The sequence below is a fragment of the Plectropomus leopardus genome, chromosome 23 (assembly GCF_008729295.1).
Source record: "Plectropomus leopardus isolate mb chromosome 23, YSFRI_Pleo_2.0, whole genome shotgun sequence".
NCBI classification, from domain to species: Eukaryota; Metazoa; Chordata; class Actinopteri; order Perciformes; family Serranidae; genus Plectropomus; species Plectropomus leopardus.
The window spans coordinates 7426643-7570821 of NC_056485.1; the positions used below are offsets into that span (position 1 = coordinate 7426643).

A 144179-nucleotide genomic window follows, 5' to 3' on the forward strand; every position below is an offset into this window, starting at 1 on the left:
AACAAACATTAAAACTACATCAAAACATCTGTTTCTAAATTCTCACGCATCATGTGCAGTATAATCCACGTCTCATTTATCCAGTCGTACGCTCAGTACTCCCCAAACACGCATATTCCTGAAAACCCTAAATGCCAAGTGGATGCATGGAAGAAAAACAATGTTTTTTTTTTTTAGAGATTCAAGGTACCACAGGGTGAGTAATAAAATATGCAAAAAATTATTTTGTGGGTCGAGTATTCTTTTCATTACTAATTTCTTGAAATGCCTTACATTCAGTGTACTTTTCTTGTTTCTGGTTCAGTGACACTGGCTACCATGAGAGCGTGCAGAAGATTCCTGCTGTTTTTCGGAATTATGGGATCTATGTTTCTCATTTACCAATGGGAAATATCACAGATAAACAAAGGTAGAATATGTATCTTTGTGTTTGTGTGTGTTTTATACTGTTCCTGGTTTGTATCCTGCTCTGGGTTGATGCTTTGTGTGTACATTTGCTAAGCTGTTTGTGAAATTAATTGTCGGTTAGATAATGGATTAGTACATGGTTGAGCAGCGGTCTCTCCCTTGATTACTTTTGTATTATTGTGGAGCTTTACCGTAAGACAAAATGTTTGGCGTTTGGCGTTTGGCTTTCACTGACACCTGAGTTAATTTAGCTCTAATCATTTTAGACATTTTTAAGATATATTCTTCTTATCACAGCAGAGGGGATCCATCAGCTGCAGGAGCTGAGAAAGCAGCAGCTGAGAGAAAAGTGTAATGCATTTACAGAGGGGAGGCACAGTTTTGAAAACATGAGTAACACGGAGCTAAGGAACCTTGTTGTGGATGACGAACACTGCATTATCTACTGTTACATTCCCAAGGTGACATGAACACACCCAGGAACTTCGGTTTCAACACAAATTTTCCAAACCTATAATCTGCACGGCTCTTTCAAAACTTATTACTTACACTGCCACCACAGGCTTTAGACCTTTAAGTCTTATTTATAGGTGGCGTCTACCAACTGGAAGAAATTTATGTTTGTCCTAAACCTGAGCGAGCCATATCAAGACCTGTTGTCCATACCTGGTGAATTGGTCCACCAGCCAGAGAAGCTCACTCACCTAAACAGCTTCCAAAGACCAGAGATAAAGGTCAGTTCATTCATCAGAGTTTGTCTTAAAGTCACAAACAGAAATGATTGATGCAGACTTATTTGTTGACTACAGGCAAAGCTGAGGCACTACACCAAATTCCTGTTTGTCCGGGACCCATTTACCCGTCTCATCTCCGCCTACCGAGACAAGTTACTGGGCTACAATGACTTCTACTATAAATACTTTGGTTGGGACATTCTGCAGCGGTATGGCAACATGGCTAATCCACCAAAGACAAAGGAGGAGGCGTTTGCATCCGGTGTGCGCCCCTCATTTCACAACTTTATTCAGTACCTGCTGGACCCGCAGACACAGAAGCAGCCCTTTGATTCCCACTGGAGGCACATGCACCACTTGTGCAACCCCTGCACTATACAGTAAGGCCACTTTAATTATTTAAGTCATACTTTCAAAAAATGGATTTCCTTTAAAGACTAAATCAAAAACTAATTGAGATCAGCCTGGGGAGGTTTATTATTTTGAAACTTTCCTTGTAAGTACATGGCGATTTAGTGTGCTTTCATAAATTAAGGCGAAATACAAAGACAATTTCAAAAACTACTGTCCATTTTGCAGCAGTTGGGGCCAAAACATCATTATTTTTAGGCTCAATCCACATGTACGGACTTTACCAGACATGCAGGCTCAGACTTTGTGGGCATGTTCCTGGAGTCTGTATGTACTGAGGGCTGTTCAAATCCACATCCTTATTCAGTCCATAAGGCACCTAAAGCAGACTTTCTGTGGACTTTTAGAGTCCACTTAGGATGCCGACATACCCAACTTCACAAATTTAACTACCCAAAATAATTTCTTGCAATATGGGCTTGCCAACTAGAAAAACTTAATACACTTAATATTAATTATTATATCTCTAAACTTAGGTTTTGGCCAATATTGACAGCTTTTTTTTTTTTTTTTACCTTGCCCGGGGCTTCCATAACTATGGGATGGATAGTAATGAATTTTTTGAATGAATATTAGTCCCTAGTTATGTCACGTCCATATTATGAATGCGTAAACCAATTACTGTATTAAAACATTACTTGAATCATTTAGGCCAGAAATAATATTCAACATATATATGTAAAAGAAGCTCTGTGGCTGAAACATTAAGCCAGTTGGCAAGTGCCAAAAACTGCAGTTCCTTGAATGACTACTTGAGGTTTGCTCAAAAGCGAAATCCTCAAACACCATATTAAAATGCACAACTTTACAGCAGAAATAAACATGTTTACAGCCCGGTGCAAAAAAAAAGTTTTTGTCTAAATTGTATGGGGTTGAATTTTAATATAACCTGTTTAAATTTTAGTATGGGCAAAAGTTAAACAACGTAAGGGGCTGGGTCACTTAAGTGACACGCTACCTGTGAGGTGTCACCACAGTCTGTGAGTCAAATCCAACCCTCCCTCCTTTACAGCTTTCATCCAAATATGGTCATGTCCAGCTTCAAGAAACCAAGATGGTGACAGCCAAAATGCCAGACTCTAGGCTTCAAAACAGCTGTCCACAAACCAGTGGTTTACATCACAATAGCAACGCTCATTAATTATACACTTGATGCAGTGTTATGCCAAAAATATAGACAGAAAAGCAACAATAGCTCCTCCAATGTCAGTAATACCCAGTTTATTTAGTCATAGCCTGGTCCTCATTTCCACAGCAACCAGGGAAACAGACTTGAGGCCTGTCTGTCAGCGGCTTTATAGCCTTGCAGTCTTGTCATGTCACTGTATAACAGAAGGCTGCAGCTTGGTCCACAAGTCCAGACGGTGGACATTTGGGCCGAGCCAAGTACCTTGAGTGAGTCACACTACAGAGACCCATTTCCCATATTGCTACTTGATCCCGGGCTCGAAAGAAATCTGCAAAACTCCTTGATAGGCTGAATCATGCTTCTAATGATTTAAATGCATTGATCTCAATGTGTAAAATTATTGGAAGGCCCCTTTGAACATCCACAAACTACGAGCTTCTCTAATTTTAACGAAAAAACAACGCTTATTCCAGCTGCAGTTTGACACTGTTTTTTTTTTTTTTAACCTTTAGGTATGACTTCATTGGACATCAGGAGACTTTACAGCAGGACACTGAACAGCTGCTGAAGATGTTAAAGCTGCAGGATGACATTAAGTTCCCTCCCGTCTATAAAAACGTGACATCCTCTGCTTCTGTGTCAAGGTGGTTTAGCACAGTGCCCCTAGAGGACAGGAGGAAGCTGTATGAACTCTACGAGGAGGACTTTAGGCTTTTTGGCTACAGTAAGCCAAGTGAATTACTTGATGGTTGAGATGAAGTCATTGATTAGGGTTCAAGCACCATTGGGGCAGAAGCATATTGAGCTTGTGCTGGGTTATTAGTTGGATAGTTCATTTGTCATTACAGCATATAACATAGGGCTGCATGATTATGGTCAAAATTTTAATCACGGTGATATTGATCAATATTGTAATCCAGACGATTATTATTCACGATTATTCATCATGTTATGGAAAACATCTTTATTTTTATTGCACTACTTTTCAACAAACAATATGTAAACAGTTTTCAGTGCAAAATGAAACTTTAAATAATCATTTTATTTTTTGTTATTTAACTTGTCAATTGTAATAAATAAAAAAAATACATAATATATAACATTTGATAATTCATCCATTGACATTCACTCCATAATGTTAGTAAAGACTACAATTCAATTACGTGTACATATTTAAATTGTATTTTTGAAGGAATGTTAGCTTTGGGCTTCATACATTCCTGGTATTTGTGTTCGTGATGTTTTTTCAGATGGTTGAACAGATAAGTTGTGTTACCCTGCGAGGCAGACACAACTCTGCTGCACTCTTTACGTATGACTACTTCTTGTTTAACATCACTTGCCCTGAATCCGAAACTGGTCCAGACAACAGATGTTGATCCCTTTCGAGGCACTAGCTCCTCACCATGATGCTCCTCTCCAGTTCCTGCTGTACTTTCTTCTCTCGACATGACTCACTCTTGTTAGTCCACAGTGTGACAAAAGGCTCCTGCCGCAGGGTGCACTCGCTTGTTATTTAGGCAGCTTAATGAAGCCTTTACCACGCGTTCGCCCCCTGGTGGTTGACTGACGACTGATTGAGAAAGCGCTTGATTAGATATGTAGCAGAGCCCGCATTTTCAATGTAAATATCGCCGACGATCAGGGTAATTTAATCGTGGCGGCCAAAATCGTGATCACGATTAAAATTCGATTAATTGTACAGCCCTAATATAACAATAGTTTTAGTCACCTTCCACGAGAAACTCCACAGTTAAAAGATTTTGCATCAGAGACTATGATCAACTATGATCAATTATTTAAAAAGCTGCACTGAGTCAAAAGCTGCAATGACCAAATATGACTCAAAATTCACATGGTGGCGCTGTAATTAATGATTATTATTAAATTTGTAATTTGTAATTGTAATTGTAATTAAATTTGATTTTCACAAGGCCATGTCCATTACACTGTTAGTCAGTTGACTTAAATTACCAAAGCACTTTGGTCACAAAACTGCTCTTTGTGGTGGAAATTACTGCATTTGAAGTGAAGGAATAAATCCCAATAAGAAAGCAGCTGTCTTTTGTATATTTATGAAAATGATAAAAGAGAATAAAGAAGGGTCTAACAGAGTCAGATCTATTTCAGCTGAAAGGGCAGAACACAAACACCAAGAGGTGCAAGCTTTCTGACCGAGAAGATCTTATTCAGTCACATATTTATAATTGAACAACACAGCGCTAGAAGAATTAGGGAGGTTACCTCCTCTAAGATAAGATATACTGAAGGAAAGACCACTTGTTTCCTTTTCCCAGCAACGGCAAGTTTCTAACTCACAACTGAAACTTCTAAGGACAGCTAGTGAGATGATTTTTACACAAGTTCATATGAGTTCACTTCAGGTTATTTCAAAGGTTAATATAATGTTATTAACAAATATAACCTAAATATAAGGTGATTTAATAAGGTTAGCCTAAAATATCAAATATATGAGAAACTGACAAAATGTTGCTTTTACATCAGAGGTTTCCAATCTACACAGTGTCAAAGGTCAAAGTTCGACAGCCAAATAAACTTCCGATTGTAGTAAATAAATTTGACTTTAAAATCAGCAGCCAGAAGCTGCTTTTATTATTTATAGGAAGTCTTCTTGTAGACATATGCAGACACACACTTTCATTCACCATACACTCACACAAAATGCAAAACACTACAGCGGGATTGCACAAAAAGTGAAATCATCCAGCTTTGCATTTTATCACACGTGTTAATTCATATGGTTATATTTGTTCTGTTAGGGTAGATTGTAAAATATGAACGATGGAAATGAAGATACAAAAAGGAAGGGCTGAAGAAACTACTTTTATCGCTTTAGCATACTATTTCTCACAATTTGAATTGTATCTAAGAAAGGCGGCTTCATTGACAATAGAAAATGAGGACAAGAACTTGATTGCCTCTTTTTCTTCCCTCAGTGATTTGAGCAAAGACGGAGGACACACTTTTAGACCATTCATCCACTTTCTAACCTGTCAGTTAAGGGCAAAAGGAGCTATCAGGAAATATTTGGTGTGAAATAAAAAGTGCTCTCATTCACAAAAGAAACTAATCCAATAAAATGCACCAAACCATGAATCACAGGCCACTGGTTGAGCAATAAAACCTTAAAAAGTGTAAGTTACAGCAGCCGACAGGGGCTTTCACATCGCAGCTTCAGAAAACATGCGTAAATGGACAAAACACAAGCAAATTAAGAAAACATCTTTATCAGTTTGAAGACACATGCGCAGCATATGGAGAACATGCTGGGAATCCCACAATATAACAACTTAAAAAAAACCACTGCAAATACCACAACACATTAAGAACATGCACTTCAAAACACCACAAAACAATGGAAGTGTTTCCAGAGGACACTTAATAGCAATGCACACATCCAGATGCACCAGTAAGGCTAATCGAGAGAAATCATGAAAAACTATGAAGAAACACAGTGTCCTGGCCACTATAAGCACTCACAGTATTCCAGACGTGCTGATTTCAACTCACAGTATTCTGGACAGCAGGCGTTTACAGTGCTCTAAATGTTTTTTTGCTTTTTAAAAAGCTTTTTTTTTTTAATCCCATCAAATCAAATCAAATGTCACTGAATACACTTTAACTGTGATTTCAAAACATTCACATATAGTTATTTTTTGACAGTGATCAGTCCTGTCTGGCAGAGTAACAGGAATTCTGAACTTGTACATTTTATAATATAAGATGGAATACATTTATAAAAGGGGAGACCTAAAACATTGTGTAACCATTTAAGATGTTTGGTTTTTTATTATAACCACCATGAACATCGTATTTTGTCAACACAGCCTTATTCATGTGACCATGGGCACATATTGAAACTCACCTGGATTTCTCTCTGATTAATGAAGTTGTTGCTTCTTGGATGGTCAAAGATTACAAGGAGGAAAAATTGATGACAAAGATATATATTTAATATGTGATCTGGCTGTATTTCAATGAATAATTTACCATAAAAGGTCAAAAATAGCGTGATGTCCAGAATACAGTGGGTGTCCATTACCATTCAAAATTGTATGTCCCAAACCTAAGCCAAAATAAAAAAAGACTCGTCATATCCAGCGCTTTTTTGAAAGGAAATGCCTCACCAGTTTTACACCACCCCTTCCTCCCTCATAAATAACGAACAGTCCCTAACCACCGAGGGAGGCGCTTGTATTAACAGGTGGGAAGCACTTTTCAACAGGGAACACATTTCGACACCTGAATAGTTGGTTTTCATCCAATTTTATTTAAGCAGTCTTTAGGTCTTTTCTTTGAGAGTATTAAAACCTAAAACCCACTGGCGGTCATCTTGCTACCGGCTTAAGCTAGCTGTAGTTGTAAGCGGTTTAGCATTGCGCATTAAAATATTAACGTTATCACGTAAGCCCACTTTAGTCAGTATGGGAATGTTACAAACCGTTAGCTCGGCTGAATTTTACATTATTCAGTCGTCCACTTTATTTAATTTTAACCATGAACACCAAAGTAGGCCACTATGCATTCAGAATTAGCGGCGGTAAAAAACGACAGAGGACAAAAAATGCTGACTCCTACCTGAATCTGAAGTTGTCCTGAGGTCCAGGTGTGTGTCCATTCCTCCATAATTTATATTCCTTTAGTCTGCAAACGACTTTTAATCCAAGTTATGGAAGTTGTGACGTGAAGTCCATTGCTAACCGCATGCTAACTTCGTTGGTGACAGGGACCGCAGCTCTGCGACATTAACCAGTTTCACGTCTTCCTTCACCGTGTTGGGTACGCTTGTTTTTGTTACCTTGCTGGCTATAACATGAAAGTGTCCCTAAACCTTCTGTGTATTTTTTACTCCGGGACAGTCCCAGGATCAGTCAAACTCACTTAAAAAAAAAAACAAAAAAAAAACAGAACAACATCCGGTTTCAGAAAATTAAAAAAAAAAAAAAAAGTCTGAAAATTAAGTGACATTTCATTTATTTATATATTCAATTAATGTCCCCGAAAACTAAAAAAAAAAAAAAAAACGTGTTTTTTTTTATTTTTGGCTTTTGAAATGAAAAGTAATTTTTTTTTCTTTTCCATTTCTGAAAGTAAAATTCAAAGACCAAAAAGTACACTGACCTGTATGCGGCCACAGTTCACCTTTTAAAAAAAGAGGAGCTCATATTCTCAAAGCTTTCCTAAGACATGAAAATAACAATGAAAGTCTCGTTTTAGGTGGCGTTCTACTTTAACACTTTAAAAATCCCTTTTAAATAATCTGGGGAAAAATGTTGGAACAACTTCATTTTTATGAGTAATTAACTTAAAACATGTCTTCATAATTATGGTAATGAAGCATTTAATTATATTTATAAAGACACATTTTTAAGTTGATTTCATTTTTAAGCTGCATGTTTTCCACATTATTTAAAGGGAATTTTAAAATGTTCTGTATTATTATGAATAACTTTTTCCACATTTAAAAGGAATTTTAAAGTATTATAATCTTATATACCATAATTATTAACACAGTTGATTCCTCATAAAAGTATATTATTGCAACTTCTTTCACATTACATTAAGTTCATTTTATTAAGGATCTTTCATGATAATGTGACTATTCCTGTTGCAGCTGTATAGTCAAACTACAAGCACACATGAGCAAAATGGGTTCTTAATGTATAATCAGTGTTTTTAAAATGTAAAAAGGTACATGCGCACTAACTGACAGCCACACACACTTTCACAATGCAGTCATTACTTACAAGTTAGGTCCATTTCTTGGGAGGTATGAGAGGCACACGCCACCACTTTTTAAAAATCTCTCTCACACTTAGATTTTCACTTGACAGTACGGAAACAGAGATTACAAGTTAACAGCAACTTTTTTTAGGCTTTATTACAAAACATGACAAAACAATACATTTTTAAAGTTGAAATCCACACACACAAAACGAGGTGATGGTGGCTTTGTGTCTGCAAAGGTCCATTCTGTGAGGCTGCAATGAATTTCACATCCTTCTAAAAATCATTGGCCTTCTGATTTGAGCAACAGTGAAGGTGAGAAGTGACAGATGTGAGCAGCTGTCACTTGCTTGCGTCTGCTGTGCATCTTGAGCTTTCCACACTGACACAGATTATCCTTTTGACCTCTGCGTCAGTGCAGGCAGGGACAGCTCCGTCACTGTGGCCCATCTGAGGGACTCTGTTCTTTAGTCAGAGAGCTCTGGTTCTTTAGTCTCTGACAGTGACATCTCTCTGTTTGAAGCCCGGGACTGGTGCAGTCTCTATGGCTCAGCAGTCCTTTGGTGCCTTTGGACCCATCAAGGTCTGGGATTTGAGTGGTGTGTCAGAGAGAGGGACAGAAGTAGAGAGAGGTGCTGAGAGATTTAAAGTGCACTTTTCTTTTTCAGTGCCTTCAGGAGAGGAGAATGAGAGAGCAAACAACAACAGAAGGAGAAAGACAATATGGCTTTTCAATGTCTACACATGTAGGCATTTCATCTTTGATTTTTTTTTCAACATTTAAATTGCGCAATATCGCACTCAGCTTTGTGTCCACAATCTGGAGTTCTTATATTTACACTTTATATTACATCTGACACATTTATTTAGCTGTGACTCTCATCCTGAGTGACACACGACACTCTAACATGTTTTCTCCCTCACATGCTTAGACATAGACTTATATATTTCTCATATATCTCTGTAGTCTCTCACAGCCACGGCTCCCATTCAAAGGCATCTGGCAGTAACCATTTTGCGTCCCTCCCAGTATCATTCAGTTTTTTTTCAAGGATGCAAAATGGTGCAATCAAAAGCATATTTATAACACCTTTTCATATTGAACTTTCTTCACACTTAGCCAGTGGTGCTGGTGATTTAAACATGGGAAAGCTGGCCAGCTCCTCTTCTAGTCCTTTTATTCCATCCCCTAACCCGTCCCCCAGCCCCTCGTCCACCTCCTCCCCCTCCCCCGACTCTCTCTTTAACCCCTCGGGCCGCACCCTCACCCTCTCCCTCTCCCCCGTCCTTCCATCCAGCAAGTCTGCAGCTAAAATTTCGGAGGTGAACTTCAGCCCGCTGCTACTTGTGTTGCTGTTGGCATACAGCACATTCCCATGGCCGTTGCTGGGGTTGCTATGGACCAGGCCGCTGCTGTAGCTGTTGCCATGGTGACCACCATTACCCTGATTGCTGAGAAGCGTTGTTGTTGTGTTACTCGTCGCCGTCCCGTTACGTTTTTCTGTCAATCTGAATCCCTCGGAGAGCAGACTGGCACTGCTCGGGGACTGCGGCGTGGCCGAGGAGCCCAGCAAATCCCGCCCCTTCTCTGACGACAGCGAATTATCTGGCAGGTGGTGACCCTGGCGGACAATACTCCGCCGACGGGTCACGCAGTACAGGAGAAATATGCCAAATGCTAAACCCAAGACAAAGAACAGGATGTAGATGGCCAGAACGTGACGACCTCCTGCTGTCGCCACTGTTCCTCCAGGGCTCGGGTCTTCTAGTGTCAGGTGATAGGCTGCTCTTCGGCAGGGGGTGGGCTCTCTGATGCCTGGCCCCGCCTCCTGGAGAAGATCAACATGAGATAGAAGAAGAGGAAAGTTTTTTGAATTTGAGGTGTTTCAATTAAGAGGGAAAAACCTTTGTATTTAGGGTCTAAGATTTCCCTATCAGCAGCTGAAGACATGTTGAGCATTAAATTTTCTCCTGCAAGTTTGTGTACGTTTTACGAGCGTACCTGGCACGTGCAGATGTATTTCCCCAGGCTGTCCTCTGTGACAGTCACCTCCAGGTCAGAGTGGTGCTGCCTGGTCTGTCTGTGGGGAGGATGCTCCCAGCTACAGGGCCTGGGAGACAGCTGGATGCATGGTAACAGGAGCCGTAGACCCTTGGAAACTCGCAGTTCCCTCATGGACGGATTGCAGCGCCCTGAAGGAGACAACATGCAGTTCAATGACTATAAATACAAAATATATTCATATTACATATATTTGAAATCAATTATCTTTACATTTGCATAGTTTGTTAATTATTTACATAGTCTAAATAAAGTATAAAATGAGATATATTTACCTTCTCCTATGTCACATTTTCTCAAGGCGTCGTCTATCATATCACCTGGAGCAGGCCTGGACACACACAAAAAGGAGTCACAATTTTTCAGCAATATTTAGGGAGTGAAACTACTTTCCTTGGTGCATGCTTTTCTAGTTATCTGTTCAGATTTTAAGAGATTAATCTGTCAACAGATTATTAATCAGTGCGATCACTGAAAACTAATACCAAAGTACCAAGTATCAAATATATACTATAGAGATTATAAAAATATTTTGATGATGGTTTTATCTCTCTCTCCTTTTAGCTGCTGTGTTACTGTAATTAATCTTAAAACAAAAGAACAGTGTGCAGGATTTATTGGTGTCTAGATGTGATGACTGCAAATTGCAACCAGCTAAAACTTGTCAATAGTGCTATGCATCAGCTCCCAGCTAGGATTCCTTCAGCATTCATTGTTGCTGAGACTTTTATTTGGAGCCAAATTATCTGCAGAGGTCTCTTCTTCCCCAAAACAAGCAACCCAGGTGATTTAAATGGTAAAAACACCGAATAAAGCAGTTTCAAGTTACAAATCAGTGTTTCTTCAATGCTTTTAGGCTTGTTGCAGCTACTAACGCAACACCTGCTGATGCATGCTTAACCTTTTTCCTCTGATAACTTAAAACTAGACATTCCCAGAGGTTTTTACCGGAGCTGGATTATCAGAAGAGGTCTCTTTCTCTCCAAAACCAATGGACCCAGCGGCTTAAACTGGTAAAAACACTTTTACCAGTTAAAGCCGGTAAAAGTGGGTTTTTTTTCGATGCTACTCATTGCAGAAGGGCTGCTAACAATGGTGGCTGAGACAGAGACACAAGTGGCCCTGTTTAACACCAGTGTTTGGTTTGTCTGTTCTAGGCTACTGTAGAAACATGGCGGTGCAGCCTGGCAATCTCTGTAGTTCAGGATCCGCTCCCTACAAACAGCTTATTCTAAGGTAACAAGTTCAGGTCATTATACAGTTGAGAAAAAATACATAATGTTACATTTATGCCAATATATCCTCCTAAATTCTACACTCTGGTCCTTAAAGGTATAAGGAGACACTTGTTTTTTTTTGTAGAGGTTTGAAACAATATACACAAAATGGTTAATGAACCAACTACAAAGAAAAATGGGTCAAATTTTACACATAACTGAACCATTTTCTAGCCTGATACTGTTGCTTTCTGCCTCAGCTTTTCATTTTTGGCAGTCTTCCAGTTCACTGTGATATTCCTGTAGTACTCACTCTTCTGTTGTAGGCCTGCAGGCGTCCTCCGTCCACACACAGCCCAGTCCTCTGGCTTTGGCACACACCTCACAGCTGGGATACAGAGCGCAGCCTTCAGCCTGGACACGAGCCAGAGACAGAGGGCTGCCCACCAGAGCCCGGCCCTGGAAGCACAGGGAACCAGTGGGAACCAGTACAGAACCACTCAGCAATAGAGCAGATATTTCTGAGCACTGCAGATTAATGTGTGTGGTTGTGCAGTATGCGTGTAAATAAATGAAAATACCTTGTGCAGCAGTATATTGTTGACAGGCTCCTGTGCAGTAAACAGAGGGATTTCCTGCAGCAAGGTGGAGTTCTGACCCACCACTGCCACCCGGTGGAGCTCCCCACGGTCTGCAACACACACAAATACACAGGGTGAATGCTTCATGTATTTTTAATTCATTTACAACACTGAATTAGTTTATTTCATATTAAAATCCGAATGTCTTTTTTCATTTTTTTTATCTCAGTTCCACTTTGACAACTTTCATCTACATTAAACCTTTAAAACCTGAAGCAAATGACACTTTTCTTGTGCTGCTTTGAGACCCCTTTCACAAGTATTTAAACTTTTGAACCCTGAGCGAATTCATGTGGTTTTTTTTTCAGCAACATGGGAAAAAAGGCAATAAGCAACTTGGTAAGAAATGATTCACAAATTGCAAGAAATTAGTAATTTAAGAACCTTTTCCAGGTTATTTCTTCTTGTGTTTTCTATTTTAGAATTTTTTAATGATTTTTTTTTTTTCAAAAAAACAATTTTCAGGTACTTTTGTTGTACTTTTTTTTCCTACTCATTATTTCTTTTGTTGTTTATTGCCTTTTTCCCCACATTTTGAAATAAATCAAGCCAGTTTGTTCTGATTTCAACAGGTTAACTTAATTGTTGACATGCAGATTGAATTGTTCTCTTTTCTTCTCCTTTATTTTCTCTCCTCTCTTCTTACTCCTGCCTCTCTCTCTCCTCACCTGTTCCAAGGTGCAGCACTGCTCTCATCCGCGTCTCTCCGTTGCCCTTCTGCGTTACAGCCAGCTTGGTGTATCTGATTCCCTTCCGCACCAACAGAGGCGCTGCAGTAACACTGTTCTCCATCAGGGGGTGGTCCCTCACGAAGGTCAACACCTTGTCGGGAAGTTTTAGGGAGGACTCAAACCCCTCAGCCTTCAGAGCATTGTTCAAACACTAAAAAATGTGAAGAAGGGGAGAAAACAATGCCTGAGTCATTCATATAATATAGTAGAATGTAATGAAAGGCATTGTATTAAATCAAAGTGGTGATAGTGCATATGCAGTAGTTTTGTGGTTGCACAGTTTAGTACCTGACCAGGCCTCGGTGTGGGGACAGGTTCAGGGTTAATCCAGTTCTCGCAGGTTTTCTTCAGCTCTTTAAAGGGACCGTCCATCACTTTGCTGATGTCAGACAGGCTGAAAACACACACTGCTGACAACTCTTCACGCTCCCTGAGGACAGGAAACAAAAAAAGGTCAACAGTGACAAACATGTGTCTCCTGTGATCAGATGTGGACAGCACTAACAACAAGTATGACCAGCCACCAAGATGCATTGTGATGCCATCACTCAAACCAGTGGCTGAACTGGTCCAGGAAGCATTTGACCATATATCTTTTGTATTGTAAAAACATATGTGTCCCTGATATGCTCTTAACAGGAACATAAATTACGACTGCAAGGCGTAGCTGCTGCCTTGGTGACAGCATGCTAAAGCTCTACAACTTGATAATTTAATGACAAGTTGGATAAAGTTGTGTGTGACCATCGGTCATTTTGCCCTGTGGAATAAGACGTGCTGTATTCTGCAGACAGCAATATCTCCAGCTGTATCAACACAACGTCACAAGCGAGCATGTTAGCGAACAGCTGGTCAGAGTTTGGAGGTAAAAACTGCGTGTGGGACTTTTTGACCTCCTGGTATAGGTGAAGCAGCGATAAAATCCTAACACATATAGTCAACTGGAGACGCATAATAGACACACGTGTGAATGGCGATGTGTCTTCGCTGTCCACTTGTGTTCCGATCACCGAAACCAATGTTAGTATCAGATGTAAACAGGCTCATTAAGCCATGCTGTTTTTACTTTTCTGAGGATGTTCAATATCGAAATCATAGCTTGAATCTTGATAAAAGTTAGATGAGGATGTACCACACTGATGCTGTGTGGTAAATATGAAGCTATGGGCAGGATACAGTTAGCTTAACTTAGCATGAAGACTGGAAACAGGGGGAAAGAGCTAGCCTGGCTCTGTCTGGTAGTCACTGTGACATTCTAGGAAGTCGGATATTCAGGAAATTAGAGAAAGCTCCTCCCTCCCTCCCCTGCTTGTTCCTCAGCTTACCACTGGGAGGTGAACAGCCCATAGAAGTGTGTGCTGCTGGGGTCGCCTGGTGTGTGCTCCGTGGTGAAAACATCGGTTAGGATGTTGTAGCGCTGACCGCTGGGTTTATCCTCACACACCAGCTGCGCCTTGAGGAAGGTGGTCCAACGTCGCTGCAGAGTCTTCATCCCTCCCACATCAGACTGAAAAGAGAGGAGGGAGAAGGATAAGCCAAAGAGTGAATACATATGAAGCGATCAATCGGTTAACTCTTTAAAACCTGAGCAAACTGGCTTGATTTCTTGCAAAAACATGGAAAGAAAACAATGAGCAACTAATGAAATGTTCCAAAAACTGGCCTGAAATTAGTTAAATGTTTTAAAAAAAAGTAAAAAAAAACAAAAACAAACAAGGAAATAACCTGAAAAAAGTGCTTGAAAATAATGATTGAGAAACCTCATTTTAATTCTAAAAATATTTTTCTTTTTTCCAAAGCTTTTAAAAAAAAAAAAAAATTCTGAATCTACGAACACTTCCAAAATGTGGAACAATTCTTCTGAAGTAGCTCATTGCTTTTTTTCCCATGTGCCCAAGGGAAAAAATCGCACCAATTTGCTCAGGTCGATCGAGGCTTCAAAGGTTTAATCAATCAATCACTTAGTCAAGATGTTGGATTACCTTGCAGACTCGTGCTACCCTGGGCACTTTGACTTTGGTGTAGAGGTCATACTCTTTGGCCACCTCAGTGAAGAAGAAGTAGATTTTGTCATCGTCTCCAGTTGGGTTGCTGTCCTCAGACTGCTTTATGAAGGCTGAGCTCACAAACTCCGGGTCTGAGAAACACAAACACATGCCATTTGGCTGTGGTTAAGTATGATCTTTTGACTTGAAAGCGTGTTTGTGTCTGTGCATGTCAACATATGTGCATGTGGGTGTTTAAAAGTGTAAGAGGAGGTGTGCAATGTGTGTCTCACCACTCAGCCAGTTGATGGATCGCTCTGTTCGGATGCGCTCCTGCTCAGGGCCCGTTGCCCGGGAGATGTCAAACAGCGTTCCCAGGAAGTTGCTGGTGGCTGCTGTGTATAGGGTTCCACCTAGACAACAGAAAGAGAGGGAAGTGAGTTATCACCCTCCATTGATTGATATTCTGACTAAAAAGATGCCAAACAAACAAGTAGTACGTCACCCCACCTGCCATGACAGCTGTGTAGTGCTGACTGGGCTCAAAGGGACACTTGCCCTTCCCTGTCTCCATCTTCACCCCTCCGTCCTCAACTTTCTCCAGGGTGAAGGAAGAGAGCTCCTGCAGGACGACAGGAAAAGAGAAGATAGAACTACAAGGGCAAATGAATTATATGAGTTATTTAAAGATTTTTTTTCACAGCTGCCTTGTGTTTTATTGTCCTCTAAACTAATTACAGGGAGATTCAACTTGCTCTCTACAGGTTGTCTGCTAAAAACGTCACTATAATTGACTCTAATTACGCTCTTTTATGCTAAAAGCTTTAGTGACTTTAGCACTCAAAGTACTGTCTAGAAAATGTCACTTGCAACAAAGCATTTAAAAGCTTTTGTTGGTTGACTGGCACCACATATTTCTCTAATAATTACTGAAGAAAAGTGTGTGACTGGAGTCTGAAAAAGACTTAAAAGTATCATGTGAATACATTTACAGCAGTGGGAGGATGACAGTGTGTGTGTTTTTATTTGTGAGCCCTTCTGCCTGTCCCGTTGGTGAAGGACTTGGCTGTGAATGAGTGTGGGAACTTGTCACAGAGATTCATTTGCAGTACTCACAATGTAGGTGCACACACACACACACACACACGTACAGAGAAAAACGTGCAAGAAAACACACAGCAGTTTGGAATTATAGCATCCTGCTGATGCAGGTGTGCAGGTCCTCAGGCACAGATCTGCCTCATAACGTTTCATTCAAATACAAATTCACACATGCAGACAAGAGGACGGCCTCAAACACACACAAACTAACCAGGAATGCACACTGGGGGTCGAAGGCGTAGGTGCCACACACGTAGATGCGTCCATCACCCAGAAACTCCAGCAGACGGATGTAGTTTTTGCAGTCAACCTGCAGGGGGAGACAAACACCCAGAAATTAAGACAAGTCTAAAGCGTTTACAACCAGTTGCAATTTCAAAAATTAGGAAATATACTATTAATGTATCCATATGTCTGTTTACGCCCATGAACAGAAGTGGTTCTGTTTGAATCATGCTGAGCTTTGGGAGAAAGGAGGGATTGGATTCTTAGAATAACTGAGTATCAACGAATCTGACTGGAAATCAGAGACCCCCACTGCTGGGAGAGATACTTGAGACCCCCAGTGCTACCAGCAAAGATCATCCATACTACCTCAAACTAACATAGGCATGCAAAATTAAACTTAAGCCACTAATTTTCATGCATAAATAATGTACAAAAAAATGCTTATGTGCCCATTTAAAATATAAAACATAGAAGATTTTTTTCTTGATCTCCCCCCTCTTTACATCTGCATTTTCAGTCTGCAGCCATTATTGAAACCCCCCTATTGTTCTTCTCCAGTTACCACAAAATCATGACGCAGGCAGTTTTTGGAAGGCTTGTGCGTGTTATGTCTTTGCGTGCCATCTTGGATCAGCTCTAGGCCTGAGTCACCTTCGCCCCAGGGACCTGATCCTCTCTGATGCCCAGATCATGTCATCCAAATCAGCCCCCACCACCCAACCACCGTCCTGTCCCGTGAGACGGACAGAGAGCCAGAGAGATAGACAGAAAGAGAGCTCCGGCTGGAAACAATGGGATCAGCTTGGGATTAGCGATTTCATTGGTCCAAATTAACCTCATTCACACTAATAGGCTTCATTCACAATCTGGCACGAAGTGAATCGAATGGCTCTATTCTGTTTAGTTCTATTCTATTTGATTTTATTCTATGTGAGTGTGTTGGGGATTATAATGAGGACTCATTATGCGATCTGATGTTAAAAGCTTCTGTGAGTTTGGAGCTCACGGTGGAAATGAAATGTCCGCCACAGAAACACCTACAAGCATCGCTTTTAGGTGTTTTGGTGCTAACTGATGCTAACATACTGGGAGCAATTTGGCAATAATTACAGAGAATTACAAGGGTGTGTGTGTGTGTATGGACACTGAAAAACTTTATTTTCCTCATCTCATGCACCACTCCTCTCTCCCTCTCAACTTTCCTATGCATACAGAACTTTCTCTCTTTTCCTTCAAGACAGATTTTGCTTTTTCACGAGGAACCATCTGTTAATACATCGAGTAATATTACCATAACACACACAACAACACTAGATCTTTTGTCAAACCAAAGGTTGAATTTAAAAAAAGAAGAGGTATGTAAACACACATCTTATCAGATCACTGTATTTAGCATCCATGTAAACAGATTGGAATCTGTAATCAGAACGAGTTCAGTCAGATTGAATAAAATTGTCCATGTAACCGCAGCTAATGTTTGCTGCTTGTTATGCTGCCAATTAGCAGCCAAAAATCAATTAATGCGGGTTGAAGAGTGGAAACAGATTAACAGTAAGGCCAACAAGCTCCTCTCTTCATTTGTGTTGTCACGATACTGAAAATGTAAGTGCTCTTATTGATTTTCTCTGTCGACTTCCATAGTGTCTTTCAATATCACAGCAAAAAGGTTAGCATTCATTTCATCCTGAGAGCACAAAAACAAATCAATCAGTCCAAACCTATTACCCTCATGTAACACTTCAAGTGCTGAAAGGCTGCGCAGACCTGAACGTACTCTATGACAGGAAAACAACTCTCCAGTCAACACCAAATAATAATCAGCGCTGAGTCAACAGTTGTTGACATATGAATTAACTGTGAGCTGTGAGACACCTTTTTACTCTCACAAAAAAACTGTTATGATGTTTTGTTCTGCCTTATGATCAATGTTGACATTAAACATGCCTGATATCCTGTGTTTAGTAACATCCTGCTGATAGCAGTTGAGCTTTGTCTAACACAGCTAACCTGCTCTGGTGTGTCCCTCTGAGTCACACAGACACACACACACACACAAACACATCATGTCTCTCTGGGTCAACTTCAAGGTGGGTTCTTGTTGAGTCTTTTCCTTGTCTCCTGCACTGTATCTCTCTCTCTCTCCTGGTGTTGTAACAATGCTCCTCATCCTTCCTTGCCCACTCTCGTCCATCATTCTTCCCCTTCCTGTTTCCTTCCCTCTCTCCTGCTTCTTAATGCTCCTGACTCACACGTAATCTTATAATCAATGCCTTCTCGTCCCTGCTTTTATCTGTCGTTCACTTCTTCACAGCTGAGAAGCAGAAAATTGAGTATGATAATAGTATAAAATAGGTCAAAACTAATTGCACTGCCTTCTGTTGATACACTGCTTCAGCTTTGTTTATCTTTTGATCTGACCTACATCGCTGGACCCAAGGCCTTTTCAGGCACTTTTGGGAGCATTGTGAGTTCATCGGAGGGGTACATGATGATGCTGAAGCTCTGTATCAGCTCCATATATCGGTCAGATGTTACCCAAGCAACGTAGTTCCAGTGGACAGTCGCTTTACTGTAGGCAGTTTGGTTGATGTTCTATTGTAGTCGGAGCACAATGAGCTGTACAGCTTGAGTTTACAGTACGCTCTATTTAATCAGTTTCCACAGACAGTTACCGGGCATCTATGACTTCACATACACCACTCTTACTCTCTGTCTGTCTACACACACACACACACACACACACACACACATCCCTGATAAGGGTTTGGCAGAAGTCCCAGAACTTCCCATCCGATGCCTAACAGCACAGGTTGTGACACAAACACACACACACACAGACACACACACAGACACACACGCATCCATTGGAGCACAAAACGTGGGCCCATAAATATCACACAAATCAAATCTCTGAGGCCATTTGAATCCAATAAATTACACTTAAAATAATATGAGAATATTACTATGCTAGTATCTGAATCATTTTAGTCAAATCTATTTAGATTTGGCCTAAAACAACCAAATAAAGCATGTATAAATAATTTGCTATTCAACGAGTACATCTCAAAGATTCACAGCACTCACCTCTGTCTTTCCCTTTGCCACACAGGACCTCCTCTTCTCCTCCGGCACGTCCCAAACAATCTGGGACAAGAGACAAGAGAGATAGAGAGAACTGAGTAAGTCATTATCACTTGCTCATCATTCGCTGATTAGTCGTCAGAGTTTAGATTCATCACAGCAGTAAAATGCATTTATGATTAATTATAATTGTTTTGAGGCAGTTATAGTCTACTGGGGTGCTGCATGATTCTCACGAGTCTTGTTTTTGTGCTGATATGAGCATAAATGTAAGATTAAATTTATATTATTGATCACATGCAATGACATGAAAATGTGTCTCTTGCGATGTTGCGGAATAATGCAAAACAAATGTAACAAGTAGTAGTAGAAGTGGTAGTAGTAGTAACAAGTTATTTTCTACAGAGAGCAATTAAGTTAAGTAATGCTGTAAAAGTAACGAGTTATGTGTAATATATATTTAGAATCAGAATCAGAATCAGAAATACTTTATTGATCCCCGAGGGGAAACTGCCTATAGTTACAGAGGCTCCCATTCAAAAGTCTTAAAAGAAGTAGTAAGTGTAGAATATATCATATATCAAGATGCGATTAAGGTCCGTACTATCAAAATTTTTTAATTCTGTTAATCATCACCTGACATTTCCATTGTTTAGAGGCTTTACCGAGTTTAAAAGCTTGACTGATTATCCTGATGTCATATGAAACTAGAATACATTTTTTGCTGTCATTTCATTCCTGATCCAGACAGTCTGCTGAGAACTGCTTCACCTTGTCAATATGGACTTCATGACTGTTTTGCAATGCAAAATAATGGAATTGAAAACACGCATTTAAAAGTGAATCGCAATTAACTATAGCAATTATACAATAAAAATATTAATCCTTTGACAGTCCTTGTGTAACACTTTACTTTTTTTGTGTAACGATCCCGACACCCGTGACAAACATGATGACAACTCAGTCAATAACACACACTCTCACACACACAGCCCTCCTACCTTCTGTGGTTTTTGCTGCAAGTTGTTGGTGTTCACAGCCAGAATGGCATCCCTGGCACCGAGGAACAACATGCCTGATGAATTGTCCAGTAGGAAGGTGCTGAAGTTGGTCACGCCCTGGAGCTCATCCAGACGAAGAACGTTGTCTGTGGACCAAAAAACAGAGCGGGGGGTAAGATTTTCAACAACATTCAAGAGAGGTAAGTGCTGCTGTCATTCATCTCAGTGATTCCACAAGATGCACTCAGAGGGCCAGAGGCATCTGAGGATTACAGGAAACTGAAATTAATATGATTAGTGCCTCTTTTAGCTAAGTAAATGTAAGAATAATGGTTGACAGGATGAGATGAATCAAACACCACATTCCCAGCAGGAGGTTTAAAGAGATAAAGAGATGGGGGATGAGAGATGAGAGTAACCCTTGTTTCACCCTGCCCTCTCACACAATCACAGCTACAGATTAACTGCTCTAATCCCTCTATGTCTAAATCCTTATTTTTCTTTTAATTCTGTTTTTGTGACTTTTTTCCCTTTGACTCCTCACAATCCCAAATAAACATTGACTCAAAACTTTTTTTTTCTAGGTTTCTATCTGTTTCTATGTTTTTTAATGTTTAAGTTAATATTGATTCAGTCAAATCCACTGCTGAGCACAAATGCAATAAACTGAATCATGCATAATCATGACATACAATAAATAATGCATTCATCTTTTACATAATATAATGCAGAATATCAGCTGTACTTGCCTTTTTTTATCTCAAAACTATTGAATCAATCCAATTCCAAAAGCTTTTGTGCTCCAGCTCCTGTTTGTTCTCTTCATCCTACTCTATCCGACTCCATCATCCACTACAGGACAAAGCATATCAGTGTGTGTGTGAGTGTGTTTAAGTGTGTGTTCATGTCCCAGCTGCTGGGAGGAAAGAGCACAGCTGTGTACTGAACATCTTTTGAGTGTGTACATTTAGCAGTTATTTTGAAGTCCCACGATACTGACTTTTGGTTGACCTTTATGAAAAAAAAAAGGCCAGACGTGTTCAGAGAGAGAACAGAAAGATCACAGTGGAACCAGTGATTGGTTCCCGATTCGTGCTACATCCCAATCAAACACACGTACACACACACCACCTCAGCACACACTACAAAGAAAGGAATTCATTGCGCCACAGATTAAGTCATCAGGGGATACATTAAAGACTAATGCTAATGAATAAAGCCTGTGATGTTAAATTAAACTCAAACAAACCGACAAGAGACAAAAGAATATATTACATATCACTAATTACACATCACTCAGTGTATTTGCACAATCAAACACTTAATGGAACATGACTAATGACCAGAACAAAGCCCACAGCCCTGTCTGTGTAAACATGAATCGATTCAGACTCACAATTTCATATGAGTTACTGCATTAATCATCAGTAACATGAATGAAATGCTAATCTACCAAACTATATGGCTGGCAAAGAAAGACATCCAACAGCTAAACTACTAAAGCTACGCAGACGAATCAGATGGGCCGACATAAGCTTATCGCAGATATACAACATATGTATCAACTTACGTGTTGGACAAAAAGTAATAAATAGGAAGTGGAATGAAAAAATATCAGTGCCTAATCGGCAAAGACATTTTGAAATGAATTAGTCTCAAGTACATACTGTAGGTTGTCGATAAAGATTACTGACAAAATCAAATGTCCCACTCAGTGCATATATTGGCCAAAATTCTTTAACAGCCGAGTTTTAAGGGATCGCGGTCAAAATTGTATGTTTATGTGAAACAAGAAATATATATATACATTAACATACACACACACACAGTCTGATAGGTGATCAGCTACAAAAGCACTGACTAAAACAGACCCTTGTTTCTTAAATGCATCGCTATTTTCCTCTTGAAAGATTATGTCTTGATATAGAAAAATCACTCATAAAAAAATTAAAAACCCAATTCTCAACATAACGATCACCTGCAACAACTGTAAGAGTGTGCCATAAGTTCATTTTGGCTAAACAATGGTGAAACGTAATGGATGTAAATGTGCATCGTGTTAACGTTCACACATAGGCCGCTTTTTGAGTTTTGAGTGAGGAGAGCTACACGTGAGCCATCGCAAACCAGCCGGCAGCCCCTGGTTTAAAAGCTAGTGTATGGAAGAATTTTGGAGATTTACACCGCTAGTTCGCATCTAAGCATTATGTACTTGCTCATCTTGTGGTATATCGCGAATGCTTTCCTGCAACTTGGTTTTCAGAAATCAGTTAATATAACTTTAAAGTCCATGTTTTGTTGCTCTAGCTGTTACTCTTGACTTGTAAAAGAAGCACTGATAGAGAAAGGGAGAAGAAAGGAGAGAACAAACACACTCGTGCACACACCCTGTATTATTCAACAAGGGGAGGTGACAACATAAATAGATGAGTGTATTCAACAGCAAAGCAGAAGGGAGCAGAAGTTTGATGTGAGTACACACAAGATGACAACTTTTATTTATTCACCTTCATCAAGACAGTTGCTAAAAGGAAGACAATGATTACTATTAGAACTTGATTCCCAAATTACATGAGGGAGTATATAGTTTGAGGAATATTTAGCAGAGCATGACCCCAAATTTAGCAGCTGTCGTACTAAAAGAACAAAAAAACAATCACCCTCTGTTCCTGTTATAGTGGATGGGACTCAAAGTACCATGTCAGGATATTCTGATAAATGGCTCTTGCCGTTGACATGGTTTTCCACTTAAAACCTGTGTTGTTCTGTGAAGTGAAAAAAAAGAGAAACCCCAACATGCTGACATCTGCCTGAAACTGAATCACAGACATTTTCTCTCTTCCTGCCTCCATCCAGACTCCCTCATCCAGTCAGTCTGTCTGCTTCCCGTAACATTTCACATGAATGTCATTTCTCATTCACTAAGGAGCCATCTGTTCGCCTAAAAGCCTCCAGGCAGTCAAATAGCGAGTCGCGCTCTGATTTGCTCGCTTAGGGCCTGCACTTCCTGAATATCAGCCAATGTGAGGAGGGAGATTGCAGTCTGTTGAAGCAGACGAGTTTGACAGACACACACACATGCGTGCGCACACACACAAACAGACACACACAAACACATTTGTTTAACTGTTCCTCAAAAAAACAAAGCTGTGGATATAATGTGTCAAGTTTTCCCATGTTGCCCTTAATTAAAAGTTTTTGTAGTGTCCTTTTTTCTACTTTTACACCCCGAGCTAATAAAATAAACACTTCCCTCCTCAATCTGTCAATCAGAGATGACTTCAAATAAAGGATGAGGGAGGCAACGAAACATAAGAGACCTCTCAGTCTTATTCTCTCCATCTTCTTCTTTTCATACTTTTGTCCCTTTTGTCACTTGTCTACATCTGCTCTGTCATCTATCCATCCTTTCATCACCCGGCAGTCTCGCATCGCCGAAAGACATCACTTCTTCAAACTCACTTTACAGCCCCGGTCTGATACACACAGACACACACTCACGCACAAGCACACACACTCACGCATACACACCCAGCAAAGTAGACATGAGTGTTTGTGACACGGCCAAAGGCAAGGTCTGCAGAGATGTCCTTGTAAACTGGTCCTCGCCGGCTGTGTAGGACATGGCCACACACACACACTTATATGCACACACACATACACACCGTGCCACCACCTGCTGTTCACCCCAATGTAGAGAGATGATTCCTAGAGCTACACCATCTGCCCTTCTCACACACAACCGCGCACACACCTCTAACCCTACACACCCAGCAGCCCCACACTAGAAAGAAAAGGCCTGACGCATGCCTCAGAAAAAAATATATCATGCAATTTCATGTTTTCCATCTCCTTTCATCTTCATGATGACATACGTAGCAGTTTGTTCGAAGGACTTTATGAATAAATCTGATTTGACGTGTGTCACAAGGGAAGAGAGAGGATGCTCTGCAGGTTTGAGTAAACGCCTCCTCTTTGACAGCAGGGGCCCCGCAGCTCACCACGTATCAAATATCCCCTCCTGCCTGTGTGTCTTTGTGGAACGCACACACCGAGGACATTCATGTGTGATGCATGTGCGTGGAGATGTGCACGTTTAGGGGTATGCTCTCTGTCTTTGGTAGCAAAACACTATATTGACTTTTCTTTTCTTGCCTCTCACTTTTTGATGGCAGGAGAACCTTTCTTTAAAGAATCTCTCCTTTATGTGAGCCTGCATTCATTGATTTTTTTCACTTAAATACATATTTAAAAATATGATATATATGATATATTATAAAAATATGTATATTCAATTGTAATCTTTTCCTATTGTATAGGCATTTGCACTGTATTTATTGTTATGCACCGCAACACTCTCTAACACCTAAATGACAAAATGGATCTATTTCCAATTACTTCCTAAACGACTTATAACGACTTATTATATAATAAGTCTAAAAACTACCTGTATTACCACTCTAATTGTGGTTGTTTTAAACACCTCCTTAACGTCATGAGACGATCGCAATTCTGCTCCAAAACTACTTGGTTAGTTTAGGAAACAAAACCAAGTTGTTAGGTTTAAAAATTAAAGTACTTTTGCCACTAAAGTAACAGAACTGTAGCATGCTACACATACTAGCATACTGAGCTATATTGTTATTAAAGGGAGACAACCTAGACTTTGGGACACAAACATCGTTCTCCTGGGTGAAAGTCCTGTGTTTGCCCTACTGCCTACTCTATACAGCCCTCTTTTAATATTTGTACACAATTATGCCGACTTAGTTGCTTTTTATGCTTCGTCACTTCCCATCCTGCTCTGCTCCTGTCATAACTACCATTGTCACTGGAGGGCGCTGCCTTACAATAAACGTATGGGTCACAATAAGCTGCCAGCACAGTCGATCTACGTGGCAGTTTTTTTTCAGTGAGGGCGGGCTGGATAAACTTGTTGGCAAATTGTTGCTTATTTACACATATTGAAGACAGAGAAGCAACATTAGCATTTATACAATACGTGTCGACCATTAGTCCACCTGATGAATGCAAATCTAATATTTGTTCTTCCTTTAGCTTTGTTTTGTTCTCCACCAACTCCTGAGGGAAACAGCTGGCTGCTAAATACTCCCTAATTCCCCACTTGTATGACTCACAAGAGTGCTGAAATCTTTATGAGCCGAAACAATAAACAATGATCTAAAAGATGCTAAAAAGCTCTGTAAAGCTGAGAGAAACTGCAGGTTTCGTAATTTCACATTTTACAGATTCCCTTGATCCATTTTTTATACGAGAATATTGATTAGTGCAGCTTCATGAAACTGAAGCCAGGTGTTGCTGAGTAAAAGAACATCCCACACAGGCCCCTACGGTAGTCCCTGGATAAATAAATATCAAAAATAGAGCAGTGATTATTAGAGTGCTTTATAAATGCTAAGAGATAACACAGATCTAACTAGGACAATAGACAAAATGCAGGATTTACCAGAAAATCAGGAGCTGTGCACATTAACAATTATTCGGATGATGTATCTAGAAAACCTTGGCGACCTCATACACGGTGGAAAAAAAAAATCACACCCTGGGTATGATTTTAAAAGGCTACTGGTGTGAGTATAAATGAATAAGTAGTCCTAAAATACAAAATCCTCTCCCCTGCCATGAATCATTCATTCATTATACATTAAACATGACTGAGAGGCAGCCAGGGAGAGAGACCAACAGAGTTGCTCTGTGTGTGTGTGTGTGTGTGTGTGTGTGGCATGGTGTGTCCATTAAGGGTTTAATAAACTGGCTTTTGCTCTGGGGGGACCAACCCTGGTCTCTGGCTGCAGGGCATTGTGGGATGGGACCAACCAGGAAGTGATAAATTATACACCTCCCTCCTCCATGTGTCAATCAAAACCGACGGGATGGAGAGAAGAGATGCAGAAAGGCGCACACACATGCTCCTGCCCCCACACTCTCTGAACAGACACTCTCAGGCCCTGCAGTGAGACAGGACACAGCTGCAAGATCCACACAGTCCCATACTATGCTGAAACACACATTTATAGCACTATCATCCACTCAGCTCAATGCCATTTTCCAGCTGCTGTTTCCTCTGAATTGTTCGCAGCAGTCAGACTCCACAGGTTAAAGGAATACACCAGCTTTTGGCAGATTGTCCCATTAGACACCATACCCATTAGCGGGCTCCCCTGCTCCACGCTTACACTTCAGCACGCATTATATTGAGTGACAGCAGACAACTAGCATCATCCAAAGTGAGACAACACTCCATCCATCATTTATACACAGCTGTAGTGTTTAAAATAGAATATAAATGATAATAATTGTAGTCACGGCTGTTGCTAAGATTTCGTATTTCACGCAAACCAGCACATATTCTTCCCCTGTGCGTGATACGGTACTTTGTGCATGATAAATGTTAACATTACTCCTACGCAAAACATGGCTTAACATAAAGTTTATTATTTCTCACTTTGAAGAAGCTCCATATGAAATCAGACCTTTCTAAGCTGTCTGTTCAAGGCAGAAATATTGCACTGTTATGCTGCCTTTCTGTTCTCTATAAAAAGCACAGTAGTGGAAAGGGGAGACAGGGTTTTCACGCCTGAAAGTAGTAAAAGAACCTAATTGAGTTTTATGTAAAATGAACAGCTGGCAGGACGGGATTATGGTCAGGATGGGTGTGAATTTTTGATGGTGTGTTATACGTGCAACCTACAGCAAGAGATTTAAAAAGCCACTAATAGCAGTGAGTGGCTAACTAAAAGAAAAACATTGATCATGTCCGCAAATGCGGACCGTGAAGCTCAACTTACCGCACATACAAGGTTATTGTGACGTCATTCTCTGCTCAGGACGCCATTACTCCACTATATCTTTACATAGCAGATAGTGGCTTGCTGCTATATCAATATTCTGAATGTTGTAAACAAAACAGTTAATAATTGAAGCTCCTGTGTTGTGTGCCACCTCTGTTCGAGGGCCTAAATACATCTTGGGTATGCATAATTACAGCAGAAGCTAAAATAATCCCCAGTATTATTATGTTTAGAGAATAAAATTGACTTCCACTGCATATTTTCAGGCGGCTGCACAGACATTATGGAGTTCATTATAAACAGTAGTTTAATTTGAATAAAATTTACAAGAAAAATACTGTCTGTTCCAGCATCCAGACAATAAAAACAATTACTGAGATTGTGTGTGTGTGTGTGCGGGGCTGCATGTGTGTATGCAATGTTTAGTTAACCCCTTCTTATTGTTCCTAAGTGGTTCATTGTCTTTGCTTTGATTGATGACAGAAGTCAGCTATTCAGGAACATCCTGTCTATAGAGCTGTTTCTAGAGTGTGTTAAAGTAAGAGGGAGAGGGGAGTATTCAGAATGTGAACTGAAAATAGAAAAATAATGATAAACAGCTTGTTCTGCATCTGCTGTTTGGACCAAATACCCCCCTCTAGACATCTTGTGTAACCTTGGTTTGACAGTTTAACATCATATACTCCTATTTGTGTGGCAGAGATCAAGAGAGGGTAAGCGAAAAGAGAAAGACAGGCCTCCTCTTGTAGTGGTCACGGTCAATTTCAGTCTTTTTTCAGTCAATAAACGGGCCACACAAAGCATCAAAGCTGCATGCTCGTTAGATCTACAGAGAGGCCGGTCATCGTTTAGCTCCTTTTTGCATCCATGGCTACATACCAATGCAGCTGAATGCTACAAAGGCTACAGCAGCTGTGTGGTATTTTTTTAATATGAGGACATACTTGAAAAGTTAATTTTACTGAAGTGTTTGCAGCTGTGGTTCAGTTAATTCACTTGTGATCATGCAGCATTTAGCAATATCCAAACTGACATACAGTACTGCATACAGAAGTTGCAATTAAATATTGTACACACATTTCTGAAAACTAAATTGTGATGTTAGAAACGGCTCAGTAGGAGCAGCATTAGATAATAAGGATGCACCAATGTCACAGCCAAATTATAATCAATATGGTGTATTATAACAAATATAAAACAAACCTTAAAGAACAACAAGGTCACTCTGAATTCACAGCTTGGAGTCTTATAGGAAGTCCCTTTTCACAGCTTATTTTTCCTTTCAGTGAGATGCATTAGAGACACAGTAAAGAAACAGTGTGCCATCGTGGCTGCAAATTTCATCAAGTCAAACATAATAGTTTGGAAAAACCTTTTATGGTCACTTTAATAAAATAAAAAAACAATTTCGCCCCCAAGATAAAAGTCTAAATGAAAAACCAGTTTGTCCCATCAGAGCGACGTGTCAGTGTAAGCAGCACTGAGCTCATTTCTCATCAGAAAACCAGTGTGCTGAGAAAATGCACAAATTTCAGGACCTTTAAAAGAGAATTAAGACACTTGGAGTTGTGTTTAACAAGGTCATAAATGGCAAACCTTTTAGGAGTGTTTGAGGATAAGTTGAGATGCTGGTACACTTGAGATGAAGTTTAAATAGATCAAAACACTCATGGCACTTCAGGGTGCCACGTTCTAATGATAGCCTTTCTGTAGTGTTTATAATAGTTGCATACGTTTTTTGCTTTATAGATCTATTAGAAACCATAACAAGAACCAGTTTAAGGTTGTCAGGTTGTGACAAATCTTATTGGTAGATGTGTATTCTTCTATTTGGTAATAATATAGTCCTTAGGGGGGTCACTTTCTGATAAGTCATCAAATCAGTAGTTAAAATGTTAATAATAAATGTATAAATAGTAAGGGTTTTGGTCCACTAAATTGCTTTTCCTAATGAAATTAAGGAGCTTACAAGACAAAAAAAAGTGAAGAGGAGGATCAACACGAGCCAGATGGCATTTTCACAACCTGGCAATCCCAAATTAGTTCTTCTTATAACAAGCGGCAACCTCCGAGGCTGAAAAATGAAGCCAGCATGAAAGTGCCAAAAACTGCAGTTCATCAGATCACCACTTGTAAACCCCCATAGAATTTTTATATAACTCACTCATTTATGTTTTATTAAGGCCCAAAGTTATGCGTAGTTAAGGCCGGGGCCTGTTGAGTGACAGGATGCCAACAGTGTACTCAGTTTGTCATTCAGACCCACCCCTCGCATCCAAATATGGTCACTTCTGGCTCCAAAAAATCAAAATGGCAACGCCCAAATTGCCTAACTTGAGGCTTAAAAATGGCATTCCACAAACTAATGAGTCCATTATTTCAACAGTCTTTCAACTGATGTATAAAACATAATATAAATGTATAACAATAACCATATGTATGTTTTATTAGGGAGTAATAAAGACTTTGGCTACAAGCTACAAAAAAGGCGCCTTATTAGAAACTGGTGCCAACTTTGTAGTGCATATTGGCCTTCCTTCTCTCCACTCAGAGGTGAAGACATCAAAAGCACCAAGTGACCCTGACACATAACCTTGGCCTCTCCTTTGGGGTTCTGCCTCAGTGGGAAAAGGAGCACACACACACAGAAAATGTCTTAAGGGAAGCCGAGGATTACCATGTAAAGAAAACAGGTTGAAAGAATTGAAAAGGGGGGTGGAGGAGGGAAATAAGACATCTGAAAGTAAATGATACAAGGGCACGGGGAGAGGCAGCAGTGAAGATGAAGGGGAGCAGGTTTGTAGCAAGGAGGAGATCCAAGGTTGCAGTAGCTGATTGCCCAATTTATCACTTAATGCTCCACTGCTGTTCTTCTTTCTTTTTATCATCTCCAGTTTCCTACCAGTGAGTGTGTTTATATTTGGATGAATATGAAATGGCGATGATAACGATGCAGAAAAACAAATTCCTTTGTGCAAATCCACATCGCTCCAGTTCTCTCACCCCCTTCTCCCAGTTTCCAACCTCCCACTACCTCTTCCACTTTCCCAATTTCTCTCCCACCTCCAAACTCTCTCTCTCTCTCGCTCGCTGGCGCGGCTTGATAAGCAGTAGCACTACTAATCAGGCTTGCCCTAAATTCGCCCATGCCCTGCAGGATTAGCATGTGCATGTGCTGAGTGTGAGTGTGCTGTGTGTGTGTGTGTGTGTGTGTGTGTGTGTGTTGGTTAAGAAGCCAATGCCTGCAGCATCCACCAGCCCTCACACATGAAGTGTGTGTGCATAAAGCCCAGTGTGTACGTGTGAGGGACTCTCTGTATGAATGAGTCATTGAATCAACAAAATCCTGTTATTTGTATCTTACTGTAAGTACGACTGTACTGTGAGATGTGATAAAGCCATCCCTCTGCATGATATAAATATCTCAGCATAATATCCTACGCAATCATGAATCTTTTAATATTAAAGGAGTTTTAAAAGGGAGAAAGAGGAGGAGGAGGCAGGGTAGATGGAGATGCAGAGAATGTATTTATGTACTCTGTATATATTTAGATTAGCCACAGTATTGACCTCTAAAGGCAAGTGTTGACTGAGAGTTACTGTTGAATCAATATGTGGATGAAAAAGTCTCGATTATGCGATCATGATGAAATTTTACTGAAATTTAAAAAACATTTTTTTAACATAACAAAATGGTCATTAAATCTGTCTGGACACTTTGTTACTGTGTAATACAGTAACATCATTCACATAAAGGCACACCTGCCTGCCTGTGTTTAGGTTCTGGCTGCTGGATTGAGACTAAACAATGATACAATCTGTGTCTCTTTAAAGCTAAATAGAGCAGAAGCAGCCATAATATTTGTAACACTTGACCAATTGTTCTGTACCTTTTGTACCTTGGGAAACCTTAAAATGAGGTAATAACTACTTGTAAACCCACATCACACACTGTGGGTTTGGTAAGGACACAAAAAGTCATCAAAATAAACCTGAATTTGTTAAAATGAAAATGTACATTTGTTTCACTTTGAGCCAAAGGGAAGTACTACAGTTTCTCTTCCACCAATTCGGCATACAATGAATGATACAGCAGAGACATACTTTGAATTAGTCGCCACAAACGTAATACTGTATATTTCCTGTGCTCTGGTGATGACTGTGTGATCACATGGTTAGTTGTAATGTAATTCAGTGGGATGAGGTCATTGTTAGTCAAGGTCTAATTTCTCTGATGTTGTGAAGGAAATTTAAACTTTAACTAGTCATCTTGTCTAAAAGTAAGGAAAAAAATCGGAAAACAAAAACATCATAACGATACATAGCTCTAGATCAATATATCGAGTCAATAATCAACACGCCTATACTATGAGGAGTGCTACTGAATGATATACACCATTCAGTTATGCATTGCACCCTACTCTTGGAGTGCTGAGCTACTCTGGGCACAGACAAGCAGGAGAACATCAGGCGCAGCGAAGGTGAAATGGAACTATTCATTGCACTAGGCCTAAAAGTTTGCATTTACTGTCTCTGCAGCAGCTGCCCCTCTCATCTATTGATCTGATGTGATCAGCTCCGATTGGATCGACAGATTGGTTATCCACCCCCTGACACAAAGTGCTGCTTCTTTCTCTAGGCTGTGAGAATCCTTAACTCCTCCTTCGACGCCAAAAGAAGTAGAAGGATTTAGGGACCAATTTTAATTTCAATTTTTTACTAATAAATCTACCTTGTATCTTGAGCATGAACAGTCCAGCCTGCACTGTGTTTAGGGACACACGTGATTCTAAATAAATAAAAGAAAACTAAATATATAAACAATAATGATAACAACAATAATGTTTAAAAAAACATGAAGTTTGCAGACCCCTGTGGTAAATTTGCACTAGCAGTTGCAGACTTATACTACTTGCGTCAATGCATGCCATCCATTGAATCCAATAGCACATACGTGTGTTTGTGTGTGTTTTTGTGTGTGAGAAAGAGAGAAGGGAAGTTGTCAACTATCAGAGCTACTGTTAAATCTCAGGCCGATGAAAACTTCCTCTTTTCCTCTGAGTATCTTAATAACAAGTTTAACTGACTTTACTGACTGTAATTCTGTTACCAACTAGCAAGAGTAGCTTGTGTAATCTTCAAGCTGATTTATCATTCACTTTCCTAATTGTTAGCATAATCCACATGTGCTGAAGAACAAGACACTGTGTCGCTATCAGCTCTAGGGCTGCTATTCTGTAGCTGAGCCTGACCTTTGACCTCCCTGTGGAGAGATAAACAGCGGAGAGAATTTCTCTGCTGGGATCAATCACGCAGGTAGTGTTCAAAGTGCTGAAAGCTTTAAAAGACGCGCACAACACAAAACTCACTTCTCCAGAGAATTTAAGCGGAAGATTTGAACCTTTCTGATTGAATGACCACACAGCTTGTCTTCTGTGTTCACTTGTAATATTGATGCTACAGATGTTTCCCCTCGGGTACAGTGTTAACAACAGGAGACTGAGCGAAAAAGAAAAAAAAACAACCAAAAAAAAACAGAGTAAAATGGGCAAACAGCATGAGAGAAAGGTACCTGGGCAAAAACCAAATGGCGTGAGATTAACTCACTTGTGCCATCACCACAGGGACCTTTGCACACACATATAGACATGCACCCATGCACACACACACACAGATGTTTTTCACCTGATGTGTTTGGCGAGTGGCTGCTCTAAATTGTGGGTTTCAGTTTGTGCTCGCTATTAGATTCAGGCCAGTACACACTGTGGCACAGAGAGATACAAACACATATACACACTCACGTAAACACACATTGATAAGAGCTGGTTTTAGCGCAACTACATGTGTGTGCATGTCTGCGTGTCTGCGCATGTTACCACCCAGTATACAGCGCTCTATATCTCCTGTGTAATTGGAAAATCCGTGCAGCAGCTTTCATTTCTTCTACCGTTCTTTTTGCCTTAACTGCACGTCTTTATCCGCTGCAACCACACAGAGACCCCACACTCTTCTCATTATAGAAGCAGAAACCACACAGTTCCAGCACACATCTGCATGTGGTGGCGCACACACACACACACACACACACACACACACACACACACACACACACACACACATACAAAGGACCACATGCAAGCCCTGAAGCAACAGCTGGTCAGTGTCACATGCGTGTCACTGATGCCCCGGGGTCGCGAGGCAAAGGTCAGAGTTTACATGCTGTTCGAGTTTGAAGATCAATAGGATCTAAACCCATATGCACATACACCAACTCACCCACTGTTCACTTAAGCTTTCACGTACTTCAATAACATGTTGCAAACATCAGATTGAGGCTGCAGAGAGCTTGGATTTGTCCATATCTAGTACATTTAAATTTCACCATATTATTGTTGAAAGAGGGACCAAAATGAAACATTTTCAGTCCTCACATTATTAGCAAGAGGCTGATCAATACAACAGGGTTCGTAAAGACAAGGGCAAGTAAAATCAACGACTTTCAAGTACTTTTTCCAGCACTCATTTTTTTAATGTTCAAGGACTAAACTGTTTCTCTACAACTACCTACTGTTACAGGATTGTGCAAATTCGCAAATGACGCTAAACATGCTGCAGGGAGTAAAATTAACGTATCATCAACAACTGATTAATTTTAATATTAATATTCCATTTAGATTTATTATACATGGGCAATATTTCATTTGATGAATGGAACATTAATGACAAAAAACTACTACAAATTCTTCTGATGGCAAGTAAAAAAGCTATTACAAGAAACCCACCTAGTGTTGATGACCGGATAGACATTTTATATGAAATATATGTTATGGAAAGGCTTACATTCTCTCTCAAAATCCAACAGGAAAGATTCTACCGAATAAGGTTCAAGTGGACTGAGTATATCAAACCTATAAAGCCAGACTTTACCTGACTTAATAGGGTTAACAGATGGTTTTTAAAAAAGTGTTACCGATCTATTTACTGCATGATTATTATCTTCATTAGGTTTCTTCTCTCCTTCTTTTGTCTTTCCCCTTTTTACCTCTCCAATGTAAAAGCTTCCCATGTTTTTTTGTATATAATTTGTAAATGTTACAAAAAAAATTGAAAGATTACTGGGAGAGCTAAATGAGAGCTTTATTGTAGAAGAAATGCCATGCCAAATGTACTGCAATAGTTGTGTAAAACTCTTTTGTATGCTACTGTGTAGTAATGTTATTCAAAACTGCTTTTCCCCAAATAGAATTTAAAAAAAAGGAAATGCACATCGTCAGTCCTGTAGGTTTTACAACAGAAAAACCAATAAGGTTTCCAAGTAAAGGTCTTCAACTGAAACTACACCACATGACATTAACACAGAGCGTGATAAAACCCAGAAAGACACAACAGGTGACAGAGCAGTCTCATTTTGATGATACTGTTGAGGTTTTGCCACAAAATCAGTCAAATGATGACTAAGAAGGGCAGTAACTGTGAGTAAGTGTCACAGGCAAAAAAATCTCATGACCTGCCTTAAATGTGGCAACACTGGTTTAATAATTAACAAAGCCAATTTCCTGTCTGTTGCTGATACTGACAATGTTGACACACCTACACAGCTGTCCACCACAAAGCTTCCTGTGTGTCCATCCCCCCCCCCCCCCCCCCCTTGCTGTCACACAGATGACCCACATTCTCAGTCCCTTTTTTCATAGATTGTCTTTACGGCCAAAAAAAGAGAGTGAATTTAAACACCAGGCGTCAAGCAAGTAGCATGTCCATTTATGGGGCAGATTGTAATAGAGGCTAATAGGGAAGTGAGACTGAGCTGATCAATAATAGATACATCAGTTAGCAGCCTGCTGCCGGCCTGGATGGCTAAGAGGACAAGAAAAGACAGAAAGGGGGTTTGCGACACTGATTTTGTTGACAAATTGCAGCTTTTGGATTTCTTGCAACACAACAATTATTCATGATTACCTCCCCTCTCTATTTTTGTCCTCCTCACCATGTCATCGTTCGTGCCCTGAGGCAAGAATCAGAGGTTAAAGGTCACATCATTAATGGTGATTTCATTGTGTCTCAAACAGAAGCGAAGAAGTGGACATGAAGAGCAAAGGCGTGGGGTGTGAATGTGTCGACAGCAAGAGTCGTTTCCACATTAGCGCTAATGACTAATGATAAATAAGTGTGACAGTTGAGTTTAGCACTTAAAATACAGAAAGAGAGGAAAGGACAGACTACATACGTCATTTTATATCCAGTGGCACACATCAGGTCTGCACATGTCTCATTAAGATGAAACCATTGTGGTCTACCTCCCATCTGGCAAAAAATATACATCTTCCATCCACAGAGCCAGCTGGAGAGGCCGCCAACACAGCCGCAGAAACACACACTCACATACCAGGTGACCCCACATCCTAGATACCACAGCCTAACCCCCTAATCACACATACACACCGCTAAACCTTCACATTAACGTCTGCTTCCATCGACCACATTTTAGGTTATGCTTTCCAAAATATCCATATTAGACTGTTACTCTTCTATATACTGCTGGCACTCCTTCCTGCATGGGTACTGAATACTATTACTGGACGTAAATCAGAAAAAAATTTAAACAAAACCTCTCTTTAAGAAAGAAAACCAGGATAGATATCAATTTTCTTTTGCTGTGTTTGGGCACCTTTTAAAACCTGAGTAAACTGGCTGATTTATCTCAAAAACAAGAAAAAGAGATATTTGCAACTTGGAAATAGTCCCACAAATTGCAAGGAATTAGCAAAAGGTGACAAGAAAATGACCTGAAAATCTGCCTTATAAATGAGAGAGAGAGAGAGAGAGAATTATTAGAAAATTAAAAAAATAAAATAAAATAAACAAAAATAAAAAAAGAAATGTCCAGAAAACTATTTAAATTGATGTTACTTTTTTTATTTGAGCTTTTTTTGAGCTCTTTTTCTTGTTTGTTTTTATTTTCTTGTTGCTAAGTTGCTCATTACCTTCTTTCTATGTTTTTGAAAGAAATCAAGCCAATTTGCTCAGGTTTCAAAAGGGGTTAAAAGCTGATGGATGTGCTGAGAAATGACACATCTTCACGCTTTCTCAAAAACACCCATTGTGTTCATGATGTCTGAGGCTTCTGGACAGCAGAACAAAGTAGCCAGTGTGTTGAAGTGAGTTTGGCCACTTACAGAGACCAGAGATCAAAGCAGCCAACATTTAACCACTGGTCACTGACTGAGGGGATGCGTGTGTGTTTGTGAGAGGAGCTGTGTGTATGCCAAAATGCTTAATTCCTACCATCTGGACAAGTGACCAGGTTGGTATTAAAAGTTGAATAAAATGCAGACTGAATAACCCTCTTTCTCTGTTGCTGGATTTGCTCCAGGTACAGATACATCCAGGAGGCACTGCTGGAACTGTGTGTCCCAGAATGGCTCATCCAAAGTGGGGAGAGATGCTCTCAGCGCCTGCCTCTTCCTCCTGGTTCTCCTTTACTCTCTTTTCATTTTGGTTCTCTGTAAAGAACAACGGATGCATTGTCACAGAGACACAAGCGACTCTAAATGCTCCCTGTGTCCGTCTGTATGTCTCTCTGTCTCACATTACTGAAAATGACCGCCTCTTTCTGCACTATAGAGTCAAAGCTACAAACTCACCAGTGCATGTTGGGCTAAAATCATACAAACACACACCTCACCATGAGGGTAGTTCCACTCGAGTAGTTCTCACCAGACTCTGACACAAACATGGCACCCTCTTTGACCTGTGACCCCTCTTTCCATGCAGCCTGATCCTTTCACACACTTAAAGCACCACAGCAGCTGATAACACTGGAATCAGTATCATTGTGTGTGTGTCTGTGTGCGTGTCTGTGCGTGTGTGTCTGTGTGTGGTGGTAGAGGGAGGCCGGTGACCTTGCAGCTGCACAGACACCAGCCTCGCCAAAGAACATGATGAAAACATGGAGAGTTTCCAAAAAATAGAGGCGGGAAAGACCGAGAATGAAAGAGAGAGATGCTTCCTGGTGGAAATTTAAAATCCAGCACTTCATCTCCTCTTTGCTCCTTTGTTTTTGGCTACTTTTCTCCATACTTGGCTGCTTTATCAAGGTCAGCTGGATCATAGTTTGTTTTGGTGCTCCTTCAAATTGCATTTGTTAGCAGTTCACTGCCTCTCTCTCTCTCTCCCTGAGTGTGAGCGCCGAATCACACAAGAGGAACTCCACAGGGGGTGAAAGAGAGAGAGATGGAGAGAGGGAAAGAGTGAAAGAGGCACTGGGGAATGTGAATAAATAAAAGTACCATAGAGCGTGAAAGGAGGGACAGAGCGACAGGCAGGAAATGGAGGAGATGGAGAGATGAAGACAGAGAGTCCAGGTTGTGAAAAGCGCAAAAAGCCATCTGCACCTCCAACTAAAAGTCTTGTGATACTGCCAAAATGTCTCTTTTTTGGTACTAATATGAGCAAATGACGAAAAAAATGCAATCCAAAGAAAACCTCAAATGAAGAACATTATGAGGCAACAACTGTAACAAACATTATTTAAACTGCTTTACAGTCAAAAGGTAAGAAAAAAACTAAAAAAAAAAAGTTTTGAAAATCAATCCATAAATAAAAATAATAATGATCATAACATTAAAATGAAGAATAAAGTAAGAAAAACAATAGGAAAGGTAGGTTTACTAATGGTACATACAAGTTTAAAAATGGAAAAAATTAGGCGCAAATAAGAGGACAGTCTTAAGCTCAGCATGAAGCCACGTTTTGTAGCTTACACTAACCAGCCAGCTGTCAGAACCACAAACAGCAGCTGAATTGGTGTGAAGACTGTTAGAACGTCTTAAACTGGACCTCCATGTTCTTTAGTTTAGCTAAAGCATCTGCTTCCAATGGCGTAAATATAGACAAGTGCAACCGATGCAGAGCCCCAGAACCCAGAAGGGGCCCATGTACTGTAGGAGGGTGTTTATTGCCGCTTGGTGAAATTGGACTGAGTTGCTTTGAGTCCGGGTGGGCTGTTAGATTTATTGGTGTTTTGGCTGCCATCCGTGGTGCTGATCAAAGGCTGGTTTGCAGGATAAGAGGGATGCCATTTAGTTCAATAATAGGGTCTGCTGTTTTGACATGCCCCGTTCTGGGATGGTGTATTTTGACCTTACTTGGCTTGGAAGAGAGCAGGTAGCAGCTCACAGACAATGGTTGTGACACTTAAATTCAGCTGACGCAAACCCTATGGGGGGTTTGATCACGCACCGTCCTGACTCCTCATCGAATATGCAAACTTTCTGTTGCTGCCCTTACACAAGTTAGACCCAGTGCTACTACTGGCCACCAGCCTGCTGTGAAAACTGGAATTGGCATTTTTTTCCCCTGGCTGGGAGGGCCAACTAGTGGCTGGGTGATTTTATACCAATTTAACCCCCTGTGGTGAGTATCTAATCCTGTGTGTGCATATGAGTGTGCACTTGCTTTTTTAAGCAAGGCAAGGCCCAGAAAAACATACATGGCAAACCGCACTTATCTGAAACTGCTCTGTGGTAAAGATAGTGTGTGGGATAAGCTGCATTGTAAAATATATGGTAAATAAATTTGTATGCCACCTTTCGAGTCTTCTGAACACTCAAGGCGCTTTCACACTACATCTCACATTCACCCATTCATGCACATATCATAAATTGGTGCCTTTGGCTTCCTTATGCCACAGAGGGTACCACCTGCTACTCATTTAACTATTCAAACAGCAATCTTGCCCACAGAGGAGCTGGGAATCAAACCAACAATTGTTAGATTAGTGGATAACCCGTTCAACCTCCTGAGCCACAGTCACCTTATAAATATCAATGATAGCCTTGCAGGTGGTCCTTGTTTTATACTGTTCTTGCTCAACTCTTATATTAACTGAGCTACAATATGACACCTCAATCATGTTATCATCTAATTGAATTTTGCAGGAACAAAACTGAAACCTGTTTGAAACCAATAAAAACTTAATCGATCTTCACTTACACTGCCTTGATAGCAACACTTGAATGGAGAAATAAGGCAAGAACTCACTGACCTGAGACAGAGAGAGAGACAGAGGGAAAGATGTAAAGTGCAAGGTGGACAGATATAGCATTGCAGTGAAGCTGGGGCCATTTTCTGAGCCCACTTTTATAGGCAGAACTGCAGTAGTCCGGTGTGTGTGTGTGTGTGTGTGTCTGAGGTGATGTATGGCAGTAAAGGTCGACAGGTTAAGTGCTCTGCTCTTGTGAAATGGCTGCTGAGGTCCTCTGTGTCTGCAGAGCTGATAGCTTTATCTGTCCTGCAGGCAACTCTCAAGATCAAGAGAACAAACTGAAAGAGCAGATGGAGCATGGTGCTTCTCCGGTCCATACATAATTTTTTTAAAGTCTTTTATATAGGAAACAGGGCTAAAACACACACAAATCCAGGATCAGGACTGAAATGGTGAAATAATTACCAATCATCAATAACCACCTCTCTAATGATGGATGTTACAAGTGACAGACATGATGCAGACTGTTCAGTGATGAATAGTAAACAGTTAATGCCTCGCATAGCTTGGATGATAAATGTGATGCTGGATGAAAACTTGACATTTCCAAAATGTCAGCTATCCAGAAAATTAATGAAACACAGCCTTTACTTTTTTTGGACATCAATGCTCTTTTGAAATTAATTTTTTGATGGATTTTGTGAAGTTTATTAAACTTAGACCTTGTCAAATCATAAATTAAAAACTAATAAGTCAGGCATCATTTTGTAGATTTAAGATACCCAAGACAGAAAAGGGAGTAAAGCAAAACATACTTTTATGTCTTAAAGGAAAACAAATATTGCATGTGAATTGGTGTGTATTTGTGTGTATGCTATATTATGAACCTCTGACTCCAAATTATTGTCAACCTACGGCCTGTTATTGAGTTAAAGGACCAAAGAGCCACACCTCTTACACACACACACACAGTCACGCATGAATAAAACATTTGTTTAAAGAGATCAGGGTGTGTGTATGTGTGTGTGATTATGTGTCACAAACAATAGATCACTGCAGAGTCACAAGGGATGAACGCCCTCAAGTGTGTCTATCTCATACAGTAGGCTTTATTATTCATTGTCTGCCATCGTCAAAGGTCCCTACGTCAGTTGTATAGACGTCGGATGTGATATTCATCTTTAGAAATGGATAAGTTCGTGTTTAGTAAGGTCATTATTGAAAAAGAAATGGCAAAGATACTGCATGAGTAAAAGGGGACCGGTGCAAATTGATGTGTATGAAAAAAAGGCTGCTGTGGAGGCTTTGTGCCCTATCATTAAATATTGTCATCCATTCCTGTGTGGAGATCTGGAAAAGCCAGTGGGTGACAGTAACGAATTAGTTTGTTGAGCCATCATCTTCTGAAGAAGGTAACCTTAGACAGGTGAGAAAGGAACTCATTCTTACATAACAAACACACACACACACACACACACACACACACACACACACACACACACACAAACACATCACAAACACCCATTTTCGATGTTATCATTTGATTAAATTGGCACTTTTAGTGGTTATAAGCCTTTATAGATGTGGGTTCGAGGTCTTCTGCTAAGCTGACTAGTAGGTTGAGAATGACCTTCTAATGCTGGTTGACATCTGGAGCAGTTTCATTAAGTTTCAATTTCACTTTCATTAGGTTTAAGCACCAACACTATGTGGTTAGGATTTGAAAAATATGATGATTTGGCTTAAAAAAGTATGTTAATTGATGAATTTGACTTATGTTAAGTGACATACGTATGTGACATAGTTAAAAAAAGTCAGCTTTAACTTTTGGTTTCATACGGGACACAAACCCCACTCTCCTAGGTCAAAGTCCTGTGTTTGTTCTTTCTCTATACACATGCTTTCTTGGTCTTAAGTCACCTGACTTTTCTTCTTGCCGCTTAGCATTTTAAACCCACTAGTGGGTGTAGCAAGACCCTCCTGACTAGGACTGGGTGTCTTTAAGAAAATTACAAAACCGGTTTCAATACAGGTATCCATAAAGTGATACCAATATCAATAGAGTTCTTTCTATTAAACCCATAATGTGTATGGAGCACATAGCTTTGTCATATTTTGGAACCTGTTGGTGGCATCTCTGCATGCTTAACTGCCAACTCTCTCAAAAACACAGCCCTTGACTTCACCACACCATCGATTGTATAGGCTGTAGTCGCTGCTGCAGGAGTGTGAGCTCCATGCAGCGTACACACACAGTGACAGGACTAACTATATGCATCACACAGCTAAATTTACATGTTATTAAGGGGTTTAACAACAGATTTGAGCCTTTCAGTGTTAGTGTGAGTTTGTTAGGGCGGTGTTATGGCTTGGTGTTGTATGTTGGCAGCTACTGGTGTTTTAGCTTTGATAACCAGGCAGACAGGAGACAGACATGCTAATCATGCAAGTAGGGACAGTCCAGAGTCTGAGCCCCATCGAACAGGATTCAATGCAGGTATTGTTTTAATTGGAGATGTTTCAATAGTACTTACCACTGGGTTATTTTGGTTCAAACCTCAAAGGTACCAAGTACCTATAGCTGCCCTATTTAATGGGCTGATAACTGTGTTCTGAACCTACTTGTTGGTGTAGCAGGAGCCTTCTAACCCATATCTATGGGTCTGATAACCATAAATAATGCCTATTTAATCGAGTGATAACATATGAACAAGGTGTCACAAAGACAGGTTATACAGAATTGAATACAATGAGGAGAGCCGGTGGGCCTAATAGCACCTCTTGGCCCAAACACACACACTGACACACACACACACACACACATACATACACACACACAGGGACAGTTCATGCTAAATAAATTATGTGTATTATTTCTACATGGCTGACACTCCTGTGCTGATTCACTGCACTGTCAGTGTGCTGGAACACACACAAACACACACACACACACACACACACACACACACACACACACACACACACACACACACACACACACAGCAGGAACTTCAAACATATGGGTAAACACACATTTTGCTTGCACAAACCATTAACTTCTACTGAAACATTAAACATGAAGCTTGGTGTTTTCGTGAACTTAAATCTCTGATGTTAACTGTAGTTAGAGCATTTTAACACAGAGAAAGAGTTAGGGAGTTAAAGGGTGAGGCAGAAGTCAAGGCAGATTACTTATATGAAACATTTAAAGTGAGGCAGGATGAGGGGTGAGACGAAGTTCATCCAGCGAGCAGCCACGGCTCTGCGACTCTCAGGCCTGCTGGAGCTTCAGCAGATGATGAGTGGCTGTTGGTAAATGTTTTCTTTTTAATTAATATGAAAATGAGAGCAATACTTTGGAAATGTTGACATGCCAGCTTCTCACAGTAGTGGATAACAGGAAACCAGTGTGGCTTGAGTTATAGGAACTGTTTTCATGCTGTAAATGATGAGTTCATGCTTCACACTTCCCTGCAGGGAAAACCAGCCACTAACATGCAGGTAGAGTTAAAGCTTCAACTTAAATCTGCAAAGACAGAAGTATATTGTGAGCTGCACCCTCGTCAGTTTGCTGCTCGAAACACTTGTCACTCATCTTGATTAGATGTCAACCTGAAATTGCCTGCAGCCTGGAACAGTAAACCAGGATCCCAAAAGCCACTTCAGGTGGTGAAGTGTAAGGGGACTATACGTCTGCGACAAAAAAAAAAAAGAAAAAAATCAGTGCTGATGTTGATGTGTTTGTGCACCAGGAGCTTGGGTTAGATTTTGTTGCTTTACATTCCATCCTGCATTGCCTCTCTTGACTCAACAAAACTCGACTCAACTAAATAATGTCTTGGTAAAACACTTCAAACATTACAGGAAGACATGCAGTTGTTATTTGCATATATTTTCACTAAAACAGAACAACTAAGTGTATATTTGAGTAAACAAGAACTGAAATTTACAGTCATTCATGTTTAAGATGCAAAGACATACAGCTGAGCAATTCCATTAATCAACAGGCAAACATTATCTTTCTCTCCCTCTCTGATTAACACCTGACCAGAAATCAATACGCTCCAATCCTGCATGAGGGATGAAGAGACTGAGGGCTTCTTCATTTACTGCCTTGTGTGCACCGCACATGCTCTGTGTGCTCTGTTTCCACTCTAAATGTTTGTAAGTTCAAGACAAGAATCTGACAGTGAGAGCTGGGAAATACCACCGACACTTGACTGTTTGTCTCTGACGCCCTTTAGGACGCGTCTGCTTTTGCCTTCTCTGCTGTGTGAGATACTGATATGACACAGACACACATATATTAGACTAAATGAATCCTATATTTGCCTGCAGGGGTGAGATAATGTAAGTTTGACATTTGGAAAATATCAGTTGTTGAGAGGGAGATAGAGGCAGCTACACACATACTGTGCTCACACATACGCAGGGATGTGTTAGAGGGGTGGTGCATTTCACCTCCAGAGCAGGCGTGCTATATCCCTCAAGACTGCATTACCCATAAGCTATTTTCCTCCCCCACACTCAAACCCTGTATACAACATGATATTTATGTATATGCTCATATCTTCCTCTGTATACTTGGCTCTTTTATGGCATGAGGCTTTTTAAAATAGTGTATATTAAAGAGTGCTTTCCCCAAAATACACTTTTTAGCCTCTGCTGCTGTCAGTATATCTTTTTAAATGCTTCATAAATTAATTAAATCCAGTCTTTTGCTGTTTTTACCAAACTATTTTAAACTACCACCAGCGAAACTGCAGATTTTTTTTATTAGAAGTCTGTGATTAAAGGGAATTTTAGCAGACATGACTGGTGTAGTGATGCAATTTATATATAAAAAATATTATCCGGAACTTATGAGGACAACATGTAAATTTTTGATTTCTATCTGCAATCAAGCAAACTTGAGAATTTATGGATTTAGGCAGGTAACATCAGCGATCATCAGGGATAAACAAACTACGGCTAAATATTATTAGATTTTTTTTTTGGAGACCAAATGTTTCGAATGCATTAGTATATAATACAGACCACAAGAACTCCCAAAAGAAGTATCCTACGATGTTAATAAAATCTAAAAATGCACACAACTATGATTTAACAGAGGAATTGTCTTACCAAAGAATAAGCAAAAACACCACAAATATGACACTGGAAATCACTTAAAATCAACTTTTGGTACTAGAGAGATTTTGATAGTTGGTGCTTTGGACACATTTTGGCTGCAACTTAAAGGAGAACTATACCCATTTTCAAAATTCATACATGTTACTCCTATGGTCCGAGACCGTCCGAACATGTTAGTAAGACTGAGTGCTAACATGTCATGGGGTATAAAGTCTGGAGCTGCTGCCCTGAAATGAATGGTGAAAGCTGTTATAGATGACACCGAGAGCACCCAGAGTATATGGGGACATTTTCTATTTCAGAACTGAGAACACAACAACTGAATAAAGCCAATACGGGTATAATTCATTAATTGTCTATGGAGCAGCTCCAGACTTTATACCCTATGACATCACAAGTTTAAAACGTCTCTGGTTTCTGGCCCTGTGAGAGAATAGCTCATGATCACAGATATTGATTGAACTTTCCTCGGACATGGAAATAACATACTGGAATTCTTCATTTAGATGATGCCCCCCTTTAAATACTGAGTCTCAAAGGCAACCCTAAATCTTCCTTTTCAAATACAACATACAGGCTGTAATGAGTAAGAAAACACTACTTTAAACATCAGTGATGTCACTAATGTCAATAATATAGGTTTATATGTGCAACCAACTTCAATAGTCTTTTTATTGCTGTGTTAATACTATACCAGGCTAAAGGACAAACAACTACTGTATGATCGATAGAGGTTGCAAATGTTGGAGACGATACAGACTATTATTCATGCACACTTTTGCTCAGTGTGTATTCATCATGTAGATGTGGCTACACACTAAGGAGCTCAGTTACAGTTGATGTACGGAACATGTTGCTTACCGTGCACAGTAGCCGAGTTTATTTTCATGGGCTTCGATTAATGTTAATGGAATCCTGACACGTGCAGATTGAGGTTGGATTCAACACAGCAACACACACACAGCAACACACACACACACCCACACACACACACTTGAACGCAGCACGTCTAGTCGTTAATCATGTCAGAGGAATTGCCTCAATCCATTTATCTATCTCCTCACCCCCTCTCTCAAACACACGCGCACACACACAGTGACAAATTGCTGACATGGGTAGAATATTCCTGCATCTGGAGATGAGGTTCCTAGTCCCTCAAGTGCAGCCCCCTAACCTGATTTCATGTATCTCCCTCTCTTTTTCTACCTCTCTTGGGTCACACTATCACATAAACACAGTGCACTCATACTGTCTGTAAACTTGTTTGTGTGCGCGCCTGCGTGCATCTTCGTGTGCTGGGGTCTAAAAGGTCATTTCCCACGATGCCCCGCAGCTCCAAGCTCCTCTGTGATGTCATCGTCACTCTGGGCGACAAGGGGAAATAAAGAGGCGGGGCTTTCCTTCCTGACCCCATCTCCAATACAATGGAGACACACATACACACACTGTTTTGGTTAGTGCGGGAAAAGCTCTCTCAAGGGTTTATGCAAAATCTGTGTGGAAGTAAATGTGCGTTTTGTTTTTGAAGCTTTATGAACTCCACACGTTGTTCATGTTGGGGGGGGGGTTTCATAAATACAAACAAGGAAACAAACCAACATTTTCAGGGTTAGTTCCACATGCAACAGGAAGTACAGTAGGTAAATCTGAAGAACAGGCATCCTCAGAAAGCAGAAGCTTGAAGGCTTTGGTTCAGTTTCTGAGACACAAAAAAAAAGACCCAAATGACTGCGCTGTCTGGTTGACATGTCATTAGAGGGCAGGTAAGGTGAGATGGAAAGAGCTGTTTGGTACCAAAGATGGCATATTAAAAACTGGCAGATTAGGAAATTTCCGTTCTTTTCTGAAGATAATATTACCGACATATTCAGTGGAAACAGCCTGTGGACGTCCGGTAAACTAATCCTCTCAGGTTAAGTGAAGAAAACAAGTTTGGCTGCTCTTTAGTGCTTCTCTTGTAACTCATGTGATCCATCTCTTCCGAGAAACTAGTGAAGGACTGTCAGTGTATGTAAGGTCACACACACACAAATACACAGATGAAGTTCATGAAGTCTTAATGGTTTTTGATTTCACAGATTTTCACAGGACAATCCCCTGTTTTTTTTTGGCTTTTCAAGGAGCACATTGATTCAAACAGATCAGTGTCCCAATGCACTTAAAAGTATTTGTATTTCCTGTTGCAAGAAGATGTTGACCACTATAGTCTACAAGATTAAATGAGGTCCTCTTGGGATGAGCACAGCTTCCAGTAATAAGGCGAAAAAACTAATAAAGGAGAAAACACAAATGGACTGATGATTATGCACCAGAATCCCGCTACAGAAGTTAAAAAAAAAAGTTGAACCACATAAGGATATATTTAATTACTTTTTATTTTTCCCCCTTTTTTCTAGAAACATATATTATTGCTAGTATTATCTTATTTAGATATCTATTTTTTATTTATACATGTATATACTGTGTCTATATTTTAATGCTATTTATTTATTATTGTTATTATTATTATTATTATTATTATTATTATTATTATTATTATCATTAGTATTAATAATAATTTACAGTAGCAGATTTGTGTGTCACACGTACAACCGTGATGCCTCTTGTATATGTTATATCTAAAAATGAAAAATAAAGTAAAAAAAACCAACTACTACATAATGTTTGCCATTTCATTTTTTGTTTTTTTGTTTTTAACAGTAAAACTGACATCTTGAATATCTGTGATTATCTAAAGATAGCTAAGTATGACAAACGCACACACAAGACAAAGAGAAGATTTAACGTCAACACATGGTGTTCACTATAGGAGACAAACCCTCTTACATACATACTGTACACTTGCCTTTAGGCTGTTGTGGAGAACCTGTATCCCCAGGTACTATCCTCCCCCTCACTCATTCCTGCCAATCACACACCTGCAGGACCTGCTCTACAACTGCGTGTGTGTCTGTGTGCTGTGAAACACTAAAATTGGGTCAGCTCGGGGGGGTGGGGGTGGGGGGTCAATCATCAGCCGCAACCTGCCAGCTTGTTGCAGTGCCAAGAAACAAGATAGGGAAGAGAGAGAAAGGAGGAGACGGGCCATTTATGGTTGTGCTGCAGTGTAAGGTAGCTAATTGCATTAGCCTGAGTCTTTTCCTGGAATGCAACTTTTATAGTGGCAACATCCTCCATGTGTTTCCTCCTAACTGCCTGGTGACTAACAGATATTCTGCAGTTTAAATTTGACCTCCTTTTTAAGTGCATCAACCTCATAAACTCTGTGTACAACTTCAAGTTCAGCAAGAGTTTGACAGCGCTGATTTATTTCCCATGAATTAGATTAATGTATTTGTATGCTGATTTGTTTGCTCTGTTTGCATCACTGGTGGAGAGAAAGGCTGTGTCGAATTGTAAACTTGTACGGTAAATAATGGTGTCAAGGGTGTGAATTAACATACAATATATCAACACAGAGTGATGAAATTGTCTAGCATAACAATACACTCACTGTAATTAAAATCACTTTTAGTTCAATTAATAATGATACATATATTTGCACCACTGTCCTTTACTGCCGCATCTTTCATCAACTTAATTAATTCAAGTTCATGTGCAGATAATCTTATATAGTGGCCTGTTAATAACATTTTGATTGAATAATTTCTTTTTAAAAATCTGAGGAGGTTGGCATGGTCTGTTTTTGCCCACAGACCACTACAGTCTTCCTCTCTGGGAGCATACAGCTCCAACAACCATACTATATTCGTATAACATACAGTATATCCTAGGTAGTAATCTTTATAGTGTACTGTTTTTAGCAGGTAGTATGCATAAAGCAACATAAATTACAGTTTATACAATCAGAAAGTCGTGTTCTAAGTTAAAAAAAAATAACAGTTTCATTTTTTTAAGTTCCTTAATTTTCTTTTGTGCAATGCATTGCAGGAATTCTCATCAGCACGCTCAAAAATCAATTTTTTTAGTATGCAAGCTAACTGTTTTGAGTTTGAACACGCCACACACTCAGAGACTGCCTAGAATCAGTAATGGATTTGGCACTTATCTGCAGATTGTTGGAGCTTGTTGGGGCCGTAAACAGCCTGAGAGAAAGCCTGTAGTTATTTCTCAGGGCATGAAAAACTATGACAACCCCCTCTGAGTTTTTACAGAAAGAAATCATTTAATCAAATGTTTGATTTACGAGCAAAAAAGTCCACCAAGCTCTCCCTGCTGCGTGTGGATCTTACTGCTGTGCGCGCACTGTCACAGATGTAACAGATATGACAGAGGAAAAGCAGATGAGCAACTTTGTGTGAGCATCTCTCATTTTCACAAGAGATTTTGGTGAGCAACTTAAATTAAGACAAACTTAGGATTTTGAAGTGAGGAGTAAATGTCCCTCATTGTGCCTGTGAATGCTGCATTCAACCATCTTTGAAATCACACAAAATTCTCACTTGTTTACCCGATGAAAGCAATGCAGCTACATAAACACAGCAGCTTAACATTTAAACTGTTAAATTAAGAGTGCTATAAATGTTTTCAAACATAACTGCATGAATAAAGCCAATTCATTTAAATATGAGCACACTGCAGAGCAGCATACAGGATATTGACCAGCATGTAGCATGGTTCATTAAACTGTTTTTCACGCTGTCACTATGGTGCCACAGATCACAGTGTTCCCTCCCCAGTCGTCCCGGTGTGTATACTGCTTCGTTTGCACAAAGAGGCGTGAGTCAGCACAGCGCAGCATCACAACGCAGGTGATTTACGTTGCCTTCAGCTTCCTTCTGCAGCAAAACTACCAACCCATAACTCCACATGAGTGAAAGGAACTCACTCAGCTGCAGAAGAAGCTGCAGCCGGGACTTTATAAAGTATTGAAAGGATGAGTCTCATTACATCCTCCCTTAGCCTGAGGAGACTCTGTGCTGGAACAAAAACTCTGCAGAGCTGCTGTGTCATTACGTAATCAGCACTAAAGATCAGGCATTCATGTGTGAGGACAGTGTGTGTGTGTGGGGAGGAGACACACACAACACAATGTGTACAAACTTTACAATACAGAATGTGTACAAACTGATCCCTCTCTCTCTCACTCATGCACACACAGAGCCGTGCACTGATTAACTGACGTTGAACTTCTGCTGTCAAAGTAAATTAATATGAATTCCTCCCTTCACGTCACTTTCGCCTTCCTGTGAGGAACAAGGTAGTTTCCTAAAGTCAAAAAATGCCGTCCCTCTTTCTTCTGCCCTCCCCACAGTGCGACTTTCCCCTCAGCCACCTCTCTCTGTCAGAGTCGGCTCCATCCACTGTGCGAGCCAGCAGGGGTGGTCACTCTCATCTAATAAGCTCCTGTCACACAGATTAATGCCCGCTGATGATAAATCCCCCCCGGAACGGGTCGAACCAACTGTCTGCTTGATTAAACCCAAAGGGAGAGACAGAGCGGGTCACACAGCAAGGGAGGGAGGGAGAGGGTGAGGCGGGTAGAGAGGGCAAAAACTCTTTTTATCTCTCCTCCTCTCAGGCTGCTGTCGGTCTACAGGACATGACAGCTCGTCTTGACTTCCTGCCCTTGTTCCTCATCTCTCATCCCATCCAGTTTCATTTTCTCCCGGTGATGAGAAAATGTCCTCTCAGCCTCTCTGTATCTCTCTCTTCCTACATTTTCCACTTTAACCCCTCTATACATGGACACAAGACAAAAGACTCTTTTATCTCATTTTCTTTCCACCTTTCTGCACCTCATATTCACTCTCATCCTCTAATCCTGGAAACACCTCACTCATCCTTTTCATGGCTCCATCATACTTCTACATTGAAAATTCTCCATAGAATTCTTCTATAATGATTCTTTGTATCTCCTGCTGTATTCCAAGCATTTAAAAATACCATATTAATAAAGAGTAGCTACAGCCTTACCAATATTGATACTTTATGCAGCCACTGCAAAAACAAGGTAAAAAACACAAGGAACTTTTTTTTTAAGGAAAAAGCAATAACATTTGATTCTTTTGCTAATCAAAACATACTGAAGTATATATACTGCACTGCATATATTAACAGCTGTAACTTCTACAGTAATTACTTTAAGATTTTTTTACATTGTTTTTATGTCAAAGTGACTAATGAAAACAATATTTTTAAAAATCGGTCTGGTATTAAGTGCTGCAACAACTTGTTTTGCAACTAACAGGTTCAGATTATTATTATTATTATAAGTACCAGTCTGACAGTATTGTGGGAATGATGCCTACAGAGACAGACCTTTTTGTTAAAGAGTTAAAACTTTTTGTTTGTTTGTTTGTTTTTGCAGGAAACAGCCCTGAAATCTATATCACCAAACACAGCAGACTCAATTCAAATAAACAGTAATTTCAGCACGTATAGAGACAGCATATTTTCACATCTAACTGGGTGACTTCAGAGTTTGTTCTTAAACAGACCAGAGTTGGTGATTGTTGCAAAAATGGTTTTATTTTGTTTCTTGCGACTTTGAGTGAACTTTTACGATGATAAAATGACTGTTTATTTAAATGGAGTCTGGTGGCTTTAACAAAAACATCTATCACTGTAGGAATTATTTGCATAATGTTGTCAAACACTGAGAATAATAATCCAAGTCTATCGGTGGCAAACACAAGTTAATTTAATAGATGCTGACTGATGTTGTACAATTTCCCAATAACGTTACATTGCTGTTTTAACACAGCTTTCTGCAATGCTCTGGCCTAATACAGGACCACTTTCAAACACTGCTGTCTCCCGTAGTCATTTAAAACATTATAAAATAGGCTCCAAGTTAAAAACAATATTGGAGTTGCCCTTTAAGTAAATGATTTGAATTTCCATTTCTGTCTGGTGGCTGACATGAATATTCTAACACAATATATTTGTGTTAAGCTAAAATTAGCAAATAATACCAGCTATGCCAATGCGTTGGTTAGGCTCTAATGAATCGCCTTAATAATTAAAAAAAATAAACAAATGTAAAAGAACAGCTTCCGCCCAGCTGTAAAGGGGGAAATAACTATTTTAATCTTGTGTACCCCCTGCCTTCATAAGCGCTAAAAGGACTCAAATCCTCTTGTTCACTGCAGCCGCTCCACAGCCGAAAATCCCTGTTCACCACCAAACAATCATCTGGCAGGTCTGATTTGTTTTTCTGGGTTTGTGTAGAACACACTTGCATAACACACACAGATGAACAAATACTGATGCACATTCAAAAGGTGACTGGTGCAAAACAAAACCAGTGGAATTCCAACAGAGCTGCACCACCCTGTCTAGCTCTATTTATTTACGCATAACAACACACACATACATGCACATGGTTTGCACCTGCATACGGGAACACACCTGGAGGGAGGAGCCTCACAGACATGCTCTCCAGAGTGAACAGAAATGAAACAAGAGACAAGTGAAAAACAAAATTTTAAAAGACTTTAGCGAGAGAGGTTCATTTTTTGTGCCTGCCAGCTTGTGTGCGCATCCGTGTGTGTGTGTGAGGGTGAATTTGGGGAGTTTGCTCCAAGCAACGCAAGATTAATGACCCTTAGCTCACTCCTGGCAAACACTAAGATCCATGTGTCTATGTGTGCGTGCGCGCGTGTGGTGTGTGTCTGTGTGTGTGTGCGTGAGTGTGCAGCTGACCTAACAAGGAAAGCTTTGTCTGTGTAATGGCTTTTAGCTGCACCTCAACCTGCTGATCAGCTTCTGTACGTGTGTGTGCAATGGGGAAGAATTATAATACTTTGTAAATCAGAATTTAAAGGGAAAGTTCACTACAAAAAGTACTACAGGTAAGAGGAAAAATATCTAAGATGTAATTTTGATTTAGGGGCTGAGTGTCCCTTTAAACAGTAACTTGCACCTTTAAATTGCAAGTACATCAGTGGCATACTACATAAAATTATACTTGACTAAATGAAGTCTCAGTTGAGCTTGTCTAAAATAAAACTTGGCCTGGCCGACAGCTTCCTCTATGGTCTACCGAGTTATTTTGATAACATTAGCAGTGCATGTTATTTGACATCTTTATCAGTGCTTGATAGCTGCGAGGCCAATGAAACTGCAGGGACTGCTTCACAATGGCTGTGCTGGCCTGGTGACAAGAAATCAGCTAACACACATACAGATAAGCAAAGGTACAAAGACGCTGAAAAAAACACATGAACACACTAAAAAGTGCGCACAGTGTAAAACATCACACCTCGTGCAGGGACGCAAACACGGTTATAAAGATTGAATTTGGGCCAACAGTGTGGGGTTACTATGGCTCAGTAATGTATACGTCACTATTTATTCACTAAATCAGAACCAAGCGGCTTGTAAATACTCATCATACAGCATGTATGGCTCTTGTGAAGACACAAACACACTCCACAAAAAACAATTGAAGCTTGTCTAAAGCGATCCACTAAAATAACAGGCGCGAAAAAAGGTTAGAAGTGAATAATTGACAAGTCTGTTAGCTTTCTCTCTTTCTGTACCTCATCTCTGTCTCTCAAACCCATGTGTTTGACTCTACATTGCTTTTAAGCTTCATTTTTAGACTTACAGCTGAAATCTGAAGCTTTATTTCGATGTTGAAATCTGTAGTTTTTATCTGCATGGGTGACTTATTTCCAGATGCAGGGCTTTTTTAATAGGTTTTTATCTATTCAGCACGAGAGTATTAGATATCTTTCTGCTGTTTTCACTCTTGTCTTTTTATGGATGCAGAATGGTTGAAAGCCCAATCCCAAAGTCCAGCAATGTTGGATAATAAAGTGATTCTTGTTCAACTGGCCCATTTAGTGCATTTAATTTTGAATTCTGTTAAAAACAGAGCTGTTGTTCATACTTTTTTTAGCCATTTCTGTACTTCCCTGTACTGAAATCAGCAGTTAAATGAGTGGAGAATGTTTTTTTTTAAGTTTCATCCTAATTTTAAAATGACAGCCAAGATTTTCTGCACCACATGTACAAAGGAAGCCTCTATCTGAAACAACAAGGAGGCAGTAAGGGAAAATAGATAGAAATTGCTCAGAGGAAAGGGTGATCAGGAGCTACTTATCCAACAACAAGTAGCCTACACACTTCATTGCATCACTAAATACCAGTTGAAATCCTTTGAAAAGTCACATACCAAGCAGTTTTTGTTCTCCTTTTCATTAACATGATCTGACACAAATTTACAGTTTAGCTTCCAAAGCAAATTAAATTAGAAGCAATAATATCACCTGACACTATATTAAGTAATGACTGTTCTCTTTCACTCTCTTTCAAATGTACCTCTGAGGGCGTCTCTGTTTGAACCAAAACAATGATGACATGCAAACTCACTAAACATCCATAATGCAAAGCAGTCAGACTGACGAAACCCGAACCCTGATTAAAATTAAACAAACCTGTGGTGTTCAATGTGACATAGAGAAAATATAGTGAAGAGAACCAGCAAACAAGTCTGCACAGTCAGGAACCAAACTTAAGCTGACTTTTTTAATATTTTAAGAGGCAAACTTCACTGAACTGTCCCAGGACAAAAGCTAACCTCAATTACTGTCTTAAACAACTCTGCTTACTTTTATAATACTAAAGATTTTAAAGACTTACAGTTTAAGCAGATAACTCTGTCTCATTATCAGTGTATAACGTGCTTGAGCTGAACTAGTAATTTGTCTCTTACACCCTTGGTCAACCTTCAGTTGGCCTTTAGTCTCTACTCTTTAACTCTTGGCCACTATAAATAGGCTCATAAAAGACATTTATAGAGGTTTTTAATGGAGCGGTGCCTTTAAAACTAAATGAATGTAGCACTTTGTCTGTCCTGCTCTTCACCTTCAACTGTCAACACCACTGACTGTAATATGTGTGAATTTTCTTACCGTAAAAGAAAAAAAGATTTGTGGGCAGGGTTGAGGTCAGCTGACGGTGCATTGTACTTGATGCTACAAACACACACACATATGCTAGAATGCACACACAGGAATATACTGTATGAACGCAACCAGAGGATGGGGAAAAAAAAGTGCATGCAAGCAAACGAGCAAATTTTTCCCAGGGTGTTGGTGCTTGGTACTGGCAGGCATATTGAGGGAGAAAGGATGATTAAATAGAAATCTTACAACAGCTTTCTCACAAAACCCATAAAGATTTTAACAAGTTTACATGGAAAACATATCTATTTCTAATTTTAAGTTTTGGATCAAAATGCAGTTCTTTTATTTTTACAATATAAGCACATAAAACAATGCACTAGACTGTAAAATATATAGTTTTCCACAATATTGTTCGGTTTTTATTATCAATGTCATTTTCCAATGCAAGGACTGATCTCCACTGGCTGAAATCACTCGCTCTACCTGTTGAAATAGCCGACTACAAGAGTTAAAATTACAGGGATGTTAAGCAGTTCAAATCCTGTTACCCAGCATGGTACATGGTGTAGCTCATTATTGTGTATTTGGGGAGATTATTTGCACAGGTAGGTACATAACAGCTCCCTTGGCTCCATGAATAAGCCATTAATACTGTTAATCATTCATTAACGCTGAAAACTTGAGGCAAATAACAACGGAGCGAGTCTACCAGTTCTGCCTACTGTTGTGTGTTTCCTGACATGTGTGTAACTAGGTCACCTGACTAAGTCTGACTTCCTATTCTCTCTCTCTCACACACACACACACACACACACACAGACTTCCTCTGCTCATAAACACATAGCAGATCCTGCCAACACAAAGCCCAATGTGTGCGGTTGCTTTTGTGAGAATAAGGACACACATGGACACGCTCAATAATAAGCAGTACATTAACAGCTTGTCAGTGGTTCTTAAAGTAGCCACCTACGAAGCGCATAATATCATCACAGTACACACACACACAAGCTTAGAGTATTTGCAAAGTAATTCACATTAGGTTCCAAACTACAAGCTTATTCCCTCTTAAGGGAATACACACACACACAGACACACACACAGACACACACACACACACACACACACACACACACACACACGCAGTTTGACCTCACCCATATGTTTGGGTGGGATAAGCCCACTTCACCTCTTAGTGTCTTTAATGCATTAAGTCCTTTCTTTCAGTGCCCTATTAGTGCAGTCGCTGGGCTCTACACAAACACACCCACACACACACAAACACAAACAGCCCCATTAAGAGATTGCTGTCTATTCAATACCTATTAGTTCAGTGGCTGAAGGCCTCCATGATCTAAATTTAAATGGTTGCAGGCGTTTGCTCAAACCAAACAGCCACTTGCACTTTAGATGCTCACACTATGGCTGCAACTCACTAATCATTCTGTTAACAACTTAACTAGTCATCGTTTTTCACAATTATTGTATCATTTAGCCCATTTAATGTTAGAAAAACTGAATAAATAAATAGAATTACCGCGTCATGGTTAATGTCATAATTTCATCCTATTGTCCTGTCATGTTTTGCGAGGTAGAAGTGACCTTGACCTCTGACCAAGACGTTTGTGCAAAATTTGAGGAAATTCCCTTGAGGTGTTCTTGAGATATAGCGTTCACAAGAAAAGACAGAAGAGGTCACAGTGAACTTTTAGTTTGACCACCAAAATCAAATTAATTTAGCGTTGAGTACAGGTGGACTTTTGTGTCAAATCTGAAGAAATTCCCACATCACAAAATTGGGTTGTACAGACAGACAACCTGAAAACATGAAGCCTCTGGCCACAGATAAAAAACAATAACACTGAAAGGATTTGGTTTATGTTTCAAAAAGTGTTTTATGTATTTCGGTAAACGTGCTTTTACTTATGCAAAATATTTCCATGCACGTGTGTGTACGCGCCCACATACATTTGTACACGTTTTCCTCAGAGCCTGTGAAACATATATCAGTCAGCATGATATTAATCCGATCTGGACAGCCGGGATCTCATTTCCATTCGGTCCCATGTGGATGAGGGGGCCGTTACATAAAAGCACTTAAGCTGATGAGATGGCCCAAGACGCTGTGATGTCATGATGCCATCTGACTGGACACTCTGTGCCATGATGTCACATCGGGGGACTTATAACTTTAAATCATAATTGGATCAGTGTTCTGCGGTGCGATTGTTTCATACTGTGTGTGACTTCACATGTCACAGCGGATATAATGTCACAATAGATACATTCATTACCATGTATTCCATTTAATTTAAAATCAGAGAGCCCAAAAAGTATTGTTTTTTTGTCATTTTTTGAATGATCACTGATTGTCTGAGCTTTGATCTGCACTCTCCTCCATTCAAACAAAGGCCCAGCTAATGTGCTCTTACTGTGATGCCACCGTTTCTGTCTACGTCTGTATGCTTTGTAATGTCGACATGCTTTCTAGATCAGTGTGATGATGCTTTTAGGGAGGCTTTTCCTGCTTAGTGATGTTTCATGCACACACATGCACACACATGCACACACATGCACACACACGGCCACACATTTTATGCAGCCTGTCTTCCATTGTAATGTCGAGCTAAAAGATGAAAGTATGGTGTCTGTCTGGCTCTAAAGACCCTCTCTCTCTCTCTTTCTGTATTCCCCCTAGACGCACACACACTCACTCACACACACAAAATACGCATACAGGCTCTGCAGACACCTCAATTATGATAATGTGGATCAGCATTAATGTATCCTTATAGCACGGCTGGCTTTCTACAATGTCGTGTGTGTGTGTGTGTGTGTGTGTGTGTGTGTGTGTGTGTGTGTGTGTGTGTGTCCCAGACAGCAGGAGAGGAGGGGCAGCTACTGTATCTCATTTAACACAGGTTACTCCAGCCAGGAAAGCCAAATACAGAGGCCGTCAGGATTTCTTTAACACACACACACAAGATAAACACATACACAAACACTGCTAGAACGAAAGTTTCTCATGGATGCAACAAAGGAAAATATTGACAAACGGGAAGATTAGAAGATTCAGGAAAATTCTGAAGCCTGTGTCCGCTGAGAGAATGATCAAGTAAGACAAAGAAAGTTAAGTGCAAGGATTCTAGTGCTTCACTTCAAAAACACACAGGCCTCAAGGAGATGAACCCTGTGTGTGTTTTTCAGTCTGTCTTTATCTGAGCCTTTCAGCAGTCCAGATGGCCTTGAATTTGGGCGAGAAAAACTCAGATTATACTATCTAAATAATGTAAAACACAAAAAAAATCACAATAATTCACATACAAAGAATATGCAGCAGTGCAAAACAGCCCAGCCTTAGCCACTTCAGAAATAGACCTTCTGAATAACGAAATATTCAGAAATTGCGCACAAAATAATAAAAAATGGAACTAAATCAACCCAAACCTCACCTCCTAGAATAAAAACTGTCCTTCAAACATGGATTGTATGTAGTGTAAGAAGCATCAACAAGTGTGGTCGAAGTACACAGTTCTGAGAAAACGTTTTTCGGTCAGTTCTCAACAACTCTTAAAAAGATGTCTCCTCATCACAGCTCTGTCATCACAACCCTGCTGTTTCTTCCTCCTCGCCTTCCCTCCTTCTTCCTCCCGCCCCTCCCGCCTCCTTCCTCCTCCTTTCCCAGACTCCCTCCCACACTGTAATTACCACCTCAGACTCCAATTAAAAGAAACCACAATAAAGAGAGCAGAGGAGGGAGAGCGAGGTATGGTAAGGGGAAGAGAGCGGGGACGGCAGGGAGAGAGACAGAGGGGGGGGATTTAATGAGAGGTTTGTCCACACACATACAAACACACTCATATACATGGAAACATACACTTCAAAACTAGTAACATGCAGGTAATACAACATTTTTAAGCCTTTCTAAAAACGTTTTACGCTGAACGTAAAAGTGAATTTAAAAAGAGCAGGAAGCATGTGCATGTGTGTGCCCATCTGCACACATCTGTGTGTGTGTGTGTGCGTGTGTGTGTGTGTGACAGAGAGAGAGAGAGAGAGCGAGACTGCTGCTGACAGTTTTTCCTTTGTGTTTTGCCCAAGCCTGTTTCCTGCCACTAAGGTTCCCAAAGTTACTCTGCTTTCCTTAAAAGCACACAGGCACACGCACGCACGCACGCAAGCACACACACACACACACACACACACACACACACACGAAAAAAGTAAGACACAGAGGGTCAATACGGAGAGAGAAGATGATTTTTAAAAAGAGGGAATTGGAGATCAACAAGTCATGGAGACAACATGGAGAGAGAGGAAACAACACAGTCGATGACACACACACACACACACACACACACACACACACACACACACACACACACACACACACACAAAATCTTACCAAAGAAGCCCTCACTGCAGCGGAAGACACTAACAATCAATAAACACAAAGTAGGAACAGCAGGGTAGCCCTTACTGTCAAGCAGTCTTTGTGTGAGTGTGAGTGTGAGTGTGAGTGTGTGTGTGTGTGTGTGTGTGTGTGTGTGTGTGTGTGTGTGTGCAAAAACGAAATGGGCCTTGTGGTGGAGTGCCAACCAAGACTGCCAAAAGACAAACACACACACACACACACACACACACATACAAAGGGTGAGAGAGAAGGACTGCAGAGAGGTGGTTTGATTTACTGGGCTGCCAAAGAGAGAACGAGCACAATATACAAAGAGGAAATAGATATCTTGGTTCATTATACACATACACACACACACACACACACACAAACACACACACACAAAGCCTCAGACAGTGTTATCAGTTTATCCTTTTTTTAGGAGGTCCATTACTCAGCTTCTGTTTTAAGACTACCAGTGTGTGTGTGTATTCCAGACGGGAGTCACTGTGCAGACTTTATGACCAGGCGTGTTACCTTGATCATAGCAGGGGCTGTAACTTGCTCTGCATGACACATCAAACACCCTGTGGTGTGTGTTTTTGAGAACACTCTTACTTTCCTAGCTTCATTGAACTGTAAATTAACAGAATACCATCTACGGCGTATTTCTTTTTTCTGCGTAAACCAGTTAAACTAAAAGATGTCATGTTAACCACTGTGAGCCAGTTCAACCTGATGGTCCAGTTCTGAGGGGAGGTGAAATTTCAGAGCAGATGAGTGTGTGTAATTAGCTGTCTTTCCCGTGTGTTTACTTTGTTGGCCTGACTAATAATATCCATACAGATATGGAGGGTGGAGGAAGAAGTTTATATTATTCTTCATAGTCATAGCAAGTATAAACAAAAGTAGATGAATAGGCTTGTGCTTCACACACTCACTGCTTATAATTTGTCTCTCCAGAGAACACTGAACAGACTTCAAACAATTCAGACATGGAAAGATCAAACTGCTAGAAGGAAAAGAGGCAGATTAGAGATATCAAAAGTTAACCAATGGTTAACTGCCAAGAATATATTTGACCAGTTTATGGTTAATTTTGCTAATTGTACTCTTCGGTTTACTGCACTGTGCACCACCCAGGTCTGGTGGAGGTCATCTAGCATTGCAGCTCATTCTGCTCACTAGTAATGCTGTTCTGACCTAACTATGTTGCTGAAATGTTGTGCACCTTCAGTCAGCCCCCCAGGTCGTTCCAGTGAGTAAGCCACACGATTTTGAACCACAATCCCCCTTTAGCAATTTTAACTGTGTTATCACTGTTAGCTCTGTCAGCACCACTAGCAATGTCAGCACAGCTACTGCTACTGATATATTTATCAATGCTTAAGGGGTTTTGAAGCTCAAAATGAAGGTGACCTCGGGGTAGACTGGAGGCTGGCTGTGTTTCCATAGTAACATATCCTGCCACCGGGATGGTGTTACCAGCGTTAATCTCTGAATGAGCAGCGCCTCTAGCTAGCTCCGACCTGAACCAAGTGGTACGCAGTGTTGAGCGGCCAAGGCTAACATTAGCTAGGGTGGGAAGTGAGCACTACGTTTTCGCATGTTAGCACAGCCAGACAGCCGTCTGTTAGCAAAGCAAAGAGAAAATAAAATAAAAGGCAAGGCATTTACAAAAAACTTCACGCTGAGTGGACCAACTCAAACTCCTGAGGTGTTGGATTCAATGACATTTTTATGCAAACAAAGGCAGAGCAAACTAACTACAACAGATCTAAAGTGTATGTAAAGTCTAAAGTGTGTATCTACTTTTTCTCACAAACATTGAAATGACAAAAAAAAAGAATATTTGGATTCCAATATTGAAAACTTAATACCTAACCAATTAATGAATATCCATCAGCCTAATATTCAGGTCCAGACTCTACTGGAAACAGAAATATAATTGCTTTAAGGAAGCAGTAACACTGGGATGTACAAGATTTCCTCTGCACTCGAACTCAGCAGTCTGCACACGGTGGCTTCTTCAAGCGTCCAACTGTCACCAGGAGTAAAAAAAAAAAAATGCCAACAGGCACAAATCTGGAATAAGCTGACTGTTCGCTACTGCAGCGCTGGTGAGAGGAGTTTCATGGCAAAAAAAAGAGTGTCCAGCTTTAAGACATCCTCTTCTGACACAAACACCAAGACAACTACATACTGTTCACGTAGCCTTGTATTTGTTTGTGGCTGCTGGAGGCAGAGAGGCAGCTGAACTGTGGAGATCAACGAGCAAAAACAAGCGTGGTGAGATGAAGTGTGTGTTTGTTTGTTTGTTTGTGTGTGTGTCTAAGAGGAAAGGGCCAAAGGAAGTGTAGTATTCTACTCACGAGGAGACAGAGAAAAAGAGAGCTGTGTGTGTGTGTGTGTGTGTGTGTGTGTGTGTGTGTGTGTGTGTGTGTGTGTGTGTGTTTCCTTCCTTCCCCTCCCACACTCCTCCCTTTGCTTTATTGCTGATACAGATCCTGCACAAAGAGCAGCACACACACTCAAAGCATTATAGCTAGCCTTAAATGTAAATAATTCACCTTTGAATCACCTTCAATTATGACTAAATTAAATCCATACTAATTTATTATGAATGCAGTGATGTAAGGTTTCATGCTGCTCTCACATTACAGTCCTTTTATTAACCTTTTGATATCAAAGCAAATTGTTTTGATTTCTTTTGAACACATGAGGAGAATGCAATGACCAACTGAATAAGACATGGCCGGAAAATGACAAATAAAGTGGCAAACAATTTTAAGTAAATTACTTGAAAATAAACAAAATATATAGGCTAAATTAAACTAAAACAAACAAAAAATAATTTTAAAAAAGCTCAGATTTGGAAAGAAATAATCTGTAACATAATTTTTAATATATAATTACAATAATTATAAATGTTTTTTTTTTTTTTATTTCTCCCCTTTAAAAGGAATCTGGTCTTTTTTGTCACTTTTTTACTTAGTCCTTGCAATTTGTGGGACTTTTTTTGCCTCATTGTCTTTGCCGCCATGTTTTCAAAAGAAAGAAACAGCTTGTTAAAGGCATCCGAATACAGCATAAGAAAACTGATGTCGGTTCTGGTTTCAAAGGGTTAAAGAACGTGCTCGCAGACCTGAAGAGACACACACATGTCCTGACATACAGATGGACTGACGTGCCAATCGATTGATGACTTTTGTTGGTTCCAGACTTCCAATCAGTCTGCGTAAACAGCCACCAACTCTCTGAGGATCCTCTCATTGTGACTGCAGTGTCTGTGTCTGTGTCTGTGTGTGACCTAACAGGTTAAGTGGATGCTGTCAGAGCCTCAACGTTAGCAAGGTGACCTCTGACCTTATCTGAAACCTGTGACGCCCATCACCTCCTGTCTGTCTGGTTTGGTTTGTCCCGGACCAGACGGATCAATTACATCCTCTTTTTTGTGTTGTATTTCATCAATAACTATTAGTTTCTGACTCTTTTCCCAAAGCTCATAAGATCAGATTTAATTTTCCTTTTCATTCTTTTTAGCAATCTTTACTTGGGCCAAAATTCAACCACATTCAACAGTCATTAAGTAATCGGTGCCTCCTCTCTTTCCATTCCTGTTCTCCTTGACTTCACCTTGAGTAGGCAAGCAATAAAATCAATACTGATTTATATGATTGACGATGGTCCCAGACAACAGTCAGCAATATTGAACAGTGTGGCCTCTCAGATGAGAAAAACTCCTTTAACTCACTTCAGATTTCATTACATGAAGTCAAGTTTTTTAATTCATAATGCCCCCGGGACTGTCCAGGTTTGATTAAAATGCTAAAACGGCTTCACTTTAACTTTGAAATTAATAGAACAAGGGGTAGAAAAAGTTAAGTGCACCCTCTGTGTCTAAATGCAGAAAAGCGTTCTCCATGCATTATAATTGGTTTCAACTTGCATTCTATCAGATGGGATTTTCACGCAACGGAGGGCTAGAGAGAGGAAAGAGATGAGGGCAGGAAGCAGGAGTGAATCCCAATGAGCTGAAGATACATGCCCAAGCCCTGCACTGCAATCATTTCTTCTAAAGTGCTCCGTAGGTAATAGACACAAGACACACTGACGCACATGTACTCCCTGCTACACGCTTCAAGACTTTAACTACAGAAACACTTTAAAAGTAGCTGAATTTGAAGTCATGACGCAGCACATTTCTTTGAGGATTTTTATGAACGAGGGAGTGAGAACAAGGATGGAATGAATGGAGAATTCCACCCACCCACCTACAATAGCCCACCATGTCCTTGACCTCTACGTGCCTTGTGTTTAAACTGCTCACAGCAGTCACACTACATGGGGACAGACGTATCAGAGCAAGAGATGCACAATTAGGACTGGCCACAAAAAGCCACCAAGAATCCCAATCACAAAATCCTCCTGGGAACGCAACCAAGGGAATCTGCTTGCGTCGACTGTGTGTGTGAGTGTGCGTGGCCTTTGACATCTGACTCGGTGTGACCTTTAATCTGACAAGCTGCAGTCACAGGAGTGCCTGTGTGGGCAGACCATTCACAAACAATGTAGGAGAGTGCATGAACAATCATGTGCGTGCACGCCACTAATGTCATTCTCAAGAATCGGAGACAATGTCGGGGCTTCATAAAGAGCGCTTTATGGGTAACGGCGCATGAGAAGCTAATGAACTTTGCTGACGAATGTAAGGAGTGAGAGGATATTTTCTGTAGGAGGCCGATGACAGTTGAGAGTTAACTCCTTTCACTCACATTCTCCTCTTCCTCTCCTTAATGTTTAACCCTTTAAAACCAGAGCAAATTGGCTTGATTTCTTTCAAAAACAGGGGAAGGAGGAAATGAGCCTTTTCCTAGCTTTTAAAAAAAATAATCTCTAAATCTACTAATTTCTTAAAATTTGTAGAACATTTCTTAACAAGTTGCTAATCATGATTTTGAAAGCAATTGCACCAATCTTGCTTGGTGTTCAAAGGTTTGAAATACTTGTGAAAGGCACCTGTAAGCAGCAAAAAAGAAAAGTGATGTCTTTCCAGGTTTCAAAGGGTTTACTCATTTTGGTTTCAGTGCAATTGAATGCCCTCTTTTGGTGAAATATTCCACATGTCAGAGAGAAAAAGAAAGGAGGGATTTAGAGGATAAGAGAATGTAAGAAAGAAGGGGAGGCAGAAAAATAACTACACGAAGCAGACAAACTAGAGTGGAAACTTTTAAACCACTTGAGGTATTTCTGACAGCCAAAGAGAGATACAGATATAAAGACAGGGTTTTAAAATGCTGCAGCTTTCCGTTATGCACTCAAGCTACGGCCAGCAAAAAGTGAGAGATTATCAGACAAAATTGACGGAAATGCAAAAAGCATTTCTGATCTCCACTCCCATGGTACCACTCAGCTCTATCAGGCCCCATCAACTTAGAAGAAAGAGAGGGATGAGGGCTGGAAAAGAATGACAAAGAGACAGAGAGAGAATGGGATGCAGGGATGAGAGAGAGGAGAGACTGCTCTCTTGTCTTTGGATAACCACTGCATACTCCCTGGTGGGAGACAACAATGCAGCCTCAAACCCATAATCTACTGTAGTCCACATGTATTCTCACAGGCAAAGCCCCGGTTTAGACAGTTTAGTGGTTACGCGCTCCCTGGTCTAATCCCACGGCATTTCTCTGAAATGAAAGTATGCAGGGATCAGAACTTTGCAGATCATCCCTCCAAAGTATGTATCTTTGGAAACAGCATAAAAGCCCTATAGCCACATGTGGAGTATCTTTATTGCATATATATGCATAACATAAAACCATTGGGGTTCCAAACCATGACTGCGTAAATCTGAAATAAATAGGATGCATACATTTCCTTAGCTACACTAGAAGTACGCCAGGCATTAAAAAGTATAATTTTGTTATGGAGCAAAGCACATTATCACCTCACTAAAGGGGAACTATTATGCTTTTCCATATTTTGTGTCTTTAAAATAGTGTTACAATGAAGTAAACTTTTGTAGAAAGTGAGCAAAAACTTCAGGATTCCTTGTGTTCTGTATACTCTGTTTCCATTTAGTTTTTCTACTCTGGCTACTCTATGATGTCATATTGTGTCACATTTCCTTATTTATGGTCATTTGCTCAAGACACAGGGTTTCCCACACATTCATTTATTTGTTGTTACCTGCCAAATTAAAACAACCCAAGAAAGTAATGATTTTTATATTTTTGGAGCTGAACTGTCATAGGAGCGCTTTTGGAATATATATATACATGCTTTGGTTACATGCACCACGCTCTCGGGGTGCAGGGAGTTCCCGGCACAGACGGAGAAGCAGAATGCCAGGTGCATTGACAGTGAAACTTAACCACTGGGTCTAAAAGTCTACAGCAGCTGCTCCTCTCTTCCATCAAACTGATTCGATCAATCCTGGTCAATCAATTAGCAACTCGAACTCATAAAACTGCTGCTAAGGAAAAAAACAGAACTAATGAAGAGTTCCACCTGCGCTGCATTCACAGACTTGCAAAAAAATCTGAATTTAAAGAAGCAGGGATTACACACATTCATTTATTTGTGGTGGGCCACTGCAACTAATTTCTCTAACTCATCCACAGGCAGATGTTTGGAGCTGGACTGTTAATTTGAACGACTACTGGAGTATATATGTACTGTTCAGATATTCAAGGTGCACTTGCTGCACAGACAGTGCAGGAGAACGTTAGGGGCATTGAAAATGAAACTTAATCATTCATTCTGTTGGGTCTAAAATTTTTATTTTACTTACAAACATCTGCAAACAGCTCCTCTCATCCACTGATGTGATCTGCTCAGCTGTGACGTGAGTTACAGATCAATTATCCTCCCTGTGGGTGAAAACAATGCGGAGGAGGAAAAAAGGCGGTATGGAAACTCCGACTGCTGCACTGCATTCAGGGATCGCTATATAAGGTCGGACTTCAGATAACATAATAGAAAAAAAATAACAACAGCTATTGCCACACATATGCTGTCATTCCACAAGAAACACTGAAAGAGGGGACAAAGAATGACAAAAGAGGGAGTACTGATATTACCAAGTTATGTTGGTAGTGGGCTACCTCATTTGAAACAAACACCACCTCCAGTAACTGAATGAAAAATGTATACATTTAATTAAATGAACAATGTAGCTTTTGTTTAGGCCGTCATCTGCTTATTAAAAAAAAAATCACAAGTTGAAATGCTTCAGGGCTAAACAATTTCCAGAGGGAAGCCCTGAAATCTATTCTTTTCTGAATTCTGACTCATTTTTTGCCCATCACAGCTTTTTGAAAGATCCAAAGCCCTCAAGTGATTCAGCACTCTTCTGTTTCACCTCAAAACAAGAGGTACAACCAGTAGATGAGCAGCTGAAAAAAATCATGTGAACTGCAGAATTCATCTTAGCTTGACGGCCAAAAAGAGGCGGATGCTTCCCTGTTTGCCAAATAATTTAGTGTGAAGCAACAGTTTGGCAAGCAAAATTCACAGGAAGCACAGAACAGCCGTGACAAGCCACACAGAGCCCCTGGCCCCACCCACCATGCAACAGTAGTGAAATCAAGTCGATAACTGTATTTCCAGCCTGCTTTGATTAGTCTTTGTTATATGGGACTCCCATACACCCACACATAGTTCACCAGCAGCCAAGAGCAAATGTTGGCACAAAAACAGAAAATTACAATAGAGTAATACGTCTTCTATCACAGAGAGCTACTGGAGTGACAAATGTTTGAATAGAGATTTTGTCAAGCTCCTGTTGACTACAAACAAAGGGAAAGTATAGTTTTGGTGAGCAGGCAGGCAAACTGCAGGTGGTACAGTGGATGGACACTGGGTGGCCTGCTAATGCGTATATACCTGCGTTGTTTCCCACTAACCAAGCTAATCAAATAAGACAAACCCCATCACTCCTTCACAGTAAATGGACCCTGATCCATGCAGTGGGTGCGCCGCTGGGAGCCAGGCCCTCCCTTGTGTGCCGACACCCTAATGAGTTTCATGTGAGGAGCATTAAAGCGGCTGCTAGACCAGTGAAACTGACTGGAGCTGGCAGTAGGGCGTTCTCTGATCCAGTCACAACATACATGTAATGCAAAGCCAGATGAAGTTTAGTATTCAAAAGTAGTGCTATTTAATTATTATTCCCATTTCTGTGATTATCACAGAAAATATATTAGCATCATTATTCTATAACTATACATCAAGGTTTTCTTGACTAAAATTTTACAATAAAACGCACACTTTATGAATATGTTTCGCTATTGCTGAGCCACATGCAAAAACACAATTCTGATTAACTTAATAGGTTTGTTTGGGATTTCTTCAAACTAAAATCCCACACTCTGATGGTAACTTCATTATGCAGCGGGTAATTTCAGCCTAGCAGTTTTATGACTTCTCCCAAAACACTTAACCAGAGAGTTGGAACAATTCCACATCAGCCTAATTAGCCACCCAACCATTAAATATTGCATCTAACAAGCACGACAAATACAAATGTATCATAACAGCAATGAGGCAGTGAGAAATAAACATGTTTGTGATGCAAGGCATAAACTGTTTTGTAGTGCTTTTACTGGTTTAGATCACCTTGTTCTATGTTTAGGAGGGCGCAACAGCTTCGCAGAAACACTGATTTGTGAGGTGAAACTGATTTATTCCGTGTTTTTACTGGTTACAATTAGCAGGTCTGTTATTTTGAAAAGACACCTCTGCAGACAATTCAGCTCCCTCTAAAAACAAACTCCTAACAAACTCCTAAACAACTGGATCTTATGTTATCAGAAAATATGTGAGCTCACATTTGCAGGTGAAACACTAATTTGAAATGTGAAACTGTATTATTCACTTTTTTCCTTGGTTTAAGGAAATTGGTTTAAAAAAACAAAAAAAAAAAAAACACAGAAGGAATTCTAACCAGAGGTTTCAGCTAGTTTGAGTCGTTACTGCCAGATGCCACACAAAAAAAAGAGTATCTTCAAACAAGACTTTGTTAACTTAGATTCAAAGTTAAGCCTTAAGGATGATGCCAGATGAAGACCCACATCTATTTCAAAATACAGCTGAGGCTGGCAGGAAATTCAGTATTAAGTTTACCACTAAACTCTGCAGGATACACCCCCTAGTGACCACATGTCAGACAGTATCTACGTTATGTGCTTTTACATGTTTTTACCAGAACTGCTTCTGAAGCCAGAGTGCTCTCTCTTCAACACTCAGCTCTGCAGGTTGTCGCTTAGATATCATAGTACACGCAAACCAAGCTTAACACACACAGACAAACACACACACCACCTGACCCGTTGCTCACAACAACACTGTCTTACATAAGAGTCTCTCTTTAGATATAACAACACATGTGCAAATACACAAGCATGCACACATGTGAACACACACCCTGTTGAGGATGGCAACCACAAATTTCATCTGTGACAATCAAATGTTCTGACTTGGATCAAGATAACAGGCATGCGTGTTTGCACTTAGCAGGGAAGCTCTGAGGTGTCTGATGTAACTGTAGCAAAAAAAACAGAAAGACAGCGATGCAACAAGAAATACAAATTGTTGACGTATTTCTTAATGTGCAATTGTTTTGTACAAATAAAAAGACTTCTCTGTGGGGAGTCATATCCAAAACTCTTCCTCCCTGTGTCTCTCTCATTGCTGTTTGCTGGAGCTCGTTCCAACTGTATTTGTTGTGGGGCCAGCGTGCCACAGGCCACAGTTGCATAATGACACACAGAGACAGGGAGCTAACTTAACAGACACTGCATTCATTCAGCAAATGAGCCTGAATCAACAGCCAGCAGCGGCTGTCTGAAGTAAGAATTTAGCTGAGCCTCAATCACAGGTTGGAAAAAACAAAGGGGTTCAAGTACAATAAGCTCTGGTGCAGAGCACACCTGCGGAGCAAATTAATACAGTCAGGTGACTGGAGTACAGGCTAATGGTCAATGGACACAGTGACGCAGCCTCTAAATCTTTTCCTCCTCACTGCATCAGGGTGTAAACACCATCACATGGTAGGGAGGGGACGAAGGCAGGGCAAATAATCAGGCACAGAATATTAAAGGAGGAATACAAGAGCACTAACATACAGCAGGATAGTTATTGCTCTGCAAACAAAGAGAAAACATTCGAAATGTGGACAAATGGAGATATACACACACCCACACAGACTGCAATCCAATCCCTAAAAGGTCACAAAATGACTCTGTCGGACTGCTGCCCCATAAGCTTCTTATTATTTTGTTGTGATGGATGTCTCCTCTCATTTTTCTGCTTTTCATCCGAACTGTCAGTCAGTTTCCAGAAAACAGGAAGGCTGGAGAGTGCTGACCCTGACACAAAGACTGAGCTTGTTAGAGAGCTGGGCTTGTCTTCTATTCACTCTCTGACTTACAGTCATCTGAATCTATGTCTGCTTCTCTCTCATTCTTCAGTATTGTGTGTATGCAATTCTCACAACCACTTTGGCACTGTCAAAGTGCTGTTTTGAGGTCCTTTTCGAGACCAACGGTCAAGCTCCGACAACCACTCTGCTGAAGTGTCCCTGAGCAAGATGCTGAATCACCGCCAGCTTCCACTGATCCTGACCCCTGCCATCTCTGTAAGAGGCCAAATGAAAAGACAAATTCCCAATCCCTCCAGCAGGGAAGCGCATTTGACTGAACTGTCCCTTTAAGTTTGAAAGCTGCTACGTGTCTGGGTGAGCGAGCAGCCCAGCGTTTCTGCCCAGTCTGTGCACTTGTTGGCGTTCAGCAGAACATGTCTGGCACCTGCTTGCTTCGCCAGCATCACCATTTATCAAGCCACAATAAAGGCTGAAGGCAGCCCGTTGGCACTGTGCCCCGGGTGCGTAAAACAGCAGCGCAAAGCAGAGGTGGACACAAATGCAGGTTTAAGTTAGGGTTAAATCATATTTTGTGACAAACAATGCCAAAGCTGATCACACATCATTTTGGGGGAACTCTTTGGGCTGTGCATATGGTTAGATGACATGAAGCAACGTTGTAAAATATGCTGAAGTTGCAGATGATGCACCAGCCTCATGCATGTTATTGTTTTGATACCTGTTATAATCATCATCATTATGCTGTTGTGATGAAACCACCTGAACATCTTTTCAATGGCAAATAGATATCAACACACTAACAATTTCATAATCCGGCCCACCAAAGTGAGGACAGTCCTCCCAAAGAAAAATCTGCTTTTTAAATGATTACTTCAGCTTTGATCATCACAAATATTGCCCTCGTGAATGTTTGTTTTCCTCCTCCTTGGCGGTTGCACTCACCTCTCAGCCCGCCCAGGGTCGCTGCCCAGGAGGATCCAGAGAGCAGAAACAGCACCGGGAGCAGGATCAACATCACACCGCCAGGACTCATCATGATTAGGCTGTTGTCCTGGTCCAGGACAGAGGTGGAGGTCCGTCCGATCTGATTTCAACACCAAAGTCCCGGACTCGTGGTTTCAGCTGTGATGCATCCTGATCCTGGTCCGGGCTTCGCAGGTTTTTCTGAGTTCAAAAAAGGTGCAGAGCTCGGTCCAAGGCAACGTTAAATAAGTTGACGGGATATTTCTCAACAAAATAAATGCTTCCTGAAATATTTATTTTGCTTTTCTGCGAAAGGTTACTGCTTTTCCTTAGCTAAAATCTGCACAAAGCGCGCAGAAGTGCATGCATCCGCTGAGCGCAATGTGAGGCTTGTATTATCTACTAAAGAAAAGCGACATGCTGAGAAACACAGGGCACATTATTGTAGTTATATTTTTGGTGTATTCCAGTCACAAACTGTGTGTCAAAGTAATCCAAAGTAGCGTCCTCTCGTGCAGAAATAATGTCCAGTGTCCTGGGTTGTAATAAGCTGCAGCCTCGCGCTTATCCCCGCTCTGTGCCCCGGTGTCGCCGAGCTTGTCCCGCTGGTAGAGAAAAAAAAAAACACCGTTCGTCTCAAATTTAAAATTATTTGCGTAAATTAAAGCAAGAAAATCACGTTAACGTCCGCGAAGTGAAACCAAATTCCGAGCGCGCGCTGTGTCGCTGGAGCTCGAGCGCTGGCACGGTGCACAGTGGTATGAAAGCGAGTGACCGGCTCGAGGATGTACTGCGAGAACGCTCGAGCGCTGACTGAGGAGAGCCAGCCGTCTCGCGCCCCGCCCTCCGGAAAAGGCAGCGCGAGTGTACACAACAGGTAAGGATGATGTCACGGCAGGTGCAGACTGAATCTTTCCTCAGAAACGCTGCAAGTGACTGATAATAAACTTTTAAATAAAGTCAAGTTGTTTTTGTGAGGTTCTTTGGAACTACGGATTCATTTCACGTGCGGAAATGACAGGCAGCGGGGTCAGAGAGTAATAATAGGTCTCACTGTGATCACTGGACTATTATCCTATTATGGTACAGTCTGGCTTTTCATATAATGACATAAAAGCATGTAGTGGTTACAGTGAAACCTGTCATTGCTGTTGTCCTAAAACCTGGAGGATGCATGCAACGTTTTGAAATCAAACTGAGATTTGGCTTTTTAAAGTGTTAAAATTAGCCAGGCTGAAGACAAACAGGTATTTTTCCCAAATTGGTTTGTAACTTTTTAAACATATGGATACATTTTCCCAGTCTTTAGAGAAATACTGCAATATGTATCTTACTGACTGTATTATAATATGTATCGTAAGTTTGTGTTAAAAATGCCTTTGGTCAAAATATTATCATTTTTTTTTTTAGAACCCTCTAGTGTCTGTATCAGCATCCATATCAGTATAGGTGTAGATTTTGAGGAAAAGTAGGGGACACGCCCCCCTCAATATTTAGGATGTGCATTTGTCCACTCAAATACCAACATGAAAGAAGAAGACTTTTATTTTGACTAAATTAAAGACATTTCCACCATTAAATGGGGCAAAAAGGTAAAATTGATGAAGAAAAAAACGCCAAAATGAAGGAAATAATTGTTTGAAAAATTCCCCACCCATGTTTCATATGTTTGCACCCCCATTGTTGAAAAAAAAAAACCCCACACCCTGCGGTATTGGCCTCAAAAATTCGTTATTGGTCACGCTATATAATATAACAGGAGCTATTTGAATTATCCCCTTAGTATTGAATAGGATCAGCCGCTGTGTCTGATCCAATGCTTTACTCGGGATTTCCCCAGACTGAACTAGATGACCCTTCATACAGTATATAACTATTGCTGAAATACTGGAACTCCACATGAGGGGGGTAACAGTGTAAAAATCAAATTATTACTGAATATTTCTGTTAGCTCTTTTTTCTACCAGACATTACATGTTTTTTGGGGTTTTTTTTTAGGTTTTTGACATTATTCATATATACTCACTCAAAATATCAATTTACAAAAGGTACATATGTCAAGGCATGTTCTCTATGCTCCTTGTAACTCTGCTCCTGTGGTCTAGTTTCCTTAATCCACCTGTCAGTCATCTGACATCATGCGTAGGCGGAGCTTCTAAAGTAAAGATGATTAAACAGTAGATGTGAGGTCAATGGTCTGCAGGCCTTAACCACACTAATAATCCACAGGCAGATTGTTTTCTGCCATGTGTTATTAATTTATCTTGACATTTGCTCCTTAAGCGCTTCAAATATAAACCTCAGTGTGATTTGAGGTACTGATGACACACAGTTATTCGAAAAACAAAACATTGCAATCTTTAGAAACCGCTCACGCCTGTGTTGTGATTCTTACATTTCTGGATTAACTGCTGCAATACTGAAAGCTCTCTCTTTCCCGCTCAATCTCTCTGTCTCGCTCTAAGGAGGAGAGCAGAACGGCTGGCAGTGCTGACCGGCCAATTTCACGGGGCGGGGGTGCAGACATGTACCCCGACTTCGGGACAAAAGGGAGGGGTCATAGAGGAGCGTGGATTAAAGGATTTGGTATACGAGGAGGGGGGAAGGAGGGGGACAGGGGTCAGAGGTAAGAGAGCGATGATAAAGAAAAGCCAAACGGAGCTAAGAAGTGAACGGCGCCGTCGCTAATCGAGCCTGATTAAGCTCACACTGTGCGTGTCTCATCTTTATGCGGCCAATGACTTTTGAATGACCAAACATCATTCAGAATCACAATGAATGTCTTCATCAGTGGCATGTGTGGCGGCCGTTGGAGATGAGGGCGCTGGGGAAAACGCCACAGTGCCTTCACCCGTGACTTTTGGGTGGCTAGTATATTCATCAATGTCAGTATGGAGGTCCAGATCTGACTCAGCTACTGTTTAGTGCAGTGGTTCCCAACTGGTGGGTCACGGTTGAAAAGCGGCTCGCAGGTCCAATCGGAATCGACCAAAAGTGGCATGTGAATGTGTATTTTAAAATACAGTTAATATTTGACACATAGATTTTATTTTGACGTGCCGTTTCTGTTTGTTCATTCTAAGCAAATGTGTTGTTTTCGTTTTGTGAAATAAAATTGAAAGTGTTGCATTTTATCTAATGTGTGGACCTTGAATTAATAATAATTGAGGAATCTGAACCCTGCAGCAGGACTAGTCGGGAAATGAACTAACTGCAGTTCCTCAAGGACAAAGCAAAAAAGGAGGGTGTTGACGTTCTGATTCAGAATCTAAATTTCTTTAAGCTGAACTGAAGCTTAACTGCTGCCCCCTGCTGGACAGGTGAAGCAAGTGCTAAGAAAAGACACAACATATGAAATGGTCTGACGAGCAGAAACAAAGCAATATGCACAGACACACTCAGATTGATAGAAGTCTTCAGACGACTCCACACACACTGGCTCAAACTGAAACACAATTTGCATAACTTGGGCATAAATTAACGAGAAGCACCAACCACAGAGGAGTATGGCCTTAAAGGGATTGCCACGGCTGCTTATCTGTCACCGCACATTAATATTCAGACCCTGATGTAAGGAGGCTGCAATCCGTGACCCTGCACTCCTTCTGTTAATCTGGGTGCATGCCTGTCAATGCATTGTCACAAGTCTGTAAATGTGTCTTTTAAAAAAAAAAATGCACAGCTTGTGTGTGCATGCTTTCATGCATGCTTGCACATATTTTTTGTGAGCAAATGCACGTGCATGTCAGCGAAGGCCAGACACTGGGTTAGGCCAAAGGTTTTTATATGTGTGTGTGACTAATGGTTGGGGATCTCTGGTTGAAATGGGTGAAGACGATGATGGAAAAAAAAAGAAAATCTGACAGAGGAAAGAGATGGAGAGAGACAGACGAGCCACCACCTCCAGCAAATGTAATTATATGGCTCAGAATCACTGAGCAGCTGGTCCTTGATCAGCTTTAGGCCAGGCGTGCACACACACACACACACACACACACACACAAATATGTGACATTGACCTTGTCCATTGACATCAGGGTAGGCAGGGGAACAGTTCTTTTTCTTAAACAGATGAAAATATTATTAGCATTAAATCTAGCAAATTTGTGACTGATCTATTAATTTGGATAAGTAATGCATGAAGTCACGGCTAATTTTGTTCTCTCACTTATTCAGTAGCAGCCTGTGTAAGTGTGTGTGTGTGTGTGTGTGTGTGTGTGTGTGTGTGTGTGTCTGAGAAAGAGGAGTAGGGGGGTCATGAAAGGCAGGGGACTTCTGCCCTGAGGAGCAGAGGGGCCACATGCACTCACACTCACACACAAAACACTCATTTAGTTAACAGCTTTCATTTCTCTAATTAAACTGCAGATATAGTGCGCCCTGATTTTCCCTATCTCCCCCTCCCTGGACCCTCTAACCTCTCTTGTCCCCACGACTCTGTTTCCCTTTCCATTTTCCACCTCTCCTGCTGCATCTGCACAAATTTCCCCTCCATCCCTCTGAATAAATGTGTCAATCAATCTGTCAATCTAAACCGTAGAGCAGAAATCCTGTACAGAATGTGAGCATTTCACCCGCATTGACTAAAACAGATTACAAGACGCAGGTCAATCCCCACCCTGTGCTGTTCACTGCTCTGTGTTTGCATCGCGGCTGGCTGGTCGCCAACTGATTTACCCCCCATCCCTTACCTCTGCTGAGGAGGAAATGGAAGAAACCGCCCAAAACCTTTTCCTCTAATCCCCCACACAATGGATTCTGCTGTTTTATTGAGGGTGGACACGGAGGGGCATTCAGGCAGTGGGCCTGAACTGTTGTGCTGAGCCCAGGTAAACCTGGAGATTTGGATCAACGCTCAAGTTGAAGCGTTCGATTGGGTTTATTCCACCCAAATGAGTCATGAATGAGGGTATTTCTTCTCCAGGTTACATAAGACATACAGAAGTTTTAACCGGTCACTAAAAGGTTAATAAAGTTATTGATTTCACAAAAGTACGATAAGCTGAATCACTGAATCCATCATAACCATATATGTAAAACCAATAAATGGATTTAAGACCCAGTATAATTCCATGAACTTCAGCAGGGGGATGTAGCTCAGTGGTAGAGCGCATGCTTCGCATGTATGAGGTCCTGGGATCAATCCCCAGCATCTCCACTTCTTATCTTCAGAGGAACTCCAACAATCGATGGTTTGGATGCTATTACTAAAACACAGTAAGCGCAAGGTAGATGATCAAGACATAGCTAAAGTAAGAAGCTCCTGATGCTAAGATAGGAAAAAGTTGAATCCATGGTGCTTTCTGGTTATAATACCCTTCAATAGGTCAATCTTTCTTCCAACTGCTCTTTTCTTTTACCACATACACAGTGGAATCATGAATATATACATATAGCAGGTCTAAACAATGTTTTTTTACTCGCCAGTCAGAAATGCCCAAAGTCAATTTTACGACCCTGTTTTATCCACCTTACTCTCAAACAGAGAGGGCACAGATTGTTGCATAAAAACTCACCAAAATGTGGGAAATTTAATGTTTAATGCTCAAAATTTTCTGGTCTGGTTTGAGGCTTCCCAAACTCTTTCTCTACCCCCAGTGCAGAAACTAAACCTATTCCCTTGAATCAATCCATCCATGCAAACATCTTTGACCACTGAGACATTTTGCATTCAGGGGGATGTAGCTCAGTGGTAGAGCGCATGCTTCGCATGTATGAGGTCCTGGGTTCAATCCCCAGCATCTCCATTTCTGTTACAGCATAACTAAAGCAGGAATCATAACAGGGTTACAGGGTTACCTTCAGGCTACAATAAAAGCCTGTAAGGGTGTTTAAGGTAAAAGCATTCATCACAGGAACAATCATGCATTCTCTCTAAGTGAAATGGCCTTCATCAGTTTGTCGTCCTCCAACCAAATATCGTTCATTCAATAGATAAACTGTGGCATTATGAGTACAGTGATATGAGAGTTTGGTGCAGTCATTTTATCTCAGACTTAGCTCATCATCTCTGTCCTCCTTTCTCCCTCTTCTTTAGGTCCTTGCTGGTCATTTTCTTATGAAAATAGCAAATAGCGGGCAGGATGAAATGAAAAGAGAGAGTGTCTTTGGTTCTCATAAGAAAAAAAAAAGTTAAGAACGGAGTGACTAAAGTCAGTAATTGTGGTAATATTTTTAAAGGAATCAGTTTTGCTGGGCATCGATTCCTCCACATTAAGACCTGTAAGAATATGACATAATTTCTGTTTTTCTACCTACATATAGAGGGGACTAATCTAAGACACGCAGTGATTGTTCACTTCATTTTGACTTTAATGCTCATGAATCCTTCCTGGCTTTACTACATGTATGTCACATGCATGTCACATGGGATGTAATATAATTGGAAGCAACCAAAGAATTCTTCCTACCTACCCTCTGGTGTTTTTAAATCCATGGGTAAAAATGCAGCCCGCATTTACAAGTTGCATTAATCTGTCAACCTGTTCCTTCACTTTCTCCAACGTGACATGACCACAACATGACTGACGCTTCCAAGAAACATGGATTCATGCTGAGAGGCTTCTCCTGTGGCTACAGCTGCACCTGCTGAGGTGTTACAACACAATGCTTGGCAGAGGAAGCTGTCTGGTATTATCACATACAGTACGTTGTGCATGTTTTCAGTGTAAATTAAAGTGTTTGAATACATCACACATTAGCATGTTTGCAGGCCCTTCTTTCATGTAGTCACACAGGAGAACTGTGTGTGCTATTCATGCCCGTACTGTGAATTAAAGATGCTCAAACAATGCGAAGCAATCAATTATTTACATGTCAGACACACAAACACAATCTAGACAGCAAACACATACATGAATGCACAAAAACTCACACACCATATCTTATTAAAAAGCCCAGTCTAATTAAAGAGATCGTTGCAGCTATGATTAGCCTGTACGTCTGTGGTGCAGCCATTCTTCAGTCTGAGCTGAAATTTAATCATTAGCCTCATCCTTCAAAGAACCAAGAAGTGCTTTGTGAAACACAAATGCTGCTATTCAATAAAAGCTGGTCACTTTAATTGAATACTAAATGTAATCATCTAATGAACTGACTCCCAACCTTGATTCCCAATCTTGTTCCCATGAGGTACTGCAGTAATGGCCAGGAGGTGCATGGGAATATTGTGAAGTAGCTTGAGAAATAAAAAAAAAAGACACGAAATTAAGTCCATTTTAAATAACACCTGAACAGCTACTCTATGTAAGTGAGCACAAAAGTAATCTTTGAGTTTAAAATCTATTCAGATGAGCCCATTTGCAACATGACAGGTGCCCTACCTGTCATGTTGCAAATGGGGTGGTGCTTGAATTCGTCAGACAGTGCTGTTGAAGTATGTCTGATGAAAAAAAAAATGCAAACAACTTATTTAATGCATGCTGATGTGCTGAGTTCATCCACTCTCATTTTCATATGTAGTCTTGCAGCAGACACACCCACAAACTCAACAACTACATGCTCATCCATCCTGTTGTGACTATGATGAAATGTTAATATAATTACCCACTATCTCCTTATGGCAAATAAAGGTTAAATGTAATTACCCAGCATTGCTATAACCCAATTCTTGTGTGGCATTCTGGTAGATTGATACCACGGCAGATGGTGCTATCAATTATTGAGCCTGTGAAGACGACGCTGCCCTCAATCAGATTAAGTAGATTATGCCAACATCAACTCCCTTATGATCCGGACTCAGTTTCTTAGATCAACATACAACATCATGATGCACACCCCCCAACACCGCCTGCTTAACCCTCTTTTAAACAGTGTCACTCTTATCTCTCATGGGATCTATCTATCTATCTATCTATCTATGTTTCTATCTATCTACGTTCTTCCTGCAGGTCTTAAGTCGTTAACATCCTCTGGGTTTATTTGTGTGTGTGTTTATGTATGCAATTTTCAAATCTGACCTAAATACGCTACACGTCGAGCTCTCTGAACGCTATCTGACTACATACCATGATGGAGTTCCTGCCAACGTATTCAGCGTTACACCCAACCCAATGCAAATGTCCCCTTAATCCTGTTAACCCACTCTAGCTGTGTGGAGAAGCAGCAAGAGTAGGAGAGCGCCTCTGGCAAGTATGACATTGTACCCCTCCACCCCACTGAGATCTAATTGAAGAAACAAGTGCTGGGTACAAAGTGAAGCTCCTCGGCTCACTGCGACATTAATACATGACTAGTGTTTAAAAAAAAAAAAAAAAAGTCTGTGATCCGCAGCGTATAAATCTGAAAAACAGGATTGTGAATGTGGGGGTGCAGGAGGAAGAGGAAGCAAATATAAATGCCAGCTTATGCTATGTTTAAGTTGAGGTTTACAGCTGCTTACAGAGTTGATCAGACAATCCACAGGTGCTGTTTGTGCAGTCCAAGAAGCAACAGAATGAATGAATGACTCAATTTGATTTCAGTCTTGCTTGATTGACTCCATATAAATAAGTCTACAAGGGAATCTCATTTTAATTATTTTGTTATTTTACCATTTGCAGCACTGCACTTACCTCAAGGGAGGCAAAATGTGTTGTACAGAGAGATTTCTAATACTATGCCAACTACAAGCCAACTACAAGTGACTACTCAATACATGGGTCATGTTTGCAGGCCGTTTATCACTGAGATATGGTTCATGAACATTTTTTTTTCCAGCTTTCCTCATTTGCTTGCTTTTTAAAGGCAGTTTTGTATTTCCTATTCTTTGGAGTACAGTAATTATCTCAGCCAGGCAAAAGAAGAAGAGGAAGAACAACAACAACAAGAAGAAGCTTGACTTATTGACTGTTTTACACTGTTATTGATTGCTGAGTCCTCACTCCTCCTAACTGGCCAGTGGGGGCCACAAGTTTTCCTATAATCAGCTAAGCAAAAAACAACAAGCTTTACTGACCATTGCAGGACATATTTTGTGGCTCAAAAACTGGCATCCATAGGAAAATTTGGTCTTATCTTTAACCAGAGCATCTGCAGAGTAATCCCATACCCAATATGGTATGATCGCCTAGAGTTTGGCACGATATGAGATGTTTAAATCCCTAATTTTTATCTTGTCCATCATCTTGACTGTAAGGGAGGTAGCTGCAACTCAGTCTTGTTCCATCCAGCACAAAACTTCATACACTACCATGAGTATTTTGTCTGCTTGATTTCGTGCACTTGGAGATTTGTTGGTTTGGTCATTTGTGCTTCTGCCATCAGTAAACCAGCAGGCTATGTAGTTATATAGTTACTTTCTTTTATTTTGTTTAAATTTTTTTTAGTTTCTACTATTTGTTGTGCTGTAGCCTAAAAACCAGTAATACCTTTAAAGTTCAGCTGGATCAAAGATTCATGGCTGTGTTTCAGTTATTTAAAATACATTCATTCTCACAGTTACATAATAGGCTATCTATATTTCACATACAGTGCCTGTTAACAGCATAGTTAACTTGATCTGCTTTGTGTGATGTGCTAGAGCTCTGTCAAAAATAGACAAGGCCTATATTTCTTTTAGCTTCTGAATTGCAGTGCGTCTGCTTAAATTACAAGAATTGTCTTAAGTGGCTTCGACCGGGCAGCTGCCTGGCAGAGATCTGCAATCTACTGAATGCACATTTCTAGTTTACCTTCAAATCACGTGTGTGTGTGTGTGTGTGTGTGTGTGTGTGTGTGTGTGTGTGTGTGTCATTGGTCTGGCAGTGCTGAGGATGGTAGGTGACAAGCTGTTTACTTGTAGATTGTGGCATCTGAGGCGATTGAGGTTAGTTGTTTCTTAATGATCAAATCTGGCCTCTGAAAGGATAAGACAGGTCTGTAGAGTGCTAATCTGATCCTGACAACATGTTTTGACCCTCACTCATCCAGCTGGAAAAAAGGGGTCTCAGTAATTGAAAAGGGGTGCGGCAGGAGGATGCAGTGGGCATCATTAGCAGCAGCTTGGTTGACATGTTTTATAGTAAGAATAAATGCACATTTCAGGGAGAAATGCCATTCAAGTTACATCACTATTGTAGATTTCACAGTAGATCTTTTTATTGCAGAAACATGCTTTTAAGCACAGTTCGCAGTTGCGGGGAGATATACTGCTGTGGGTGGCTGATAGCAGAGAGATTTAAACCCTTTACAGTACCACAGCGTATGACTCTGGCTGGGGCTGCCTCTGTTTGCTTTATCACTGAGCTGCCATGTGGGCCTGGGCAGATGTGGAATATTCCCATTTCAGAGGGACGAGTTGCTTTGCTGAGAATGTTCAAGGTCTTTCAGTGTGAAAGCATTTATTGTTTGAGAAAGAGGAGAGCTTTGGCTGTACTGGAGTCAGAGCTGTAAAACTGTAGTCCAGCTCCAACAATGAGTCTCATACCCAACTTCGGAGGGTTTTATCCACTTAAATACACTGTCAGTTTTAACCCAGCAGTAGCGAGACGAAAGACGAATGCATTTAAAGCCTCGCATACTCATTTACAGAAAAAAACTACATCGCAGTCAGATCACATTGGAATAATAATTACACATCAGCCAGTGTTGAAAGAGTAAGAGATTGTGATGACTGTATATGGAAGAAACCAATTATTTCATTCAGTTGATTCAGTGGTTGATTACACAGATTATACTGCACAATAGATCACTGATTAAATGACTCACTGTGCATATGTGTGACTGACTGCAGATATAATAATCTTCACTCTGACATGTTAAAGATAATAAGTTAGAATGGTGTCCAGTACTGCAAATGTAATTCATTCCCAAGCTCATATTTTGGGAGAAAAAATTAATCTGTCTTATTTGGCATCAAAATTAATATTATTAAGTGACAAACACACAATATAAGTACACATAAGAAACAGATTGCACACAGTGAATGTAGGCTATTTCATGTTGATTGAGTACAAATTTTCCTTGTCCTGCTTACTGTAATATACAAGCTAAATTGTAATGATTGTGTTTTATATACCCTACTACTGTACTGATTTACAAAATAGTCTTTCTGGGTGTATATTTTCATAAAATGAAAGATTTAAGATTTTTATTATGTTTTGTACACATTTTATTGCTCATTAAATCATGAAAAGACTCTGATTTACAACAACACAAAACCCTTGTGGCTTATACACGTGGTGTGCACTGCAAGGCAGTAATTATAACATACACACCGACACACCAGTATCTGAAATTATCGTCAGTAAATGTGATCATAATCATACATGAGCCTGACAAATTGCCAATATCATTATTACTGCTGGTTCTAGTAATAAGGTGTAAAACAGTTCTGCGTGGTTGTTCAAAGTGGGGTTATCGTACCTCAGCAGCAGCCGGTGATATAATCAATCAATCACTGGACTGTCTCACTACTTTATCAATATCTAATTTGGGGCTGTAACTATAACTGTAGGTAACAGAATTATCTTCAGTAGAAAAACACAGAAATTAACGTGCCACCAGAGAGTTAAAGGTAGCCTGTGGAGGTTTTGACTACTCACAAAGTACTGCTTTGGATCCCTGTGCAGGCGCATGAGTGAGGATGCATATGCAAGTATTTAGCATGATTCACTGGCGTACTTTTCCTCCCTAACTATTCCACTGATTGGCAGAAACACACAAGGAAATGTAGCTAACCACCAACAAATTTCCCCACAAGGAAGAAGAAGGGACAGAACAACGTGAATTTTGAATGAAGTAGATTATAATTCATTGAATGAAATGTCAAATTTCCCAACATACTTGCTCGTGATTGCTGCAGTTAACCAAAAATAGAGAAAAACTGATGATGCTACCACCAACAGACTTGCCTCTTCAGATTAAGGCTAATTTATCCAATACTACATGTACAAGCATTTATGGAGCCATAAATCTCCACTTCTTATTTACCTTGGCAATGTGCAAAGAACTAATCCCTCCAATTTGTGAAATGATCTCAATACCAAGATACAGACTGTCCAAGGCTGTTCAGGAAATGGTTGTAACTTTGCACATTCCCCAAACTGAATACATCTGAAACAACTGAAACAATCAATTTCAGGCGCTCAGAAAGGTTACAATATCAATATTGCCTTCCTCTTTGAAAAGCCTCAATTACAAAGCTATTAGCTCTTCACAGTGGGGATGTAGCTCAGTGGTAGAGCGCATGCTTCGCATGTATGAGGTCCTGGGTTCAATCCCCAGCATCTCCACTTCTTCCATTTCCCTGTTCAAGGGGACTTTAGCTAGAAGCATTCACAGAAAGTCCTTGTGCTTCATACTAAAGGAATAAATGAAAAGAAACCAATGTCAGCTTCTCTTGCAAAGAAAACCACAGTATTAAATCCACATGAATGTTGGCTCAGTAACCTTGGTCATGTGTTAGTTAACCCCAGTTGTCCTCTAACTTTATTTTTTCATTCACCAGATCCACTGTAGAGTGATGAACATGCGTGAAGCAATATGAAACATTTAAAAGTTTAATTTAATGTAATTTCATAGTATTCTTTGGTTATATTACGATTTTCTCTCCATAACTTCCTCCTTTCTCTTTGTCTCTGTGAACCCTTTCGTAAAGCAAACAGCAAACGGGGTCAAGATGAAATGATGGAGGTAAAGAGAAGGGGGTTGACACAAAGACGTAAAGGGAGTTGGGGTGGAATAAGGACAAGGAATAAGGAGCTGTGGCTGGTTGTTGGGCTCATAGAAAAGGGAAAAAGCTTGCATGGAGGAAAAATGTAATGTTAGGCTGAGGACACCACACCTATTAATAAAAGACATGGTCCAATAATCAGCACATGAATATGGATTAATAAATTTCATCAGGAGGGAGAGCAGGTTTGTGGAGGGAAGGAGGGAGGGATGAATCCAGCTGGGCGTCTGCTCACATGACAACAGCTCCTTCATGTTAAGCTTTTATGACCGGGGATCGAAAGAAGAAATTCGGAGGTAATTAAAAAAGGAGAGAAGGAGTGACAGGAGGACAGGAGGGAGGAGGAAGAGAGTGGCGTTTGTGCCTCCCAAGCATCTGGTGACTGATTAGCAGGAGAGGAGAGAAAGTTTTTCTCAGAGCTTAAAATAGATGCGGCAAAGTGGGTAAAGCAAATAAATCACATGTTCTTTAAAACTGTATGAGATTAGAGAGGATATTATTGAACTGCAAGTCCCTTTCTAGAAAAAAAAGGGTTTATCTCTCGTGAGGAAAGGGATTTGGAGCCCATGTTTCACTCTGGCTAATATTACGTGTGTGTGCATGAAAGGGAGAGAGCAATCAGGTGTGTGGTCCAAAAGCAACTGATTGTCAAACTCATATCATTACTGCCTCTTAGATGTTTTCCTTCACTAACCAGTCAAGTTTCAGTTTACATAAATGTTTGAACAGACTAGGGTTTCAAATTGTAAGCACTTTCCTTAATCGATAAATCTGTAAAATTAACAATCGATTCATTGTTACATGAAAAAAAATGCTTATCTCAAACAATAACGAGTGCATTTTTATCCTCAGACAAAGTTCACAGCAACATATGGCAGATATTTTGACAGCACTTCATAGCCTATCAATCAATCAATTCAATTTCACATGTTCTGTTAAATTCGAAATGACCATTTAATCGATCACGGATTGATTATCATCCCTGGTCCAGACTAATATGCAACCAGTTGACAGTCCATCAAATATGTTTGTTGTTGTAAAGAGAAGATCAATACAATCAGAACAGTTCCCAGATCAGTGTCACCAATTCAGAATCCGACCAACTGTCTCCCCTTCTGTTCCTAAGCTATGCTGTTATACAATGACCAAAAAATTGCTGCATTTGTTTGAAATTGAGTCATAATTAGTGTCTAAATTATTGCACTTTGGCCAAAAATGTGTATTGTGAGGTCACAGTGACCTTGACCAAGTTGACAATTGTGCCAAATTTGAAATTTCTTCAAGGCCCTTTTTGAGATATTGCGTTCACAAAAATGAGACGGACAAAAGATCAGAAGGACCTTTGACCACCAAAATATATTTAGTTCACCCTTGAGTCCAAATTAGAGGAAATTCCCTAAAGACATTCATGAGTTATGAGAAAGGGCTGGACGGATGACCAGGCAACACCAACACATAATGCCGTCGACCACGGCTATCACCAGCACGGGACATAAAAAGTCACAATTTTGGACATTTTAAGCCGTGTTAGAGACATGACTAGGGATATTGGTATACTGGTATGTAAACTTCTTTGGCACAAACTGAAATATCTCATATCCTTTTAGATGGATTTCCATGGTATATTGTACAAACATTCATGGTCCCCAGAGGATTAATGTGATTGACTTAACCTTTAGCAGAACACTGAGTTTCAAATTTGTGGTTTTTAGAGAAATGTCTCTTGAATGGGCTGCCATGAAATTCAGTACAGTACCTAATGATAAATTCTGATAACACTGGAGATTCCTTTAGTTTTTAGCGAGCGCCATTATCAGGTCAAAGTCTTTATATTTCATATACTTTAATTTATGAACAAATATCTGCAAAACGAATGTCATTCCCATGGTAAATATCGTGTGTACTAAGCATATTAGCTTGCTGATGCTATCATTTAGCTCAAACTTTCACTGTGCCTCAGAATAACCTCACAGAGATGCTTGCTTGGCTCTGGACTCTTTCTTTTCGTGTCCACTTACCTTTGCATGAATGATAGACACAAATATGCTGCATGAAACACCAGCAAAATACATAAGGCTATTTGCTTATTCTGTACATGTCCACGCCAGGCTGTCCTGCCAAAAAGCTTTCAGATCATCATGTTTATCGTGCCATTTGAGTTTGACAAACGTTCAGCATCTCCCAAAAATTTCCATCTGCTGAAATAAAATAAATTCAAATTGGCTGAATTTGAATTTTGAATCACATTGTTCGAACAAAAGGCATTCTGGCCCAAATGTAGCAACACAGAAAGCTGGTAAGGATAGATGGGATTGCATGTAACGCTAAATAGCAGCTAGAATATATCCAGTACCAACATGTGACTGCAGTTTGTGCTTTACAAATGAGCTACAAGCCTTTAAGAGAAGTACTCTGAGTCTCAGTTACCTTCTCTTACAGTGATCACAAGAACATTTACTTTCCTTGATTTCAAAGCTGTCTGCACTTTATGGAGTTGTCTCAGATGCTATAAAGCTCAGTGGAGTGTGTGATGCTGTCACTGTACTCTGGAAAAACACAGAGATGAAAGCTTGACAACAATGTTTTTGATACAATCGCCTCTGCTGCATTGTAATGACAGTTTATCTCCCATGAGAGCAAGACTGAAAAGATTTTTTTTGACAATGCCAGAAACAATTCTGTCATTTTTTTCTTCTGCGTGTATGTACAGGTAGTTTCTCAGGGGTAAATTTAACATGACAGACATGGTTGCTGGTGTTACCCCTTGGGCAAAAACCACTGAATACCGATCTGTTAAGGAGGAAACGGGGGAAAACACACATAAAAATCACCCGTGAATGTCAAGAAGTATTACATCAGTTTAGCCAGACATTGTCACACTTCCTTGGCTGTCTCTATTACACAGATCTCCTCTTGAACTTTTCTTGAGGAAAATTGATTCGTTTATTGTGTAAAGGAGGCCAGTATAATGGCATTTAAAGTAACAGATATTCTACATGTGCTACTGATCTCATAAAATATTTTCACCAACTACTGGGATGACATATGGCGTGATCAGAGCTTATACTGTATGCAGTCAGTCCAGATATTAGGGCCCTGACACACCAAGCCAACAGTCAGACTTAGGTCAATGTTTGGACATTGGCGAGTGTCCGTCACCACAGTTTTTCTTTTGTCCTGCACTGCTGGCACAAGTTGGCCTTTGTCCGTGATTTTCTCACGATTTAGCATGTTGAATCACAGTTATTTATTAGGTAAGATTGTTTCTTTCAGACATTGAGCTCTTTAGCAGAAACAGTTTGTAGTGCAGCATCTCTAAGATGACGTGTAAATAAATATGTCTTCTGCTTTTTCATTTTTCAATGACAAACACAGACTAATGCCACACACTGTTACGGAGACTTATTTCCTCTCACACAGGCACAGAATGTACGTGCTAGCTGGCCATTGGCTGTAGTCTTTGCAGTGTGTTCCAAGTGCGAATTTTTGGCCAAGACACAAGCAAAGTGAAGTGACCCAACGGTTGGCTTTTATCACCGCTGGTAATGACACACAGACCGGAGACCTGTGGTAGTAAAAAGAGACCCTGTTTGGCCCAATTAGACCTGAGCAAAACTTGGATCCTGTCCAGTTTGGACATGGGGTTAGGTCTCTTTCTTCTCAGCCCGAGACTCCTCTTTAAAAATAAAGTGGGGGCGTCAGTGGCTCAGTGGATAGAACAGGCGCCCCATGTACAGAGGCTGAGTCCTCGCCGCAGTGGTCGCGGATGCGACTCCAGCCTCGGCACTTTGCTGCATGTCGTTCCCTCTCTCTCCTCCTTTCACACTTACTCTCTGTTCTATCCAAGGTCAAAATGCCCCAAAAAATCTTTAAAAATAAATAAATAAAGTGGCAGAAGGGCACCTTACACCGAGTAAAGGCATATCATCAGACAGAAGTCAAAATTCGGCATGTTAATATCAGTCTTGGCACAAAAATACACTCACCTAAAACGTATTTGTCCAAAAACTTATTTCAGGTCCAAATCCTCTGTCTGTACCTGCAGCACAGACTTAAAGAATTAAGTGAAAAGGGTCAAGGATAACTGTACTTAAACGCATTAAGAAGAGAAAAACAGTAACCCTAGTGTTTTGATACATAACATGAGACCTTTCATACATAATACTGGTCATACACTGTCGTTACTATTAGAAAATGCTCATTTTTTTGTGTTTCCAATTATGTGAGTGGCCACAGATCTGCTCCTGGGCTCACCCATTCCCTCTCTTTTTCATCTAATCTATCCCCTGTATTCCTGCTTCCATTTTTCTCCATGTTCTCATCACTTCCACCATCTCTCTCGAGCTTCTCCTTTGAGCTCCTTTTACTCCCTGAAGACAGACAGACGGGGAAGCAGGGGGGGATGGGGGTGAAGGTGGTGCTGATGGGGGGATGGAGGAAAGGGTGCGAAGAACAGTGTTCCCAGAACACCCACACATGTGCACATTGACATATATACACGCACACACTCACTGGAGAACCAGTTCTATTACCACAACACCCACTGGCACACACACCAGCACTTGCACACAACTGCTGCCAGTCTTTCCACCCAAAACCCCCTCTGAGCCCCCTCTGTGCTTTAATTGGCGTAATTATATTTGCATAAGGCTGTCCTGTTTCAGCTAACACACACACACACATACACACTCCTGACAAGTTTTAATAGGCAGGATAATTGAATATGGTTTCCCACCAGTGCCCTGAAGGGCCTATCTGTATATCCTGCGGAGGATCAGCGCTCCATACGTTTACTTAGTCAAATAGGAGCACCACAAACTCAACCATTAAATAATAGACTTCAGAGGTTAATGGACTTGAAGGGAGTGTTTGAGGTCATCATTTCATAGACGATTGAGAGAGGGAACACATGTCTAAAAAAATGTAAACGCAGGAGGTGAAACTGAAAACCGCTTGATTTTTTTCAGCCCTCTAACAAAGTTGTGGCTGTGCCTTTTTTAACGAAAGAATCCATAAAATAAAAAATAATGAAAAAAGATGATGATGAAAAAGAGCAAAGATAATGGGAGTAGGGCTTGAAGTGGAAATCAACTCGACATTTCCTCAAGTGTAATTTTCCCCCTGTAATTATCACTAGGTTACAGCTTAATACTTGAGACTGAATGAATGTCTGCACCTCGTTCAGAGCGAACGAGAGCAACATAATTAAGAGCAAAGCAATGCAGCTAAGGATGCTGATTAAAGGAGCTACAAGAGACATTTAGTTGTTTTCTTCACAGCAGCAGTAATTAGAGGAAGATATGAGGTGGCCTATATAGGATAATTATATATCATATAGTCTATTTGCATTTTATGATGAATCCAGTGCCTTTGTATTGCTTATATTATCAACAGGACAAACATGAACCGTAAGCGCTAACCTTAACTGATTCAGACTGACCCATCTGACAGATAAATTTAACAGGTACAACTCTGGTGAATCTTGAACACACAACCTTTGAATCATTGCAACATGCCTTAGAGGTGTACTACGCTATCCACTGTTCCACAGAGCCAACTGAGCTGAACTTGTATACATGAAAAACACAAATTTGAAAAAGAAAAAAAAATACTAAAAATGTACCAGTGTAGTATGATATACATCCTGGTACACTACGGTGTTATTAAAATAACTTGCTGACTTTTGGTTTCACAAAAACAGTTGTCTCCTGGTTTGAAGTTCAGAGTTTGTTTGACACCTCCCAACACCCCATACAGACGTCCTCGCTCTTCATACTATGGTAGTTGCTAAAATCACCCAAAAATGCCCGGTCTGTTTCATACTGCTGTTCAATGATGCCACTGACCAGGTGTCAATATTTGACAGTGGCAGTGAAACTGCATCGTTTATTTCTTCCTCTTTATTTTCCTGCTCATGAATCCCCATTCTGATTTATCTAATAACTTACTGGAGGTTGAAAAATCCCCAGGTTGGCTACCAGTGCTCTACCAGACTCTCCCGGTGATAAACAAGCGAATGGCTTTGTGGCATTGTGTGCTCAGCTCTCACAGACTCCTGTCAGTATTGTTCCCTGTCTGTGGCCTACATTACACACCCTACACATTGCTGGTATATGACATGCTCTACAAATGAGTGAGAGGAAGTCATTACTGTAAATTACACGCACTAAAATACCTTAAAGACATCCTTAGAAAATAGATTTTTTTTCAACACAAATTGCCTTCAATCACCTTAAAGTGGTCTTAACAAGAATCAAATGACAGCCAATCTGCGGCACCTTGAAGTGTTTTTAAAATGATCTCTAATTGTGAGACACCACCGCTGGCCACGGTGGTGTGACAGCTGCAGCTTTACATAATGCACTGTTGCATTTTTTAGGCTTTTCTTTTTTTTTTTCACAGAAACCTCTTCCCTTTTTTTTTTAGCTTTGTTAACCGCATCTCCCTTCCCCCTCTCTCTCTCCTTCTCTCTCTCTCTTTCATTTATGAACTCACCTCACCTACACTATCCACCTCCCCCCTTTCTCCTCCTCCACCTCCTCATTTTCCACACATACCAAACCCCTCACCTAAAAATGAAATCTGATTTTCTCCATCTATCCCTCTCTCTCTCTCTTTCTCTGGATGAGGGTCTCTGGGTCTTTTGTTCATCCACCCGCTCATGTGGCCTCCTCTGGTTGCCACAGCAACCGGGTGTATACATACTGTTGCTCCAGGAGAGAAATCGAGATGGAACATCAGAATTGGATACAGAGATGAGAGACTGTGAGGTTGGGAGGGATGAGATGGAGTCAGAACCAGGGGATAAAGAGAGAGAAAGCACAAAGGACGATAAGAGGTAGAAATATTAAGAGAATATATGAAAGAATATCATTAGGAAAAAGAGAGGAGGAAATAAAGGAAAAAAAGGAAAGAGAGGACAAAAAGATACAGAAATAAATACTGATGGTGCACAACAGCAATTTTTCCCAGTTCTGAAACAACTCTAATACCATCTCTAAATCATATTTATGCATGTAATTCCTGTTTCAGTGCTCAGCATTTCTTCATCTATTTGTTTAGCAGAAGATAATTGAATTTTTCTAAGATGCACAGCAAAGTTTTAATCTAATCTTCTGTCCTGGAACTTCATCTTGTGTGTTTCGTATCAGCAACTGACAGTAGTACAAGAATTTAAAGCTTACTGTGCTGCAGTAACTGCAAAATGCTCCGGATCAGAGCGTCAGCAAAAGAGCTCAAATAAAAAATGGGCAGCAATGAGGATGGAAAACTTAGAGAGAAACAAGCCAGCGAAAAAATCCTTCTCTCTTATGTGGAATAGTACTTTAAATCTGATTATTTACACAATAATCACATCATTTTTAATGGATGTGAGAAAATATATCATCTAAAATGGGAAGAAGCAAAACAGAAGGGCATTAAATTCAGGTCCTGTATTATCAGCCTGTGTTATATTGTTTTCTTTTGCACTAGAACACCTTATCTATGATAAAATTGAAGCAGAAAACACAAAAGGGAAAAAACCAAAAGAGAACCACATGGAATGGGTTGGGAAAACTAAAAAAAATGTTGAATCAGGGAGGAGAGAATCAAAGGTTACTGGAAAGGATTGAGAGAGTGAAACAAGGAGAGAGACAATAAATATCAGCATCCTTATGCGGGCAGCATCTTCCTCCACCCGGTTGTCTGTGTTTGCTGTATCAGAGGCCCTGTAGGAATCCAAACCCTGCAGACATGCAGCCATCTGCCATCTTGGCTCCAGTCCACCGCTGCTCAATGGAGCCAAGATGGCGCCCAGTCACACATATTCAAAAGAAGTACTTTCAAAACTCATAGACATGTTTTATAACACATGGGGCAGACAGACTGACAAAAGCCTGACGATTGGTAAGTAATTTGCTGTACTGACTACTGTAATGGGAAAAATTGACGAACTACTGCATTCTGAGACAATCTTTTTGAAAGTTAGTTGAGTGTAAGCTCAGAGATTAACTACAAAGATTTTAGCTATAAAGATGTTAATACAGAGAAGGCAACCAGTTAGACTTATTTAAAAGTAGGTTTACCAGTGATGGTGGCGTTCAGCCAATTAGCCACCAATTTATTGACACTTAAACTTTCGCTGTATGATATCAAACAGAACTGTCAACTCGTCGAACTCCATTTCAATCATTAGTCTGACATTGCGTCCTCTCTGACTGATTTCTTTGGGGGACGGCAATATAATTTTTATTAACCAATCACCAAAGGCTGATATATCTGCCTGAATCTAGCGTCATTTTAAGTCCACACTGATGTGTAGCCATGTCAAAGTACTTGTTTTGCCAGGGTTTTAGGAATGGAGTGGAGCAAAGTCAAACAAACTACAATTTCAAGCAATATTGAGACATCTTGTTGTCACCAAGGGTGGGCTGGGCCACTAAAGGCCTCTGTATTGTGCTTTTAAACTTGAGTAGACTTGTTCTCATGTTTTGTAATGATGTATACCTTCAAATTAAAGCGGTATATTTGTCTTTTCAAGGAAAAGAACAAACAGCCTATTTGAAAAACATTGAACTGCCTAACACATGTATAGAACACAACACATTACAACAGGATTGTTGTGGAACTCAAAATAATAAATGTACCGGCATTAGTCCGTGCAGACCAGATAATTAGTAATATCAGTTAGGTAAAATAAGAAATCCATATCAGTATGTGATTCCTTAACTCTCATTGACATAGCTTTCTACTAGCCTGTATACCTGTAAAGCAAAATAGAATTCCTAAAATGCAGTTCTGGTTCTTGTTTTTGGTGAACCAACCTAAGTTTTTCAGTGGCCTCATCTGGTCACTGGCATTGGGTGCAGAAATAGGCACTTTTAAGGGTTCAACCAACTTACATGGGGACTACCAAGTACTGATTCATGTAAATCCATTGGTGCCAAACGTCAGTACTCTGGAGTGTATTTAGTTGAGAAAGGCAGGCGTTATCAAGAGCCAGAAGTGCTGCAAAGCACTTCAAAGCCCAGAGGCCAGCAACAGAGCTCTGTGGAGCCATCAAGTTCAACTCAAGACAGGAGGCAGAAGAACCCCAAAGCCAGTAAGCCGGCCATGGTGCTCCACGGCTGCTCCTTCAGCTTTATAGCAAGCCAAAACTAAAGCTATGTGCCGCAATATTTTGGCATCAGGTCTATTTCCTTTTCTGTATTATTTCAGTACTAGCCTAGTGTCACTGCTAGAAGAGCAGACACACACACACACACACACACACACACACACACACACACACACAAACACTCACACACGTAGACAAAGAGACAGATCAGACACAGGTCTCTATGTGTGATAAGAAAACTGTAGAGCAGAGGAACTGCTTTTTACTCTACTACATCACCCCAGCAGATTGTTCAAAAATATTTTTTTTGTTATTACAGAGAAAATAAAGAACCAAAAAAAGCTACCATTGGATACCAGCACTGAATTCCAGGTACCAAAACTGGGACTGGTATTGGATCAAATTTGAAGATCAAATGCGAGATTTATGCTTGATAGGATGCAATCTTGGAAATCGTCTCCATTTCACCACACTGTAAAAACATGCAATACTGCACTGTAAGTGCAATATGCAAGCAAGCAACATTGCAAACTTTATCATTTTTTTCAAAGGGGGCTGGATGTGGATATTGTGTTAAAATGAGATGGCGTCGGCTACAGCAAACTTTTTCTCTGGATGACAAACGAGGACACATTAGCTGACATTTCTTTGGTTTAACAAGATGAGCGAGCGTCCACTGACTGGTTTGAGAAGTTGGTACCAGTCTGTGTGCATGGTCGGTGACCTGCTTATAAAAAGACTGATTGGCTAGGCGGAGAGCTGATAAAGGAATGATGAACCAAGGCAGGACAGAGAGACAGGATGGGATAGAGGAGCTATCATTATCATAGCGATTAACCGTGCCAAATACACATACAGGCACTCACACAGAACTGTAGAGGGATCACGACACGATGCTCTGATCTGAAGCTAATGCTGAACCATCCAGACTCATTGGCATCACTCCATCTCACACACTCTCTCTTTCTCTCCTGGCACTTCTCCATTATGATAATCGCTACTCCCTCTCATGCATATACATACCCACATGCTCAGAGGCCACCAGAATATAACACACCTCAAAATGAAACTATATCGTGGTTCATCCTGTTATCCAGAAATATTTGTATTTTCATGCTTCATTTAATATTTTACTGGGTTTACGTCAAATTACTGAATAGAGTTGACAAGAGTGAGCAAGCATTGGAAATGTTCTGATAGGCCGGAGCAGGGATGTCAGGAGTGGTTGCTATGGTTTTACTGGTTCATGTAAGGGTAGTATGAAGTCGTTGCTATCTTCATTGAATAATTAATGTTTCTGTTGGACTCAATACCATTTATAATGAATAGATGTGTCTTTCTGTCTGTCTCCATCAGTCAGAACTGTGAACCATTTGTCATGTCTATATTTTTTTGTTCTATATAATGGAGACAGCTTAGTCTGTTTATTATGGGATTTACTTGAGTTCAACTTTGATTAAATTTGACCCACGGATTTGAACCATTGCTAAATAGCAATCAGTTTTGACAGTGTTGACCTATAAGGGGACGTGGAGTCAGAAATGGAGGAAGCTATCATAGCTCATGGACTGTACTGCACCATTTTCTTAATGTATTGTCCATCAAAATGGGAATGTTTTACCGACTGTTATGACACAGGTGTCAATGGTATGTAATACTTCTTTAGAAATAACAGTACAAAATTACTGTCACATTAACAACCAAGCTAAGCGAATACGTTAACGAGTTTTCCAAAACCCAAATAGTTAGAAAATGTCCCATTGGACCAAAACGCCATTTGACCGACTACCCAGTATCTCAAAAACAATCATGCAATGCACTAAACAGCTGATCTCTAATGGGACTCACACACATGCAGATTTGTGAATTCTAAGATAGCAGAATAAGCTGGGTCATGCCCGAAGATCCAGTGGCATTATTTTGCTTAATTATAGCCATGTGCTTCTTCTTGGGAGGGTGCATTTAGAGAAATGGCTCTTTGGGGCATTGCAGGTCTGTTTTCAGGATAACAGGCTGCTGGACAAATGGGCTTTTGGTCCAGTGGGAGATTTTTGGGACTATTGGGGCTTTGGAATTATGAGCAATTGGAACAATGGGCTGTCCTTCTACTGAGCTCATGGTTATCTCACAAGCTACAGCAACTAGCCCTGCGAGTACTTTCCACCTCTCTAACTTTCTAGAACCAAATATTTCACAAATATGTAGAGATTGATTTGAACTTCCTGTGGACTAAGGAGTTATTAGGTAGCAGGGATGGAGCAGTGCCCTCGTAGGAACTGCAGAAGCCTTGCATGCAAAAGCATGTAAAGCATTTGTATTTGCCAAGTTCAAAACAAAGTAACAAGGGGAAAACATTTGCTTATTCAGCAGAACACAGAGGCCTAAATTTGTCAAAAACCTTTACCCCATCTCCTGTCTGAGTTACATTATGTACAATGCATTTCATTAAGCTGTTATTAATCCTGCTCCTTTGAGTCTGGGATCCTTACTCTACATTTATTGTGGGGTCTATCTCTCTCTTTACCAGGTCAGAGGGATTATAGTATGTGTCCCATGTACAGAATCTATATAATTACAGATTACATGTGATTACACAACACATGCAGACATGTGTATCTGTTTAATCCGAACATCTTTCCCCTGGCATGTGGTGAAAGTCAGCATATTTCAGTTGTTTGTATTATGACTGACACTGACAGCGATTAATACACAGTACTTAATCACCTTACTAAATTGTGTGCGTTTGTGTATGAGTGCGTGTAGCTGCACTAATGCTTTAATCTGTGGAAAATCAACAATAATTTAAGCAAGGTCGCTGCTGGGTCAACTACTGCATATTAATGTGTGTGTGGGCATGCATGCATCAGTGTAAGCATACATAAATTATGTGAGTATGTACATTATTGTGCATTATGAGGATGTGTGTGTGTTGATATGTTGTCATGACGTCTCAGCTGGTGTCATGTGGGCAAACGCTGAGGGGGCAGTATCCCTCAGAGGGGATTGTCACATATGATAAAGATGCTGTTAATATGCAGTGTGTGTGTGTGTACTAGAGTGAGGGGTCTATAATCTGCAGGATTATTGCCCGTGGATTGGGACTGAGATTAAATTCAACACCAAGCAGCTCCTCTTGCAGACTGGTGTGTGTGTGTTTCTGTGTGAGAGATCCTTGTGCTTTTATTAATGGTACGGTTCAAGTCCTGACCAGAACATGGACAACACGAGAGAGATGTTTTCTGTATTTAATAGCCTGACACTGCCGCAGAGTGCATTGTCCCTGAGATTAAGTAGCTTCACCTTAACTGTCCAACTGTATTTGTGGCTGAACATATTCATTCTGGCTAAATAGCAAGAAAACAAACATTGTGTGCTCCAGCCAAATACTGATTAGCCCTGTCAGTTCTATGACCTTCAGCAAACAGAAAGAGGAAAATATGATTTTACTTCTATGATGCAACTTTACATGCTTTTTGAGACATGTGCAACAGCAGACTGAAGCCTCAAAGACAATCCCACTCAAAGAAATACCCATGAGCAACTTTCCATTTCCATATAGTGTCTTTTGCAAGAGAGAGAGGGCATTTTCCATATTTCCTAACTCTAATAAGTAAGCCCCTCAGCACTCAATATACAGCCATGCACACACCTACAAAATATTATTGTAATCACATGATCATCACCAAACTTTAGCTGCACGAGGACCCGTTCCCTATGTAGATTCAAACAGCTTATTTTAAGGTAATGAAAACACAAATATTCTTATAGCAGGTAATTTTACACCAAAGAAAATATATTTATATTCCTTTCCTGCCAAATTCCCCCATAATCCTACATACTAGGCCTTTGATTTGTAAATCAATAAGATTACAACAATACAAAGCAGATTAATAAATATATTTCTTATATATATGCCTTCCCCTGAACAGTTTTTTAAGGAAGTATTTATCATAATAAATCACAGCTTTGGTCAAAGACATTATGTTTATACTGCTTTTTTCCACACTCTGAAGGTTCCAAATGTGTAATTTTTCTACACTGTTCTACAACGTAGTTCTAACCTACTTTCTCTTACTTTGCAAATTTCTCCATCCTCCTTTGCCCCCACACACACATACACACACTCATACACATGCAACGGCCCTTTATTCCTCAGTTTTGACCTTTAAATACACTGTCAGGTTTTCTTCAAATCTTTGTTGAGACCCAAACAAAACCTGAAATTGCCTGTGGGCTCCTGCTCACAATCTCACAATCAATGCTTTCTGACATTTAGACGTGGGGAGGGGAGGAGGAAATGTACATTCAAGAGTGTGTGTATGTGCATGCATTTTACTGTGTGTACAGACAGACAGAGGAGGTCAATTTTTGCAAAACTCCTAATCTAACCAGCTCCTGCTTACATTTATCAAGGTGCACATTTCAAAGCACTCGACGTGGTGAGACTGAAGATGAGACGCAGCCTTGTGTCTATTTCCTATTCAGTACCACTGGTCTGTCATAGCAATTTCTGGGAGGTCCACAATCATTTTCAGTTTAATTTCTGAGAGAGCTGCCTCCACATTCTGCTAAGAGTGTCCTTTATGAGTATAAACATGTAAGACCATATTATTATGGAGCTGAAAAGCCATTTGATCACACAGAGTACAAGCACTGTCCATACACTGCCAAAATCAATACACATCTGATACAGCTATCCCAACTAATGGAGGGTAAAGTAGGTGAAAGTATTGACAGCGTGTGTACAGTTGTATTCAATCAATATCAGCCACTCAAACCACAGAAATACTAAAATAACAATTTGAAAAAACAAAGAATAAAGCAACAGCTGCTGTGCTGTCAATCTGATACAAAGGAGTCGGGACAGAAATGTTTTAGCACATGACCTATTGGGAAATGAACAGGCTTTCTGAATAGTCAATACAGTGCAAAAGGCGACACAGTCGATATCAACAATGGGTTGTTCCGCACTCACACACTCATGCACAGGAGTAATTGAAGCAAAGACAAGCTGTGGATAAAGTGAATCTGACCATGACAAACCTGGAAAAAGGAATCTAAAGCGCGCACTTCTTTGTGAAAATACACACGTTCTCTCTCCTTCTTTCTAACTCCAATTTTGTGTTCACACTGACAACCTGTTGCCTCATTTTGTTGTGTGCCTGAAGACACTTGCGACTTATTATATACCAGCATGATTGAATGAGTGTCTGTCCAACTGCAGCGCTGTAAACGCCACTTCAATCTGCAATCAACCATCATCCCTGTCATGGTGGGTTCAGGGCGGCGGCTTGTCAACAGTGACTGTGACGGCTGCCCAAACTGTCAGACCAATGACAAAGAGGGACACCATCCAGATGTGACTATTGTATCTCATGCATCTGCTGATTTTGGCACAGATATATAAGGATAAAGTCATTGGGTTATTTCTCCTGCTCAGGAGAAAGTGTTTTAAATTGACTAATAATGCTTCTATTTGCTCTGAATAAACTCTACAAGCAGCAGCAAATGTCAGAGATCGAGCATTTGTGGGAAACACTGGTTAAAAGATTAAGGGACATTCCAAGATTGTGTTGGTTTACACAAAAGCAAAAGGTCTGACAAGAAGACCACCTTCCAAGAAATGTTTGTTTTCAAAGCACAATCCAGTCTGCTCTTTCTTGGAAACAGTCCTCTACTCGCCTAAGGCTGTCCACAGAGTCTTTGTAGTCTGACCACTTAAAGGTTAGAACTTGCTACGGGGTTGAGTTCACCAATAAGGAGTAGGTCAAAGTACGAGGGCCATGTGAGCCAGTTTATATTGTGTTTCCCCTTTGTCACACTGTATCACTGTATTTTAAGGTTTTTAAAGGCATCATCAGTGCTCATGTATTTTTATAAAAGAAGGTAATGTTGCTTATTTCTGCTAATATTCAGAACGTTTGCCCTGAGGTTTTGTGTCAGATGTTAGGCTGGAAGATTTCTGTGTTTCGCCAAGATATTAATTAATTGCTAACAGAGGGAAAATGGCTCTGTACCATCATTTAGCTTACTGAGGCATGGACCACTTTAACACACAGGCCCACAGACACACACACACACACACACACAAATCTGCTCAATTATAATGCAAGCTCTGGGTGAGATCACTTTACAGTATATGAACATTTAAATTAATATGTAGACATACAGTATAAAGGAAACTAAAGCTCTGTGCAGATTTTGCAGACTGCATTTATGCTCTTCCGGAGTGCACTAAAATAACGCAGTTAGGTCACTGTCTAATATAACTGTAATGGAAAGGGGTTTCAACTCAGAAGTCCACATGCCAGTGGGCATCACACTAACTTAACAAAGCAGGAATGCATCTGAAAAGCTAAGTTTAGCTGCAAAAAATTAAAGGAAAACTACATTTATTACTGTTTTGATTTAATGTTTGTAGTGGTGTACATTCACAATGTACATTAAGGGGTTAATGGCAACATTACAAGTGCGTTCACCTTCAGTTTTACCTCGAAAAATGAATACGGTCTGAAAACATCCAGTGAACTTTCTACTGACCCCACCAGCTGGAAGCAGGATGAAGCAGCAGAACATGGAGTGTGTGGGGATGATGATGTGACTCAGTGCCACAAAATTGGATTGCCTTGTTGGATTGGTGTGTTTGTGAAGAGGGCCTTAAAATACAAAATTCTACAAACTCAGCCTTTCCAGACCATAATAAGTGAAGCAAAAAAAAAAAAAAGGAAAGACCAAGTTAAGGGAAGATTATTGGCTTTGTGACGCTAACAGTGTGCTGTCAGGATTTAACACATAACATTTTGTTAAAGCAATATTATGGGTTTTTTCTGTTCTTTTTTAACCAACAATTTATGTTGGCACATAGACTTGTAATAAGAAAGGTGGTGTGTCTTTCAGTCCCACTCTATGCTCCAAGTGTCTGTTGTTACACAATGTAACTTTGGTAAGCAGGCCGGATCACCACGGTGTAACACTTTTTTGCACTGGCAAGCTTGGCTGTTTGGCACTGTATCTTGTTTTGTTTTCTCAATTCTTAATCTTCCTCTTCATACGTGGCTGGTGTTGATGTTTGCTTCTAATCCTATGTGTGCTGCCAGTATGAAATAAAGACAAAATAGAGAGAAGAAGCTAGCTCAGTTTTGGAGATGAGGGACTTCCACTGCAGGGGCAAAGCTATCGGGATGGAGTTTTTAGTTTAAAATCCTTGTGATGGAGCAGATGGGGAGCCAATGTAATGTAATTATTAACCCAGGGGACTTGGAAGTGGAAGTATACCAATCAAAATAAAATATCAAGAATTTTTGCACATGGAAAAAATTGCGAGCGAGGAAAGGGAGTGCACATATTTTGACTAATGGAACTACCGATGTAACTACGTCTGAGCAGTTTTCCTGTAGTTCCTTTAAGATCGTGTAGTCATGCATGCACATTTATACTGTGCAGCACCTTAGCAAATATATATTCTGCACGCATGTCTATTTTAAAGATTGCACCATAAGCTGTAACATTATGGGTCATTATTTTTGTTATCTTGTTCATCTCAGAGGTCACAGTTAATGAACCTATGCAGAGCTATATTTGTGTATAATCCTGTAATGTTGCTGTCAGTTGACTTGTCAGTCGGTGTTTGGCTCCTGACGTTGTAATTGTCGCTTGTAAATCCTTCAGCTTGTCAAGAAATGCACATGTACAACTTTCCGTGAGACTGCAGAAGACAGGGATGACACTGATAAGGTTAAAGCTTGTGTCACAATTTTGCAGAACATTAGCAGGGATGTTCACTGTGTTCTCAATATGAAGTTTGTTTTCCTGTTAGCCACGAGACAGATCACTACAGCTTACATCAGGACATTATGAGCAATTTTGATCTCTCACGACAGTGCTTCACCACGCTGTAAATATAAGGGCGCTAAATCGTAAAAATACCAATCCTTGCGTGATGTTGCTTTAACTTGTGATAACCTAAACAATAAAATAAACAAGGTAAGCTATGACCATTTGCCTTTGGTCTCAGCCTGCACTATTCCCAGATTTAATCTGTTTACAATATAAAACACCACCTAATACTGTTAAGAATGTACAATCTACAGTGTGTCATGGCTCAACAACATCAAACACATACAATTGGCTTCAAGGTATTAGTGCATGTGACACAAACAAGCAGTTTGTGACAAATGTCATCTTGTCTAGACGGGGACAGTATCACCAAAACACAGTGACACCCCAAAACCAGTCAGCTGAGAGACATTGACGCCTTAAAGCCACGCCGTCTCATAACAATGGGATTAAAAACGGCATTAATACCCATGTTCAAAAACAACTCTCAAACCCTTATATCCCTTTCTCAAATCCTCTTCCTCGATTCACCCCAAAAACACTTCTCAAATAATCAGCTTAAGTGATAAGGCGCGGCTTTTATATAAGTTCACTATCAGAGACTTCAGTGATTCATGTTCCCTTTAAGAAAATGAATATTAAGTTAAAAAAAATGAAATGTAGATGTCAGATTTTTAATATCAGCTCCATTGTCTGCCGTTCAGTCTGTCACATACTTGATCTTCTGCAAAAAAGGTTTCATTGCTTTTTGCAGGAATCAGGCAGAACTTAATCACACAGACAATGGCTTCTACAATGGATTTATTCTAATACTGGTATTGTAATCTATCTGAGCCCATTACCTTTTGTTTGGACTTTGAATAGTTTCACATGAATCCCTCTCAGAGACCCAATTGTATTTGCCGTTTGCTCAGACTGGATCAATGGGGTTGATTTAATTCACAGTCAGGGCAGTCAATACCTGTAACTAAGGCTAATTTAGATGTAAATGATACCATCCAACTAAAACAAGCACGGTCAAGGTCATGCGAGGATAAAGCTCTGCTGCCATGGAAGCAGGGCAATGGTGGACTAACAAGGGAACGGCAGCACAAATAATGCAAGTGTTGCTTAAGCTGTTGAATGGGGTAGTGTAAGCTCTACCACACTGTGACCTTGAAAAGTACATATAAACAAACAAAACGGTATGCTCTGTAACCTTTTCTGCAACACACAAAGAGACTTATGTCAATTTTAGCCTTCATGCAATTTTTCTCTTCACTTTCTGTTGTTGAAAGCATTTTCTGAACTCTGAACCTCTGAAAAATCCAAGTATTTCCTCTTTGCACCTCCCTTTTTTCCTCTTTTGTCACTCGTCATAGTGGTTCCCAAATAGGGGATTTTTACATAAACATCAAAATTCACACTGACCTGAAAAAATAAATAACAAAAGTAGAAGGACAGGTAGCAACTGCAGAAAAAAACTCCTGGGATTTCAATTACCATTATTTTAATGGTAACAGGTATTTATCAGCTCAAGCTCCAATCAGCAGTGACAAAAAACTGACTGAATTTTTTTACTCCTTGTCTGGCATAAACTACAGTGACTTCTGAGAATCTCTGTCATCTCAGCCACAAATTGAATCTGTCTCAGTCCAAGCAGTGCTCAAATATCATTCCAAATTAGTCTGCAAAAGTAACATAAAAATAGAAGTAACCATCTTCACATTTTCACTGGCTTCCATGTTGCTTTCTTCTGTTTGCTAACCCTGTTTTCCTGCACTTTCTTAACATCAAACATGATACACCAAAAAAAAAACCCCCCCCAAAAAAAATGCATACTTATTGACTGGTAATGAGAAAGGAGTCAATCTCCTAGCCAGTTTTCCCACATTTAAAAAAAACTGCATATAAATGCTAGTTTTGGTAGAGAATATTACCAGAAGCATTTACTAAGCTCAGATTTGCATGTGTGTCGCAAGAAATCATTGATGGTAGGAGACTTGTGTCAGTGTCTTCTTTCAGTAAGAATCGCACAATAAAAACTTTCTGGGAGAAAGTTAAGGCTTCAGTAAAAGTCAGCAGCAAAGGGCTGTAAATATAGTGTATATTGATCCTTTGATTCCTTCTAACCTTTATATAGCTTAGAAAAGACACACAGACCACAAAGTAATTTAAATACTAAATTATTCTCACTACTCCAACAGCCAGTTGCCTACCACCCACTTATCTACACAGTAATTGCCCAGTTTGTACTACTGGGACTTATGTGGTCACTTTAATGGATTAGCTGGCAAGCCAATAGCGAACACACACCATACTGCATTTGAAATAACCTAATCCATTCTGTTTGACAACAGTGACGCCAGCTAATTCTGTCCTGAGGTAACTGATTGTGCGTGTGCGTGTGTGTGTGTGTGTGTGTGTGTGTTCCTATTCCCCAGCCATGGGTAGTGCAACCCTCTATGACCTTAAAACATGAGTTTAATCCCCAAGGAGAAGCCCCAAGTGTCCCGATACACCCTCCAACACACACACGCACAAACACACAGCTGGTCGGTCATGTGACACACTCCCTACGGCGTGGGAACAAACCGTCTTGACAGCAGACGGGAGAGTGCTAAGAGGGAAGTGTGTGGGTCATAAAGTGTGTTTGTGCATTTGTGTCTCTTCATTGCTCGCTCAGTCACCTACATGCGTTTGATCGTGCATCACTTCTCCTTGTGTGTGTGTGTGTTTCAAAGGGGAGCTCAGAGGACAAGCGTTAACAATGATATCACTTCAGCCTCTATAAATCTCTCTACCTCCCACAGGGCGAGGAGTGGTGGGAGTGAAGAGAAGAAAACAAGAGTGTCAGGAATGAAAGAGGAGTGTGTTTGGCGCCTGGTGGGTGATGGAGAGAAAGGGAGAGATGAAGGGGGACGAAAGATGACAAGAAAGACGTGCCGCTGTTGGCATGGTGCAGGCACGTAAATCAAGGTTGGAAAGGACAGAAAGACTTTAGAAAAGGACAGAGATCAGAAGGGAATCAGACTTCCTGTGATCTGTTCTCACTCTTAAGTGTTTTTCTCTGTTTATTTTTGTCTTTCTTTGTTTCCTCAAAACTGTAATTTTATGTTAACCCAACACGGACCTCTTGTAGATGTTTGAAACATACTGACGTGTTTTCCAGTGATGGCTGTGTCGGCAGCAGGAATTCTGGGGCCTCATTCATTCCAAGTCTCACCCAAGTCAATCGGATGTGGCCCAGCTTATGTTTTCTGGTAAGTTGATTTTGGGCTAATGTTGAGTCAGGTCATTTTTGATAATGTTCCAGTATTTGCAGTGTTAGCAGTGAGAACCGGGCCAGTTTATCTGGCCCGATCATGGGGCAACTGGACGAGGCCTGGCTTATATCTTCTGGCATGTCGAGTTTGGGCCAAAGCTGGGCCAGGTCATTTATAACAACAGCCCTTTGATGGCAGTTTTGCAAGCTGGAATCAGGCCAGTATATTTGATTCTGAGGCGTCATTCATCTCAATGCTAAGTCAATCCGGGCAACAGGACGGGGCCCAATTTATTTCTTCTGGTATGTCAAATTTGGGCTGATGCTGGGCTAGGTTGTTTTTTACAATGGCCAAGGGATCACAGTGTTGGCAACCAGAATTGGGACAGTTTATTTGGCTCAATTTTGAGGCGTCTTTTATACCAAATCTCAGCTAAGTCAGGCAACTGGACATAGCCCTACTACGTCCTCCAGCATGCCGAGTTTGGGCTGATGCTGGGCCAGGTCATTTTGGCTACCCAGGTTAGCTTAGGACACATTTTTTGAGAGATCGCCTTTCTCTTTGACTTTTTCTGGTTCTTATTGAAATGGGCATATTTTTTGTTCTAGCAAAGTTCTTACAACTTGTGCAGAAATGCCCTTGAGCAAGCTGCTCAGCCCTGACAATGCAGATGTAAAAGTGTAGAGATAGGTGAATGTAAAGTCCTTGGTCATCCTGTCCTTTCTTTCCTTTTCATCTTCATCATTAGTCAAACAGCACACGAAGCTCCCCAGGAAGTGGAAAAATTAGATTTTCTTTGGACGGACCACACTCACCCCCCCCCCACCCCCTCATTTATACATTTTCCTCTTTTCTTCTCTCCTGCTTTCTCTCCTCCCCACCTTTTCTCTGTCTCTCTCCCTTTCTTGCTCTCGGCCTTTCATGTACAGATCAGAGAAGCCTGCCACTTATCACAGGAGTCTAGAGTGGCTTTCCAATAAAAGCTGGCGTTACATGCCTGATTTAACAGGGCACACACACAAAGACCCCTCTATCTCTCTCTCCGTCTGACTTTCCACATCATATACCTGACTATAGGATATCCCTCTCTCTCTTCCTTTTCCAAACACACTCTCTCCATGCAGAAATAATGTCACTCACTCATGAACTCGCTCTCTCTTTTGCCCACACTCACACACACTGGCCTGCTTCAGCTCTTGTTCTCCCACAATGGGATTAGTGGTGTGATTCCTCCACTCCTTTTAAGTGGGCACACCACCAATCCACTTACGATAGACTCCGCTGAATACTAAAAAGAGTGAAGAGGAAGGGAGGAGAGAAGATGAGGAAAAGGAGGGAAGGAGAAGAGAAGATGAAAGGACTTCGGGACGGGAGAAGGATGGAGTAAGGATAGATGAAAAGATGAGTTGGGGGGGGTGGAGTGGGGGGAAAAGGAAGTTGCAGAAAAGTAACCTTTTTTTCATGTTTTAATATTACTGAACATTTTTTAGATGATAAAATGTTACTCCACACAAAAAAGAAAGGATGGACAGCAAGAAAGGGATAAGAAAGAGAAAGAGAGCATGAAAGAGAATTGGCGGCAGACTTGTAGCCAGAGGTGAGGCAATCACAGCATAACTCTAACAAGCACACACACACGCACACACACACAAGTGGACCTGTTGCCAGGGTGACAAGAGGCAGCAGAGGCCCGCCCTCCCCCGCCGTGTTTTATACAGTGATGTCATCGGTTGCCGCCAGCGCCCGACGGGCCCTTGGCCAATAGCACAAAGGCACCAGAGGGCGCAGCCTGTCCTCGTCTGTTTTTTTTTTTTTTTTTTAATTCTTTTGACTCTCTCTCCTTTTCTTTCATCAGGTGCTCTCTCGCCCGCCCTCTCGTTTTCTGTCCCTCTTTCTTTTTGACTTATTCAACTCAGTCAGCGGGCAGCTGCAGAAGTTGAGGCTTTAAGTCTTTCACTGCTGATGAGGGCTGAAGCTGATTAGACCTGCTGCGAGAATATTTCACGGCAGGAGAGGCTACAGTGATTATTCAGACCCAGTAAAGGGAATGCTATCGATACAAGTTTGTTTTCAGAGTATTTTTGCTATGCTAGGAGGTCTCAGAGGCTGTAATGCTCACTGTGAAGAAAGCCAAACTGTTACATAGATAAAAGTGGAGCTTGAGAAAAAGATCAGACATCTCAAAAGTCACGAGGATATATGCCCTGGGGACAGTAGGTGTCTGAACATAATGTCATCACAGTCCATGAAGTTAAAATAGTTGTTGAGATATTTCTGTCTGGACCAAAGTGGTGGATCAACTGGCCAACCATCGGATGTTGCCAGGGGCGGATCTTCGTCCTTTAATTCACAAGAAGAAAAAAAAAGAACAAAAGGGAAATTATCTAAAGATCTAATGCTAATGACTGGTCTGTAGCAGTACTCTGTTCTGGAAATGCAGTTCACCTTTATGTCTTCATTAGTGTTACTCCTTTCTCACCAACATGGAACTGGTTCTTTACCAGTTACCAAACTTCCCACTAAACTGGTTTAGGGCCTGAAAAGTTCTCAGCTGGAACCAAAAAACAGCACATTTTGTTTGACCTGAAGAGCGACTTGGGTGCCAAATGTGCTGGGTCTGGCACTGAATATTGCCAACCCGATTAAACCCTAAAAAAAACCAACCTTAATGCTAAAAACAGATGCAATGTTAACCCATCACTGACTTTTGAGTGAAGAAAAGGTCTGCAGAACAACACTGAAATATTATTTAAGCTACATATTGTAACCCTTTATCCTTTTACAGTAGTAAATAAACCATTTGTTTTATTAATTTAAATGCATCTCTATCAATTCATGCATCCAAAATGAAACATTTGAAACAGCGATTTCCTTGAATACTAAACTGAGTATAAAATTGTTTTTTCTCGTGACAACCTTGAGTGTTTTCTCTCTGCCCTCTGCAGTGATGAACTCCCTCCCCACTAAACTCTGGACTCGAGAGTAACTCGCTATCTGCTGTCAGAGTCTGAAAACCTCACTTGTCAGGAGAAATTTCCCCTTTTATGTGCTCATCTTGCTCAAAGAGAGAAAGAAAATCCCAAGCTCTTATTTGTGCATCTACTGTAAAAGTGGCTTTTATTGTTTGTAGCACTTTAATGGCAGTTGTGCTTTTTATTCTGCATGCACCCAAATGAGAGGAAAAGCTGATTATAACAGAAATGAACATGCATGGAAGCCTCATTACCTAAAGTGCCTCATCCATTTTCTGCTCTTTCGAGGTTTAGTCCAATGTGTACGTGCTCCTGCTTCTCTGTTATCCTGCTTTATTCTAATATGTTTTTGTAGTTGGCTTAACCTTGTTTTATTCGCAATTTTATGACTACTTGTCCCCACTTTATAGGGTCTGAATTTATTCCTGTGTTCCAAGTAATGTAATCTCATTTCAGTGTGATGAGTCTCTCCTCTGCGCCATTATCTTGTGTTTCTGCTGTGCTTTTGTCAAAAGGGAGAACGACGTCCAGGGTGTTGTTGTGTTTTATTGTCCTAGAGCCTACAAGGACTCTTCACAGCAGATAAGGACATTCTGCAGACACACACACAAATGCAGACCCATGCAGATAAAAAACCATCATTTTAGGGTGTTCCTCCATTATGCAGCCAGATGTGTGCAAGTGAGTGAGTGTGTGTGTGTGTGTGTGTGTGTGAGTGAAACTGTGCGTGTACCAGGACAGTGAATGGAGCCACCGGGGCGAGACTGATTGCTAATTATTGCATTGGTTGTTGGCTGCCTGTGGAGAGAGGATGAGATAATGGGAGGAGTAGACAGCAGAGAGGGCTGTCAAAGGCCTGTACCTGACACACTTAAAACACACATATGCACACCAGGTCTCCTGCTCACCCACATGCGCTCTGCACATGCAATAGCAAGCAACATACAATATATGCAGATTTAGTAGGCCTATACTGTGATAAGAGTTAGATTTTGCTCAACAAAAGGTGGAAACTTTAACTTAATTTCCAACAATGTGACTCTCTTTTACAAATGCATAGTCCAGAGTTGTGTAATAAGACAAACAGTTGGTTGTTGGCCCTTTGACAGCCCCTAGTAACACTGTCCCCGTTGCTAAGCGAGACAGGAAGCAGGTTTGGCCAGAGGAGGCCCCTACAGCACCTTCTTCCTGTTTGCAAGTTAACAAAAGGTGGAGTGAAGTTGAGTTTATTCCCTTTGCTTGCTTCCCTGATACCAGTCCCAGCCATAACAATTAGAGTGGGGAATCTCAAAACTGACAACAGACCAAAGGTCAACCTGAAAGTACATCGTGTCAGAAAATAAAGACACTGTTATCAGAGAGCCTATTTTGGCTTTGTTGGTCTTGTTTTTAGCCCTGACGTGCTACTACAGAGGTTAAAAAGTGTTCTAATCTAATATAAGCTTCAGTGTTTTGGAGGTGTGAATAATAAAAATATTGAGATTTTGCCATTTATGAAGAATAATAACTAAGTAAACTATTCTGTCAGGCTGTTCCCATTCATTTTGCTCTTACATCTATGAAAAGCAGGCACTATAATTCATATGTAACCTTTGTAATCATGAGCCAGGAGGCTGCGATCACATGACCAAAGGAGGAAGTCAGGTCACATAGTATAAAGAGCAAAAAAGTCCACGCACAGGCAATTAGGGTGGTGGACTTTGACTAGGGAGACCGCTGCTCAAATTCAGAGTGAGACCAAAAATCAGTGTTGAGTTATTCTAGGTTATCTACGTAACATCAAGTCTATACGTTACATCTTTACGTTTACGTTTTATGTTAAGCGTATAAAGTGACGACACCCAACCATGATTCTCTTCCTATACCTAACCCAACCAGTAGGGGCACTAATTTGCAAAATATCCCACAAACCACTGTATGGCAATATGTTTATTTTGTACAAAGACTAGGATTTAAAGTGAGTTTGTCACTTTAAAATGTACAAATATTATTCATCTTCTTGCAAATCAAAAGTCTTTCTTAATCAATAAAACACACATTTGCTCAGTTCCACACACACACTGGGGTGTTGCTACTGCAGCCTGGTCTGGTTAGTGGTGGCTAATGTTTGCAAACTAGGGATACTGTAGATATTGCCGTATATTTATGTTTATGCTGTCTGTATAGCACTGTGGTCAATGTGGGCTGTTTTAAATATGCTTTATAAATTAATTTGACATTACTGAATAATTTCACTGGTTTTATGACTCATTTCTATCTGGCCTACTATACTCTGTATGTAAGCAATTTATCTATTTATCAAATTAGCGATCATACCGAAAATGATAAAATCGTTTTTGCTGTATTATAGACAGAGGAAATTTTGTGGAACAGATGAATAAAAGTGTACATGTACATGTTCTCTAGAGGCTCCAATAAGACTGTTATTTATTCCACTATTACCTCTTCAGAAGATGAATCTCTCATGTGAGCATACTGCAATTATGACTTGAAGACCTCTTTCACACCTTGCACTAAAATGTACCTCATATTCAGATTGTATCTGGATATGATTTAACCTGATTACATTCACATCTGGTCTGAATGTCCACATCGAGATCCCATTGAGACCTGATTGCTCTGTGCAGCTAAAGCTTGCTAGGTTTAGAAAAGTTGTGCGAAATTACATGTTTCTACCCACATAGTTGCTGTGCGTTGTTTAAAAACACAATTGCATTTACACTTGTGTTCAATGTGTCACAATTCATCCCAGAATGCATTCAGGCAGTCGGGCTGATTGGATCACCACTCTTCCTCAATGCATTGTGGGTGCATTTACACCTGTACTTTCATGTGCTCAAGCACTATAAGATTGCAGTTCAAAAAGCATTTTAATGCACTGTGCAAAGGGAGTTGAATCTGTGAAATAACTTTGCTGGAAAATTTCAATGTTTTACACAAATCCTCACATATTATTAGCACTTAGCTGATAAAACAAATGTGACTGAAATTATCCTGAGGATCACATTACAGATTAGAGTTTCTTACTGGAAATCTGCAGCAAATTACATTTTAAAGAAGCTCACTGTCCTCCGACATTATCAGGTTGTAGTTGTTGAGACGCTCAAGCGTGTGAGTCAAATTAGGACATCTTTAAAATAATACAAAATTAATTTAATCAAAAAGGATCTGTGTGTGTTTTACTTGGTCACGGCAAATTAATAAACTTACTTCAACACTTTGTACAGGAAATAACCGACATGCTGCAAACAGGATGCAGCCTGTTATTCATGAGGAGATGCTGATCAATGGATGGACGGCAAACATGTGAGACTGCATGTGTTTCAAGTTGCACATGTACACAAAGTCGCATGAACTGACAAAACAAAGTCTTATTCTGCCTCACACACATGTCATATGATCACGTCACCTCACAATCGCAAGGATTCATAGTTTTATGAAGTGAAGAAGAACACAGGGTTTTCCGGAAGGTGGTTAGAACTATCTGTCTCAAAATTAAAGGGCGCAGACATGAGAACAGCATCATGTGAAGGGGGTATGGCTGTGTCGGTATCTGAGCCGCATCAAGACAAACAGAGTTCACCGTGAAAGCATGGCCCGAGGGGAAAGGACGAACATTAAAATGAAGGAAGGAAAAGCAACAAATTGCATAATACTAATTCTAGTTCAGCTTACGACTGCTGGTCCCCAGTGAGACCATAGTTTCCCTAAGTGATATTTGTCTATTTGTTTCAACTGAAAAAGGTTACTGTAGGTCACAGAGCAAAGGTGAGTCAAATTGTTGGACTGAGTTTAAAAGACAAAAGGTTTAATGTAGCTTGATGGTGATGATTAAGAAATTATGTATATGATTGCACACCCACCCACTGATTTCCGTCTTGTAATTAAGACAAAGTGCCCCATTAGTTCTTCATTAATGACTAGAACAACTACATGTCCAATCAAGTGATTTGGTCCACAATTCATGTTTGGTTTCTATGGCAACAGACCTATTGAACCTCTCAGCGCTTGATTAACAGTGAAGAATGTGTGCCATAATGTACTCCATTATGACGTAATCCATCCACTGTAAATCAGGAGCCAAATGAACACTCTTACATATTAATAAACATAAAGAAGCATGAAGTATATTTAATCATCTGCGCTTTAAGTTCTATAGTATTTGTTACTGGCTTAATGAGGATGGTTACAGCACAATAAAAACGGTTTCATATTTGTGAAAAGGTCTTTGTGGTATTCTGCTTTACATATTTAAGAGTTTAAACTCAGATAAGCCTATATGTTGACTACAATGTGCTAGCCATGATATTCCAAAAGAAAGGTGTATTACAATGGTCTGTCTGGGTAAGTGCACCTTAAACTTAAGTAATCTGAAAGTTAGTGAGAAAAACAAGCTTGTCGCTCTCTTCTTCCACCACTAGGAATGAGACAAATTTGATGCTCCCTCCAAATCATATATATATATATATATATATATATATATATATAATTATTATTATTATTATTATTTTTAAATAAGGCTTCCCAAATTGTTTGTATGCAGCCCAGTTGCCAGAAGGCATTATTGGAATTGTATGTTTCTGCAAACCACAGATACTTTACATTTTTACATTTCATACGTATCATGCCAACGTCTCTAAAGTGCCATAATTCTGTTAACTTGCATATTGGCTGACCTTGTCATTATGACACCTATGTGAGAAAGCTGCCAATCTGCTGATCACTGTTCCAGATTCTGGGTATTTTAAAGGTGCAAGCCCCATGAGTGCCTAAATATGTGCATTAAAAATGTTGAACAATACTTTAGTTGCTATGAGCTAATATTATGGGTACAAAAAATACACAGAATACACTAAAATACTTAAATACAAACAGTCCGATTAAGCACACTACTGAGTGATGAGTGCAGATTGGAGACTTTAGAAAGACCAGATCAGTGAAGTCGGCCCTTATCTCTCCACACTCACTCTCCGTGTTTCAGTCCAAGCAGGGTTATTAAAAACTGGCCAATTCGCATCAGTACCAAGGAGACTAAGGCATTCAGCTCTATCTATTTTGAGATGGCTAAGCGCCTAGCCCAGTTTTTCTCTTTGGATTGAGCAGTTTATAGCCCAAAGCAATTAGGCAAACTCGCTAGCCCTGTCAGCGAATGCATTCAACGCAACTCTGCATTGAGAAATTAACCACTGGGCAGATTTTCTACCTTCCTGTCTCCATTCAACACATCTTTTTCTTCTTCATTCTCCTTCAATTCCCTTTCCCTCTTTTGAGGAAATGACAGAAAGAGTGATTAACTGCTGAAATCTGCCTGTTGGCCCCCTCACACACACATGCAGTGACACACACAAAAAAACTCAAATTCATCATTCATGTTTCATGTGAATGGTGCCGTTTGGAGAGCCCCAATTTCCATGACAACAGGTCTGAGGATTAGGGTGAAGAACTGTCATTCCAGCTCGATTGTCAGAGTACCTTGATTCAGAAGAGCACTTAAGAGTGAAGGGAAGGAGCAGAGGACGGGGGTGGAAATAGAGGAATTTGGGTCGGTTGGAAGGATCAAGGGGGAAACGGAGGAATGGGTAATGATCCCGCTGAAGATCACTTTACCCCCACATCCTTACTCATTGTAAGTCACTGTGGATAAGAGGGTAATACCTAAAATGTAAATGTACAGCAGTGAGATATGAATAGATGGGAGAAAGATGAAAAGAATCAGCAAAAAGAGAGGAGAAGAGGTGGTGGTGCAGAGGGAGAAAAGGGAGAAAGGAGCTGATTACAAATACATCCAAAACAGTCCCAACAGCTGCAGCTTTCACACTCTACAAGGTGGCTAAAAGTGCCTGAAAAAACGTGCATCATTGATGTCTACTTGTCTCCTGCCGTTTTAGATTTCTGCTGCTTCAGTTTCCATATAAATTTAGCATGTTCATTTAATTATTCTGCTTGTTCTGTGAGGTATTTCAACAACTGCTGCAAAATGAGTTTACAGCGTGGTGACAATAAAGCTACAATTATGTGAAGTAAAACAAAGTGATGCAAAGTGAAGCATGTCACTTTTCCAAGATTAACAAAATCCCAGAATAATTAAATAAATCTTTCATCCATGCTAGATTTTGACATATTCCTGTGTATTTGCATGTGCATTCACTTATGATGAAAATACTGGAACTGTTTTGGTATTCACAAACCCATGATATGTTTTCTCATTTTTATTCAACTGTGTGTTCATTTTGTGTTTAAAGCTCAGTTCAGAACAAAGGTTGCAGACCAGCGTATTGTAAGCAGACCCTCAGACACAGCACCAGATTTTAATGCATATTTGACATCGACTTTATCCTGTTGACTTTCACTATGAAAGAGACATCTTTAAATCTGCAGAGACATGTTTTTGAGCATCACAACGCTCGCAAAATGAATTGTTTCACTACCAAGATTTGATTTAAATTGGTCAAATACATGTCAAAAGTGTAGAAGAGCCACATATCATTTTATCCCCATTGAAGTTAACAAAGGGCTAAACCAGGAGTCGCTGGCTCGGCTAGTACAAGTCTCTATGAGCCTTAATAGTGCTTGCTCTATGGGCCCAATGTAACAGAGGTACAGGGTTATTTTTTACCAGTCTAGGTTTTTTGGCTTGAAGGAGTGGGAAAGAACAGGGCACTGCCTCAAACACTTAATCCAGTTCTCTTTTTACATCTAAGATTGCAAGTAATTGCAAGTTTCAACTCGTCTCTCCACGAATCTTTGGTCTGAACCGGGCTTACCCTTGTGACAAACCTTCAATTAGAGTAAATGACTTTAAAGATCCCCCCAAGATGTGCAGTAAGATCCAGATCCTACATAAAAGTACTCTGCTTTGAGTTATCATTTGTGTCTGATGTTGTTTTTCAGGATTTAACATGAACACAGAGAAACGTCTCTCGGCAGATGCGTGTCAAAGCAGCCTTCTAGCAGGAACTCTTATTGTGATAAACTCAGCAGTCGTACAATAATTTAAACTTTTAACATTAGTTTAACTTTGAACAGATATCTGACTTAAACACGTGGCAGCAGTATTCATAACTGTGTCCTCATAAGGACTGAGGCAGGTAGGTGGAAGATGGAAGGAAAACATGCCTCCAAACATAAAATGACCATGAAGAATTCTCAGCTGCAGAAGTCATTTTAGGGATGCTTCATAAACCTGGAGGCAGGTTAAAGGAACACCTTGACATTTTAAATTTGAGTTTCTTTTGCTCTCACCTAATCTTTTGATGACAGAAGGATCACCTCCCACAAATTTTATATTCACTTTTCAAAGCGCAGCTAAAAAAGCAAAATCATCTTGTGTGAGCATGTTGCGTGTGGTTTCCGCTGTGGCAGCTTGTCAGTCTTTCTCTTTTCTAAAGTTCATAACAAGCTTTATATATTTTGAAACCTCTGCGCAAAATCCTTTATGTATTAATTTTATTTTTACATATTCATGACAGGTACCTGATCCATATGCTTTACTGCTGCTTGGAAATGATTTCTTTCGTTACGCACGAATCATCAACCCGCCTGCAAATGTAATAGAGGGCTCTTGTCATTCAGCGCAGTCTCGGCTATGATGATTTGGGAACAATGTTTGCATGGGTGGATACAGCCTCCCTCCAATTAGCTGTACCTGAGCTCCTTCTGAAGTTAGCAGCCGTTCATGTTCATCTCAAAACATCTGCTGTTTTTAAATGGCTCTGATGAATGCACCGCTTTTATCCTGTTGCAAAGCTGTGCTAACTGTGTCAGTGTACTGTAACCTTAACATCAGGTTAAATCTGAACTGAAGTGGAGGCGTTCGAAAATCCACATCTATCAGCAAAATGGGATCTAAAGAAAACATTTTGCTCCCATGAGTGGAGCAGTGACATTTTACAAGGTATGTACAAAATATCAGTTCTCTTGTTCTAAACTGCACATGGGTGATTAGAGTAAAAAGGCAGAATTTAAGATACAGGGGCCTATTTAAACCATCTACCATACATGGTCTGACATGTATGGCATGAGAGCATTTAGGATGTGTCCAAACCACTTTTTCTTGGTTAAGCGGCACAGAATCTGGGCACAAAGTGAAGCGCAAGGGGCAAAGGGGTTGTATTTAGTCTGCTAATTAATCATAGGTGTATTTTGGACGTAGAATGAATTCATCCAAAGCCAGGTGCACCTGCACTTGGTGCACTGCTATTTACCTGGAAGACTCAGCAAAATGGAAAAGTGAGTGATTTTCTGCAGAGTAATGCAGTAAAAAGAGTAATGTCACTGCAGCAAATATCATGAGACATTTAAGCAGCAAATTTAAAAAGTGGAGTTATAAACACGGCCAAGGAAACATAACCAAACTTTTAGCCTCTTCAATAATCAATTAAGTGAAGCTGCTCCTCGTGCCTAAATGTCAACAACATCTCTCTTAACCCTTTGAAACCTGCACCTGATTTCTATCAAAAACATGGGAATAAAGGCTATGGGCAACAAAAAAAGAAATGACCCGAAAATTAGCAAGAAATTAGTAAAAAGTACTTGAAAATTACCTGAAAAATATTTTTAAAAATTAAATAAAATAAAACAACCCACAACCCAAACCAGGCACCTCTATGTGTGCATCAAGCAAAGTGTATGCACATTGTGATTACTGTGAGGGGGCTTCTTACTTTCTGAATAATGCACCAATTGAATAGCGCAAAAATCAGAGCCATTCTGATTTTAGACCAGGTTTTCATGGTGCAATCACCTCATATTAAGACCTACACGCCCATGGGCGCTTAGATGGGCACAAGTAAATTTGCTACTTACACAACATCAGCGCTGACTGTGAAAATGACAGCTGAGTCGGTCTAATTACGGTTGTGCTGCCTCGTGTGCGACCTTGTTTCAGGTGTAAGACAGGGCCCAAAGGGTTTAAAAACTGACAATTTGCCTTTGTTGTATCACAAAAACATACACGCATAATATGTGAATATCTAAATTCTGATCAACAGGAAAACCAAACGTCCATGAACATGTTAACCACCAGCAAAAAAAAACGATGGCCTAGATGTAAGTAAACAGACACACGATAGTGACCTGATTATTATACAGCCTCGAGGACGACAGTGAGTGAGCGGTGACATCGTTACCATGATGTGCTCAGCTCTGGCGTCGACCCTTCACCTCATACACACATGAACGAGAGAAAGGCAAGCAATGACACTGCATGCACATGTACCACCTCACAATATCCTCTGTAATGAACTAACAAAGGTGAGATCTACAAACTGTAGCTGTAACTTTTGTTCCTTTAAAAGAAAATGAAGGAAACAAATACACCAGCTTAAAGTCATTAATTACCATGTCAAATCACCACAGCTGGCACAATCTATTGTCTGTGCTACTGCTTGTCCTTTCCTGAATGTGGGATAGAGAGTGGATTGTCTGAGAGTCATGTGACACATCGGCAGATCCGATGAGACCGTGTGGTGCAGTAACTGTTACTGTACGGAGCTATGCTCTCTATACAGTCCCTCGGCAGAGATGAGCAGGAAGTGCTTCCTGACATCACATACAGTATGGCAAGATGACACAAAGAAGACCAATGTCCACTTTTGTCTTTATCAACAACATAATGGTTTGCCTTGTTTGGGCCAATTTAACCACATCCTGAAAGTTGGTGCACTGAGCTAAAAACATGTTTTTGTACTTAAGACCCAGCAAACAGTTGAATAATCATTAACATCTTGAGCTCCAATAGAGATCTAGAATCTTTAAGACCCAAAAGGTTTAAAACGAGGCCCTTTTACTCTACAGATGCTTTGGTCCTGCATTCTAGTAAGCTGAGACCTTTCCCTTGTAATGGCATGGGTTCTTCAAATCGTCCCAGTTGTTAGTGATTCTGAACACAGTAAATACACCAAGCTTAAAAGACCCCTCAACACCAGTCTGGATATATAATGGTGATATAATAAGTCATATGAATATAATCAATTGATTAATGAGACCATGCAGGACCCGACCTGACCAGAATAACGTCATCGAACACACAGCATTAGCCCTTGAGATGTTGACGTTCAGTCCGAGATGAGTCATCCATTTCTACAAGGACTCTCTCCGGACTTTTTTCTCCTGAGAACATCACTCTTGTTCATGTGGTACATTAGGAACACTGACTTATTGATGAGGATGCAGTCACAAGATCATCAGGAGCTTCTGTTGTTTGGTACACAATCTGTTTCCTCTGCCATATTCTCACGCAGCTGACGCAAAGCCCCATGGATTGAGCTCAGTTAAGATAAAATAAGCTAAGCTCTGGAAACAGATCTTTTGAGGGTGATGTGGTTCAGGCTGGGACAGAACCTGCCTGTTGCAGAATATCAGTTACATATTTTGAGCAAATATAAGGGAGTGGCATCAACCTCTACATCGCCCTCTTTCTGTCAAAAAAAAAAAGCTCCCTGGCATCAGACCAGCTAAAACTCTCCATCCATCATGTCATTAGAGAGGGCAGTGTCCCCAGGCTTTCAATAACAAATTAGATTGCCAATTGATATGTAATGGATGATTACATTTAGCAGTACTTGAATGGCATCAGTTACACACTGAATAAGTCAGGCAGAGAGCTACAGAATTAATTTGTCTTGCAGATGTCTTTCAGCAGCCAGAATACATTGTATGAAAGAAAGAAAGAAAGAAACAAACAAAAGAGCAACTCAAAACCGTTTGGTAGGCTAAAAAAACAGCAATAAAACCTGCATTAAGAGATTTTTCTTTGGCATTTTAGTAATATTCACTTTCCTTTCAGCTCTTGTCTTTGGTTTCAACAACTTCTTTGGGGGAAACATCTGGCTTTAAGTTGCTAAATGTGCCATGATCTTCATCAGCTATTCTCTTACTTTGTCTGTCTGCTCTTTGGTTTAGAGCAGATCACATGCCGTGGACTTAGCAGAGCTTTTTTGTTGAAAACAGCTGTTGCCGGTCGAAAATAATAAAGCAATTTTTTTTTTAAATATCTGAAAGACGCTGCAAAGCTATACCATGTTGGGGAACAATTCTTAGTTGGATTATCATAAAAGTTGCCCCTTTCACATTTAACATAGTCACTTGCTTCACTGCTAATATAAAAATATTGATTATAGCAACTTATATAACATCTGGTGGGAAGTTTCTGACATTCAAAGTCTGGATTTTGTTCACTGACCTGACTACGGCGCCTAACCTTGTCATGCTGTCATTATTCTTGAAACAATTCAGTTATGTAAATTTCCTATAAATGTGCTTATGTATAAACATTGGGAGCACTCAGAAAGACACTAATGGCCTCTAATGAACAAACATGGCCTGCTGGTAACATGATTTAGATCCAGAAGATCACCTCCATCCACTTTTGATATTTATGATACTTGGAGTAAGGCATACTTTTGGCTATAAAGACTGCATTATCTGATATTGATGCTCTCTTTGTTAAGTAAGATATACTCCCTACATGTCACAGAAGGCAGAGCTCCCCATTACACCATTAAGTCATAAAGGGTCTGCACCCATCCTTTTACTGTAAAGCACTCCCATCGAGGTAACTGCTAACTCTATTATACTCTATTGCAGCAGGAAACACAAAACCACAGTAAACAGGTTTGGCTTTGTGCTCTGACAAACAAAGCCTTACTGTACATAGTACATGAGCAAGCATGCATAATACACACACACACACACACACACACACACACACACACACACACACACACACACACACACACGGCTAAAAAGCAATCCAACAAAGTCATTTTCCCACCCAGATTAGTAACCCTTGAAGTATTAATGCTTATCATTCCTAAACTAAAAACATGCACACACACACAAACTTCCTAAAGCCACAATTCCCATAATACTCATCATTACACTACGACCAAAACAGATTTTCTGTAACAATAGCAAAGCGTATTCTTTGAAATGGTTCTCATGTGGATAAAAGAACAGCATGGCTTCTCCCTGTTTGTACTTCTGAGCCTTTTCAGGCTGGAAACGGTGTCTACTTTGATTGAACATTTTCATTTCTCAGTTTGCACATCTCCACAGAAGTTCAAACTAAAACTTTAGATGCCCTGAGGGTTCCCAGCTGCCACCAGGTATAAAGCTCAGAAGATTTTGAAAGAGAGGAAAATGTAATTTCATTAAAATGATTCGCTATGGAGACAGCGATGATTAAACTGTTCTTAAAGTGACGCTTCCCAGCGCTGCCAGTAGCAAATATATGAACTTAAATATATGCACTTAAATACGTGAATTTCAAACAAGGCATTCCAGTTCAGGTAGAAGGAGCATTGACTCAGTCACATTTTCTCCTGAGGATAAATGCCTCCAGGTGGTTTAGGTTAATCCCATTTTTGGCATGTTTACACTTGTGTTTTACATGTCAGGTAGAATTTAGCTCCTCTAAAGCACCGTGCTGTGAATTTCTGGCAGATGTCTTCATATTCTCGGTTATCAGAGGTGCTGTACCTGCTCTGTGGCATGATTCAGAATTGCAAACACTTCCCTCCCCTGTATTTTTCCTCCTTGAGGAATAAAATCTAGTTTCAACATAACACAAATAAACAATCTTTGAACCCGCATTGTGGGATTTTATTGCCCCTGTCTGTCTACAGAACCAAGCAAGCAAATACCTGCAGCACTTCAGTGGAAGTCGCCCCTGTTGAGTAAGGTGCTGTGCTAACACTGTGACCAAGAAAATTTCACAATCCGTGTTTACCAGTCTGTTACAGAAAGCATGGCATTTACGGTCAAGCTTACATGCTGAAACAAGCCTTTTAAATTTTACACTGAACTCTTAAACAAACATTATGGTCATAGTCAACATTTAAAAACCAGGCTGGTGTTCTTTTTTTTCTCTGAATGTATGTAACAGGAGACTGAGCATATTATTCTTGATAAAGGAATAGTTTGACATGTTAGGAAATTGTCTTATTTGCTTGCTTCTCGAGAGTTTGATAAAATGATTGATAGCAACCTCGTATCCGAAGTAGCCAAAATGACCTGGCCCAGTATTGACCCAAACTCAAAAAGCTGGAGAAAATAAGCCACGTGTATCTGGTTGCCTGACTCAGCTGAGACTGATGCCCCAGTAAACTGGCCCAACTGCAGCTGCTGACACTGCCATCACTGGCCCAGCATCAGCCCAAACTCTCCACACTGGAATAAACAAGTCAGGCCACATCTGGTTGGCTGATATGGCTGAGATTTGGGATGAATGATGCCCAAGAATTGGGCCAAATAAACTGGCCCAATTCCAGCTGTTGACCTTCCCATCACTGGGCCGTTATCAAAACGGACCTGTCCCGGCACTGGCCCAAACTTGGCATGATAGAGGAACCGGAAACAAGAGACTCTGGATGAATGACGCGCCAGAACTGGCCCAAATAAAATGGCCCAATTCCAGCTGCCTACTTGGATCTGTACAGTAAATATTATTATTGTTATTATTATTATAACCTTTATTTAAACAGGAAAGGTCATTGAGGGGTGGCTGTCTTTTACAAGGACGCCTTGTTTATATTACAAATAAAAACAACAAAAATACACTACAATATACATCGACAAAACAAGTGTGGTCGATACAAAAGCGCACATTAAAAGCAAAAACAAAAAAAAAACAGGCACTGCAAGTTAATACCAGCAGCTGCTTAGCTTATCTTAGCATAAATAATGAAAACAGGGGGAAACAGGTAGCTTGGCTCTGTCATATATGTCTGCATATTTGCTCAGTCCTGTGTTTTAGCAAAAAAACCCATGCAAAATACATTAAGAACAAATTGTTGAACTATTCCTTTAAGATATATATTTTTATAAGCTTTATATAATTATAGGCATGTATTAGTGATGGGGATTAATAAGCTAATTACCTAAATAATGATTAGAGTTTAAAATAAAAACAAGCGGAGTACAAGAGCGTAGCACAAAGAATAATGAGATTGGACGCAGCTTCATTGTCAGCTCATTAAAAAAAAAAAAAAGTTGTGAAACAACGTCTCTGCCTGCTATCTGAATTCCATCTGACCCTCTTCGACTAAAATTGCTCGGATGTTCAGAGAGGGATTTTCTAATTTCATGGTCCCATTCCCATTTTAGAATTAGACCAAAAAATTCTCAAGGCAGCAAACAACTTAACACAACCGACTTAACATTCGTTGAACCTCAGTCACACAGTGAATAAAACAGAGCCCAAAAGTGAAAGTCAACATGGTAGAGGAAGCACACTGGACCGGAAAAAAAAGCAACTAGTGTGCAAAATAAGTCCTAAAACTCCTGGGCAAACTTTCTCCCAATCCCCCTGAGTAAATCAAAAAGGCATAGCGGATTAGTACACTGTCGCAAAGCTCCTATTGACCTAGAAGTATGTGCGTTCATCACAACTAAATCAGGAGGCACGTGTGTATTTTATTATGTGTGTTTGTAAGTTGTGTGTGTGTGAGTGAGGGCGATTAAGCTCCAATCATATCAGTGCACCCAATCCCTTTACAAGGGTCTTCATATTTGAGACTGAAAGCTCAACATGAGGAGGATCCTCATAGTGAGGACTATGCATTCCAGTGTTAATCTAAAGCACAGCATATATGTTACAGATCAAATTAGAGCTTCAACCACTGACAGGCAGGTGGGATGTAGAGGAGGAAGAAGAGAGTGATTGAAAGAAAGAGGAAAACTGCGAGAGGCCGCAGGTGTGTGTGGACAAGATGAGAAGTTTAACCAGAGAGGAAGGGTGGAAGAAATGAAAAAAAAGTGCCCTTAAGAGTCAGATTTAGGATGGAAACTTGCCTCAGCTGCAGCCCGACCGGTAACATTAAGCTCTGATCATCATGGTGGCACACACACTTGCAGGCGGTGCTTTCAAGTCAGGACTTCCACTGGGCACAAATTCATCTGGAATGGTTTTGCCAGGTACAGAGAGTTGGCAGAAGTTAGTTTTTCTATCTCACATAAACACACACACACACCTCATCTTATCTCCTATAAGCAGATGTGCATGTACCACATTTCATGTCAATCACATACACCCTTAAAAAAGTGACATGACAAGAGACAGAGAGAGGGAGACAGAGAGGGAGAGAGAACTGTGTGATTTCACAACCCAGCATTCACCCAAAGCCTCTTACACAGACCACAGCACTTTACAAAACCACTTCACACACACACATACACACACACATTCATCGAAAAATCATATATTGTACTTTCCCCATCTCCGGTCCCTTCCACATCTTGATTGTACCTCCGTGACTTGAAAGGTCTCACACACAAACACACACATCAATTTGTAGACAGGTCCGCACCGACTTCCAGAAAGCACTTGGACCAAGCAGACCAAACTATCAGGAACAAATTTCCATATCACTATTCCATTCTGTCCCTGGGCTCCTGCACTTGGCCTCTCATTTATCTTTTTCTCTATTCATTTAAAATGATGAATAGGAAATAAACCCATGGAAGGGGGAAAGGATGAGATGCAAAAATTTTGAATTTAACTGCCCAGTTCTAAAAACTTTTTTCCCCTTCAAGAGAAAAGCAGTGTACTTGTGGTGGGTGTTTCTGATTTAAGTGCTTGTCTGTCTCTTTGCAAAGCAGCTGCTCAAGACGTTGCGAGTATACTACAAAATTTTAAAATCTTTTTTTTTGTGAACTTGAACAATTGGGTAATCATTACTTAGTTATCTTCTTAATAAATATATTGCTCATTCAGTCTATAAATGTCTAAAACAGTGATAGTATTATAATAACTGTTTTCATTTAACAGACAAACAAACAGTTATTTTTGATATTGATATATTAACATTATTTATGAGTGAGGAGAGGGGTGGTGGTGCAAAGAGGGGGGAGGCATGCCAAATAATTTTTCTAAGAAATTAGGAGGGACTTATGTTGTTTATTTTCGCTTAAAGAGGAGGCATACAACTTTAAATTGCTGTATTTTGTATTTATTGTACCACCTTTATTAAAGGAAACAGGCACATTTTCTTTTCTTTAAAAAACGTCAACGTTACACCATTTATTACTGCTAGAAACTGTAAAAAACGGAACTTATCATTGGATTTTCAAATTTCCAACAGTCTGTGAACACATCCTGTGCGTCTCATTTGAAATTTTGCCAAAATAACCAGCATGCCTAAAAGAGCAAAAAACCTCTTTTCAACTCCCCCTCCTCCCTCCTCTGATAAATAGAGAACAGTCCCTTATTCAAAAAAATATTTCTAAATGTAGTGTATGAAACATATATAATAACAAATAACTTTACCTTCAAATAAGCCTGATGGTTCAGCAACTGGACAGAAGTTAACCTGAGAAAGTGACCAAACAATTCTGCATTATTCAGCAGAAATCAATCAACAAAACCTGAAAATTGTTTTATAGTGTGTTCAAGGTATGTTTACAAACTTAAACACACTAGGTTTTGAGCGATAATCCTTACCAATAGGACATCTTTAGCCTTGTCTTCATTATGGTCCTTGCGTCACCAAGTGGACAGAGCTCGAGCGCTCGTGAAATAGTTTATTTAGTTAGTTAGCCCGCTGTTAGCTACTGTTAGCTTGCTAGCTACTGCTAAGTTAGCTAGATATTATTTTGTCCGTCAGATCTTTCTGTGGGTAAAATATTCAACACTTGCTATTGTTATATAGTTTCTCCAGTAGCAGCCAGCCGATACAGAGAAGCTTTTTAACCTAGCTAAGGTAACGTAACTTCAAAAGTTAGCTAAGCCCAGTTCAATGTCTGATAATGTTGCTGTAATGTAATAGAATTGCATTTATATAGCGTTAGCTAAAGTGAAGTTAGCTTTCGATTCGTAGCTTCTGATTAAGCAGTTAACAGGAGAATTAAATGAATGGATCATAAGGTAACTTCAGCGTCGTAGCTAATATTTACCTTTTAGTTAGATGTGTTTATTGTCCCTTGTCAAAAGAATTGAATTCTTGATTAACATACCGAATTGCTCCGTTGCGTCTGTCGCGAGCTTCCATTGATATTGGGCGTTTTGTGAACATTTTTAACATTTCTGATGATAAATGATTGACAGATGACAGCTACCTTAGCTATATGCCATAGATCCATGCTATATGCTGTCAGCGCAGCCGCCCCAGAATTCTCCGCGATCTCCATTCCTCTTTCATTTTTTGCTGCTCTGTTTGTTTTCTTTAATTTTAGACACACTGTCATAAAACTTCAAATTCATAAAATCTAGTTTTGAGGCCATACATAGCCTATGATCAGCATGGCTCGTACATGTTCTTTACTGTAACCTAGTTTGTTGGACAAGGGTATTCTAAAAATCCATAGGCTATAATATATAATTCAGCTAAACAAACACCAGCCCAATCGTAAAGGTATTAGACTAAATGTGATTTGGTTATTTATGTTAAGAGATGATGCAAGATCAAATAGGTTTGAGGGTGAGAGTCTTATGATCTGGGGGGTGAGGACAGAATTTGTCTCACAAAGAGAGAAGTGAGTCAGAGAAAGATTAGAAAGGCAGAAGATCAAACAGCACACACCTTTCACATAATATGCCCATTATTACTGCTAAAATATCCCTTCTCTGTGAAGACCAGAACAGAACACGGTTTCAGGACAGTGGATTTAAGAGCTCAGATGATAAAGAGCACCCAGAGCTCTGCTTTTGATCGTAAGGGATTAGCTCTGTCAGTGGTTTTTGGTCTGATAAGAGCAGACCAAGCTTGCAGGTGTTATCCACAGGACATGTTATTTCCACCTATATTTTAAATTTAAATCTATTATGATGCTGTTGCTTCCTCAGTTCTATTCTTGCCCACAGATTGTGGGCATAAGCAGGCTGGTATGACTGTGTGTTTTGTGTTTAAACCCTGTGACAGTATGTGATGTAAGGCAGGCCCAGTGGCAGATTTATAGCAACATGATGACAGAAAGTTGAAATACTCCATCCCCCTGTAAATTAATTCCTCACTCAAATATGAAAAGGAACATGTAAACAAAATTGGCCACTGTCCTTAGAAATACGTCACCTCAAACCTTGGACACAGGCTAATTAAAGTAGTTTGCTTTCCAGCCCAACCAAGGTGAAGATGCTTGTAAGCAATAAATACACACAAATAGTTAGTTATGTTTAGGTGTTGGATTAGAGATTTAAGGTATTGTGCTGCAGGTAATGACTATTTTCATTTGAAATGAATCTTTTTTTGGTTATCATTTATTCTTAGATGTGAAAAAAAATTATAAAAGGTGCTGTTCCCTATTTCCCAGAGCCAAATGTGATATTCTCAAATTACATATTTTGTCCAACCAACAGTCCACAACTCAAAGATATTCAGTTGACATTGATATAAAAATATTTATGATTTTATCATTTTATTACTATTATTTATTTATTTGTGTATTTATTTTTGTCTATTGATAAATTGCTGAATCAAGTTATCATTTTAGTCTTGTATGTATGTTAGTATACTCGTCTGCTGCTATGAACTGGTCCTCAACACAACTTGTGTCATATCAAAAAAAAAAAAAACCAAACAAACCTGTATGTCAGTGGAAAGACATACATGTCAAATGTTTCCTGTCAGTTTGTGTTCCTGGTTGTTCTTGCCCACTGAGGTGTGGAAATGAAATGACTAATTGTACTAATGTGTGTCAGAATAGGGTTTCGTTCAAAAAGACAGCATCACACAGACATACAGTCACATAATAACAGGGTTTCAGATGGGGTGATTGACTCCATGAAGCGTGAGGGGTTTTTCCCCCTCGGCCCCTCTGGCCACATCCTCGATGACTAAATCTCGCCTTTTGTCAGCCACACAAATGGGCCTTTTCCATCTGATGATGCTTGTGAAGCTTTAAAAAGGAAAAAATTATGGTTCTTGTCTGATATGTATGTAAAGATGTGTCTATAAAAAGCTAGTGCCCGAGACTTTCTCTCTCTGAAATTGAGCTGAGAACTAAATTTAGATTTACGTTAAATGATGCCAGTTTACTGAGCTATAGCGCTGCAAGGTGCAGCCCAAGTATTAACATTGATAAAGTGCTGTAACAATCTCCAGTGCTCTGTTTATGCACCATTCTGTCTATTTTGTTTTGCTTTTTGCTGCTGTAATGACCCATTTTCCCCACAGGAATCATTAGTTTCTGTTACTGTTATAGTCCAATCCTTGCATCATCACAGTGTTAGACTTTTGACAGCGCTACCACCAGTGTTTATCATTAAGCTGCAATGTCCCTAATAGTTCGGATGGCTGTAAACAAGCTAATAATCTTCATTCATCTGCCCCAAAGTGAGGACCTTTTGTACAAAATAAACTTGCAGGGAACTTGACCACTTAAGGGAGAAATTGCACAATATGTTGTCTGCTTTGCATATGCCTCGTGGCATAGTTCCAGCAGAACTTTCTGGCCCCAAAATGGATTCACAAAGTCTAATTTTCAGCCATGAAATAGCTGACTTTCAGTCATTATTGCACAAAACCTACTTTAGTAGTCACTTTTTTCACATTAGCCTCTTCAGAAGTCAGGAAAAGCCCCTGAGTTATGTGAAAACAGAACCATTTATAACCTAGATTCTTACATAAGTTTCCATGTTCATCATAGCCTATTTATTCATGTTCTATTTACAGTGGTCCCTGCTGCTCATGATTATGACCACAGCAAATGTACTTTAATGTTGTTGACTGCATGGGCTGATTATCACTACAGGGCAATGGCTTGTTATTATGTCTATGTTTTTTGGTCATTTTGGTAATTGCATGATCTCCTAGATTTGATAGAATTGCTTGCTTCTTTTTTTTAAGACATTTGTGCATGTATTTTCAGAAGAGAGGAATGCAGCATTATTACATGTAAAATTAATTAAAGGTTAAAAGAGTAAAATAAATGCAGAATATTTAATGTACATTATTATTTGGATGAAATGTTCCTTTAAAAGCTTTTTGTGAGGCTTTTCTCAATTTTCTTTGTGATTGAACATTGCAGAATGTTGTGTTTGTTGCTTTTAGATGTCTATGGACAACAAAAAGAGGCCAGCAGGTTCTTCCAACACTGGGAACTTGGTTTACTGGTCCTCCTGGTTTCCACGGCAACCAGCCAGGGTCCTAATTGTGGAGGCACTGCCACCCTGGTGGTCAGAGACCTCTACGGTGCTCTGTGATGCTTTGGATAACTTCCTGTCCCTGGCCTGTAGTCTCGATGGACCCTGTAGGATACCATTACTCAGCCTGTACGCCATCAGCAGGCAGCAGGAATGTTTACTGCCATTTGTGGTAAGATAGAGGAAGGGGAAGTATTTCTAAGAACTATTATTGCTTTATTTTGTTTCCCCCTTCTCACCCCTCTTCCTGTTGTTGCATTCAGTCACCCACATTATTAGGCATTTATTCCTTTTTCCCCTGACATTGTCACCTTTCAGCAGGTCCGTGGTAACCTGGCCAGACTGCGCTCCTGTGTGGAGGAGCTAAGGACTATTTCAGGTGAAGGTTGTATCAGAGGAGCTGCCAGAGGAGGTGATCTGCTGCGACAGGCAGTGCTGGACAGTCTGCAGCAGTTTAAACAGTACACTAGACATACCAGCACTGGCAGCAACAATATATCTTTGGAGGTGAGCATACAACAGCTTCCTGCAATCAAAGAAAATGACATTTGCTCTGTGTGATTTAAGGTCTATTTATGAATGCATCTTCCTCTTGTATATGAGGCATCCTACTACATTAAGCATTACTATACCACCCTTTGCACCACTGTCAACCAGAGTCATGTTCCTCGTGTATGAGCACACACTTGACCAATACAATGGACTCAGTGTCACAAATTTTTATGTAATATATTTAAATACCACTTGCTCACCACAGGGAGTGGAGATGCTGGGGATTGAACCCAGGACATCATACATGCGAAGCATGCGCTCTACCACTGAGCTACATCCCCACATTTTATACACACACACTGCCATGTTCACAATAAGCCAAGTAGTTTTGAAAACTTCATATATGTATTTAACCAATGTATTTCTCATAGAGTAGTGTCATAGGTGTAATGTTCAATATATGTCAGTCTGACAAGGCTTTACAGTTGTCAGTGTTGCGGTGCTTTAACAATGATCACTCTTTGTGAACAACTTCCAAAACTTTGCATGGTGCTGCAACAAATGGAGATGCTGGGGATTGAACCCAGGACTTCATACATGCGAAGCATGCGCTCTACCACTGAGCTACATCCCCTCTGATGGTCTGTAAACATTTCCAAAAAACTGTTTGTCACAGTGTTTATCACTGAAACACCTTCATCAACAGGAAAATAACTAATTATCTTCTTTCTCATCCTTTTTCAATTGGCAAACAACAAAACTGTGACTTTCAGCCAAAACTGGAGAGGAGTGGGACAGACAAAACCTGGTTACTCTGCTGAGTCTCAGCTGTGTTTACTATGAGAACATAATTTAGATGTTCTCATTAACAGACATCAACATCTGTTTCTCTTCTCTTCTCAATTGGCCGTCATTTGATTACAGATCATGAATGATACTTAATAGTTAGCAGAGCAAACAGAAACTCCTGTGCTGCTGTGTGTAACATAAATACAGGTTCATGATATGGCTGACATTAAAAATGAGCCATCACAGAGAGGATTACAAGTGATGAAAAGCCTCTTTTCTCACAACATAATTTTCCCAATTCACATTAAAGTGCAAGGCCAGCATTTTTATTTGATCCCATGTAGACAGCACTCATGGAAAGCCTAATTTTCATGTGTGGAATGATCAAACAGAGAGAGATCTTAGTGTAGCAGTAGTCTTCATGTGTGTTTACTTTGAAATATGATTTTATCAAACTGTAAATGCCTTATATTGAAATTGATCACAGGAAGTGGAGATGCTGGGGTTTGATCCCAGAACCTCAAACATGCAAAGCATGCATTCTACCACTGAGCTACATCCTCTTCTTTTTTGTGCATTGCAGCATATGGGACAAAACAAATCTTGGAAGTCTAGGAAGTAATTTCCACTAAATATTTTCCTGTTTCTGTCTCCAGATCCATTAGAAAAAAGAGCGTCTCTTCAGCTGCAGACTAGCTTAGACTAAATAGCCCCCTTTGATATTAAAGCTTTGTACTTCATGCTAATGTAGGAAAAAAGCTCCACTTATATCTGTTAAATGAGGTCTCTTCAGGTCCAATGCACTGTATTTAGCAGCTGCAAAAACATATTGAATTAAAAATCTCATTTGCATTTTTAAAAGCTGAAAAAACTCTCTGTTAACAATCCACTTTGGTGGCTGAGAACTCTTCACATCTTGTATCAGACAATCCACTCAAAACCAGCTCATGTACATTTCAGATGTAGCGAATGGGCTCTATTCATCTGCTGCTGAGCCATCTGTCTAGGAAGAGTTGTAAAAATACATCAGTAAAGCTTCAGTAGTTTTCAGGGCCTCACTGCTAAAATATCCGATCAGCCATCACGTTTGAGTGGCAAATCCTATGAGTGTGCAAAGTATTCCAACCACTTTCCTTTTTGAGTTGCACCCACTTTCATACACTTTATGTTTCCATTCGCTGATGTGCATGGCTTCATTAGAATTTAAATGAATGGAAATATTCAAAAAGGGTCAATAAAAGGTAATAGCCATCACTTGGATGCAGCACATTGAGTAGAACTATCAGTTCCTCTTTATGTTATTAAAGTTAAAGCCAGGTTTAGGCTAATACTCTGTACATGCTCCAGGCTCAAACCCTGAGAAACAAATATACATTTTTGATGTCAGCAAATTACAGTTTAAGAGAATAGGAATATTAGCTGACATTACTGAAAGCATTTCATTAGTCAAATCTAACTGTTGGACATATGGGGAGCCAGCTGAGAAATGAACCAGTCGCTGTCTTTCTTGTTAAATTTGAACAACACGTCCTGGGGATACAAGGCTCTGTGCAAATCCGCCCAGCTTTATTAGGAAGCTCTGGACAGATGATTACACTAAGACCCACCGTTTCCGACAGCAGCAGATATGAATAGCACCATTAGGCGATGGAGAGACACTAAGCAGAGACATGGCCCTGTGTGTCAGTGGCTGTGTGTGCTGCTGATCCACAGATACAATACATGTTTTCATTGTAGCATTCATATGTGTGGGTCTTTTTCTGTGATCCTTCAGCAGCAGATTCTGCTTTAGTCTGAACGGCAGGAAGCAGAGAGCAGAACCCATCAATAATCCTATTATAATAATAATCATTTACTGCTTTAATGTGTTTCAGTAGGTTGCTCAACATCAGCCTAACATTAGCTTATCTGTCTTCCCCCCATTAGGCAAGTAAATGCCACAAAAATAATTTCATCTCTTTCCATCATCAGACATAATGAGGACTTCATCTTCATTATAAGAAAAAATACTAGATTTGTTAGAACATTTGCAATGCATTACCAGTTCTACTCATTCCATGTAAGACTATGATAGCTCGACTCCAGGGAACATTAAAATTATAGATCATAGGGCAAGACGGTAGTTAGAGCAGTGTGAGGTTTTTTTCTCATGAAAACACACATTAAGCTTTGAGTTGTGTCATTATAACATATGGTATGCCGTTTTGCAGTTAGGGTGGGAGTTTGCTTTAGTGGGACAACATGCAGGAGAGCAGTTCTGACATCACTTGTTTAATTTAGTTAGAGTAATTTACTATATGTCATATCCCTGCAGTACAACAGAAACACAACAGCCAGAACCAAAGTATGCTTTGTTGTGGTGATGTTGTGGCCTCTTCTTCTGAAGATATGACAACTTGATCCTTCATAACACCAGCTGTAACAATTCAGAAGTGAGTTGTGGGGAGGAACAGCAAGCAAAATGAAAACTGATTTAGGTTTTTAGGAAGGAGTATCAGTTTCTGTTGTTGTACTTCTGCTTTTTTTCCCTTCTCTTCTATGTGATAAGAGTAAAGGAACTCAACATGTTATGTATTTCCCGATGTAGAACGACTTAAAAGTTTTCACCTCGGTTTACGAAACCAAATTTCAAAAACATCTGAGGTTTGCTTCGAAACACAACCACAACCATACATAAAGGCACAAGTGTTAAAGCTGTTTTGAATGGCCACACTGGGGTTAAAAAGCCATAGAGATGAACAAGACACAATGAAATGTACAATGTAATGTACTACTACTGTCACAGGCTGTAACTGCTAGATATTTCTAATTAGTAGTATTAGTATTAGATATTGATCAAAATACTCCAGTACCTAGAAGTGCCAAGATTTCTACAGTAAAAGATGCCTGCATTTGCTCCTTTCCCAGATCTAGAAAAAAAAGGACTATTTCTGTTTTGCTCACAGCCAATTGCCACATGCATTCTTCGATTTAATGGGATGTGTAATTGGCCCCCTACGGCAGCAGCTATAATCCATACAGTCTGTGGTGTGGTGAAGTTGAGCTCAGTGTATCTGACAACATTTGCAGACTAGTTGTCAAAAGATGCTACTAAAACATTTGAAAGAATGGCCATACTACATGTCCCTCCATTCTCATGATCGACATTGACTGAAATAGAAAAAAAAAGGTATCATATGAAGTGCTATTGGTAGGACTCTAAGGGTATTTTACCAATATCGCAACTTATTTCAAAAATACCTATCCCTATTATTTGTGGTAATGTCCTTTGGGTCCTTTTTATGTCACATTCTCTGAAGCGTTTTTCCATTTCCTCTTGCTACATCAACAGATCACAGTTGTGACTAGCCAGCCAGGGCGAGGCATTGTTCGCCTGTTGGAGATGAGCCTCAAAGATGCCGACCTGGCGTCACTGAAGCGGCTCCTGGTGCTGCAGATCTACAGTGCTACAGACTGGGGCCAGGACAGCCCCTTACCTGAAGCCACACAAGCTGAGACCGAAGGTAGGTAAATACAGTATGTGCAGACACGCAGATATAAACTTAGGCACCGGATCCCGAAACGCATTAACACACACACAGCCAAACAACTTGAAGAAAGTCTGCTATCTATTTCCTTTACTCCCCCTCACTTTCCACATACTTTTCCCCTGTGTGTTCTTAATCATCCTCACTTGTGAGTTGTGTAGCGCTGACCCATTTATTACGCTACACTGTTTGTCCCATATCTAGAGCCTACACCCGAGACGCATGTCACAGTTTATAGAATTTGGCGACAATCCAAAAATTCCCCAATCCTCTCCGAAAAGACTAATTTTATAATGATATGGCATTCTTTGTAATTACACGAAGGTTCAAGTGGTGTGGTCTGAATAAGTAGAGAGTGCAGAGAGGATTGGATTGAAATGAAGGGGAGGAAAAATAGAAAGTGAGAGAAAAACACATAGTGAGGAGGGAGGGGAGGGAAAATGAGAGCAAGTGTAAGAGAGAGGGGTGTGGTGAACACAAGCAGTGAAGTCTGTCTTGTAAAAATATTTATGCACCGTCTGAAATATTCATTCCATGGTGATAAACAGTTATCTGTATCAGTGGAGAAAGCCGCTGAACTTTACTTCCTCAGAAGTGTTTGGGATGCTGCAAACAGGATACTAATGATGTTGTGAGTTTCAACTCACCTGACACAATTATGTCAGTTATGTAATGTTTGTTGTCATCATACCCTCTTAGTTATTTTTACATCATATCCAAAGTGGAATGTTACAGATTTGACCCAGTTCTTCCCATTAAACCACCAATTATTCCCCTTGGAGTCAGTCTTGGTTTTTGGGTAGCCTTTCAAAAAACAGAGCTACTAGGTCATGGTCAAATAGATCTGATATTTAATGTGGATATCATTTGTGAATTGCATTAAATCTTGTTTTCTATTGTCAGCTAAACTAAATTAAATCAGAGATCATGGATCAAGAATGAACACAAGGGTGTAGACCTCTTTGTGATGTCAAAAGCAGATGGTATTCAGTTTTACGTTACTTTATCACATTATTACTGGAAAAAGAAAAAAAAATCTGACAAAAAAATGTATTTTTTCAGATTATTGTCTATTTTTTGTATGCATCTAAGGAAAAATAAGTTGTCAACCCTTTGAAACCTTACCAAATGACAAATTAATGAGCAAGAATTTACTAAAAAAACTGCCTGAAAAAAACAAACAAAAAAAAAATAGGAAAAGTAATAACAACACACAAACAAACACACACACAACTAAGGAGTCACAGTCACATACTAGAAGAAACAGTGGTGAGCATGTTGGGTATGACTTGTTCAATTGGGGACAAAATCTTTGCCCAGAATTCATAAAAAGGCGTTTTTCTGGGTCAGTGGTTAGGGTTAGGGTTCGGCTGTAAGGTCAGAGTTAGGTTTAGGCATGTAGTAGAAATGGTAGGGTTAGGATAAGTCTCTAGGAAATTAATGTAAGTGTATGTAATTCCCCAAACTAACCTAAGTAAACATGTGTGCATTTAGTCCGACTATAAAAAAAAATATCAAGAAGAAAGTCTGGAATCACTAGTATCCCTGCAGCAGCTCCTCTCATACATTCTTTTGTATTTATTGTATTCATCGATCAATATGAGTGATGCTCATTCTTCTCTCCAGTGTCTAATAACAAAAACAATGCCACTGAACAAAGAAACGTTTGGAATGGAGCCTTGCAGACATTGTTATGCAGTTACCACAGTTGATGCCACTGGGAAAAGATCGCTGCGTCCCTCCACAGTGTCTCCAAGTGTTTATGGCACTGAGTGTTTGAAACATAATATTCTGGAGCTCTTTTATGCTACGGCCCACACCCTCTTAATTATGTCAACACCAGTGGTGCTACTAGACCACTGATGTTCCACATAAAGCTGTTTTATTAAAAACGGTTCTCTCCACAGTGGAGGAAACAGTATTGCTGTTACCATAACATCTTCATACACGGTGTTATTGCTTTTTTATATTTGTCAGTGGCTGTGAGTACAGATTTTGTACTCTGCCAGATGCTTTCGTACCTAGAATTGTCAGTTTGTATCTTCCTAGGTGTTCTGTCACCTTCAGTTCTCTCATATATACAAAATGTTTCACTCAAAGATTGGAAACGTGACAAGCAATACAACTGCACTGGTGCAGCAGATTACTTATTTTCGTCTTTCGTTTTCTGTTATACCAGTTGGATTAATAATACAGACGGTAAAACTTGTGAAATTCGCTGGTTTGAAAAAGGTGATAAAGATATCTCCCCAAATATGGGACCACACATTTTGTATGAAAACCAGCGTCCCACATGTTCCCTCATATTTTAGTCTGTGACATTACTCACAGCGAAACCACAAACATTTTGGATGAAGTTCTATGTGAACCGAAAAAGGGAATGAGGTCAGAGCTGCATCCAAGAGCTCCAGTGACCCTCAGAGTTTATCTGGCTGCAAACTGAAGCAGGCTTAAATCAAAGATAAGAAGTTTAGCTGTCTAGCTTGTGTGAACTCTGCTCAGACTTTAGGATGCTTGCAGACGTTGTGAAATGTGTTTAGAAGTAGTTCATGCGCTGCTACAATACAGCACCCTAAAGTGAAAGTTCAACTGAGTGTTAACTGTTAAAAAAAGTAGTTCAGATACCCTCAATTGTTGTAGAGCTGCTAAGAAATGACAGTTCCCATTTCCTGCGTCATTTATTATTGTCAAGTATCATTAACATGACCCAGAGGCAGTGGCAGAAGAAGTATGTAGTTCTTATATTTAAATAGAAGTACCAATACCACCCAGTGAAAACAAGAAAGAATCCCACATTAAAAATGCTACTTCAGTAAAAGTAAGTAATTATAATAAGGAAAATGTACTTGAAGTATTGAAAGAAAAAGTATCCATGCAGAAAAATAGTAAAAAAAAAAATACTATTAACTAATTGATACTATTACTTTAAAAAGTAAAAAAAATAAAGAACATATAACAGAAAGAGGATATATAATCAAAATTATTAAAAAGTATATAAAAATAGATAAAGACTTAAATGTTTTAGAAAGTAGTTGATAATTGGTGAATTTACTAATTGTTTCAGTTGTACTTGTATAAACTGTTTGGTAATTTAATTTGTAACTAAACATCATATTTAAAAAAAAAAAAGTAATGTTTTTGTATGCAAAAGTCTAGTTTGTAAACAAATGTATGACTACAACTGTCAGATAAATGTAGAGAAAAATCTTAACATGTAAAAAATATATCAAATAACACTAGTGGAGTAAAAACATACAATATTTCCCTCTGAAATGTAGTGGAGTGAGAGTATAAAGTGGTATGAAAAGAAAATATTCAAGTAAAGCACAAGTACTTCAAACTTTTGAGTACAGTGATTGGGTAAATGCACTGTAATATTAAATTCCACCACTGCCCAGAAGGAGCTTGTAGCAGAACTTTTCTAATCAGCTGGAGGAACAGCTAACAAAGCATTCTGAACAGCTGAATGATCAAAAGTCCGGTTCATTCTCTCAATTTTTTAAAAAACCTCAGTAATTTTGGTTTTAAAAAGAGATGTGTAACTAATATGCCAAATCTAATACGCAGAAAAATTAGGGAGCGGTGTTTATTTTGGGAATTCTCTGGAATCTGGGTGCGTTGTGGAATCTTAATAGTATCCATCTGAGTAAGATGCAGGGTGGGAATGCTCAGTTAGAGAGAGAGAGAGATTGGAGCAAATATGTCTCACTTAACACAAGACTATTTATTTTGGCTGTGTGTGTGTGTGTGTGTGTGTGTGTGTGTGTGTGTGTGTCAGTCAGTCCATGGAGTGCAGTTTATCATAGGAAGTGGGTGGAGTATCCATCTCTCATTTTGTACCAAAGTAAGACTTGGTGAAAAAGCCATAACTAATTGTTTTACTCTCTTTCTGTCTCTCATCGGTACTCACAATGGTTATTACGCAACTGTGTGTGTTTGTGTGTGTGTGTGTGTGTGTGTGTGTGTGTTTGATAGAAACATCAGTTACAACAGGGCCATTATGCAAATGTCTTATTTCTCAAAAAGTTGCCATCCGTTTGTGTGTGTGTGTGTGTGTGTGTGTGTGTGTGTGTGTGTGTGTGTGTGTGTGTGTGTTTGTGTGTGGGTCAGTGTCATGTGCGTGTGTGGCTGAGCATATATCATAATGAGCGGCAGCACAACTGGGATCTGCTGTGTGTGTTGCACGTCTGCAACCTGCAGTTTTAATGGGTCGTGTTAGGGGCGAGGAAATGCTTTATGTCAACGAGGGTCCTCACAAGTATAAAAGCACAACCGTGTGTGTGTCTGAGGGCCGACGCCTTGATAAGCATCCTGTTTTTGTCGAAAGTCAACCAGTGTATCCTTGAATCCCGGCCTGTTCTTTAATTGTACAGTTGCGCCGCAGAGGAGAGGATAGAGAAATGGGTCACAGAGCGAGAGGAGAAGACTGAGACAGAGACAAGGATGATTGTGGCACCAGTGGTTTTGGTTTGTCTCCTCACAGTCAAACAGCTAAGTTGTTGACTGAAACAGCTTCAACAAGTTCCCCACACTGGATGCATTGGTTCCTCAGGGAGAGACAGTGACAAAAACTATCCCATTGTTCAGATTCAGAGAAGAACAATCTAATTGCATTGCTTTCCCTTTTTGTTTTGAAATAAAACTAATTAAATCTGTAAGTTGTGCAACACTCTTTTGCAGATGCTTTTATTTTGTAATGACAAATTTTGATATATTATGCTTAAACATTGTTTATATAATGATTGTAAGCTTTATCAAACACATTATATAAACAAGTACAATTGTGCTACAGCTTATATTCAGATACACTAAATGTATGGCTCGACTCAACTCACTTGTGTGATATTGCTTTCCACTGCAGATAGTACCTTCTCAGTGTAGGCAGGAATTTAAAAAATACGATTGCTGTTGACAGTAGCTTGGCTCTTTGTGCAGGATGCTGCGCCAGTGATGATTCTTTCTGCACAATCAGTTGTCTGCAGTGTTTTAAGTCCACCTTCTAGAATCAGCTCAGCTCGCTTGGAACCTTGACCAAGGTGATACCAAAACAGTACCAGGTACTATCCACAACTTTTACTAATAGAATACAAAAAAGAGCAAGTTGAGTAGAACTGTGCTGTCCCTTGCAGTGAAAATGTGTCAAAACATGATCCATTACAATTTCTCAAGAACAGCAGGGCTGTTGCATGTCAAACCCCTCTCTCTCCCTGCATTTCCTGTCTGCTTATCTGCAAAAACTAGTTGTTGTAACTGCATTTTTCCACATGGTAGACACATAGGGTACCATGCTATAAAAGCCAGACACATAATAACTATTGCAGACAAAATGTAAGGTCTATAAGTGCCTGCTTTTTTTCAGCTGGCATTCCTCAGGGATGCTCCTCCATACTTAACAGTGCAGAGGAGTCTTTCTTTTTTATTCTCCATGATGAAATTGGGGTCAGATTTTGGAAAAAGAAGATGAAATCTGTACTTTAAAAGTAATGCTGGCAGGGGTGCAGATAGCTCACCTGGTAGACTTTGAGCCCCACTGTTCTTCGCAGTTTGAATTTGAATCCAACCTGTGGTCCTTTGCTGCTCTTGTCCCCCCTCTCTCTCCTTTATTTCATGTCTGCCTATCTGTCCTCTCTAATGCGGGCAAAAATTATACACTTTATTAAAACGTGAATGAATAAATGATGCTGGCTGGCCAAAAGGGGATGCTAGAACGATCGGTCAAAACAAGGTTGTTACTGATTGTCCCAGACAGGGTGTAACTTGTTTTTCAGGCTTGGCACACTGTATTTGGTGTCTGTTGACCCCTCAGCATGTTTTGTTAATGTAATTGATTTAATGTCGACAGCTGTTGACTTTATTGCCGTCACTTTCTAAAGTGGTCCAGAACTCAATGACATGAGACGGAAGTAGAGGTGAAAAGGGAGAGGGTGGTGAAGGGAATAATTCCTGTTTTTTCAAGGAGAAAAGTATTGTGTTGGAGCAGAGGCAGAGTGAGAAAGATGCAGACAGAAATACAAAGATGATTAAATGTGGAATGGAAAAATGAAGAAAGGATCAGACAAACAGAAAAGAATATTAAGCAGGAACAGTGACAGCAAGGTGTTGATAACAGTATCAGTGGGGGGGCAGATGCCGTCTGGCCCATCGTCTGATTGAGGACAAGAGGATGACTGTAGTATTAAACCCATGTTTATAGTCGCCCAACTGTATTCTCGCATTCTCAACAGCTCAAATATTGCTCCATCTGTGCTGCCTCCAAACTTCCAGAAAGTTACCACCTAAACAGATCCTCATCACATCTAAAAAGTTCCAAAGTGGCCATGTGGAAACTTGTAATTCCATGTAATTCTGTGGTTCATCAGAAAAGTGTCTGGAACAACACGGCCGGCTGGAGCATGCACAATCAGAGATTAACCTAAGATAGCTGCTTCATAATCATGTATTCTGCACACCATAGGAAGTTCCTGCTTGATGTCATTTTCTAAACATGCCTTGCATTTCAAAGCAGCTTCCAGACATCGCTCTCAATTTAGTGTCACACAAGCACAAAATATACACACGTTCACACAAACATGAACCACGCTAAGCTTATATTTATCCTCAAGACAGAATCGTGAGGTCTAAAAAGAAGCATGTGATTTGGGAGTAAGACGTGTTATTTTTTGCAAAGTCATCGCCAGCGCTGGAGGACACCCACTGTGACAGACAGTCATGCAAAATACACAGACACACGCATGCACATAAACACCGTCTGGAGCAGCTACAGCAATAGATTATTACTGTCTGACGGTCTGACGGAGCACCTGGGCCTTTCTCCCCTGAGCTGCATCTTTCTCTCTCTATTTATCTCTCAGAGTCTGCTTAAACCCAAACAAAATGACAGGATAGAGAATTTGAGAGGTTCTCGAGAGTTTGATATCACCCATCCACTTGACTCCATCTCACCCTGGTAATTTGTTATTTTGTTTTTGTTGTTTTTGGTGAAATGCAGCAGACAATTTTGTTTGCCTGCTTCCCAGATCCTGCAACCCTTTGACAGATTTCAAATGGCAGTACATTGTTCAGCTTCTGAGTTGGCACCGCTGCTGTTTCTCTAAACTGGGAATGTGGTGATTAACATATTCTGCATATAATACTCTGTGATTATAGATAAGTAACTCATACAACCCCACTTCAGATAACCCAAATTAACCCCATTAACCAAATGGAGATGCTGGGGATTGAACCCAGGACCTCATACATGCGAAGCATGCGCTCTACCACTGAGCTACATCCCCTATACAAAAACAAATCAAATGCCATAGTTTGTAAATCAAAGTGCAATATTCAGCTTTCCTCAATTTACAGCTGTTTTTTTTAAAGATAATAGCAAAATTGGAAGGACTCTAGCTGCCTAAAAAAGGTGTTGCATTTTGCATCACATGCTAAAAGGTGAGAAAAGTAGAATAAAAGACAAAATGGGTGGCATTTACTAAGTCAGCTAAATGAAACAGAAAGTAGCAAGTTGTGCTGGATGTACGTAGGTGTTTGGTTTCAGATTGATTTATTTGCAGAGGCACAAAAGTGCATGTACTATGTTTAAAAACACTGACATCCTTATCAGTTTGACTTATGGAGTGGCTGTTATCACTTTTTCATAAATCATCATTTTCACTGTCAAGAGATAAAAAATCCATTTGAGATAAGCAGCAGTGTAAGAGGGAAGGACATGTGTCTGTTTCTGTGTATTTGCGTCTTCACAGGCATGTATCCCAAGTAAGGATATACACTGTGTAAAATATATACGTATAGTTTTGTTTATGTTAGCCATATGTGGTTAGTTCAGTTTCCGTGCCATTTGTGTCTTTTCAAGTGTAGTGATGGTGAAATAATCAACTGTCTATTTTAGCTCAGTAACTAATGTTACTGCTCTTAAAATTCCTTATGTTTCCAACTTTTATAGTACCGTAGTAGTGCTGAATGCATATGAAAAATTCTTCTATGGTGTCTGCACGTACAGTTAACATAATATCTGTCACACAATGACTTCTTTACAGTATCTCAGAACTGCACTGAATCAGCTGCGAAGCAGAAACCGGCTGATCTGAATGAATGCAGCCTTGTTGAAAACAGCAGATCTCTGAGTCTATAAATGGTGTGAATATCAGTGAACCACAGTCTGCATATGAATGATTTCACTCCAAGGAAAATTGTTCTACCATCAGAAATAGACATTTCCACTGAGAGACTCCTGTCTGAAAAATCTCCATACCTGACAAAGCACAATGCAGTTTCGTTATCGAGTGCATTTCTCTCCATATCTGAAACATCTTGATATAAAACTGGGCTGCCTTAGGCCTGAAAAAACTCTAACGCCTTCGCATCACTTTTGAACTCCTGTAATGGAATGTGACACCATCTCTCCGCAGAAAATGTCATCATTTGGTATTTTATTAATGATAGTCGTAACTGTCTCAGGCAATGATTCAGAGATGTCTATCTTCTGCTGAGGTAACACTCCTGTTCCTCAACATTTCTCTACAGAGACTTCTTCAAAATATCTTTTTTTCCCATCTCTGATGCCATATCAGCATGATGTAGATTTAAGTTAAATGAAAATGGCATCAGCAAATAACTGAGCACATTGTGTGTATCCTTGAAGTCAAACAAACATGTTTAATGCTTTTTTCTTCCAATGAAAACATTTCAAAGAAGATTTTTTGAACATTTTAAATGTGGTATTGTTGACATCCATGTTTTCTGGCCTGCAGTCTTTTTGGAAACTGCCTCTTTTGGTGAATTTCTATGGTTCTTGGTGCATTACCACCACCCATTGATCAGTGGAATAGTATTAACTATTGGCATCAGTGTATAAGATCACTGACCTGCACGCACATGCACAACACAAAGAAAACAGGGGACCCTGCATAAATACAGGGCTCCATCTGGCTGCGAGAGGTCAAAAGCTCCTCAGGGTTACCTGTAACTGTTTTCTTCTATTCAGCCGGGTCACATCAGGTCAAAAGCCATGTGTGCGCGTTGCATGTTTTTTTTATCTAATTGAGATAAATGGAGATATCTTAATACAGTGATCACACCCAGAGTGGCATTGGTCATCGACACAAAAGAGATGGACGCTAGAAGCTTGGTGACAGTAGCCCCTCTGTTCAAACCAGGAATATAGTTATACTGCCTCTGTTCTGTATGTAAGGTACAGGACAGTTGGCAGGATAGGACCATGGCAAGACAAATATGACGTTTTGATGACATGGTATGTATGCGACCCTCCACTGGAGATTTAAAAAGCAGCAAGTAGCAGAAAGCAGCTAAATCAAAGAAGAACAGCGGCCATAAATGTCCACAAAGTGGAAAAATAGTTAGGTCAGGAACTCCGTACTCTCTGAGCAGAGGATGAGATCATCCACCCTGTAACACGGACGGTAAATTATTGTTATTGCCACGTTATGACATCGTTATTGTTCAGAAAGCGCTGCATGTCTCACTAGAGGCAGATGCTGTTGAGCTAAACATGATGCCTGTCGCGCCTGTTTTGCTTCTGCGATGCCGGCATGCTGTCTAAAATCACACATTGGATGATGTGGCCATTGCTTGGTTCTGTGTGAAAATGGAAAGGCTGTGCCAATAAGGGACTTGGTAGTGGCCCTATAGCACAATCCCAGAGGGGGTGGTGTGGAGCTATTTCAGCTGGTGAGCTAACCGTTAGTTCAGTCACAATAACTTCTGTTTATTATCTCTTACTTTCCCCTGGCATTTTGTTCTCCATGGCAAACCACTTCTTTTTATGAAAAAATATCAAAGGGTCAAAAACAGCCATCTAAGCTAATGAGCTCACTCATGGTCGAAACCTTAGCTCAGCTCTGTCACACAGAGACAATAAGTCCACGCAAGACGAATCTGTACCAAGGCCGCCTGTCTCACAGCTGTCCACAAAAAAAATTGCACTTTTATGAAATAGTTGTTAAACTGACAGAGTTTGAATGGATAGACAGTGCTAATAAGCTTCTTTAGTTTTGGATTCTGAGGCACTCTGCCCCTTCATTGTCAGTGCTGTCAAGATTGACAGGGTGACTGTTGCATGTTAAAGTTCAGCTGTCTCCTGGGAACCCTTTTCAGAGACATTTTAAATCCTGGTTTGTCCAGGACACAAGTGTTGTTTTTCAGCAATGATGAGAAGAAGTGGAGATGCTGGGGATTGAACCCAGGACCTCATACATGCGAAGCATGCGCTCTACCACTGAGCTACATCCCCTTAGTGCTGTCATTAACAGATCAGCACATGGCTCTCAGTGTAAAAACAAAGTTTACCAAAAATTCTGATCATTCATACAGATCTCAAATAATTGAGAGAAAAGTCAGTTGTGCCAGCATCCCATTATTATTACGAAGGCTTTATGCATCCTGACCTCTGCGCAATTTAACTTATGCAAAATTCTGCAGGACATAAAGTTATAAAAAGAGCAAATGGTAACCAATAAACATGCTATCTAAGCTAGTTACATACTCTATTTTTTCAAAACACTAATCCGACCGCCATACACACTTCTGCGGCAATTGGCCAGATGTGCCTCTTTTGGACACCTGCCTGTGTTCACTGCTCAGCCGCATCAGTGTGGTGTGTTTCTAGAGAAGAAAAAGAGTTCTAAGGCTCAAATGTGAATCAAGTAAACAACAACAGATATGTGCTGAGACTCAGATTCTCACCACTGTCTATATTTGTCGATTTTCAATGCCTTTCTACATAATATTTAAATCTGTATGCAAATAACTGTGTTTGTGTATTTGTGTATTTTTAACCCCTTTGTCTCTTGCCTTACGTTAAGGTGCAGCAATATGAAAATCCTTGTGATGCATGCTTCTAAAAACTCCCACTAAATCCCTTCCAAACAGCTGCCTAAATCTGGTTCCTCATCATCGTATTTTGACAAATATTCATTCAAACAGTTTTAGTCTGTTTCATATCACTTCTCAGCTTTGTCAAAGCTTTTATTTCATTCAAATGCCGAGTTTGCAAATGCTTCTCAAAGTGACAACACAGTCATTCCATCCACGTATATTTAATCCCCAAATCCAGGTTTCAAGTGACAGCCGTTATTCTATTCAAACAGCACAGAGGGGTTTTTTTGGAGATTGCCTTTGGAGGCTGTGTATTATCCCGTCATTGATCTGTCCTCCATCCATCCACCCGTCTGTCTCACATCAATAACCTCCTTTATTGCTTCTCTCGTTTACCTCTGAGCTCTGAGGTAAATATCATTTCCTCATACACATACCAACACAAACAGAGCCAGGCTTCCTCAGACAGCGTGCTCCTCCTGGAGGTTCACAGAGTTGCTATAGTCAATATGTGAATATACTGGACCCAACTTATTGTGCATTTTTAGCACAAATTATTATTTTCCTCAGCCACAATTGCTAAAGACGCTCGGCATCATGGATAAAGCTGGAGATGCTGGGGATTGGTCCCAGGACCTCATACATGCAAAGCATGCGCTCTACCACTGAGCTACATCCCCCTCTGCTACATAACTAGATGTTTTCACTTTAAATATAGCTGCTGCATCTGAAATACAGTTTCTATTACAATGTGTATACTACAACATCATTACAGAGGTATTCTTTCCAAAACGTTGAATAACCCTAACACTGTGTAAAGGCAGCTGCAGAGCTGCACTGTTTGGGAGGAGCAACCATGCAACCATCTTCCTGAGACCAAGATATGTAAACAAACTGCAACACATGCCCCCAAGTGATGGGAGAGATGGAACCAATCAGAGGCTGGAGCATGTTAAGGACACCACCGCTGACGTCATCAAAGACATCAGTCAACTCACTGAGTCTGTGGTGGGTTTCATTTGTAAAGCAACAGAAACAACCATACCCAGATGTACAGTTAAATCATTCCACAACTGGAGACCATGGATTACCAAAACCATTCGGGTTGCCATAAACACACACACTGCAGCCAGTCTGGAACCACTGACAATTATAAACCAGCAGCCTACAATGTAAGAAGAGGCAAAAAAGAGGAATTTTCCTCTCTAAAGCCTCTAGAAAATCAAAAGAATGATGTATTTTCCAGGGGTGCTATTAAAGCTAAGGGATTCTGAATAAAATGGGAATCCTATAACAAGTTTCATGGAAATGAATAAATAATTATTATTCATGATTCATATAGGATTTGCTCAGATTTATGGAGAGACTGTAATGCCAGCAGTGTTATCTGTGATTCAAATGAATGTCGCATTTTTATATGATAACCAGAGTAACACCTATTAATATGATTTGACGAAAATCACACATGTAGGAATGGTTTTACCTTGAGAAGCTGCGGCACAATTTTCTGCCGTTCTTAAATCAATAGTGTGGGAGGGTGACTGATGACGAGGGGGAAAAAATTGGAGGATATTACCGTTGCTCAAAATGACTGTGAATCTGTATTTAAAAAGCACAAATACCGAGTGTGTGTTTAAAATTACGTTTAAAATTAAAACATTTGTTCACGAAACCAAATTACTGCAAAAAGAAAGAGCTAATCTCGAGTGCTACTTTGTGTTTTGCCTGAGACATTCGAACTGAAGGCAGAGGAAGTCTAAAAGCAGACTCATATCTTGGACAAATAGCTCTTTCAAAGTGACACCCCATCAGCGATTCTTGGATCCGTCTCTCAATAGAAAAGGATTATAGCCCATTATATCTTTGCTAATCCTCTCCCTCTCCTTGCTATCTCTCTCTCTTTCTTTTCTTCTCGTTCTCTCTCTCTCTCTCTTTGCAAACTGCCCACAGCTCTGTGTTTTACCCTCTAGATTTGTCTTTTCTTTTCCTGTCTGTCTGTCCAGTTTGTACGAGAGATAAGTAGCTTTTACAAGGGACAGATGACAGTTGTTGTGGTTAAGACTGAAAGAATAGAGAGAGCATTTGTAGTAGTGAAAGAGAACGCGTGTTTATGTAATTTAGTGTGCAGTATTTTTGACCAATTGTGTGCTTGAGTACAAATATATCTGTAAATGAGTGACTCCTGAGTGTCCCTCTTTGCTGCACCTTTCCTTAAATCCGTGTGTGTGTGTAGGTGTGTGTGTGTGTGTGTGTGTGTGTGTGTGTGTGCGTGTGTGTGTGTGTGTGTGTGCGTGCGTGTGTGTGTGTGTGTGTGTGTGGTCCTGACCAGTGTAATTTCCCCATATAATTTTCACTTTACTTTGAATCGCTCTGTGCTCCACAGGATCTGCCGTGCTCCATCAAAGCGTAACAGAGAGATGAGAGGATTTTTTTTCTCCTTCCTTCTCTTCTCTCTCCAGCTACTTAATTACTTTCTCCTCCTCCGCCTCCCCTTTTCCTCTTTCCCTATGTATCTTTTTAGGACTAGAACAAAACAGAAATTCTCTGCTATGTTTTTGTCTCCAACTGTCTCTCCTCCCTCGTACTTTGCAGACTTTCAGCGACATATCCCATTTCCTCTCTGCTTTTATCTTGTACTCACTTTATCTCTCCTGTAATACCATAGATTTATGATGTATTAACCT

At 40.1% G+C, this 144179-nt stretch overlaps 3 protein-coding genes and 8 non-coding genes across 11 annotated transcripts in view; 5 read left to right on the forward strand and 6 right to left on the reverse strand.

Annotated features, from left to right (window-relative positions):
- Positions 1-318: 318 nt before the first annotated feature.
- Positions 319-3435, forward strand: LOC121962478 (carbohydrate sulfotransferase 12-like). The gene is made up of 5 exons (XM_042512735.1): positions 319-409; positions 706-869; positions 999-1142; positions 1218-1522; positions 3195-3435. Exons 1-5 carry the CDS (start codon positions 319-321, stop codon positions 3433-3435), a joined length of 945 nt encoding a protein of 314 aa, XP_042368669.1.
- Positions 3436-8433: 4998 nt separating this feature from the next.
- Positions 8434-70788, reverse strand: sema4f (sema domain, immunoglobulin domain (Ig), transmembrane domain (TM) and short cytoplasmic domain, (semaphorin) 4F). The gene is made up of 15 exons (XM_042512779.1): positions 69979-70788; positions 20478-20623; positions 19480-19539; positions 16379-16477; positions 15577-15688; positions 15360-15479; positions 15064-15218; positions 14407-14588; positions 13370-13511; positions 13019-13232; positions 12291-12400; positions 12023-12168; positions 10768-10823; positions 10433-10623; positions 8434-10259 (listed from the first exon to the last, which is right to left on the reverse strand). Exons 1-15 carry the CDS (start codon positions 70070-70072, stop codon positions 9525-9527), a joined length of 2562 nt encoding a protein of 853 aa, XP_042368713.1. The 5' UTR covers positions 70073-70788; the 3' UTR covers positions 8434-9524.
- Positions 70789-75085: 4297 nt separating this feature from the next.
- trnaa-cgc lies at positions 75086-75157 on the forward strand. Its single transcript has one exon. It is a non-coding gene; the product is annotated as a tRNA-Ala (tRNA).
- A 517-nt stretch (positions 75158-75674) lies between these two features.
- trnaa-cgc lies at positions 75675-75746 on the forward strand. Its single transcript has one exon. It is a non-coding gene; the product is annotated as a tRNA-Ala (tRNA).
- A 6372-nt stretch (positions 75747-82118) lies between these two features.
- trnaa-cgc lies at positions 82119-82190 on the forward strand. The gene has a single exon. It is a non-coding gene; the product is annotated as a tRNA-Ala (tRNA).
- Positions 82191-125765: 43575 nt separating this feature from the next.
- Positions 125766-144179, forward strand: part of LOC121962311 (meiosis 1 associated protein) — a 37776-nt gene continuing 19362 nt past the window's right edge. Inside the window, exons 1-3 of the mRNA XM_042512548.1 lie at positions 125766-126029; positions 126176-126364; positions 130470-130641. Of these exons, the coding sequence (XP_042368482.1) occupies positions 125766-126029; positions 126176-126364; positions 130470-130641 (625 nt within the window). The remainder of the gene's footprint in view (positions 126030-126175; positions 126365-130469; positions 130642-144179) is intronic.
- trnaa-cgc lies at positions 126619-126690 on the reverse strand. The gene has a single exon. It is a non-coding gene; the product is annotated as a tRNA-Ala (tRNA).
- trnaa-cgc lies at positions 126912-126983 on the reverse strand. The gene has a single exon. It is a non-coding gene; the product is annotated as a tRNA-Ala (tRNA).
- On the reverse strand, positions 137868-137939 carry trnaa-cgc. Its single transcript has one exon. It is a non-coding gene; the product is annotated as a tRNA-Ala (tRNA).
- On the reverse strand, positions 140840-140911 carry trnaa-cgc. The gene has a single exon. It is a non-coding gene; the product is annotated as a tRNA-Ala (tRNA).
- Positions 142104-142175, reverse strand: trnaa-ugc. Its single transcript has one exon. It is a non-coding gene; the product is annotated as a tRNA-Ala (tRNA).

Coding starts and splice junctions, on each gene's coding strand:
- LOC121962478 (XM_042512735.1), top strand. CDS start 319: ATGAGAGCGTGCAGAAGATTCCTGCTGTTTTTCGGAATTATGGGATCT. Junction 410..705: donor AATATCACAGATAAACAAAG/GTAGAATATGTA, acceptor TTCTTATCACAG/CAGAGGGGATCCATCAGCTG. Junction 870..998: donor TCTACTGTTACATTCCCAAG/GTGACATGAACA, acceptor TCTTATTTATAG/GTGGCGTCTACCAACTGGAA.
- sema4f (XM_042512779.1), bottom strand. CDS start 70,072: ATGATGAGTCCTGGCGGTGTGATGTTGATCCTGCTCCCGGTGCTGTTT. Junction 15,689..16,378: donor ACCCCCAGTGTGCATTCCTG/GTTAGTTTGTGT, acceptor GTCGTCCTGCAG/GAGCTCTCTTCCTTCACCCT. Junction 13,512..14,406: donor GGGCTGTTCACCTCCCAGTG/GTAAGCTGAGGA, acceptor TCCTGTCCTCAG/GGAGCGTGAAGAGTTGTCAG.